Source organism: Bos javanicus, chromosome 1, assembly GCF_032452875.1.
Source record: "Bos javanicus breed banteng chromosome 1, ARS-OSU_banteng_1.0, whole genome shotgun sequence".
NCBI lineage: Eukaryota > Metazoa > Chordata > Mammalia > Artiodactyla > Bovidae > Bos > Bos javanicus.
The window spans coordinates 148,027,523-148,171,701 of record NC_083868.1 but is presented as its reverse complement, the minus strand read 5'-3'; the positions used below and the strand labels follow the sequence as shown (position 1 = coordinate 148,171,701).

General features: G+C 43.8%; 1 long non-coding RNA gene across 1 annotated transcript; it reads left to right on the top strand.

Moving 5' to 3' along the window:
- The first annotated feature begins 27,097 nt into the window (after window positions 1–27,097).
- On the top strand, window positions 27,098–141,310 carry LOC133251704 (uncharacterized). The gene is made up of 4 exons (XR_009737749.1): window positions 27,098–27,269; window positions 41,794–41,918; window positions 90,148–90,243; window positions 137,602–141,310. It is a non-coding gene; the product is annotated as an uncharacterized LOC133251704 (long non-coding RNA).
- The last annotated feature ends 2,869 nt before the right edge of the window (window positions 141,311–144,179 follow it).

Below are 144,179 nucleotides of genomic sequence, written 5' to 3'. Positions count from 1 at the left end.
CCCTGTCCATCTTGAGAATTTAATGTAATATAATGTTTTGTACTACTCACCTTTAATATACCTTACTGAAGTAACATACAATTTGCTATTTTATAGCAATAGGAGAATATAGGTCCTGACCTATAGTATACTTTTTGGGCTAATAACTTGGGAGCAGCAATCAGGAAAGAAATGGGCCAGAGTTAGTCCTATTTGTGGAAGCTTTTCAGAACTTTGGTGTCATTGACAGAAAGAACTTGGCCTTGGTTCTTCTCACTTTAGAGGAAGTGTCAAAAACGAGAGTTTCCTCAGTTCTGACACCGTTATCAGCCATATTTGTGTTGCATCAGATATTAATACCTTAATGGTAAAACATGTTATAAATCTACAAATACATTTACTGCAAAGAAAATGTTCTCTGGATATTCCTTCTTGCGTTTCCTTCTCAATTGCACTGTTTCCTCTTGCCATTGTTGCTCAGTTGCTCAGTTGTGTCCAACTCTTTGCGACCCCATGGACTGCAGCACGCCAGGCTTCCCTGTCCTTCACCATCTCCCGGAGTTTGCTCAAACTCATGTCCATTGAGTCGGTGATGTCATCCTACCATCTAATCCATCCCATTTTGCTAATACTTATTAGTAGGTCTTCATCACTCTAGCACTCTAGCACCAAAGAAGTTGAAAGAGAACCTCCATGGAAGTTCGGACACATTGTATGAAGATTTAGTCATACATAATAGCATGGATTCGGAGAAGGCAATGGCAACCCACTCCAGTGCTCTTGACTGGCAAATCCCATGGACAGAGGAGCCTGATAGGCTGCAGTCCATGGGGTCGCTAAGAGTCGGACATGATTGAGCGACTTCACTTTCACTGTTCACTTTCATGCATTGGAGAAATAAATGGCAACCCGATCCAGTGTTCTTGCCTGGAGAATCCCAGGGACGGGGAGCCTGGTGGGCTGCCGTCTCTGGGGTCGCACAGAGTCAGACACGACTGAAGCAACTTAGCAGCAGCAGCAGCACCAATAGCATGGATTTGGGACTTAACCGAAAGGAACCTAATGCTGGAAGCAGGCAGAAAATGACAATGAAAAGCAAATGGGAAATTTAAACTAACTATATTGATTAGGCTAAGAAGACACTGGCACATTTTTACTTTGATGATGTCAGGTGTGGGGCAGCTGATAGAAATTCATGAGCTGCCAAAAAAGGTTGGTTACCCTGAGGTTCAGAAAAATCTCTCTGTAGGTTTTGGTTAAATGTGTTTTAAGATGCTGTTTGGTATAACCTAAGACTGTTCCCAAGACCTTACCCTTCCTTTCAATGTTCCCATGTTGTAAGTTACCCCTTGGTTGTTCATTTACAGAACAGATATATGTCAGTCCTCAGGGAGTTGTAAAGTCAGGCATCTTTGTGAAGAAAAATATTAAACACCATGAGCCAATAGTGTTGCAGTGCCGGAAGCTGTAACTCCCTCATTGGCTAGTCACATTTGATGATTTGCATAGATTTTACAATCTTGGGTTAAGTTCCTTCTAGATTGTGTCTCATTGCTTATTGAAACAGTAATGGTTATTAAGTTTAACAACAGTGGTTTTTCAGATCATAAGGACATTGAGTGAAAAGTTGTTTTTTATTTATTAAATGCTATAGCCACATTTTTTCCCCATCAGAAGCTAACTACAGATGATTTCTAGGATATGTACTTTGACTTACTTTATAATTTTGATCTGAAATGAATGTCCAAGGGTTTCTGATTGAGGGGAAGCCCCTTTAAATTATATTAAAAGATAAAGGTTAGGAATAGAATTTACTTCCCATAAATTTACTTCCCAGTGTTTTATTATAGATAGATAATAAATAAATTATCATAAATTTACTTCCCGGGTGGCTCAGTGGTAAAGAATCCACCTGCCAATGCAGGAGACGTGGGTTTGATCCCTGGGTCAGGAAGATCCGCTGGAGAAGGAAATGGCAATCCACTCCAGTATCCTTGCCTGGGAAATCCTATGGACAGAGGAGCCTGGTGGGCTACAGTCCACAGGGTTGCAAAGAGTCAGACACAACTTGGTGACTAAACAACAAAAAGATAGATATTTATTTTAGTGGTATGGTTTAACTCATGGTATTTGTACATTAATGCTTTTATGGGTCAAGTTAAAAGAGAGTAATACCTTAAACTTCTCCATCATTCTACAGAGTTTTTTAAAAAATATTTTTATTTATTTATTTGGCTGTGCTGGGTCTTAGTTGCAGCATGTGGGATCTAGTTCCCTAACCAGGGATCGAATCCCAGCTCCCTGCATTAGGAGTGCAGAATCTTAGCCACTGTACCACCAGGGAAGTACCCTCTACAGAGCTTTAACAGTTGGTTCTGCTAATGTTTCTGGCATAATCTCTGTCATGGTCCGCATTGTGTTCCCACAAATTCACATGTTCAAGCTCTAACCTTCCATGTGAGCGCCTTTGCAGACAGGACCTTGAGTGAATAAGGTGAAGTGAGTGTGATAGCTAATTTTATATGTCAGCGTGACTGGGTGAAGGCATAGCTGGTAAAACATTCTTTCTGGATGCATGTGAGAGTGTTCTAGAGGAGACTAGCATCTGAATTGGTGAACTCTGTAAAGCAGATACCCTCTGCAGTATGGGTGCGCATTATCCAGTTCACTGAGGGCCTAAGCAGAATTAAAAGGTGGAGCAGGGGTGAATTCACTTTCTGTTCATCTTCTCCTGACCTTGGACACTGGCACTCTCGGTTCTCTGACTCAGATCACCAGACCCTTGATTCTCAGACTTTTGAACTCCACAGAATTATACCACTCGCTTTCCTGGTTCTCGGGCTTGTAGATAAGATTGTGGGAATTTCTGGCCTCTGTAACCATGAGCCAATTCCTATAATCTCTCCCCTACTCTCCTGTTAGTTCTGTTTCCCTGGAGAGATCCACTAATACAATAGAGTCAGGGGGGTAGGTCCTATTCCAATTGGACTGGTTCCCTAAAAAGAGGTAAAGACGCCAGGGATGTGTGCATACGGAGAGGCCATGTGAGGCACAGGGAGGAGGCAGCTGTCTGCAAGCCAAGCGGAAAGGCCATAGGAAAAGCCAGACCTACTGACACTGTAATCTTGGAGGTCCAGCCTTCAGAACTGTGAGATGACAAATGTCTGTTGTTTAAGCCATTTAGCTGTGGGATTTTGTTATGGCAGACCTAGCAGGCTAATAGATCCTCTCTTTAAGGAAATAAGTGTTGGACCAGGACTCAGGAAATGCCCCAACAGATCAAAGCCACAATTCAAGTACCGAATCCCCTATCCTACTGGAAACATCTTTTCCTTTCAGTAATTTGCATTTGAATAATTAAAAAAAAAAAAAAAACACTGGAAAATAGAATTACCAAAGTGACTATACGAAAAAGATGAGAAGTTTAAGAAGCTTTTCTTCCTTTGGTGGTTAAACAAACCCTAGTTCTATCTGCTATGTAGGCTCTTCTGCGGCTCTTTCACTTATGCAATGAGTTCTATTGTTAGAGCAAGTGTTATGGAAGAGAGTGATGAAAAGATTGGTAATATGCATAAAGAAAACATGCAAAAAAAGCACAGGAAGGTGCTTGTTTTTTTTTTAATGAAAAATTTAATGAAAAGTTGATTTATGATATTGTGTTTTCAGGTGTACAGCAATGTCATTCCATTGTATGTATACATATATATATTTTTTTCAGATTCTTTTCCTTTATAGTTTATTATAAGATATTGAGATAGTTTTCTGTGCTATACAGTAGCTCCTTGTTGGTTCTCTATTTTATGTACAGTAGTGTGTGTATGTTAATCCCCAGCTCCTAATGTATCCCTCACCCAATATCCCCCGTGGTAACCTCTAGTTTGTTTTCTCTGTCTGTGGGTACATTTTGTAAATAAGTTCATTTGTGTCTTTTGTTTTCGATCCCACCTGTAAGTGATTTCATATAATATTTATCTTTCTCTGTTCTCACTCTTTTTGATGGCTGAGTGGTATTCCGTTGTGTATGGGTACCGCACCTTCCTTACCCATTCCTCTGTCATTTAGGTCACTTCTGTATCTTGGCTGTTGTGAATAGTGCTGTTATGAACGCAGGGGTGCATGTATCTTTTTGAATTAGAGTTTTCTCCAGATAAATGCCTGGAGAGAAAGAAAGCACAAAAAAAGCACAAGGAGATCTCTCTTTCTTTTAAAAGAAACACTAATGATAAATTATTATGAACAGATCTTACAAGTAGATAAAGGATCTTCTTTAGGGTAGAAATAGATGAGCCTGTCTGTGGTTGTTTTGGTAGGAGTGCTCAAGCTGCACTTATCCATGGAACTAGAGCATGTTTTATAGAAGCCTAAAGAAGAAGCCATGAGCCATCTTCAGGGCCAGGGCTCCAGGAACATTCATTAAAGAGTCTAGCAACATCCGTGTGAAGTAAGCATCTACTTTCCTATTCCTGCTCTCTGATTTCCATTTGATGGGCAGATTGCCCGCCCCCCCCGCCATGTTGGGTTCCCCTTATGGATATTCCCCGATCGTCACCTCCAGCTAGAATTCTCCCCCTTGAGTGTCTGCTGGAGACGGCAGATCCCACAGACGGCCCATCTACCTGTAGCTCTGCGCCAATTCTGGTCTTAGTCCCAAAACAACGTCACTTGATATTTAAGAAGCGACGGGAATTCTTAGTTATTTTTACTTGCAATTTCAAGGCTTTTTCCTTTCCCCAAATCTCCTTGGGCTATAAATTCATCTTAGTCAAAACATGCTTTTAAGAGAAGGGGACTCAAAGTAGGACAACGACTTGTTCTTTTTGAAATTGCATATAATTTAACGTGGTATAACCTTTGAAGGGGAAATGTGATCTGCTCCGAGCATCGCAGTGGTATTTAAGGAGGCTCTGTGTCTGAAAGCCCCATCTCAAAGAAGGCAGGTATTCGGTTTCAAATGATCAAAACAGCCTTGTACTCTTCTTGGAGTTATTTTGACATCTAAATAATAGTTCTGGCATTTCTTTCAGAGTGTAAATCAATAACGTTGACTTAGTGCATTCTTTCCTCTTATTTTCCTTCCTTACTCTTTTATAGCCTTAGATCAAGTATTAATAATTGTTTTAAGCCTTAGCTTAGCTTTGGTCCTTTGCCACTTAGCAATGCAGGAGGTACCTCCCCCTTCCTCCCCCCCACCCTCCCCAAGCAGTTGCCTGGCTCTTCCAGAATATTCTCTTTCTGGGACAAAGACTACATCCATCTTCAAGTGCAGATAAGTGGATTTCGCAGTGGCCTTGGACACGTTCTCTTTGCCCTCTTCCGGTTCCCCCAGTATTAGAACACGTACATCTTTCTCCCATTCCTATCACACTTGGTATGATAGAAACTCCCTGGTTTCTCACCAGTGTTTCTGAACTCTGTTCTGGCCCAGAGTCCCTGGTGCTTGTTGAAGCTGCAGTTCCTGGGTTTTGCCTCACGCCCAAGGAGTCCTAATCTCTGGAGGAGAACCCAGAAGGTGCAGTGTAGCAAGGACCCAGGGCTGCTTTCAGCATTCACGTCCAATACTCCCCTCCTGCTTTCCCAGCTCTCTTCTCTTGCTTCTGGGTACACGCTTAAGTAGTGACTGAATTCTTATTCACTAACTGCTAGGATGGCTATTATTGTATTTTCAAAAACATTTGTGCCAGTTCCCAAACCCTCATGACTTGGCTTTAACACCCTACAGAGTGTTTCTGTTTTTGTGTTTTGGATTTCATGCCTCCATTTAACGGCCAGGCCACCTCTGCCCAGATGATGCCCACGGCCCCATAGTAAAGTCGCATCCAGGCTCTGCAGGGAGACAGTGTGGTGGAGGGGGACACTGGGGGCCGGCGCAAGGGAGCAGAGACACATGAGAAGTGGTGGGAGAGGTTTCAGGCCCTCGGACCTCAGTTTGATGTCCGGTTCTGCATCGTAACCAGCTGAATGACCTTGGTTTATTTGACCTTGGGAACCCTAGATTTCTCAGCTCTCATGGGGAGGGGCAGAAGGGGAGGGAAGACACCCTGCAGGGCAGGGTTGTTGGGAGGATGAAATGAACAATGCATGTAGTGCTAAGATGTGAGGCCACGCGCTGTGTGGCTTTGATTATTCTTCCGTTTATTCCTTTCATTTGCGTTCCTGCACCTCTGTCTTTGGTTGCCTCAGCTCCTTATCTTTTTCTATATTATCCTCTTGGATGTGATGGTTACCTTCTTAAATTCTCCTCGTTGCATCTTCTTTTTCCTCTCTAAAATGATTTTAGCTTATTCAAGCCTTTTATTCTTGACCTTTTGGGGGTAACTGTCTAGAAATTTCTCAAGCACAGTCTTGATAGGTACCTGCTAGTACGATCTATTTTGCACTCATCCCTCCCACAGTAGCTTTTCTCCTCACCTTTGGGGTCGTGCCATTCTTCCCCCATCACGTGTGGTGGCTGGGAGGCTGGCTTGCCTGTGGGCACCAAGTGTACCGCTCATGGTACCTCGTCCTTTCCACCATGGTGGTTGGTGCCAGGCATTGCCATGGGACACACGCAGGGCCTATTTGTGGCTTTTTCTGGGGTTTTGTATATTGGACTTGCAGAGAGAGCTTGTGTTTGGAACTCCAAGTCTGCTGGAGCTCCAAGATGCCTTCAGACTGCTGATACTTGAGGGTAGCGGGTGGAGAGTTGGTGTAGGGGGAAAAGGCCTCCTGGTCATGTCCCGAAGCTCACTCAACTCCCCTCTTGCTGTTAAGGGACACCTTTCCCATCTCTGTCTTAAGGAGTGGGGGCATCTGTGCAGATGCTGGGTGCTTAAGTCCTAGATTACTTCAAGGACTTAATTTTCTTTTTTAATTTCTTAAAAACGTTATTTTTATAGTTGGTTCTCATTAGTTTTCTACTTTAATACATAGCGTCAATCGTGTATTTATATCAGTTCCGATCTCCCAGTCCATTCCCCTCCCCCTCCCCCAACCTGGTGTCCATATGTTCGTCTCTTGTGTCTGTGTCTGTATTTCTGCTTTGCACATAAGTGCATCTATACCACTTCTCTAGATTCCACATGTCTGTTAATATATGGTTTTTTCCTCTTTTTGAATTATTTTGCTCTGTACGACAGTCTCTAGGTCCGTCCACATGTCTACAAATGACCTAATTTTGTTCCTTTTAATGGCTGAGTAATATTCCACTATGGTATGAGTAATATTCCACTGTGGAATGAGTAATATTCCACTATGGTATGAGTAATATTCCACCGTGGTATGAGTAATATTCCACCGTGGAGTGAGTAGTATTCCACCGTGGAGTGAGTAGTATTCCACCGTGGTGTGAGTAGTATTCCACCGTGGTGTGAGTAGTATTCCACCGTGGTGTGAGTAGTATTCCACCCTGGAGTGAGTAGTATTCCACCATGGTGTGAGTAGTATTCCACTGTGGTGTGAGTAATATTCCACTGTGGTGTGAGTAATATTCCACTATGGTGTGAGTAATATTCCAATGTGGTAATTTATGTGCCACATTGTCTTTTCCACTCTTCTGTTGCTGGGCATTTAGGTGGCTTTCATGTTCTGGCTATTGTGAATGAGTTGCAGTTTTCTTAAGTGTTTGTGTTCCATACCTTTTCTTTCCCAAGTCGAGTGTGCACTGTCAGTATGGTTGAGTTTGGGCAGTGTCCAGGGGAGGCATTTATCACACCTGGAATTGCCATTCCCCTCTATCCCTTGGGTCCTGCTGGTGAAACTGGCCCATCAGACCCAACCCTTTCTCCAGCATGGTTGCTCTTTCCCAGGGAACCTCAACATCTCCTCTAGTCCTGCCTTCTATTGATTGTCCTTACTTGGCCCTGTTCTTCCTGTCCCCAGTTTCTTCCTTTATTTTTTTTAAACAAACTAAAGAGGTTGTTTTTATTAATAGTTAAAAATAAAGAAGTCCATGCCTGGTGATAACAAATGGGATTCCATGCAGGAGGCTCATTCCCCACAGGAAATGCCAGTGTCACAAATGCTGCTCCAGAGTTGAATACAGGAAAGGACATAAACATTAGTATCTGAGTTCCCATAACATTTCCATCCCAGTCATTTAATGCTCTTGTAACATCTTCCAGATCTGTTGTCACTTTTTCATTTGGAAATAGTTAATGGAGGAATCTATTGAATTATCCAATTGCCCCCACATATCAGTGCTTAATAAGCTGGGCCCCCTTATTCCAGAGTTTGCAATGACATCCCATTCTTCGTGGGTGTCCGTGGTGGCTCAGTTGGTAAAGAATCCACCTGCAATGCAGGAGACGTGGGTAGGATCCCTGGGTTGGGAAGATCCTCTGGAGAAGGGCATGGCAACCCACTCCAGTATTCTTGCCTGGATGAGGAGCCTGGTGGCCTACAGTCCATAGGGTTACAAAGAGTCGGATACAACTTAAGTGACTGAGCACACACGCATGCCCATTCTTTGCCTACAAGTCTCTATGGAGTATAACTTGGGTGCTCAGCTTTGCTCAAAGGTCCAGTTGTGTAAAAGGGCTGCCCCCAGTTTCAACAGATATTAAAGTGATTTCTGGGAGGCCTCTGGCCCCCATGATACTTAGTGAACGACATGTGTGTGGGTGGTCCAGCCATCTCTACAAGCTTCATCCACAGCCTGGCCGGGACTTCTGCTACACGTATCCTTACAACTGTGGAGAAGTGCGTACACATATTATTCAAATATGGGAAGATTTAGCCATATAGGAGTCATTAGGGGATGCAAGTTCAAAAATTTCAATTCTATTTAATGGTGTCAGTTGGGTAGGGTAGAAATAGGAGGAGGTAGGGGTCAAAACACATATGTGCTGTGGCTCTGCCATTGAATAGCTGTGAACTTCAGACAGGTCAGGAAAGACCCTTCTCACTGTTTTCTCATCGGTAAAATGAAGGGTTTGGTTTACACAAACTTCCTGCCTCTAGATTATACATGGCCCTGTGAGGAAGGTTTCACTGGGTACTCAGCGCCTATGGCAGTGGGTTTTGAGCCATGTGCTCAGGACCCAGAGTATTGAAGGCTGGAGTCCAGGGTCTGGAGGAGTCAACTCGGAGGGGTAAGATAAGGTCAAGTGTGTGAATCTCTATCCTCTTACCATAAGAAGACCAGCTCTGATGTGATCAACTCTACATATTGAAGACCTACATAAAGTTTAATTCCCCAAAGCTACACTGTTGCTAAAAAAAAATGCTGGAAAACCTTCAGCCTATTCAAACACGTAAAATCACCCTCATCTTGATCTAGCTTGGTATAACTCAATGTACCATTTAGTACTCCCCAAATTGCTCTCCACCTCAATCAGCCTGATAACCTCCCAGCCTCTTAAATGCCTCCTGCCCACCTCCACTTACATGGTTCTGTTTGAAATGATCTAGCCTTGGAAAATGGGAAATTTACCACAAGAAAATGTTTGTGCCTGAAGTTGCTAAATTGGTCTCACTTAGCAAGACAGTGTATAGTTGGGCTAATGATACGAATGAGGTCACAATGCCAGCAGGAGAGACAGAGGAGTGAAGTTGTCGACGGCTCAAACCTCCAATGTTTCTGATGTCACCCCTTTGGGGGAGAGGCGGTGAGGATTGGGCCTCACTTTTGATGAGAGGGGATGGGGGAAGCTATCTGCCAGTCCTGAGCTGTGGTTGTGGGGCTGCTGCGGGGTGTACATGGCTGACGCATGAGATTTGTCCAGATCAAATCATTTCTTTGAATAGTCACCTAGGTATGAGGCCTGAGCCACAGCAAAGCCATTAGGAATCACCTACAGGGACCTCCCAGGTGGTCCAGTGGTTAAGACTTTGCTTTCCAATGAGGGGCACTGGTTGGATCCTTGGTCGGGGAGCTAAAATCCCACCTGCCTCGTGGGAGGCAAAAAACCAAAACATAAAACAGAAGCAATATTCACTGACCAAATTCAATGGCCAAATTCAATGAAGACTTTAAAAATGGCCCATATAAACAAAGAAATCTTAAAAAGGAAGAGACACTTACATCCTCACCACTCACTCTGCTTATGACTTTCATCTAGGACACGGGGGCCAGAGACCTCTGTGTGCTGTGTGGGTCTCTGGGAGGCAGGCAGTGGGTGCACGGCAGGCTTTATTTCTCACTTCTGTCCCCTCTTCTGTCTCCCTATTCTCACTTCTCCAAGTGTGTGAATTTATCAGGTGTTAATGGAAGGGTCTTACAATAAATCACAATGTAAAAGGGGAAGGATGAGAAGGATTTTAATGTAAAATATGGCTTGATTTTATTGAAGGGCAAGGTCACCATGGAATTCAACCTCTGCATGGACACACATCAGTTCTCAGTGTGACTCACTCCTCTGGCCTAAAGCTTCCTTTTTCATCCTCATCTGCTTTTGACTTCAAGATTTTATTTGCATAAAAGGTGAGTTGTGCTATTTCCTCTTTTCCTAGTATCTGAAAAATTGTATGAGAAATTAAAATTCCGCGGGGATGTACATATATTTATGGCTGATTCACGTCGTTTTATGGCAGAAAACAAACCAACATCATAAAGCAATTTTCCTCCAATTAAAAAAGAAAAAAAAGAAAAAAGAAACTAGAATTCCTCTTACTTGAGTGTTTGATAGAATTTACCTGCAAAAACGTTTCTATGTGGGGAGTTATTGTTCATTTTACTTTTGTTTGTACTTCAAATTTGCCAACATAAAAATTGAAGAGAATAGTGTCATAAACTCCATGTACTTATGATCCAGCTGAGAAAAGAATTTAAATTAGTGATTAAATTTTGTAAATAGTTATAGAACCCTGCAGGTTTTCTATCTCTTCCATACTCATTTTTGACAGAGTTTTGCTAGATATTTATCTGGAGAAGGCAATGGCACCCCACTCCAGTACTCTTGCTTGGAAAATCCCATGGACAGAGGAGCCTGGTAGGTTAGAGTCCATGGGGCCGCAAAGAGTCGGACACGACTGAGCGACTTCACTTTCCCTTTTCACTTTCATGCATTGGAGAAGGAAATGGCAACCCACTCCAGTGTTCTTGCCTGGAGAATCCCAGGGACGGGGGAGCCTGGTGGGCTGCCGTCTATGGGGTTGCACAGAGTTGGCCACGACTGAAGCGACGTAGCAGCAGCAGCAGATGTTTATCTATTTCAACTCAACAGATTCTAGATGAGCATTCTCTAATTATTGACCAAAATTGTTTATAATTTTCTATCTTTAAGTTTGGACATGTATATTTCTACTTCTGTTCTTCATTCCTAATCTCTTTAATTCATGCTTTCTCTCTTTTCTGTAACCAGACTTACAGAAGTATCTCTATATTTATTACCCGTTTCAAAGAAAATGCTTTTCTCTTGATGTTCCTTTGTTTCAATGTCTGGACTGAGGTGCACTCCAGGATTGGAACTGAGTTTGGGGAGGGACTTGGACCATTAGACTGTGGAGAGAGGGAATTCTTTCAAGACCAAACTAAAGAAGATCACTTTCAGAAACACAGTACATATTAAAAGCAATGCCGTAGAAAGAAAGACAACAACAAAAATTCCAACACTAATATAGATTGAATTATTGTGTGCTGAGGACTAGGTTAGGTGTTTTACGCACATTGACTCATTTAATGTTTAAAATTAACCTATGATATTTCTATTATTAACCTTATTTTCAGATGAGTAAACAGGCTCTGTGTCAATAAATAATTTGCTCAAAATCATTGAGCTTATCAGTGGTATATGACTTCAAAATCTGTATTTTTTCCTGTTATTCCATTAACCATGAACAGAGGGGAAACTGGGTGTATTGCTGGGAATCTTGAAAGTTTGGACCATTAAGATATGAAAGGCCAATGGGACGGACAAAATTTAGCTTTTCACCTACTTGATTGAGCATTCTGGGCCAAACCAATAAGGCAGACCCAGTTCCATTCTAAATGACTTGATCTTTATGTTATTCTGGGAACTCTAGGGAGAGGAAACATAACCTGGTGGAAAGATCCACACGGAAACAAATTATTTTTTTCAATACCAGGGAGAAGTATTCCTTTAGAAATGAATCTTTAGTATGAAAAATGTGGGTAAATGGAATTAAAGAAATGCAATATTAATGTTTGCCATAAAAAATGAGCTACCATGAGTAACCGAAAAGCTTTCATTGTCTCCGCTTTCCGCAGCAAAAATACAAAGAACACTACACCAAAATGAGTGTGAGACCACCAACCACACTTTTGTTCAAAGTGTTGTTCTCAGTCTGTTTAAAAAGCCATGACAACCATAAACATAATTACGCATGGCACATGTACTATTACTACCTCTTAACGGAGGAGTATTGACGTGTGTAGTCCTGGAGGCGTGCGTCAAGTCATTAACGGGTTTGCCGTGTTTGAGCGCGCCTTCAGCCAACACTGAGAGATGCACCCAGTAGTTAAGTCTCCAATTAAAAACAAAAGAAGCTCTTTTATTTCTTTTTAAGCCTCCTTTCCTTCTCCCTTTCTTAGTATTTAGTCTTGTGCTGTCCGCTAACACTTCCTGGGAGGATGGAAATGTTATCTCTTTTTGTCTGTGCTGGGCCTTCATGGCGGTACACAGGCCTCTCTGTTTGTGGTGCGGGTTCTGTAGTTGCGGCAGGTGGGATCTTTATTCCTTGACCAGGAATCGAACTCACGTCCCCTGCATTGGCAGGTGGATTCTTAACCACTAGCTCCATCACAGAAAAGTTCCTGAAAATGTTTTACGTCTAGGCCCAAGTCCAGAGCTCGGCATAGACTTGAGCACTGGACATGTGTGCTTAGCATGACCGAGGAGCTGAATTTTAAATTTTATTTCATTTTAATTAGCTGAAAGTTAAATAACTATATGTGTCTAGGGATACTCAACTGGACAGTACACGTTTAGTCTCTCAATCCATCCCAAGGTGTTCATTTCTGATGGTAAGACATCATTTGTGATTTATAGTGGCTTGAATCATCTATTTGATCTCCCTGACTCTCACATTTCCCACATCAAAATGATCAGTGGCTGAAGAGGCTGGCAGTGTCACCTTTTAAACAAACTTCATTTTGTTGTTTGGGGAGGAGCTGCTGCCCTAGTCATGGTTTATTCTGGGTGAGGGTTCTGTGGTTGAGTGTGGATGAGTTGTGGCTTTCTACTGTACTGCTGGTGTTCACACACTAGATGCTGAGGGAAATCAGATGTAACCTAGGAGGCAGGGTGTTTGCTTATCTTTCAGCTTGTTTGAAGACCAAACCACAGCCATGCTGGGATAAAGTAGCTGGGTGAAACAGAACCAGCGAACTCCAGGGAGGTTCCATCTCCGCTCACCACAAAACCTCAATGTTGACTCGCCGTTCTCTTCTCTCTGGGCCTAATGACAGGCTTTCCTGGGTTTCAGTTGCTGTGAAGAGGTCGCCTGAAGTGGAGAGGAGTCTTTTTACTGCAGGGAATTATTTCTGTAGTTGCCCTAGCGCTTTAAATAAACCGAGAGCAACACGGTCTACAAGAGCTTCCGATGGCTTGGAAATTCCTCGTAGGTTGCCTGTCCTGGTTCCCAGTGGCATGGTTTCCAGTCTTCCTCTGGACCCCTGATGGATCCAGAGCCAGGTGTCTTTCGAGATACGGCTACATGCACCGGCTCAAATGACAGAAACTCCAGGTCTGGTGCAGGAAAAGGGCCCATCTAATGGAGATGGCCCAGAAGATGTCCTTTCCATCGTTTCTGTTCACGTTTCCTAAAAGAAACTTCATTGGTCCCTCCATCCCTGCCCCCCAGGACCCTGCTGAGAAGCAGACGTGGTTTCTGCTCCCTGGGACATTTTGCCTTGTGCATCTTGTCCAAATCCATGGCTGGCACCATCCACAGGCTCGGCAGAGCCAGTCCATGTACAGATGTTGTTGGCAAGAGCCTTTTCTTCTCCAATCTTCTGAAGAGTGAGGAAAAGCATCTTTCTCCCCTCTTTGACCGTCTTGATGTTTACCTGCCCGTGGTTGAAGGGTGAAGGGTGCTTGTCTATTGAGCAGTGAGTCTTCCTCCCTAGGGGGTCAAGTCCAGGGTGACATGTGCCGTCCCTTCCTGTTCTTGTTGCCATGGGTATCCATCCCACTGTCAACTTGACCCAGGAAGACGGACTGCCTTTCCTGTTGTTGTTGTGTTGCTAAGTTGTGTCTAAATCTTTGTGACCCGATGGACTGTAACCCGCCAGGCTCCTCTGTTCATGGGGTTTCCCAGGCAGGAGTACTAGAGTGGGCTGTCATTTCAAACTCCAGGAGATCTTCCTGACCCAGGGATTGAACCCACGTCTTCTGCATTGGCAGGTGGATCCTTTACCACTGAGCCACCTGGGAAGCAGCATCTGTGTGATTCTCATGGCATTTGTCCTTACATTTCACATGGCCACCATTTAGAGAAAGGCTGGGTATGGTCCATGAGCTGGGTGGGTGCACACCGAGTCCTCTGCCTGTGAATTTCTCCTTGGCCTGTGCTCTTGTAATGAGCTCAGAGCAAAGAGCCATCGGGCTGATTCCCTGTTTTCCCCAGAGTTCCCTGTCCCGAGCAGCCCTGGCTGATCACGGTGAAGGCAGGCGCACAAGGGGGCTCCTATTCTCTCCCTTCATCCTTCCGTTGACTTCCAACATTCATTCATTTCTCATCCAGCAGTTATATACTGAGCACCAACTACACACCCTGGGGCTGTAGTTGTGAATGAGACTTGCATGGTCTGTTTCTCTCCAACCCACAGAAGAGCTTCTAGACACATTGTCCTTCCTTAAAAATTCTCTCCATATTTTTTCTGTATCATCTACGTCCCAAGGACAGCAGGAGAATCTCATGGGGATATTTAAAATGTGTTTCTCTAATCGATTCCTTCCTTCGGAGGCAAAGTGAACGTAAAGTAATAAAAATAGAACCGAAGAGGGCAGAGTCAGAGAGGATGCAAAACCCTTCACAGGGCAGGATGATTCACGGGGGTGCGTTTTCTCAACTTCTGATGTCTGAAGGGAGGGCAGGGCTTTTGTTTTTAGGAGACCTGGAGCTGCCCTTGCCCCCGGGACAGAGGCCCGAAGCATTCTGTTTTCAAAAGTGTGCAGTTTAGAGGGGGCTGAGGACGGGGATGAAAGTGCTGGGCCCTGGAGTGATGCCATGAGGCTGGGAAGTGGTGTGTAGGTGGGAGCCTGCTCCGTGAGGTCCACAGAGACACCGGGGCCTCTGGGGATCAAGGCTGTGTGAGAGAGGTGGGGTGCATGAGAACTGCGTCGTGTGTGAGTTAGGTTTTGTATGAGAGTTGTGTTGTGTGAAGGTTGAATCGTGTGTGAGTTGGAGGTCTGTATTTTTTGATGACTGGGCCTGTGGTGGGGGTTGGTGATCATCTGGGGAGGCACGGAAAGCAAGGGGCCCTTGGGAGTTGCTGAGACAGATCCCTGAGCTCAAGCTTCAGACGGGGATGCTGGGGCGTTGTGACAGGCAACCTCCAGTCTTCTGTGAGGCACCGTTCATTTCTAACCCTCTCAGTCTGGTTTTCCCAGTGGTCATGTAAAGAAAGCTGAGCGCCGAAGAATTGATGCTTTTGAACTGTGGTGTTGGAGAAGACTCTTGAGAGTCCCTTGGACTGCAAGGAGATCCAACCAGTTCCTCCTAAAGGAAATCAGTCCTGAATATTCATTGGAAGGACTGATGTTGAAGCTGAAGCTCCAATACTTTGGCCACCTGATGTGAAGAGCTGAATCATTGGAAAAAACCCTGATGCTGGGAAAGATTGAGGGCAGGAGGAGAAGGGGGCGACAGAGGATATGATGGTTGGATGGCATCACGGACTCAATGGACATGGGTTTGGGTAGACTCCAGGAGTTGGTGATGGACAGGGAGGCCTGGCACGCTGCAGTTCATGGGGTCGCAAAGAGTCGGACATGACTGAGCAACTGAACTGAACTGAACAGTCTGGGGAGCTGTAAGAAAGAGCAGCAAAATCTAACAGCACTTGTCGGCAAATGTTTATAGCAGCATCCTTCACAACTGCCAAAAGGTGGAAACAACTCAAGTGTCTATTGAAGGATGACTGGGTAGGCAACACGTGGTCCACCCACAGAATGGAATATTATTCAGTCTTGAAAAGGAAGGGAATCCTGACACTGGCACACACAGATGAACCACGAGGTTGCTTTTCATTATTCTGAGAGATGGGCTTCCCAGGTGGTGCTAGGGATAAAGGGTTGTCTGCCAAAGCAGGAGACACAAGAGACACAAGGGTTCGATCCCTGGGTGGGGAAGATCCCTTGGAGGAAGAAATGGCAACCCACTCCAGTATTCTAGCCTGGAGAATCCCATGGACAGAGAAGCCTGGTGGGCCACAGTCCATGGGGTCACAAAGATTCAGACCTGACTGAGCAATTGTTCATGCGTGCACACGTGCTGGGAGACAAAAGTTGGTCATAAAAGAGCAGACATTGAATGGTTCCACTTGCATGTGATGCCAGGATGAGTCAGATCCATCGAGACAGAAAGCAGAAGGGTCGTTAGCAGAGGCTGGAGTGGAGTTACTATTTACTGGAAACAGAGTTTCTGTTTGAGATGTTGAAAGAGTTCTGGAGATGATGGTGTGTAGACTGTACAACAATGTGAATGTACTGAATGCCCCTGGACCGCACACTTAAAAACGGTGAAGATGGTCAATTTTACGTGGTATTTTACGACAATAAAAAAAAATGAAAAGACAAGAAAAGGGCCTAATTTGTTGTAACTTTTAGAGTGAGAAGAGAAATCTGGAAGAAAACTTCTGAAAACTGAGTTGGGGAAAATGGAGGGAAGCTTGGTTATTTCACAGGGCGTGAAGTGAGACCGACTGGTGGATTAAACCATAAGACAGAGGATTTTCCTGGTGGTCCAGTGGTTAAGAGTCTGTATGTTACTGCAGGGGACACAGATTCCATGCCAGGTTTGGGAAGAATCCACATGCCGTGGGGCAGCTAAGCCTGTGTACCACAGCTACTGAGCCTGTGCTCTAGAGCCTGGGAGCCACAACTCCAGAAGCACACACACCCTAAAGCCTGCGCTCCACAACTAGAGTTGTTGTTCAGTTGCTCAGTTGTGTCCAACTCTCTGAGACCCCGTGGACTGCAGCACACCAGGCCTCCCTGTCCATCACCAACTCCCGGAGTTTACCCAAACTCATGTCCATCAATTAGGTGATGCCATCCAACCATCTCATCCTCTGTTGACCCCTTCTCCTCCCGCCTCCAATCTTTCCCAGCATCAGGGTCTTTTCTGATGAGTCAGTTCTTCACATCAGGTGGTCAAAGGATTGGAGTTCCAGCTTCAGCATGAGTCCTTCCAATGAATATTCAGGACTGATTTCCTTTAGGAGGGACTGGTTGGATCTCCTTGCAGTCCAAGGGACTCTCAAGAGTCTTCTCCAACACCACAGTTCAAAAGCATCAATTCTTCAGTGCTCAGCTTTCTTTATAGTCCAACTCTCCCATCCATACATGACTACTGAAAAACCATAGCTTTGACTAGATGGACCTTTGTTGGCAAAGTACTGTCTCTGCTTTTTAATATGCTATCTAGGTTGGTCATAACTTTCCTTCCAAGGAGTAAGCGTCTTTTAATTTCATGGCTGCAGTCACCATCTGCAGTGATTTTTGGAGCCCAGAAAAATAAAGTCTGACACTGTTTTCCACCACAATGAGAGGCCCGCACACCTCAAGGAAGGGTTGCCTCCACTGGCCACAACTAGGGGAAGCCCCAAAACCCAGTGCAGCCAAAAAAAAAAAATGGACATAGAAACCAAATTCTCATCAAAAGGAAGTTCCATCCTAGGCTGCCACCTCCCTCTATTCTGCTTTTGTGTGTGTTTGGAGCACCTTCAAAGAGACATTTATTTCTCTTTCCCCAGCAGGTGTGGGTGGGGGTGGGGGGCCGCTCAGTGGTTGCCGCTCCAGGGGTCACCCTAGGGCCTGGCAGACAGGGGCTGGGCCTTCTTCAGGGTCCCTGCCCAGTCCCTTACCCAGCCTTCAGGTTGAGTTGGGTGTTTACAGTTGGGGAGTGCACTCTTTGCTCTCAGCCCCCGCCCAGGGTGGGGTGCCCCCAGATTCTCTACCAGAGGGGGAGATACAGTCTGAGTGACCCAGCCCTGGGAAGGTCAACTGGATTCAATACATGGAAATAACCAAGTGCCTCCTCCCCCACAGCCTGTGGGGACACCAATGTGGTTGCAGAGAACACAGCTGGAGAAGGCAGAGGAAACCAGTCGGAAAAGTTCCCTAAAGGTGGGACTTCCCTGGTGGTCCAGAGGTTAAAAGTCTGCACTTTCACCCTAGGGGGCCTGGGTTCTATACTTTTGGTTGGGGAAGCTAGGATCCCACATGCTGTGTGGCATGCCCAAAAAGTAGAAAAAAAAAAAAAAGAGTGGAGAAACCCCTGGCCCCCACAAAGGTAAAGCACTCACATGCCAAGGCAGGAGATGCAAGGGACTCCTGGTCCATCCCTGGGTGGGGAAGATCCCCTGGAGGTGGAAATGGCAACCCACTCCAGTATTCTTGCCTGGAGGGTCCCACGGACAAGAGGGGCCTGGTGGGCTGCAGTCCATGGGGTCGCAAGAGTCGGACACAACTGAGTGACTGAACACAAAGGCAATTGTAGGTTGAATTTGACAGCAAACTCCTTTCCCCAAGGTTTTATATATACTTTTACTTTTATATAATCAAGGGGGACCCTCCAGGCTTGGATTTGTACCCCAGCACTGTCAGGCTAGGATGAGTTATTAGGACGGGGATCTGAGGGGCAACCTAGACAGCATATTATGACCAACCAGAATCCCAGGGAAGCGGGAGCCTGGTGGGCTGCCATCTCTGGGGTCGCACAGAGTCGGACATGACTGAAGTGACTTAGCAGCAGCAGCAGCAGCAGCAGCAGCAGACAGCATATTAAAAAGCAGAGACATTACTTTGCCAACAAAGGTCCGTCTAGTCAAAGCTATGGTTTTTCCAGCGGTCATGTATGGATGTGAGAGTTGGACTATAAAGAAAGCTGAGTGCCAAAGAATTGATGCTTTTGAAATGTGGTGTTTGAGAAGATTCTTGAGAGTCCCTTGGACTGCAAGGAGATCCAACCGGTCAATCCTAAAGGAAATCAGTCCTGAATATTCATTGGAAGGACTGATGTTGAAGCTGAAACTCCAATAATTTGGCCACCTGATGGGAAGAGCTGACTCACTTGACAAGACCCTGATGCTGGGAAAGATTGAGGGCAGGAGGAGAAGGGGATGACAGAGGATGAGATGGTTGGATGGCATCACTGACTCGATGGGCATGAGTTTGGGTAAACTCCGGGAGTTGGTGATGGACAGGGAGGCCTGGCACGCTGCAGTCCACGGGGTTGCAAAGAGTTGGACACGACTGAGTGACTGAACTGAACTGAACTGAGCTGAGGGGCAGGGCGCAGGTCAGCACCCCTCCCGTTGCACCCAGGGTACCCTTTCCTCTCCCTCCCTATGGCCCATCCCCCACAGCCACGTCTGTTTCCACCTGGAAGTCACAAGGACAAATCATGGGCTTTCTGTGAAGCCTGGATCAGAGGGGCTTCTCCAGCAGCCCCAGGGTGTGTGGCCCACTTGCCTTTCATTATTCGAGGTCAGAGGTTCGAGCCTTGAACTTGACCTCCTGCGGCCACCGGGGGCCTGGGTGGAGCTTCCCCAGCTCCATCTGCGGCCGAGTTTTATTCCAGAGTCACTTCCAGGTAAGCTGCCCAGCTTTAAAGGCCTTTGATGTTTCGGCCGAAGCTGCTGTCCCATTTGAGGCACCTACCGATTCAAGTAACCGCCGGGGCCCTTTGGTTATAAATCTCTCCTCTCCTCTCACATTTCTGGGTGGATTTCTTTTTGGAGACTGTGTCCTATGACTCACTTTTGAAATGAGAATTTATCAGCTTTAGGGGCTGTTCTCTTTGAATTGTCAGAATAAGAAGAAACAAACTCTCTGAAGTCCTTTCCGTAACCCTAGGCCCATCACAAAAGTGGAGATGAACTCCCACACCCTGATCTGGGGACTATGTTTTATTCTAATTTTTCTTCAAAGAGAAGAAAGGCGCTTCTCACCTGTTTCTTCCATCTCAGACTGGCTGCTGAATCTCCCACTGTTACCCTGGTTCTCCCCTGACTCTATGTTTCTATGAGCCTCAGTTTCCTCACCTGTAAAGTGGGTACAATAGATTAGGGCTGCTAAGAGTTTGTGAGTTTCTGTATGTGTAAGTACATTATTGATTTAAAAATGCTCTACCTCTGTGACAACTTGGAGGGGTGGATGGGGTAAGAAGTGGAAGGGAGGCTTAAGAGGGAGGGGATATATGTATACCTATGGCTGATCCATGTTGATGTATGGCAAAAACCAAGACAATGTTGTAATTATCCTTCAATTAAAAATAAATTAATTAAAAAATGCTATACCAATGGACATTACTTTTCCGCTAAAAACAGTCCGTGAGAGGATGGGGCATGTGTCTGTCTCTGGATTATTGACTGGCGGTGAGAATACATCGTGATCATGCTACCTTATCAAAGCATTTTAATAAATGAAGATCATTTCTCTCACCTTTGGTGGCCCTGTCTTCCTCTCTCCCACTTTGGTCCAGGAGGCAATGAAAACTGGTTTTCACTTCTTTTTCTCTTTCCTGGTAGCCTGATCTGACTCCTGGAGCAGGATTCAAAGCTGTTCTTTCTTGAGCTGCCGTCATCTGCTTTTACAAGATAAAATAGAAGATGATGCTCCGGGCCTGTGAAGATCCTGAAAAGTCAGACAGCCTTTGTCTTATGACCCACAGAGGCTGATGTGACTATTAAAGGCAGGAATTGTTTTTTTTCTCCTGGGGAAGGTCATGGGAGCAAAAGAGCCAGAGAGTGGACTCAGCTCGGGGATGGTGGGGACCACTGGTCAACTCAGTGTCTGAGTGCATTCTGCAGTCCTAACTCGTCTCTGCCTCCAGATACGGGATCTCTCCTCACGTCCAGCGGGTCTGGATTGTGTTCCCAGGACCCCGGGGAAGTTAATATCTGCACTGTGGTTTGTTTAAAAGTTTGAATCTGACTGTGCGATTCAAGCCAATGTCAGGCTTCAGCCAGTGGCTTTTGAGGTCGGGGGGTGGTGGCATGCAGGGGTGAGAAGTTATCCAAATATTGTGACACGGGAAGCTTTTCTGTTGATTTTAATGCAATTTGTACAGTTTTCCAAGACTCTTGGCAGCTCAGTGGTGTCCTGATTCTTTGTGTAACACAAGGCTGTGTGGACGTGGCTAGAGACGAGTCAGGAGCATGTGGCTCACCGACTTGGAGCCTGGACACAATTGCCAGCTAACAATCTTGAGGGCATGGGTGGCTTAGCAACATAACACGTCTCCCTGACCCTTGGAACTCCAGCTGGTTCTTCTTGAAAGTTACTGCCGTGGGTGGTCTCTGTGTGGAGAAGGCAGAGAAGGGTAAATGGTGTGAAAATTGTCCTCACACTTGGCTTCTTGGCTGGTGCCTCAGAAGGGTAGCTGTTATGTAGAGAGAGGTTCTCTGCCATGAGTTAGAGGGCAAAAGAAAAAGCTGTTATTGGGCTGCCTAGAGTGTCTGATTGTTGGAAGGAGAGGTGGGGAAACCCAGAAAGTACTGGTGAAGCCTGGGAAGCCATGGGCATTGGACATCATGGCGGTGATGATGAGCGCCATGGAAATCCCACTATTTAGGTAAAATCCAAGATTGGAGTAATCATCAGTTCAGTCGCTCAGTCGTGTCCGACTCTTTGCGACCCCATGAGCCGCAGCACGCCAGGCCTCCCTGTCCATCACCAACTCCCGGAGTCCACCCAAACCCATGTCCATTGAGTCGGTAATGCCATCCAGCCATCTCATCCTCTGTCGTCCCCTTCTCCTCCTGCCCTCAATCTTTCCCAGCATCAGGGTCTTTTCAAATGAGTCAGCTCTTCGCATCAGTGGCCAAAATATTGGAGCTTCAGCTTCAACATCAGTCCCTCCAATGAACACCCAGGACTGATCTCCTTTAGGATGGACTGGTCAGATCTCCTTGCAGTCCAAGGGACTCTCAAGAGTCTTCTCCAACACCACAGTTCAAAAGCATCAATTCTTCGGTGCTCAGTTTTCTTTATAGTCCAACTCTCACATCCATACATGACCACTGGAAAGACCAGAGCCTTGACTAGACGGACCCTTGTTGACAAAGTAATGTCTCTGCTTTTTGTCATAGGTTCACAGGAAATTGCAAAAAAAAAATACACAGGGAGGTACCCCGTACCCTTCACCCCTGTAGCATCTTGCTTAATAAAAGTGTAATAACAAAACTGGGAAATGAAGCAGAGTGCTTTTGAAACAGCTCGGTGACCCATCGAGATGATGAAATCACGGTTCTGTTGCAAAGATAGCATGGATATTTTCTTGAGCACCTACTATGCGCCCCTTAATCTATGGGGCGTTGGGAATGTAAACAGATCAGTGTAGTACCACCTGGGAGGCTGACCTCAAATAAAAAATTACGCACATAATTCATGAGTCATAGTTGTGCAAGTGCCATGATGAAAACAGAACCAAAAAAAGGTTGGTTTCGCAAAAAGATAACTTAAAACGTTTCCACGATGTTTCATAACCTTATTTTAAGATTTGCCAAAGATTTTATGGTAGCTGCAACTTTGGATTTTACTCCTTGTATTACGTTTATTGTAACTGTGTTCTTCTCTGGGCTTATTTTATTTTATTTTATTTTTTCCAATTTCTTCTTTTTTCCAGTCTGTGGAAGCCAAGTCTGTCTTGGAATGGGCATGATGGTTTTGCCCACAAATGGCTGCTTATGAGGGTGTTTTCAATGTACGTCAGCAATTTGGCTGCAGAGAAGGAATGAGACCTCGGAGATCCGCTCCTTGGTATCACCAGCAATTAGGAGTGATCACAGCAAAACTGACGCCTGCCAAGAGGGTGGGTTCTGGAACGCTGGCTTGTTTGGCGACACCCTGAAACATCTTCTTGATTGCAAAGCTCACCACCTCTGGTTTCAGAGGGCAGCTCTGGTCAGCCGCAGAGCTCATGTGCCCAGGGTTCCTTCCTGTGGTTCAGCGATACGATCTAATTTGGAATCCTTGGGGTTCCAGTGAAGAGAGGAACAATTACACTTATGTTCCCTGTTGAACATAACAAGTGGTATCCAGGCAACTCAAGTGGAACACGCAGGAGGGAGCAACCCTCCCCACCTGCTTGGTAAACAGCGCAGGTGGCGGAAATAATACCTGGATAAACACCACCAATCACTTAGGACATTTCCTTTAGATCGACATTTGTCCTAGGAGGTGCTCAGGTCTCCTGGCTTGGCCAAGCAAACAGTGTGTTTCAGACAAGAAGTGGAAATCAGAGGTCTGCCAGAAATGGCCAGGAGGAATGGGCTTTAAACTGCGGTGTGTACCGCGGGGATCCTCTCCGGAGGTCAACTCCAGTTTTCTTGAGATGCAGTCTAGACTTAGGATACCCGCCCTAGAGGCACTTGATATCCGGAAGTGCTGACGTTCCTTCTGTTCAAGTGGAGTGTCTTTTGTAGTTTCTCATTCCTCCATGTCCATTCTGCCTCCCTGAGCCTTTCAGAATGCACTCTTGGTACAGAAACAAGATCTCCACGTCAGTTGCTGCGTTTGGCCACCTGGAAATTCCAGCCGTTGGCCTCCATCATCCCGAGGGAGGAATCTGTGAATTTAGAATCTGTGGCCCCAAACCTGACTTTCCTTCCCTCTATGGAGGAAATTGCAAGATCTCCTCTTAATGATAATCTTTTTAATGAGAGTTTCACTTTTATTATACATTTTAAATTGTAATTTGAAGAATGATTCTTCCCCCCTGTCCTCAGCATGCTGGAATGGAGTCTGGGATAATTTGTTATTTTTAAAGAATGCTGGTGAGTGGAGGACTGTGTTTTTGAGCTGGAAGCCTCATGTACTAATCTTTGCAGACAGATGCTGTTCTAAGGCTAGGGGTACCTCCTCTGTACCCCTCAGGGTCTGGCATCAAGCCCTGGCCATATCAGTTCTCAGGGCACCTGTTGAGAACTTGTGACTGGATGGTACGGGTGTTGAGAGCAGGGCTTTGGAGAAGATATATCTGATTTTTTTCCCTCTTTTTTGGCACTCCATGCAGCATGTGGAAATCAACCAGAAATGGAACCCAAACCCCTTGCTTTGGAAGAGCATAGTCTTAACCACTGGACCACCAGGGAAGTCCCAAGATATATCTGATTTTGAATCCTGCTTCTGCCACTTGATCTTCTGAGTTCTTGGACAGTCCACTGAATCTCTCCAAGCTTCTGTTTACTCATGTATAAAATGGGATTAATAAAACCGACCACATAGAGCTGTGAAAATTAAATGAGATGACGCTTAACACCGTCCACAGAGGCTGTGGTTCACCTTTCTCCTGGTTGAAGTGTGGCCCCCATGGGAGTAGGATATCTCTCATTCACTGCTATATTCCAATGCCTGATACATAGCAGATGCTCAGGAAAATATCAGATTAATGAAAATGTGTTGTAAGTTTTTCTATGATATAACTGCACAGAGGAAGAGAACAGTTTAAAGGTTTGAGGAACGTAGACATGAGACAATTACATTTGAAATATAAAACAATTGGAGGAAATTATTATTTTTTTTTACCAACATGAGTTATGTATATGTATCTTAGTATTGGTCACTAATCCCACTTTTAAGTAGATTTATGATGTTAGCTAAGAAATAATTATTCATTTTTTTTAGATGATGTTTTTCTGGATTCCTGAGAGAACCTGATTCACACATTTAAACATCTTTGGCTAATATGCACATGTTTTTAAAAGAATTATGGGTTTTGGCGCTGCATATGGCGGGAGTGACCCCTCTTTTCCATTTCTTCTTTATCCCCTGCCTTCTTTCTTGCTGTCTTTCTCTGCCTCCAAAGCAAAGCATTATAGTGCACTGAAAATATTTCTGAGAATTAGGATGAGGGGCATGTTAGCTTCTCAGGGAAAGTTTAAAGTCAAAATAATGTTTTTCTTTAGGAGTTGCTCAAGCTTTGTAATTCCATATGTAATCAATAGTTTTTCTGCTCTCCAACTTGCTAAAATCTGGTGTCAATCTGGTTAGTCACTTTGGAGCATCGATTCGTGTCTGACTCAGCAGCGGAGGCACTTAGTCAATCGCACATTGCGAAGGACCTCGTGGCGTCGCACGTTTGAAGGGCAATTCTTCAACTCGCCACCAGGCGGCAGAGGTACTCCACTGAAGTTCACCAAGGCTTTCGCTGAACTAGGTTTTGGCACTTCTCTCCTTTCCGTCCTGGATGGTGAGCACTTTTCTGGATGCAGAAAAGAGAGCAGCTCATGAGGGCTTGTACTGAAACATTTTATGTAGGAATTAAAGTCCACGTTGATACAAATTCTGGCACTCATTTGCCCACATGAAATACCTAAAGGCTTTTGTATTTTTAACTCTTAAGAGACCAGTGAAAAGTGAAAAGTGAAAGTGTTAGTCGCTCAGTCGTGTCCGACTCTTTGCGACCCCATGGACTGCAGCCCGCCACGCTCCTCTGTCCATGGGATTCTCCAGGCAAGATTATGGCAGTGCCCTCCTCCATGGGATCTTCCTGACCCAGGGATTGAACCCAGGTCTCCTGGATTGCAGGCAGATTTTTTACCATCTGAGCCACCAGGTACTAGTATTGATATGTAATTTTTTTTTTTTTTCCCTTAAGGGTCAACTTGATTTTCCATTGCCTTAATTTTAACCCCCAGTCTGTCTTCCCCTTTCTTTGTAGGATTATAAGAGCAGGCTATTACTTCAGAACAGAGGGTTGGAAACCCACAGTTCTGGGTTCAAGTCCAGACTATTCCATTTGGGTGAGCCATTTACACACCCACCCCTCCGATTCCTAGAGGGTGTGACTGGAGAGATCTAACTGATGCCCCAACCCAGCGGCTTCTATGGTGCTGTCACAGTTCTGTTTACTGTTAGCTGTGAAAAGGCAGTGCAGATGCTTAGATCTCTATCCAGTGCATTAAAGTCCTGGACGATGCTAGATTATAATTTAGTGACGGCCTCTTTGCTTGTTCTCACTCTCACCCTTTGGATGGGCTACACCGGTGGTTCTCAGTGCTGGGGGAAAAGGGGACTGAGGTTGCCTCCTCAGGGCACAGTTGTCAACTTTCATGGTAATTTACTGTGAGCAGATGAGCTACATTTTTATTATATGATTTTTTTCCATGCTGTGACTGCAACCCTGTCCTGACCCACAGGAACCAGACTTCTTTATCACCCATTACAGTTGTTGTTCAGTTGCTCATTTGTTCCTACTCTTTGTGACCCCATGGACCTCCAAGGATACCAGGCTTTGCTGTCCTTCCCTATTTCCTGGAGTCTGCTCAAACCCATATCCATCGAGTTGGTGATGCCATCCAATCCTCTCATCCTTCATTGTCCCCTTCTCCTCCTGCGTTCCATCTTTCCCAGCATCAGGGTCTTTTCCAGTGAGTCGACTCTTCACATCAGGTGGCCAAGTATTGGAGCTTCAGCTTCAGCATCAGTCTTTCCAGTGAATATTCAGGGTTGAATACTATCACCAACAGACCCTCCTTTAATACCTGATAGCATGTTTGGCCAAGGTTGATGGACTGGAAAGCAGGATCCAGGATCCATCCACGGAAGAAGATGGAGGAGGTGATAAGAGCAGGAATGATGAGTTCAGTGAGTGAGCGTGAGGACCATGTGGGCAAACACCAGGGCATGGTCATGTGTTGCCTGTGGCAGTATCATCTAGGCAGTACTGGCTGTACTGAAAGTGTCAAAGGTGGGCAGGCAGTATGTAAACTGGAGCCTAACTATGGAGAATCCTATGTGATACCATCAGAGCATGGACTATTATGCTACAGTGAAAACTGGTCTTAGGCTATGTGCATCAGCATGAATAAATCCTATTCTTTTAACCTGAAGCCCAGAAACCCTCTATATAGTCCCAGCAGGAGGATTTAGGACAGGAAATCAAGTCCTATGAAATTGTTGGAAGGGATGGGAGGGGGGTGAAATCCAGAAGTGGGGGTGCTCCTTGGAAACCAGGATACAGCAGGAAGCTGCTATGGCTACCGGAGACACCGTTGCTGCCTAAGGAAGAGTGACATCCGCCTTTGTCCCCAGTGCCCACCCGTCAATGGTCACAGAACAGGATCCTGTTAGCAAGGGATTCTGGGAGTTGTGGTCCTCAGGCTTCTACTTCCTGTGACAGAGATGAGACCGAAGGGGATGGGATGGTGCTGAGTGTCCTGAGACAAGAGTAACACAAAGGTGAGTGACAAAGCAGCTCCCAAGAGATTACTTACAACATGGTCCATTTTTTATTCTGGCTGCACCACACGCTTGTGACATCTTAGTTCTCAGACCAGGGATTGAACCTGGGCTCTTGGCCATGAGAGCTGCTGCTGCTGCTACTGCTGCTAAGTCACTTCAGTCGTGTCTGGCTCTGTGTGACCCCATAGACGGCAGCCCACCAGGCTCCCCCATCCCTGGGATTCTCCAGGCAAGAACACTGGAGCGGGTTGCCATTTCCTTCTCCAATGCATGAAAGTGAAAAGTGAAAGTGAAGTTGCTCAGTTGTGTCCGACTTTTCGCGACCCCACGGACTGCAGCCCACCAGGCTCCTCCGTCCATGGGATTTTCCAGGAAAGAGTACTGGAGTGGGGTGCCATCGCCTTCTCCAGGCCCTGAGAGCACAGAGTCCTAATTACTGGACCACTAGGGAATTTCCAACATGGTGCCATTTTTTATTAGGAACAAAACTGAACGTATTGTTTGAACATTCAGGCAATGGTGTGCCAGAGCTAGCTTGAGAAACTGGCTTGTGAAATCCATTAGTTAAATTCTCAGGAATTTAGCAAGTCAGTTGTTAAACACAGCTGTTATTAAAAAATTAAATCATATAAACTTACAATAAAGTAAATTATAGCAAAGAGGACAGTAATAAATACTCTGACTCATCACCTCTTAATTATTGTACTTCTTATACTATTATCTGTGCTTTGGAGGTTATTATATCTGTTGCATCTGTGTGGTGAAGATCCTATAAACTGGCGTGCTACTTGGATCTCTTTACGATTTATCATTCAGTGACATCACCTTGGTAGCTTGAAATGGGCCACTATTTATATGAAAGAAATTGGCAAATGCTGCACATCAGGGCTTGATGGTTTTGGCTGATCAGACCGACATAACAGAATGGTGGGCAAAATGTTAGTAATGATAAACGGATTAAGCTGAAAAGCTTGTCATGTCTGTGACATTGTGAATCACACAGAAATTGAGGAAACAGTCTTCTAGTATTTGAAAGCTATCTGATTCAACAAAGCAGTTGCTTTCATGATTGATGAAAAAGTGATTTTCTACCATGTGTCTTTGTCATTTTGCTTTTTTTACTGATCAATGTAAAAACAAACATCAACCCACCTTCATCCTGAAACTATGTTGGTTCATCGGTTGCAATCATACGTTGGTGGCAATTATGAAGGTTTGGCAAAAATCAACAAAAACATTCTTTGAGAATCATTTGACTGTATAGATTTACGATAAGGGATATTATATATATTTTATTATAATTTGTAAATTGGGTGCTATAATTCTTTGTATCAAAAAACTTACAACAAGCTGGGAGGATGCAGGCACACATTTAATTTTTGGAGAACTGATTGTTAAGCATTTACCAATTCACTACTTATACATATGGTGGAGCAAAGTGAAAGCGGAAGTGACTCAGTCGTGTCCGACTCTTTGTGACCCTGGGGACTATGTACAGCCCATGGAGTTCTCCAGGCCAGAATACTGGAGTGGGTAGCCATTCTCTTTGCCAGGGGATCTTCCCAACCCAGGGATCGAACCCAGGTCTCCCACACTGCAGGCAGATTTTTTACCAGCTGAGCCACCAGGGAAGCCCCGTGATGAAGCAAGGGGATGATTAACAACATTCCAGGTAGCTGTTACCTTTGAGGGAAGATTCCACATGGATGTCCACCCACATCTCCTTCTCTTTTGTCTATTTCCTCTCACCTGCCATCCACTCAGTCATCTAAGTTCAAAGTTGGGGACTCACAGAGGGATCCTCTCCCTGCCTTCACATCTCATGCCAGCTGTTGTTGACTTTCCCTTCCCAACACGTCATAGTATTTATGGCTCCACATGAAAGGAAACATTTCCAGCTTGGAACCCAGCAGAGAAACGCCTCTCCCCAATGATCCCTCTCCTGGAACACGCAGGGCACTGCCTGCCATGGAGCATATGGCTGTCAGAGAGAGCACAGGGGATGGAGAGGGAGCCAGAGCTCTGGGCTTTGCTCAGGTTTTCAGCAAAGTGGCTGTGAAAGTGAGTGAAAGGAGGCTGCAGCCCTTCTCAAACCTGTGTCGCCCCAACACTAGAACATTCCTTAAGGGGAGAATGCCAACTGGTTATTCAACAGTCCATCTCACAGGAGTCATCCATTCATCTTATCTTCACCCCATCTCATCCAGCCTCAGCAATCAGAGAAGGTGGGTTGGCATGTGTGGGTATTAGTAACTCAGTCATGTCCCACTCTCTGTGACCCCATGGACCGCAGCCCACCAGGCTCCTCTGTCCATGGAATTCTCCAGGTCAAGAATACTGGAGTGGTTGGCCATTCCCTTCTCCAGGGGATCTTCCCCACCCAGGGATAGAACCCAGGTCTCTTGCTTTGTGGGAAGATTCTTTACAGTCTGTGAAAGTGAAAGTAGCTCAGTTGTATCCGACTCTTTGCGACCCCATGGGCTAATAGAGTCCATGGAGTTCTCCAGGCCAGAATATTGGAGTGGGTAGCCTTTCCCTTCTGCAGGGAATCTTCCCAACCCAGGGATCGAACCCAGGTCTCCTGCATGGCAGGTGGATTCCTTACCAGCTGAGCCACCAGGGAAGCCCAAGGTGGCTGTGGACACTTGTCAATCTAAGGGAAACAGACACAGGTGAGGAAGATCTGCAATTGATACAGAAAGAAAACTAGGGGCAACACGTAAGGAAAAACCAAAAGTTAGGTCCCTAGGATGCAGGGTACAGAGGACAGGAAGTGCAGGGTCCCTGGGGTCAGATCCAGAGCGGATGACCAGGGCGGCCCTCCAGGGGCAGCAGGTAGAAACTGGCGCAAGCGTGGGTCTGGACCATCGCTGCCAGTGTGCTGCCCTCACCCAGGGAAGTCGGCGGCTCCCCCTGCTGTGTCCAGGGACAGGACACGGGTGCCTGGAGCTTGGACACCGCCCCACGACCCAGGGGCTTCCCCCTGAAGGTCTGGGAGAGCAGAGAAAGGGCAAAGGCGGAGCGTGGAGAGAAGGTGAGACACGGTCCCTGGGTCTCGGTGGCGGTCGAATGAGGCTTCTCCGAGGCTGCCTTCATCACCTGTGCCCTCTCTGCTCACGTGTGCTTTTCTGTGAACAAAGAAAGCTCCCACCTGCCTCCCGCTGTCTCTCCCCACCACGTCTTTCCAGATTCTGTCCTTGTTGAGCTCGGCTCCTTTCCTCTCTTCAAAGAAGAGGAGACAGCTCCTTGTTGCTCCGGGTCTCACGCCTTGTTGATATCAGTTTCTTGATAAACGTGAGTTTCCGATGTGGATGTCACCAATGCCTAAGTCACCTTCTAATGGGCTTCCCTGGTGACTCAGATGCTAAAGAATCTTCCTGTAAGGCAGGACACTGGGGTTCAATCCCTGTGCCGGGAAGATCCCCTGGAGAAGGGAATGGCAACCCACTCAAGTATTCTTGCTTGAGAAATCCCGTGGACAGAGGAGCCTGGTGAGCTACAGTCCATGGGGTCACAAAGAGTCAGACATGACTGAACGATTAATGCAACAAGAGAAAACCAATATACATAGAATTTAGCTTTCTGTTTACAAGAAGGGTTTAATAGTTCTTCTGTTTTCACTGAGTCCTGTATTTATTTAAAAGCCTCTGGTCAGCGTTCAGCATTAAGACCTGGCCCAGGTGGACCCAACATTAGTAATGTGGTCAGGGTTCTGCAGCCTGAACTTGGCACCTCCCAGAAAAAGAATGAGGCTCAGCTTCCTTTGAGTGTGTTCCAGCATGTATAAAGACAGATTGAAAATAAATAAAAGTGTTTGTAGCTGGCAATTTGGAATGTAAAGACACTACCCAGTCAAGGCAACCACAATATCCAGGGATAGAAAAGGGCTTTGACTCCACTTAATGAGAAGATGCCACATAAAGATGTAGCTTCCTACTTCCTCCTGCAGAACAAGTAGTCAAGCGGTCCCACCACCCAGAGGAGACAGGCTCCAATTTCACTGTGGCCTGTCTGGAGGGCTGACTGTGCCTGGGGTCAGACCTGCATGAAGACCCTGTTCCAGTTCCTTTTGCTGCAGTGCCTGCTGGTGCTTTGAGCTGGGGATACTCCCAGAGCCAACTACAAGGAAACTCTGCATAGCAAAAGCCTCTGACCAGTTTGCTTTGCCTGGGTTTCCCTGGTGGCTTTTCCCAGAACCTGCTTGCCAATGCAGGAGACGTAAGAGATGCGGGTTTGATCCCTGGGTCGGGAAGATTCTCTGAAGGAGGGCATGGCAACCCACTCCAGTATTCTTGCCTGGAGAATGCTGTGGACAGAGGAGCCTGGCGGCCTACAGAGTCAGAAAGAGCTGGGGACACAACTGAAGCTACGTAGCAGCGGCAGCAGCCTGCTTCCCCCAGCACACGAGGAGGCTGCAGCCCTTCTCAAATCTGCCTTGCCCCAACACTAGAACATTCCTTAAGGGGAGAATGCCAACTGGTTATTCAACAGTCTTCCATCTCACAGGAATTGTTCATTCATCTTATCTTCACCCCATCTCATCCAGCCTCAGCAATCAGAGAAGGTGGGTGGGCATGTGTGGGTATTAGTCACTCAGTCGTGTCTGACTCTCTGCGACCCCATGGACTGCAACCCACCAGGCTCCTCTGTCCATGGACTTCTCCAGGTCAAGAATACTGGAGTGGGTTGCCATGCCCTCCTCCAGGGGATCTTTCCCACCCAGGGATAGAACCTGGGTTTCTTGCTTTGTGGGAAGATTCTTTATTGTCTGATCCACCAGGAAATATACCCTGTTAAACAGCTGCTGGGAATTCTAAGGATTCTAGGAATTCTTAGGAGCAAGAGGTGAGCTATGCTTTCATGCGTGTTGCCTTCTGTGTTGACCTGCTTAATGCTGCAAAGGACAGAAGGCCTTATCCCCCGGGCAGGGCTGCACAGGGTGGGCAGTGAAGGCTGCGGAGAAATGAGGACTTGGTGGGGGGTGGGGGTGGGGAAGCCCTTCGTGCCGGCCCCTTACCTGGAGGCCAGCTGTGATTCTATTTCTTGTTGCAGAGCTGATGCTCAGGCTCCGAGCAGTCCTAGTCCTGGAAGAGAGACACACGGGCTGATGCGATGGAACATTTATCACTTTCGAGCTTTGTGACTAATCATAAAGCTAGCTGGAACGTCCTCTTCAGAAACAGAAGCATCCCTGTTAGATCAAAAGGAATCACTCCACCGCCGTTTGTAATCTGGCCACTGGGCGGACAGCTGCTGGGTGGCGGCTGAGCGCGTGGTGGTCCTCTGGCAGCCCCCTGAAATTCTCTGCACTGTTGGCCCAGCTGGTGTCTGTTCAGAGAGCTACTGAGACTCTCCCATAGAAAGGAAAGCTTCCTGTTTTTGGAGAAACTGCAGTGTTTTAAGTACATGTGAGAGAGAGGCCTTATGATGACTGATCAGAACAAAATCAATGGTTCTCTTTCTGCATTATAAACGATGAGGTTGACAGTCCGCAGCTTTTAGCAAGAGTGCTGGTGTGACTTTGGGGATGGGGGTGGGGGTACGGGTGGGGGCAGAACCCAACAAAAGCGGGTGAGCACAGGATCTTTTCCCAGTTGGGGGAAGAAAGAGTGGGAACCTTAGTGATCTGGTTTGGTTCAGTTCAGTCACTCAGTCGTGTCTGACTCTTTGGGACCCCATCAGCCAGGCTTCCCTGCCCATCACCAACTGCCAGAGTTTACTCAAACTCATGTCCATCATGTTGTTAAAATCTGAGCTGGGGAAATTCTTAACCTTTGTAATAGGGGAACATATTATACAAGGAAGCTAGAATTTTGGGTTAGCTTGTATGCAGTCATTTGAGGCCACCCGGCCTAACCTTTCTGTCCTCAGGGAGGACCTGACTTGAAGCTTGAAGAATCTCACGTTCCTCTAAAGTTCCACACAGCCAAAAAAAAAAAAAAAAGTGGAAAGACACCTTTGTAGGAAAATTTCAGTGCTAGGAGGGCCCACCACCTCATGAGATGGTTCCAGTTTTTGAATAGCCTTCTTTGTGGGAAAGGCCTCCCTTGCATTTGGCTAAAAATCAGCTCCCTATCAATTGTGCCTCATAGTCTCAGTGTTATCCTTTGGAACGATATGAACAAATCCAGGTCTCTCCATACGGAGGTCCTTTCTGTGTTTAAAGATGACACTGGTGTCTGTGTTGTCTTATCGTCTGACTGTCCTCACTGCTTTCTGATGTGAAGGAGGGACACAGTCACCTCCTGCAGGGGTCATTCAGCCACACTGTGGACCCCACACAGTGCTCACATCTGGAGATCTGTCACCTCCTTTGTTTATGACATTATACTTCTATTAATTCATCCAGCCTGAGATCTCATTGTATTTTTTGGCAACTGTGTCACACTATTGGCTTGTGTTTACCTTAAAGTTTGAAAAATAATCAACCTGCCATTCCATTTCCATGTACCCAGAAAGTGAAAGTCCCTCAGTCGTGTCTGACTCTTTGCGACCCCATGGACTATATAGTCCATGGAATTCTCCAGGCCAGAATACTGGAGTGGGTAGCTGTTCCCTTCTCCAGGGGATCTTCCCAACCCAGGGATCAAACCCAGGTCTCCCGAAATGCAAGCAGATTCTTTACCAGCTGAGCCACCAGGGAAGCCCATGTACCTGGAGAGTTTGGTAAAGAAGATGAAGTGAACATTTTGACCTAGTCACTATTAATTTGTTTTGCTTTTATCTTGGCCTTTGAATATGTCATTTGATATGAGAATCTTCAGCCAGTGGACATATTATGCTGATATGCAACTTTGCATATTTTTGCATACTTACTGTGATGCGATCACACTATAAATCATGTTCTCCTTTGGGAATGCTGGCTGGAGCTTTGTTAGATTTCCACCCCCTCCCCCCAGTTTTATTGAGAAATCATTGGCAAACATTGCTGTAAAAGTTTAAGGTGTACAGTATGATGGTTTGATTTATGTGAATTGTGAAATGATTACCACCATAGGTTTAGTTAACATCTGTCATCTTATATAGATACAATAAAGAGAAAAGAAAAAAGCAATTTTTAAATTTATCAATGTTATAAGAGATGAAGATTTAGTCCACCTCTCCTTCCTCATTCTCTCCCCCAAATTATCCTATTTTTAATTATGCCAATAATTAGTGTTTGCAAGATAATAATAATGTAACTGTTATTCACTGCAGACAGAACCTATTAGAATACTGTAATTACATCCTTTATTTTCTCTCTTTTTTAAAACAATTGAAGTGTAATTGACCTACAACTCTGTACTAGTTCCAAGTGCATATGATAGCGATTCAATATTTCTATACATTTGCTAAATGATACCCTCTATTGTGAGATTTTTGAAAGGCATTGTTCATCTAGGCCGCAGCACATGTGAGCTGAGTAAGGTGAGATTCCCAATAAGAAGCTGACACCACCCATTTAGAAGTTTGAGGGCATTAGCAGATGATGTTTGCAGAGCCATGAGTACCTCTTATGACACTTTGTAGGAAATGGCAACCCACTCTAGGATTCTTGCCTGGGAAATCCCAAGGACAGAGGAGCCTGGTGGGCTACAGTCCATAGGGTCACAAAAAGTCAGATACTGAGCAACTAACAAACTTTTCATGGCTTATATTAATTAAACACTTGGATATTTACACATCTAGTTAATAAACCTGCTAACTTTTCCCTGTGTGAATGTCTTGCCTCCCCAGCTACATTGTCCAATCATTTGTGTCCCCTACAGACCTAAGGATGCGGTTTTGTCCATCAAAAGGCTGATATAAGTAGATGTAGGATTAAATCGTGGAGATCTGAGAGGAGTCAGTTTCTCCCTCAGGAGAAAGAGCAAAGGAAACACACTCTTAGGAAGTTCCTATTCTGTGCCAGGCATGGTGCTGGGAACTTTATACTGATTGTTTCCTCTGATCCTCGGTAACACTCTCAAGCAAGTTGCCATCCTCATTTCGCAGACTAGGAAATGAAATCTCAGAGAAGTCAAGCAACTCTCAAACTTCATACAAAGAAGAAGTGAGCAGGCTGGATTTGAACTTGGATCTCTCTGCCTGCAGGCGCAGCAGTGCTCAGAAGTCTGTCCACTTTCTGTGGGGGTTCAGCGGGGCTGGAGGGAAAGGCATACTTGTGGTTGTAGCTGTCACGTGACCACCCTTGAGGGACCATCCAGGACCATCTTACTGCTCAAGGAAGACAGGAAACAGGTCAGGGATGAAGGAACAGACAGACATGAGAAAGGAAGGTACAACTGAAACAGGAGAGGGAATGGAAAATTGTGGATTATTCACATGCTGTGCAGGAAGCACCTCACACCCGCTCAGTAGTGCAGTGTGTTCATTAATGGATTTGCTTGTAAACCCCTAAGAAGGCATAGGGATAGCCTTGTCTACATTAGTCATTTTCTGCCCCAAAGAGGAAGGAGCATTCTTAGTTTTTGAAGATGAGGACTTTCAATGACGTTGGGGAGCTCTGAAAAGCTGGATCCTCAGTCATCAGATTTATATTTGGAGACCTTATTAGTCAGGTTAGCACCAAGCTGTACTGTAGCAATACATAAACCTTAGAACTCCATGGCTTACACAATAAAGAGTTCTTTCTCGCTTGTGAAAATTCTGGTGTGGGTTGGGCCAGTCTTCAGAACACTGTCCTCCACGCAGGGACTTAGCGATCCGGGCCGCTTCCATCTTGGGAAGCCAATGTCTCTGTATGTGGTTTCCAGGTTGTTGTGGCAACCAGGATGGGAGGGTCAGTTTTTAAATGCTTCATCATAAAGACGCCACGGATCACTTCCACTCACAGCACATCAGCCAGAACTGGTCCACGGCAATGCGTCCTTAGCGCTAGCCTTCTCTGGGAAGGGGTGTGCTTGGGTACTCAATGACTACGCAATGTCTCATTTCCTTTACTCTAGTCTGCTCAAAACCCTTTTGAAGGCAGTTCATTGCTCTTGGGAAAGAACACAGACACCTTCATACAGCTTGTTAGGCCCCTGGCCCTGGCCACCATTTTCCAGTCACCCTGGATATTTCAGGTCTTGCGATTCAATGTGCCTTCTCTTCCCTATTGTCCTGTTGTTCTGCCTCCCTGAAATACTCTCCTCCTTCTGTTTTCTCTGGCTAACTCCCATAATTGTTTCCATCAACATTTATATGTCACTTCCTATGGAAACCTTTCTGAAGCTCTACATCTGGGTGACTTTACTTTTTTGGGCTCCAAAATCACTGAAGATGGTGATTGCAGCCATGAAATTAAAAGACACTTACTCCTTGGAAGGAAAGTTATGACCAACCTAGACAGCATATTAAAAAGCAGAGACATTACTTTGTCAACAAAGGTCTGTCTAGTCAAAGCTATGGCTTTTCCAGTAGTCATATATGGATGTGAGAGTTGGACTATAAAGAAAGCTGAGTGCAGAAGAATTGATGCTTTTGAACTGTGGTATTAGAGAAGACTCTTGAGAGTCCCTTGGACTGCAAGGAGATCCAACCAGTCCATCCTAAAGGAAATCAGTCCTGGGTGTTCGTTGGAAGGCCTGATGTTGAAGTTGAAACTCTAATCCTTTGGCCACCTGATGTGAAGAGCTGACTCATTTGAAAAGACCCTGATGCTGGGAAAGATTGAAGGCAGGAGGAGAAGGGGATGACAGAGGATGAAATGGTTGGATGGCATCACCGACTCAATGGACATAAGTTTGAGTAAACTCTGAGAGTTGGTGACGGACAGGGAGGCCTGGTGTGCTGCGGTTCATGAGGTCACAAAGAGTTGGACATGACTGAGCGACTGAACTGAATTGAACTGAACATCTGGGTTAGACAACTCTTCTTTGAGCATCCAGGTAATCCTTCATTTCTCCCACCACTGTAGAAAGGTACTATTTATTAGCCCATGCCATCTTAGACTGTGGGCTCTCTGGTGTTTGGAACCAGTGTAAGAGTGGTCCCTACATGCAATGGCCAGTACGAAGAAGAGGCTTAGTGTACTCTGGAGAGAGGAAAAGAGGAAACCTTCCAAAGCAGAATGTATATGATTGTACTACAGTAAGTCCCTTGCATATAAACAAATTCTGGTCCAAGAGTGTGTTCTTAAGTCCAATTTTTTTGTTTAAGTTCAACAAAATTAGCTTAGGTATTGAGCTAACACAACTGATCTACCTACACAGCTAACACAACAGTACTGTATGGTAATAGACTGATAATACCTTTCACACAAGTAATACCTAGAGAACAAAGACAAAAGTTAAATAAAACATCTTTTAATCCTACAGTGTAGTACCTTGAGAAGTACAGTGGTACAGGACAATAGCTGGCATACAGGGGCTGGCACATGTTTGCTTCTTAGAAAGTTCGCAACTTGAAGGTTTGTGTGTAGGGGACTTACTGTATTGCAGATTTGATTTTAAAGTTAATCTGGAAAAGCAAATGCCCTTAGAAGAGCCAAGAAATGTTTGAAAAGGAAGAATGAAGGGGAGTTTTATTTTTCTGGATGGGAAAATGAATTATAAAGTTACAGTTATGAAAAGAGTGAAATGTTGGCTCAGGATTAGACCGAGAGATGAGGCGATGCTGAGAGCTGACGTTACTGTCTTGAGTCCAGATGCCGCAGGCCAGGGACCAGGAGATTCAGCCAGGGTTTTTGTGTTGCAGTCTTGGGCAGAATTGCTTCTTCTTCTAAAAACATCAGTCTTTGCTCGTAAAGCCTTCAACATACATGAAGAATTGGTCGATGATAAAGTAGGTATTTTACATCACTGCAGAAAGGATAAATTATTGAACAAATTATCTTTATACATCTGGCCACAATTTGGTAAAATTAAAAAGTAATCAAGCTAAGATTTAAGAAGTTAAAACATTTAAAAAGAAAGTTATGTCTTTAACTTATAACACATACATAAAAGTAAATTTGAAATGATTATAGTTCTAAACACAAAAAATCTTTTAAATACTAGTAAATACATAGGAAATATTTTTATTATGTTGGGGTGAGCAAAGCACTGAAAAAGAATGACATATGGCCCAGAAGTCAAGTGATTTAGAATGATATATTTGATAACATTGAAACAAAACTCTTCTGTATAACTAAAAGCTATATAACCCCAACTTTAAAAAGCATATCAAGCTGGGAAAGATATTCACCACATGTAACTTAAAAAGGTTAATATAAGAAGTGTCTAAGTATCAGTAAGAAGGCAATTAACATGTTAAAGCTTTAAATTGGATTCAGTGCTAATCCAATTTAAAATGGAAAAAGGATATGAAAAAAGAATTCATTGAAGAAAATGTATAAATATCTCCTAAGCAGAAGAGATGCTGCTTATCCTCACTGATAATCAAATTAATACAAATTAAAACAACAAAATAGCACTTCCTCCATGATATCACACATATTAAGATGAGTAAGAGTACTCAATATTGATGATGGTGGTATAATTATTTAGAGATAAATTTGACCATACGTATTTTTAAAGAGTGTCTATATTTTCGACCTTAACAGTTATACTTCATCTCTAGGGGGTCAGCCAGGTGACTTATGGAATATTATTCAGCCTTTGAAGAAGTGAGGTATAGTTACTACATATTCTGACATGGAAAATGTCTGTGATAGATACTTAGATTTAAAAAATGACTTACAGGAAGTTCTCTGACCCTTCAGTGGTTAGGACTTGGAGCTTTCACTGCCACCACCCAGCTTGGATACCTGGTTGGGGAACTAAGATCCTGCAAGCTGTGTGGTACAGCCAAGAAGGCCAAAAAGGTGACTTACAGAATATTAATGCAGTATAGGACTCCATTTATAAAAAATATGTACCTGGATTTTATGTGTGCATAAAGAATATGTAACCCACTCCAGTACTCTTGCCAAGAATATGCAGCAAACTGTTACGGGAGATAGCATCTAAGAAATAAGACTTTGAGAACTTCCATTTCTTATTTTCCATACTTTAGTTTTATTACTTTAAAAATGTATGATAGCGTCTATATTTTAAGAAGAGACGAAAAAGACACTGCTTAATTTATCTTACCAAAGCTTCGACTGGTTATGTAGAATCTTAGGTTCAAAAAGACACTGTGTGCCATGTCATACTCAGATATGTTCACTCATTCACTCATCAAAGATTTAGTGGATACTTTTGCTGTGTGAGGTCTTTTTCTCTCTTACATGGCTCTTACCTATGTAATTTTCTTCCTCACTTTACTCCAGAAAGTGAGTATTAGAAAATAGTTACGGGTCTGAAGCAAAGTTGGCTTGTGGGAGACCTCTTAGATACCCAGCAGAGGGCGCTGTGGCTGGGAACGAAGGGTGACTCCTGTTTGGCTGTTTTGAGTCCCTTTCGGGTCCTGTGTAAAAGATTCAGGAAGTTTTTATTGGAAAAAAAAAAAAAAGCAAAACCCCTCAAACCTCTAAAAGCACCCCATATTCCAACTGCAGGTTCAATTTGTGTGGCTGTTCCCACTTCAGAGCTATCAGTCTCGTTCCTCTGGGGGCCTGTGTCCGTGCAGGGAGCAAGTGGGTGTTTTGAGTCGAGAGATCCAAAGATAGCCGCGTATATGTCACATCTCACGAGGACGGAAGACTAAAATGAAAATTTATGCTCTAAACTTTGCCCTGTCTTGGCGTCCAAATGCCACGTGACTGTTGTTTTACTGAATGGAAAGCCAGAATAATATGGTGACAGCAAGTTGTCTTGGGTAGCATGAAACAGAAGACTTGCCCTCAGGTCATTGAATGCATTTTTATTTTTACTTCTGCTTTTGGTTCGTATTTCATTGCATTGTTCATTTAATGCAGAAGAGAGGCATATTTTGGATGCTATGCTCGAAATTCAAATATGTGAAATACAGGGATAGTTTCCTGAAAGATTTTTGGAGAGATTTGAAAATACGAAACATGAAAAAATTGTGATAACTTCATATCAAAAAATTACACTTAGCAAAAAAATATCACTTCAGAATCTTTTTTTTTAAATTGAATCATAATTGATTTACAATATTGTGTTAGTTTCAGATGTACAACATGATGATTTTTCTTTTTGCAGATTTTGTTCCATTATAGGTTATTATAAGATATTGGGTATAATGTCCCCTCTGCTATCCAGTAAATCCTTGTCGCTTATCTATTTCACGTATGCTGCTGTTTAGTTGCTCAGTTGTGTCCGACTCTTCTCAAGCACAGGGACTGTAGCCCACCAGGCTCCTCTGTCCATGGAATTCTCCATGCAAAAATACTGGAGTGGATAGCCATTACCTTCTCCAGGGGGTCTTCTTGACCCAGGTATTTAATCCAGGTCTCCTGCACTGCAGGCAGATTCTTTACCACTGAGCCACCTGGGAAGCCCTATTTTATGTATAGTAGTTTGCTAATCCCATATTCCTCATCACAGTAGTATCTGTAAAGAGCAGTTTTCCAAATCCAGATAAAATACGATGTGGTTCATTCTGATGCCACTTTAAGAGCAGACTTCCTGGTGGGACTTGAGACTTCCCTGGTGGCTCAGACAGTAAGGAGTCTCCTACAGAGCAGGAGACCCCAGTTTGATCTTTGGGTTGGGAAGATCTCCTGGAGACGGAAATGACAACCCATTCCAGTATTGTTGCCTGGAAAATCCCATGGATGGAGGATCCTGGCAGTCTACAGTCTGTGGGGTTGTAAAGAGTTGGACATGACTGAGTGACTTCACTTTATTTCACTGAGAGCAGAATCCGTAATGCAGACAGACATAGTACGTTTTGCAATTAAAACACACAAGTCCCTAGAATTCAGCCTCACAATTAGCACAAATGAGAGACTTTTCCTTTAAGAAACATTTATTTATTTACTTGGCTGCCCTGGGCCTTAGTTGTGGCACACGGAATCTTTTACTTGTGGCACGTGGGATCTAGTTCCCTGAGCAGGGATTGAACCTGGGCCCCCTGCTCTGGGAACTCAGAGTCTTAGCCACTGGACCACCAGCAAAGCCCCTGGAAGACTTTTCATATCCTTTCCTTTCTCTCTGGCCCCTTGTCTTGTAGTTTGCCAAATTGTAGTTTCGGACAAGTTGACTCTTTGCTCCAGCACACAGGTAGAGTTCTCTGAAGTCAGAGATGTCTTTCAGTTGGAGAATAGGTGTTAAAGGAGCTTTGGCTACAGAGTACAAATAGAAATGGAGAATTTATGCAGTTTGACTTGTTAAAGCAAAAATCCATCTGACGGAATAGCAGTCATGAGCTGCAAGACTGTGCCCAGTGGCACAGAATTTACAATTTAAAACATTTCTGGCTTTCTACATTAACTTCCTTGGTTACACAGGTAGAATTCCCTGAAAATCTGTGGTTAGTTTCTGAAGGTCAACGAATGTATTAAGGAAATGTCAATATCTTAGCTGCTATAAAACTTTCTTTCTTATAAAAAGGAAAACTAAGGACGCAAATTTGAAAAGAATATGAGAAGATTTTGCAAGTCTTTGTATCTTGTGTTTGTGCAGAGCTGATGTTCTTTTTATCCAACTCATTGACCTTATTTAATCCAAAGGTAAGGCTCGTCCTCCAGGCTGGTGCCAGACTCAGCTTCTGAACCTGCCCAGATCAGCACAACCCTCTCTCCTCTTGGCTGGAGCTGCCCCAGCAATGACTTGCTCTGTTCCTGCTGTTGTGAAGGTAGGTTACTGAAGCCACCACTGTCCATACAGCCTGACCAGCAAGAAGAGGCCATTGCTCCAGAGGAGGCTGGGAGACATATTGGAAGCAGAGAGTTTAAAACCCCATGGGGACAAGTTCACCCGATGGGAGGCAGTGGATAGGAAGGGGCTGGTCGATGAGTTCTCTCTCCTTTCTCCTCCACCCTCAGAGACTGTTCTGAGATACAACAGTCCTACAGCCTTCCTGAAAGCATCACTCGAGGCCACACAGTCAGCCAGGCTGTCACAAAGCTCTGGCCAACTCAGAGTGCTGGCCATGCATTAGAGTTCCCTTCACCTGCCTTGCAGCGCTTCTGCCCATGCCCACCCTTCTCTAGGATCACACTTTTCAGTGAAATGTTAACAAATAAACCTATGCTCCGGGCTCTGTTGTCTAGAGGATCTGGGCCAAGAAAGTTGGAACCTAGGTTGGCTCTAGAAAACAGGACCCTCTGGTGGGCTCTGGCAGGGGTGGGTATGTGGTGACAACCTCCCACGCATTGTAGCGTCATGATTACTAAAGCTTTTATCTGAAGTTAATGAGGATGAGGATACGATGGAGGAAAAGCTTGGAGATGTCAGCTCACTTTGGCACTGTATCCATCGTAGGGCAATGATAACTGTTAGGATTGTGATGTGGGGTGATCCCCGTTGAAGGCTCTGGAAGCCTTGCAAAAGAGGGAGGGTATGGGGAGGGAGGAGGGAGGAGGGTTCAGGATGGGGAACACAGGTATACCTATGGCAGATTCATTTCGATATTTGGCAAAACTAATACAATATTGTAAAGTTAAAAAATAAAATAAAATTAAAAAAAAATAAAAAAGATCTTAAAAAAAAAAAGGGAAAATGACAGGTGCTATCTTGAGGCTCTCTTTGAAGTCAGAGTATTCCTGGGGTAATTTTAAAGGGGGTTCTCATCTCCTACATCTGCAAAGCAGGCAACTTTAAAATGTGAGTGAAAGTGAAAGTTGCTCAGTCATGTCTGACTCTTTGCGACCCCATGGACTATACTGTCCATGGAATTCTCCAGGCCAGAATACTGGAGTGGGTAACCTTTCCCTTCTCCAGGGAATCTTCCTGACCCAGGAATCAAACCCAGGTCTCCTGTATTGCAGGTGGATTCTTTACCAGCTGAGCCACAGGGGAAGCCCACTTTAAAATGAGGATCTGATTATGTTAGAAATGTAAAGAACAGATGCTCAGCCTTAACAGCTCTTCAGTGTCAAAGAGCATTTTCTGATATGGAAAAAGTGAGAACCTGAGACCTAGGATGGTTACATATGCCTGGTTGAAACTGAGAATGTATGTGTGCGTGCGTGCGTGCACTCAGCTGCTCAGTCATGTCCGACTCTTTGCGACCCCATGGACTATAACCTGCCAGGCTCCTCTGTCCATGGAATTTTCCAGGCAAGAATACTGGAGTGGGTTACCATTTCCTTCTCCAGGGGATCTTCCCAACCCAAGGATCGAACCTGCGTCTCTTGCATCTCCTGCATTGGCCGGTAGTTTCATTACCAGTTACCTGGGAAGCCCCTGAGAATATTGGATCCCAAACTACCTGAAGCTTCCTGGCTGGCAGAAGCTGTCCCCAAAACTAGCAGAGATCAGCTTCCCCTTCAGGGGATCATACCATGACCTCCTGGAGGAGATGCTTTGTAGCTCACCATTGTTTTTCTCAAGATCAGTCCCCATCATTCCTTGTCGTCTTCCAGGTAATAGCCAGAGTCTGAGCACAGCTTCAGTGGGGAATTACACTCTTCTCCAAGGAAAACAATCTACGTGTCAGTTGTGTCTGACTCTTAGCGACCCCATGGACTGTAGCCCACCAGGCTCCTCCATCCATGGGATTCTCCAGCAAGACTACTGGAGTGGGTGCCCTTGCCTTCTCTGAGTGGACAAATAGCAACTGTCAAACGTGTACCAGCAAAGACACGCAGGAGGGGTCTTGAGGGTGTTAGATTGTCATGGTCACTCGGAGCTGGTCTGTAGAAGTGACTCCTTGACATTTAGGCAGGATGATGACCTACAGTTGATAAGATGGAGGTGGTGGAGTATGAAGAAAGGGTAGGCTCAAAGAGTTGGGATTATTCGAATGGATTTACTATGTAAACTTCAAAATCCATCCACTTAACTCTGTTTCTTAATTGAAATTTATTTATTTTTAATTGGAGGATAATTGCTTTACAATATTGTGTGGGTTTCTGCTACATTTCAAAATGAGTCAACCATAGGTATACTCATGTCTTGAAAATCCCTCCCACCTCCCAACTCTGTTTCTTGACAACCCTCACCCTCCAATGAAGACTTGTTTGTCCTCAAATTTTAACAGTAACGGTGTTGAGAAATACTGCCTTGGCAAGACACTGTTTAGCAGATATGGGAGATTAATCCTGTGAAAATTCAGGGATCTATTGCATCAGTGAAGCTCCTAGGGGTCCAGTGGTCTGGAGCATGCCAGACACCCTTTTTCTTAAAAATTAAAAGATAAATATCATAATCCCTTATATATGGAATCTAAAAGGAAATGATACAAATGAAGCTTACTTACCAAACAGAAAGAAACTCACAGACTTAGAAAACAAACTCAAGGTTCCCAGGGGGAAGGGATAGTTAAGGACTTTGGGAAGGTCATGTACACACTGCTCTATTTAAAATGGATAACCAACAAAAATCTGCTGTATAGCACATGGAGCTCTGCTCAATGTTATGTGCCAGCCTGGGTGGGAGAGGGCTTGGGGGGAAAATGGATACATGTATGTGCATGGCTGAGTCCCTTCACTGTTCACTTGAAACTGTCACAGCATTGTTAATCGGCTGTACCCCAATACAAAATGTTTCTGATGTTTAAAAAAATGAAATTAAAAAAAAGATACATGTCATATTGTAGGCACTCAGAAATATATTTTGCTGAATGAGTAAGTGAGTGAAAAACATACAGGAAGAGTTCCCTGTGCAAAGAGAAATCTGCTTGGGCGAGACAGGTTCCCAGAGGAAGGCGGAAGTTTGCTGTCGCCGGAGGCGCTGCGAGAAGCTGGAGGTGAGGCAGAGAGAAGGCTGTGGTTTTCATGGCTTATGTGCTATTTATTTAGACACCTGCTCACAGAAGATGGAGGACAAACAAGTGGCTTTCATCAAGGGAGGAACAAGGCCAGGTTTTTGTTCGAGAATGAACTTTATGGCTGATCAGAGAGATTGTCCCGAAAGGCCCTGAGATCAGAGTCAGGTCAACTAGCCTGGTCTCTTTTGTAACAGTCCAGTTGGAAGCTCTGAACAGCTGATTTGGGACAGGACGGAACTTGAATGAAGGAAAAAATAGATTCCAGAAAGCCATGGGGGAAAGAGTGGTCAGGATTTGGTAACTGGATTGGGAAGGTGGGGAGAAGGAGACAGAGCAGAAGAAAATTCTCAAGTCTCTGTGTCTCTGGATGACTGGAGAATGTGGCAAAGAATTCAGCTTAAGGGATAGACGGTGAGTTTTGCTTTGAATAGTTGAATTTGAGGACGTGGGGCACACAAGGGGAGGTGTTCACTTGGCACCTGGACAAGTGAAGAGAGTCTTGGCTGAAGACGGAGGCTCGAGAATTGTTTGAAGCCGCAAAACTGAGGCCCAGAGAGGTCACCTAACCCATGTTGACATAGTTGATAAATAATAGAGTGAACCTTCAAACCCAGACATTTCTGGCTCTAAGGCTAACCCCACTATCCCCTAACTTACTTCTTTTCCTCAAGATTATGGATTTCTAAAATGAAATTTGAAAATACATATGGATGGCAATCTAGCAAAATTACCAGCGTATTCACACTTAGGTATCTCACTTGTGCAGAAGACGACGCTGCAGTCAGACCTGCACACGTACAGAATGACACACGCACGATGCCATTCACTGCAGTGTTGCTTGAAAGAACACCACCACCACCACCAAAAACAGCAGGAGGGGAAGAGTTAAATACATGGACCATCCTGCGCCTGTTTAGAAGAGCGAGGAGCTCTCAGTGAACTGACAGTGTGTATATTAGTATGTATATCATACTCTCTCTTGTGTAAGAAAAAGCAAAACTAAGAACATATATTAATATTTGTGTTTGCTTATATCTGGGTGAAGAAAACAAAGGATATAAGATACTAGTAGAAGTAGGGTGCCTTCAGTCAGTTCAGTTGCTCAGTTGTGTCCGACTCTTTGCGACCCCATGAGCCGCAGCACGCCAGGCCTCCCTGTCCATCACCAACTCCCAGAGTCCACCCAAACCCATGTTCATTGAGTCGGTGATGCCATCCAACCATCTCGTCCTCTGTTGTCCGCTTCTCCTCCTGCCCTCAGTCTTTCCCAGCATCAGGGTCTTTTCTAATGAGTTAGCTTTTTGCATCAATGGCCAAAATATTGGAGTTTCAGGTTCAACATCAGGTCTTCCGATGAACACCCAGGACTGATCTCCTGTAAGACAGACTGGTTGGATCTCCTTGCAGTCCAAGGGACTCTCAAGAGTCTTCTCCAACACCACAGTTCAAAAGCATCCATTCTTCTGCATTCAGCTTTCTTCACAGTCCAACTCTCACATCCATACATGACCACAGGAAAGACCATAGCCTCGACTAGACGGACAGTTGTTGACAAAGTAATGTCTCTGCTTTTTGTCATAGGTTCACAGGAAATTGCAAAAAAAATATACACAGGGAGGTACCCCGTACCCTTCACCCCTGTAGCATCTTGCTTAATAATAGTGTAATAACAAAACTGGGAAATGAAGCAGAGTGCTTTTGAAACAGCTCGGTGACCCATCGAGATGATGAAATCACAGTTCTGTTACAAAGATAGCATCAATATTTTCTTGAGCACCTACTATGCGCCCCTTAATCTATGGGGCATTGGGATGTAAACAGATCAGTGTAGTACCACCTGGGAGGCTGACCTCAAATAAAAAATTATGCACATAATTCATGAGTCATAGCTGTGCAAGTGCCATGATGAAAACAGAACCAAAAAAGGTTGATTTCATAAAAAGATAAAACGTTTCCACGATGTTTCGTAATCTTATTTTAAGATTTGCCAAAGTTCGGCACTCAGCTTTCTTTATAGTCCAAATCTCACATCCATACATGACCACTGGAAAAACCATAGCCATGACTAGACGGACCTTTGTTGACAAAGTAATGTCTCTGCTTTTTAATATGCTGTCTAGGTTGGTCATAACTTTCCTTCCAAGGAGTAAGCGTCTTTTAATTTCAAGGCTGCAAGCACCTTAAAAGGCAATAGGGTGCCTTATAAGGGTGGCAAAGAACAGAACAGACAGATACAGTGTAGGAACAAAGCTTCTCAATGAATGTCTTTTTGAAGCCTGTGAATGTATTACTATTTAAGGCAATTAAAACATTGAAAATGTGGTATAAACCCATTAGCATTTATCTACACTTGAAATTCATCTCTTCTTCTGGAAAGATGTACTTGGTTTATGGATTTATAATATTTTTGCACTTAGTCTTCCACCCATCCTTCCATCCTTCTGTCTATCCATCCAACACAATTATTCATCTAACATTCATCTATAGCCACAAGGAAAATAATTAAGAAAACAGACATGGTTCCTGGCCTTCCTCTAGATATAAAGACAGAGATTAGTCAGATCATGCCATAAAGACACTGAGATGGCAACCATGCTACAAAAAGAATGAGAAGGAACTCAGTTGTTCTTGGATGAGGTAGTTAAGGATGTCTCAGGGAAAGCTTTCCTGAGGAAAATCCATCTGAATTCCATGAAATGCAGGAGGGAAGTGGTGAAGAGAGGGAGGCAGGCGGAATGGTATTTGCAGAGGCTCTGAGTGAGGCACAGTGTTTGAAGAACTGAAGGAGGCAGTGTCACCATCGTGTAGGGGCTGAGAAAACGGGGGGCATGCATTAGCAAGGGGGAATACACACAGGAGGATCTTGTTGGGCAGGTTGAGGATGAGGGTCTTTGTAATCAACGCAGAACTGGAAATGACTGGAGAGGTTGAGGCTACCGTGGAATAATATGAGCCATTTCTGTCTCGGGAAGATAACTGGCTGCTCTTTGGAGAGTGATGGGGATTGGAAAAAGAGCCGAGCCAAGGGGACCAGTTGCAAGGCTGCCTCTGGGAGAGGAGGAAGGTGACATTTGTTCAGGCCAGGTGAAGGTTAGGGCTAAGAGGAGCCCATGGAATCAGGAGGAAGAAAAACCAAGAAGTCTGCATGATGGGTTGTGTAAGGGTGGAGGGGAGAAATTTCCAACATGGGTGGGGTTCCAGTGAGTGCAACTGAGTAGATGGGGCCACCATGTCCTGAAAGAGAATCTGAGGGCATGTTTGTTGCGGGGACAGGTTGGATTTGAAGATGCTGGGGTGTCCTAGAAGGTGACCGATGACTTGGAAAGGCAGCCCACAGATCATGTCATGATTCCACGTTTAGAACCCATAGTGTGACTCTGTACTTGGTTAACAACCTCAGTCAAATGTTGCTCACGCCCGAGTCTCACATTTTGATTCTTCTATACCCATGTCAGTGTTGTTGTTGCTTGGTTTCTCAGTCTTGTCCGACTCTTTGTGACCCCGTGGACTGGAGCCCACCAGGCTCCTCTGTCCATGGGATTTTCCAGGCAAGAATGCTGGGGTGGGTTGCCCCTTCTTCCTCCAGGGGATTTCCTCAGACCCAGGGATTGAACCCATGGCCCCTGTGTTTCCTGCATTGCAGGCAGATTCTTTGTCCATGGAGCGCTTGGGGAAGCCATGTTAGTTCTTGACAAAGTTTTTCTCCACTCATCTCTTCCCTAGAACGCATGCCGTGTGTTTACAGGCTCTGGATCCTTTAGAGAAAGGATCTTGAAGAGGAAGACCATCGTTTCCCCCCAAGGAGCCCCTTCAATCAGCCTTCTCAGGTGGCACTTTGGACATGTCCACAACAAATTTATCTTTCTTCTCTGGGTTCCCCATGAAGGCTTAGCTGTTAATCCTCCTTCGTATTTCATATCTCATTTGTGTTTTTACAAGAATACCCTTTTTTGTTGTTCTCCGCACTGGCTCCCTATGTACAGGGGCTTCCCTAGTGGTTTAGAGGGTAAGGCGTCTGCCTGCAATGCCAGAGACCGGGGTTCAATCCCTGGGTCAGGAAGATCCCCTGGAGAAGGAAATGGCAACCCACTCCAGTACTCTTGCCTGGAAATCCCATGGATGGAAGAGCCTGGGAGGCTGCAGTCCATGGGGTCGCAATGAGTTGGACAGGGAGCTTTATTCTTTATTTTCTTTTGGCCTTCAATGGCATAATTTTGCTAACTTGAGGCCACTTTGGGGAACACAGTCATGAGACTTGTAGCCCTGCCATACGGCAACACTGCTGCTAATATTTTCCCAGACCCTGGGGCTGGAAGTCCTAAGGGCTTTGTCTTCTTAACATTCAAAGTGCCGTTCTGATGTATTTGTGTATCCCTCAGAGCTACAGTGGGATCACTGAAGCTTTCCTAAGGGGAACACTTTTCTGTATGAAAAGGAGAGGATGAGAGATTCCTTTCTGCTTCAAAAACTGGTGTAATATTAATTAGGTCTACCCTGGTGGCTCAGACATTAAAGCATCCTGCTGCAATGTGAGAGACTCAAGTTTAATATGGGGCCAGGAAGATCCCCTGGAGAAGGGAATGGCTACCCACTCCAGTATTCTTGCCTGGAGAATTCCATGGACAGAGGAGCCTGGTGGGAGAGTAATTGGTTAAAAAAATGCTGTTTGTTCCTGCATAACGTATCTGGCTCTGGAAGCACATTTAGCCAAGGGCGCTGTGACCTCCATGGGGACATGGAACAAACAGCCTGACACTGGATCCAGAGTTTCTGGCCTGGAGGCAATTCCAGGGACTGATTTCCAACAGATCTATAAGGATAACTGGCTTTGAAAATGTTTGCTCCTAGCAGTGCAAGGCTTGTTTTTCAACTGATGAATCCTCCCAATGTCTCTGAACTGGGTGGTGGGTAACTAAAGTCACCTTGGGTCTGAAGAGATGAACAGACATGGAGAGACAGCAGTGGTTCATCAAGGGAGAGATGCTGAGAGAATGAAGAAAGTAACTATAACCTGGGCCCAGGCAGGGTCTCAGACTACTGGTCTGCAGATGTGTTTTGTGGGTGCGCTGGGGGCCATGAGAATGACATCAGATCTCCAGTGGTAGGGACCACATCTAACCTCCATCCTCTGCCCCTGAGCTTTGAGCACCATCACTAGTGGAACTGCCAAGGCTTAGTGAGGCAGGACCCTGAGGCAGGTCCATTTCTCGGTGGAGATGGGACTCCTCTGGCTGCGGCTTGCAGCCTCCCTTTGTGGCCTTGCTGAACTTTCTATAGAGCTGCAGGGAGCCCAGGAGGCATCCACGTAACCCCCTTCCTTCAGATCAGACCTGAATCATGGTTCATCACCTCTTGGAGCCTGGCTCCTTTTCCACGTCCTTCCATAGGTATTTCTGTTAATAAATTACTTTGACATTTAATCCTCTCATGTTTTTCAGAAGACGCAGACTAACCTAGTCCCCCTTCAAAACAAAACATTTCTGTATAAGGGACACCTCATGCGAAGAGCCGACTCATGGAAAAGACCCTGATGCTGGGGAAGATTGAAGGTGGGAGGAGAAGGGGACAACAGAGGATGAGATGGTTGGATGGCATCACCGACTCAATGAACATGAGTTTGAGCAAACTCCAGGAGATGGTGAAGGACAGGGAAGTCTGACATGCTACAGTCCCTTGAGTCTCAAAGAGTTGGACATGACTTAACGATTGAACAACAACAAAATAAGGGATACAGGCAGTTCTTACTATCTCATCTCCTCTGTCATCTTTTTTTTTTTTTAAATATCTGTTTATTTGGCGGCACCAGGACTTAGTTGCTGCATGCAAACTCTTAACTGTGGCATGGGGGATCTAGTTCCCTGATCAGGGGTAACCCTGGGCCCCCTGTATCGGGAGCGTGGAGTCTTAGCCACTGGACCACCAGGGAAGTCCCAAGGGGATTTTATTTTGACTTTCCATTTTGAACATTTTATATCGTTATACTTACGAAATGCCTGCTCTATGATGATTTCTGTTTAGGGGTTGTTATCTCCTGGTACTCCTGAAGCATCCCTTCTTATGGGGGGAGGAAAGCAACAGGAGGAAAGCAGAATAAATGACTAGATGAGATGTAAAGACTGTCGGATGTAGAGGCACCATAAGGGACAGTTGAGTGGAGAAAGTCAGTGGGTAGGGGCCTCACAATTGTCAACAGGTGGTTAGGGAAGCCTCGTTTACAAGATGGCATTTAAATGAAGACCTGGAGACAGGAAAGGAGACAGTCAAGATGACCTCTGGGTAGATCATCTGGGAGGGTCATGTCAGGGCAGAGTCTGCGGTAGAAGCAGAAAAGTTTGTTATTCATCGACCTTGCATGAGCTTTTGGTGTAAGTTTAGCTTGCATAGATCTCTGTGAAAGCAATCTTTCCTTCCTTCCTTCCTTTTTTTTTTTTTTTTGGTAGAAAGTAGTACTTTTTTGTTTATTCATTTAAAAATGAATAAGAATTTCTATGCTTTGATTAGGGCTTCCCCATTAGGTCAGTTGGTAGAGAATCTGCCTGCAATGCGGGAGACCTGGGTTTGATCCCTGAGCTGGCAAGATCCCCTGGAGAAGGGAAAAGCTGCCCACTCCAGTATTCTGGCCTGGAGAATTCCATGGACTACAGTCCATGGGATCACAAAGAGCTGGACATGACTGAGTGACTTTCACTTCGTACTTTGATTGGGTGCGTCTGCCTCTCCTCGGACAGCAGTGTAACTGGGTTTCACGTGGAGTCACTTCTATAGACTTTTCTCCTTAAAGGACACCTCTTCTTAATGACTGAGTTCAAAGCAAACTTTAGAAATCCAATCGATTTCTCATTCCTTACATTTTGTTTGGTAAAAGATTTTATGTCAGTGATTGCAGAATGAAGGTGCCAATAAGAAAATAATTGGTTTATAAATGGAAAATTCATCAGGCATTCTCCTTTCCACTGTCCTCTCCAAGATCAGGGCATGACTGAAATGCAAAGAAAATACACTGGTACAGTAGGTGGAAGATAGTGCGTTAACCTCGAGACTCCCTCCCCGAGGGCAGTGTTGAAGCAAATGGCTTTGTGAGCTTCCGAGGAATGAGACGTGATTGTACCTGGGAACAGAGGAATGGTGTCTGCAGTTCCGTTAATTGGGATAACAATTATGAAAGCTGGGGGAGCATCAACTTTCAGAGCCCACACTAATCCCCAGGAAGACTTTCCCCTGGTAGATATAATACTGCTGTTTTTCAGGTGCATTCCTGAGATGTATCACATTTCTCAGACTTACTTTGTATAGGCTGCTGTCAGGGGCAGGATTCGGGGTGACTAGAGGATTCTTTGGTTTCATCCAGGCAACTCTGCTTTCCTGAAGTGTCAGTGAACGTGGGGTAAGCAGGGGTAATGTGGAACCAACATTTGTTCTGAAGTGTGAGTTCCGTGTGCAGGTTTCGATGAAACACAGGGCAGGAATGCGAAGGCCGTCTTCCTGAAACTGCTCACGCTGACACATTGATAATGTATTTCTTCATGATGTTGACCCAGATGTAGCCCTGTCTCGCCTGGGGACGGGGTAGTCTTCCTTGACTGGCTGCTTTGGGATTTAATGAGCCTCTGTTGACCACAGACTGTATTTTCCTGGGAAATGAAATATGAAAATAGTTGACAATTCTCCCATAAGCTGAGCTGAATTCCAAGAACAACCTGTAGGTAATCCTACCTGGGTTACTTTCAAGAGCTTTACTTTGAACAAAGCCATCATAATGAACACCATTATACTCTATAATAGCCTGTATTCGAAAAGAGTGGATGTATGTGTAACAGCTTCACTTTGTACCCCTGAAACTAACACATTATAAATTACCTGTACCCCAATACATTTTTTGTTAGAAAAAGAATGGCATACTTCTTTTTCTTTTGGAGTGGGTTGCCATTTAAAAAAGAGAATTTTCTCTAGAAAAAGGCAGACAGGTTTTTTAAAGAGTTGTCATTTAAGGTTCTTGTCTGATCCTTATCTAAGAAGGAAAAACTCTTCAGTGTAGCAAAAATATCTACTATAAAGTCTTTGGCTTATATGACATATCCCAAAATCCTTGCAGGAAACTTCACATTTGGAGCATCAGTGTGACAGAATATTATTAATAACCAATATAAGCACCATCATCTCAACCAATGATGATCTGTATTCACATTCGGGTTGACTTTTTAGAAGAGTCTATCAGAAAAACTTATTTATTTTCTTGCTAAACAACCTTAAGTGAAAAAATTTACATATTTGCATTTACTGTCACGCCCTTTCAATGAAGTTTGATTTTATATTTTAATAATTGTTACTATTTTATTTTTTAAATTAATTTTTAGCTGCTTTTCTGTGTTGTGTTAGTTTCTACTGTTGTTGCCTACTCACCAGGTTGTGTCCAACTCTTCTTGACCCCCTGGACTGTGGCCCACCAGCCTCTGTCCGTGAGATTTCCCAGGTAAGAATACTGGAGTGGGTTGCCATTTCCTCCTCCAGGGATCCTCCTGATCCAAGGGTCAAACCTGAGTCTCCTGTATTGGCAGGTGGATTCTTTACCACTGAGCCACCAGGGGAGCCCTAGTTTCTACTGTGCAGCTAAATGAATCAGACAGACATATACATACATGCGCTCTGTTTTGGATTTCCTTCTCATTCGAGTCACCACAGTGCACTGAGTAGAGTTCCCTGCGCTGCACTTGTTCTCGTTAGGTGTCTGTGTTTATACGTAGTATCAATGGTGCATATGTGTCAATTCCAATTTTCTAATTTCTCCCATTGGGTTGACTTTTGAAGCCTTTAGGTAATAAGAGTTGGCATGTGTTAGAAGCTGCAGTTTCTGCAAGTAGAATGTGTTATTTCCCCTCTTTCCTCTGTGCCTTTATAGGAAATGCTGAGTTATAAAGATTATTGCTATTTCCTGAAACGATTTTGCTAATTCCTGTCTGAAGGACAGTGAGAGTGGGTTTCTAGAACACTATTCCTAAGAGTATTCAATTAATGATTCTACTGTTTATATTTTCCAGAATATTTCACTCTTTCCTTTCTGTTAAGCAGAGACCGAAGGGAGGGTTAGGTTTGAAACAAAAATCAAAACATGCACAGCCCTCTCCCTGGACCCTTCATACTAGTAAGCTATCTACTTTCCTCCAGAAACTTCTGCCACTTCTGACAATCTCTCAGCAACATCTGGTGACCCAGGGGACTGGAGGAGACTAGACAGAACTGGGCTGGAGATCCTTGCCCCTGCAATTCCAGGTGGTTGGCCAAATCGATGGACTGGGCAGACACAGCATGTCGGCTGCTTTTTGGCAAAGAAAATGAAGGGAAGCCAGCCAGGACACTCATATAGACCCATGAACCTCAAACATAAAAACAACAAAAAAAGTAATTTTCAGTTAAATTACCTTCAGAGAGCATAACCCAGGGTGACTTCAGTTAGAGCACTGAGCTCCCTGTTGCTAGCTCTGCTCCCTTTTCTGCTGCTGCTGCTTCTTCTTTTTTTTTTTGTTATGTGAATTTGGGAGAGAGACTGCTGAAAAAAATAGAAACTCGTCTGAGCCTCAGGGCTGTTTACGAAGGAACTTCTGATCTCCAGCCACACACAGTGTATTGGTAATTTGGCCTCAGTTTGATTGTCATGCAGGCTGTCATTTTAAACACCCAGAAAATGAAGGGAGGACATAGACAAAGAGGATATATTTCTCATGGCAAATGGAAACAGTCAGTTACCAAAAATGAAATTGCTCAAGTGATAACCACCTCTGTATTTTCTTTACCTGTTAATTACAGGTGTGTGTAGTGTGCTTCTACGGGGTCCAGGACACAGCTCATAATGACCTTTGCATTTGGCTATAAAATTTTACCTAATAGGCTAAGAAATCAGATATTCATATACTTTATAGCGTATGTGTATTATTTAACAAATAGTTAGAATAACATTTTTTTCTGATTAAAAAGTAAAGCAAACTTATTTTAGACAATACACAAAGGTGCAGAAAGCAACCTGGCATTTATCACTCAGCTATAATTACCATGATTTGAAGCATTTCCTTTTTTCTATTACCTATGTATGTATAGAATCATTGTGTGATTTTATATACATTACAAATATATCAGTATAATTCTGAATTCTAGTCTTTTCCCTTTGACATTGGTGTATAAATAATTTCCCCATGTTAGTGAATTTTTTTGGTTACACTAGGAATGGTTAAGGCTTTCATTGGTTAATTTCAGGTTCTTTGATCCTTGGCATGGCTAGATAGCTGGTGTTTGCAAGACAACATTGCATAAAGGATTATTTTCCCTTTTGTTTATTTAAAAAAAAAACTATACTTCATCAACAAGGCAAGAGATATTTGAAGGAAATTAGGACCTATAGTTTTAAAATAGGAAAAATGTAGTCAGATATCTGGCACTGTCTTTTCTGTTTTTTATGTTATGTTCTATAATTGTATTTGTTTTCGAGTAGACCAAAATCAGAGAAGTAATTAAATTGCCATAACAGAAGTGATTTCTCCAAATCTGGAGAGTTCAGCTCAAGCTGATGTTGAATGTAAAGGCAATATTTTATAGAGCTCAAACCATCCCTCCTACCCTTGTGTATCCCTTCCACAGCCCTGAACCCAGAACAGTATTCACCGAGGATGCGGAGGAGTTGGGATTTAAAAGGGTGGAGTAGTGTGTTCGTCACACAAGTGATCAGAAGCAGTGTAGAGGCGTTAAGGTACACAGGCTGGTAAGTTACTCATTAGGCAAGGCCTGAGGTCAAGGACAGTGGTAAGAGTCCAGGGCAGGACTTATGCTTTTACAGGGTAGCACCCTCAGATTCAACTGGCTTCATTTGCTATATCTCTGACAATTAGGTGGAGGGTTAATTGAAAGAGAGAGAAACCCACATTGACATATGCCTGCCCTATCTTCTAGGAGCTGAGGCTGTCCCAGATCATAGTCAAGTAGGCATCGAGAGCCCTGCAGACCAGTCGAGAGGACTCTCAACATGAAGGAGAGAGGGGACTGACAGAGATTAGAGCAAGGGGTTTATAGCCAAAAGTTAGAGCCAGTCTGCTCCCAGCTGGAATGGCCAGGGGCTGAGTTGGATGGGGACAGTGAAGACTGCTCCTGGCTCCACAGGGTGGCTGGTGATGCTCTGTGCTCAGGGCGTGTGGCCCACCCTTACCCCCTCCGACTGGGGCCAAGGATGGGAGTCTTCTGGTCTCACCTGGTGCCCTGCCTGCCCACAGTCTTACTCACATCAGCTCCCTGTGTGTCTCCTGGGTACCCCTTGGTACGTTGGCAGTTAGGTTTCTGAGTTTAAGCCACTCTACTCCTGATGCCAATGTCTGTATTAATTTCCTAGGGTTGCTGTAACCAGGTGCCACAAGCTGGGAGGCTTAAACGGTAGAAATGTATTTTCTTCTACTTTTGGAGGCTGGAAGTCCAAGATCAAGCTGTTAGTAGGGTTGGTCCTTCTTAGGATTGTGAGGAAATCTTCCCTATCAGAGCTCTCCCCTTGGCTTGAAGCTGACCATCTTTTCTTTGCCTCTCTTCACATCATCTTCCCTCTGAGTTTGCCTGTTTCTGAGTCCAAATTTCCCCTTCTTTTAAGGAAGTAGTTGTACTGCACTGAAAAGTGAGGGTGTTAGTTGCTCAGTCGTGTCCGACTCTCTGTGACCCCGTGGACTTCAGCCCGCCAGGCTCCTCTGTCCATGGATTCTCCAGGCAAGAGTACTGGAGTGGGTGGACAGTCCCTCCTCCAGGGGATCTTCCTGTACTGCACTGGGGCCCACCCTAATGATCTCATTGTAACTGCTTGACCTCTGCAAAGACCTTGTCTTGAAATAAAGTCACACTCTGAGATACTCAGGGTTAAGACTCCAGCATATCTTTTTGGGGAACACAATTCAGCCATCATAGGTCCTGTCCCTCACCTACTGGTGAATTCAGAAGGTCCTGCTAGCTGTCAGTAAATTCTGACTTTTGACTGAATGTATTTCTGACCGGAAGTTCTGTGTCTTCTAAAAAATGAAAGCAGCAGGACCCTTCGGAACACTTCCATTTTGAAGGAATAATTTGGCATTGGTTCTTTACCTGAGGAGGCTGTGCTGTTGGAGGTTGATTCCTTATTTATTAGATCACTACAAGGAGGAAACGGAAGTCTTAAAAAAAACGTAATAGAAGTTGATGCAGGACGCAGCTGGGTTTGAGCTCGAATGATCCAGCTACTGATTATGTATGTGGGTCACCGTCCTGGTGTGTCGTGGTGACAGTAGCCATCCTTGTGTCTAAGCCTGTGGACCAGAAGCTACTGTGGACCTTGTACCTCAGCTCTGCTAAGCGACCAGTCTCAGTGAGTCCTAATGATTCCCTCTGTGGTCTCAACCCATGTGGAAAACTGGAAGAGCCTGGCACACTGGTGAAGCACACAGCATCTTGAGCCAGACAGACTGGATGGTAACCAAGTGTGGCATCCCGGGCAGAGGATCTAACTTTTCTTTGTCTCAGTTTTTATCTGTTAAATGAAGATAGAACTAATATCTACTATATATATCATGGGGCTGTTATGAGGAGTAAATGAATTTATATTTGTAAAGTGCTCAGAAATGGGTGTGACACTTGATAAACATAATATGCATTTGATAAATAAAAACAACAATTGAAATCTTATTAGATGCCAGGCACTGTATCAAACACTTTAAGCACAATATTTTTTTTAAACTAAAAAATTTAATGTGATTTTTAAAGGCTATACTGCATTTATAGTTGTTACAAAAATTGGCCATATTCTCTGTGTTGTACACTATATTCTTCAGCCTATTATATAATAGTCTGTGCCTCTCACTCCCCAACCTTATATTGTCCCCACCCCCTCCTTCTCCCCTCTGATAATCGCTAGTTTGTTCTTTGTATCTGTGAGTCTGCCTTTTTTTTGTTTTTTTCCCTGTTATATTCCCTAGTTTGCTACATTTCTTTGATTCCACATATAAATGCTGCCGTTGTTGTTTGGGGCTTCCCAGGCGGTGCTAGTGGTAAAGAATCTGCTTGCCAATGCAGGAGACATAAGAGACACAGGTTAGATCCCTGGGTCAGGAAGATTCCCTGGAGAAAGGTGTGACAATTCAATCCAGTATCCTTGCTTGGAGAATCCCATGGACAGACGAGCCTGGTGGGCTACCATCCATGGGGTTGCAAAGAGGCCAACATGACTGAAGGAACTCGGCGTGCACGCACATATGTTGTCCAGTTGCTGAGTCCTGTCTGATTTTTTCGGGATTCTGTGGATTGTAGCCCACCAGGCTCCTCTGTCCATGGGATTTCCCAGGCAAGAATACTGGAGTGAGTTGCCATTTCCTTCTGCAAGGCATCTTCCTGACCCAGAGATCGAACCTGTGTCTCCGGCACTGGCAGGTGGATTCTTTCCTGCTGAGCCACCTGGGAGCCCGCAGTGTCTGTCTTCCTCTGTATCACTTACTTTGCTTTGTATGATGCCGTCCGAGTCTATTCATGTTGCTGCAGATGGCAAAATTTCATTTCTTAAATAGCTGAGTGATATTCCATTATATATATATATATACATACACCACATTGTCTTTATCCATCCATCTGTTGTTACGTGCAGTGTTGTAACAATGCTAAGTGGTTGGTGACACCTATCCCTACTTCACAGTGTTGGAAGCAATCTCAGAGAGGGGAGATTATTTCAAGTCAAAGAGGTTGAAAAGGGTAGAGCTGGGCTGTTGAGGGAGGTGTGCCTGATTGTCTTCACCTTGGCCATGCTGCCTATAAACGTGGTCTTTGAAGTGGTTCCCCTTCTGTTAATGAATGAATCAACAAACACTTGTCGAGTGTCTACCAGGTCGTGGTAGGTATGTGTTCCCGGTTGGACAGAATAATGATGACATCTATAAACTAAAGACACTTGAATATCAGTTCTAGTAATTCTTTTGAACTATGCTCTGTGACCTTTGGAGTCACCAATGATTATAAGCAAATCGTGATGTTTGTTAGTTTCATCCTATTTAAATTTTGAATGAGCCTCTCTAAACGGTTTCACAAATGATTACTTATAACTGAGTATTTTCCCTAACTTACATTATCTTATTTTCTATACATATCAATTGACAGGACTACATATGTTAGAGTTTGTCTGTCATAAATATCCAGGCATAAGTGTATCTGATGCGATTGAACCTGTAGGGGAAGGTAGGTGCAGAAACCATGTGTGATCCATCTACCTTGGACTAATAGATGGTGTACAAGGGGGCCAGGATAGCCTTGGGGAGCCATGGGTGAATCCAGGGCACGATCACGGGACCACACAAGTGCAACTCAGCCGACTCTGCAGCTGAGCAGACCGGAAAGGTGTGTTGGTGGGGAGAATGTTCCTCAAAGGTGAGTTACCATGTAATGTGTTATCTAAACCAGGACTCCTTGCAGAATAAAAGAGGGTGCTAATAATAATCATGAAAGGTTAATTAGCATCAGGGCTTCCCAGATAGCCTAGTGGTAAAGAAACCGCCTGCCAATGCAGGAGACCCAGAAGATGCAGGTTCAATCCTCAGGATGGAAAGATTCCCTGAAGGAGGAAATCCCACGGCTGGGAGGTCCTGGCGGGCTACAGTCCACTGGGCAAAAGAACCCAACACAACTGGGCACACGTGCACAACAACAGCCAGTGTCAGCTGGGGCTGGCCTGGGCTAGTGGGGTGACAGCTACCCTGCAACAGGCTGCAGGGCTGAGACACACCTGGGTGCAGACCTGGGGGAGGGGAGGCATGGCGGGCCCCACTGCAGGCTGTGACGAGAGCCCAAGCGGTGGGCGCCTGAGTGCAGGTGTCGCTGGGCTGCTGGGCTGTCCTGCACATGCTGTCGTGAATGGAGGCAAGAGAGAAAGCCTGTTTGAAAGTAAATTCTAAATCTGCCAGTTTGATTGATCACTGTAACTCTCTTAGTAATTTCTCTGGGTATTTTTTATTCGGAAGCACGAGGCCCTTTCTTCTGACAGTTGGCCAGTTATTCATTTATCTCATAAAATTATCCTGACTAAACACAAGTGTGTGCGTGAGAATGTGTGTGCACTAAGTATATGCAACGCTCATGGGGTCAGACGCTTCTGACTCAAGCCTCATTGCAGCACTTCCTGGGTGGGCTCAGCCTAACAAGATGCTGGGATTCAAAGCCAGGTGGAAGATGCCTGTTGAGGAGACTGTGGCAGGTGAGCTGTTCCAGAGGCCTGACTGTACAAATGACTGAAGAGAAAGGGTTTCACCTGTGACAGGCAGGAAATACAGTGTTCTCCCTACCCTGGTTTTTCTACAGGCAGGTACCATGCAAGGCTGGATGAATCACAAGCTGGAATCAAGACTGCCAGGAGGAATATCAACCTCAGGTGTGCAGATGATACCACTCTAATGGCAGAAAGCAAAGAGGAACTAAAGAGCCTCTTGATGAAGGTGAAAGAGGAGAGTGAAAATGCTGGCTTAAAACTCAACATTCAGAAAACTAAGATCATGGATCATCTGGTTGCATCACTTCATGGCAAATAGATGGGGGAAAAAATGGAAACAGTGTCAGATTTTATCTTCTTGGACTCCAAAATCACTGTGGATGGTGACTGAAGCCATGAAATTAAAAAACACTTGCTCCTTGGAAGGAAAGCTATGACAAACCTAGACAGTGTATTAAAAAGCAGACACATTACTTTGCTGACAAAGATCCACACAGTCAAACTATGATTTTTCCAGTAGTAATGTACAGATGTGACCATAAAGAAGGCTGACTGCCAAAGCACTGATGCTTTTAAACTGTGGTGCTGGAGAAAACTTTTGCGAGTCACTTGGACAACAAGGAGATCAAACCAATCATTCCTAAAGGAAATCAACCCTGAATATTCATTGAAAGAACTGATACTGAAGCTGAATCTCCAATACTTTGGCCACCTGATGAGAAGAGCTGACTGCTTGGACAGAACTCCGATGATGGGGAAGATTGAAGACAAAAGGAGAAGAGGGCGACAGAGGATGAGATGGTTGGATGGCATCACCAACTCAGTGGACATGAGTTTGAGCAAACTCTGGGAGATAGTGAAGGACAGGGAAGCCTGCCATGCTGCAGTCCATGGGGCTGCAAAGAGTCAGATACGACTTAGCCACTGAACCATGACAACTGTGCAAGGGATCTGCAGGTCTGTAAAGAAAAGTCACAGTCTGTTGAGACAGAGAAGCAAGGCTATGAAACAGGTCACAGAGGCTCAGCCAGCTCCAAGGATGCCCTGCTGTGGGCTGGAGGGGTTTGGGAGGGCTGTATGAAGTGGCACTCTGGTCATTTGGGAAGGAAATGAGGAAGAACAAAATGATATCAAGCGGCAATGGTTAAAAAATATTTTTAAATTAAAAAATTTTGGCCAGATTTACTCATCCTTTGAGTCTAAAGGGTTGAGATTTTCTTCCCAAAGAAAGCCATTCTGCCTTCGTGGCAAGTGGCAAATGATAAGACCCAGGTTGGTCTCATAATTTGTCTTTTTTTCCAGATTCCCTCCCCACCACATCACTACGTATTTTCCTGAAATGTACATAATGTAGAACGGAAGCTTATTTTCACTTACTGCATTTACAGAATAATTCAATGTTTCTTAGTCTTTACTTTTGAAATAAATGGCATATCCTGTGTTTCTTATTCACAAAACCCCTAAATAGGCTAATCTCTAAGTTGAGTTGCTTTTACTTATATGGGTCTTACAAGATTGGGTAATTGGACTGCCATTGGCCCACCCTGGAAGAAATCTACCAACCTTTCTTAAGATAGATCACAAACCTCTCTAGCACTCCAAGGACAGAGTATTGAACTGTTTTCCTTCTCTTGTAAGAAAAGAAATGTATGATAGAGTGATTTGTAATGTGCCATTTTATATTTGCAATACACTATGATATAATTGAAGATAAAAAAGAGCTTAGAATTTCCACATATAGACATTTCTTAGTGATGGGAGGTATTCAAAGATTAAACACATACATGCACACACACACACCTTTGCATTCTTAGCATGGAAAAGTTTCTGTGTACAAACCATTGATAGTATTATAGAGACTTGAATTCAGAATGTTAGTCTTATATTTTCTTTTGGCTAGTTTGTGAGCCTAATGCTTGAGCCGATTAACATAAAGCATGCGATGAAATTAATTTCTAAGCTTATCAGAACGAATAAACTCACTCTTTAAATAAACTCACTCTTAAAGCACTGTTTCTATACTGTTCAGTCCTCTGGGTTGGGAGAAGGAATATGGGGAAATTGTTTAAAAAAATCAAAGAAAGAAACCAGCTTGTTTGCAAGGATTGCGTATTTGGAATTGCTAACAGAACAATCTTTTATTCCTAGAGCTTTTTGAAAATCATTGCCTTACTAGGAGAAAGCAAATAATTTGGCTCTCCTTTGATAGACATATTGTGTTGAATCTGGGACATTGTTTTGTCTGTCATAAACAGAACATTTTCTGATGAGACACATTTACAAATTATGGAAAATCCTGATGAAAATATGATACCAATAATGGAAAACTCTTATTTTGTTTGTCTTGTTCCTTATATTCCCCCAAATATAGCTTGGTGTGCATTCGATGTTTAATTCTAATTTATCGCATAAAGTGCACTTGTATGTTGCTTCGTCTGCGATCTGTATGTTGCTCAGTTTTTCACCCAACTGAACACTAGGTGTCTCTCGACGTCCGTGCTAGACCTGTGGTAATAGGCAAACCTCATGAACGCTTGCAGATAATGCCTGCAGCCTTGGCTAGGAAATATTGCTGAAAGAAGGGCTCAGTTCTCCCTTTGCTCTGGGCACCGGTTTCAAGTGCTCTAGACACTGTGTACACACACAAAGCTGGTGGTGTTCATAGTAAGTTGTTGGAAGAAGGAACAGAAGGCACTCTTCTCCTTTAGTTGGGATTAGAGATGTGTTCTTCCCTCTCCTGGAAATACGAGGAAAATTTTTGAGTCAGCGAATTTTAAAATTAGCCAGACACAGACTTGAGTCATGGTGTGAACACTCCCCCGCTTCGTTGCATTCCCTCCCTCTCTCCCTAGCCTTCTCTCTTGCCCACAGGCGAGTGCACACACACACACTCTTGGATAGCACTTTCTGTGTCAACACACTTTTTTGCGTCAACCTGTTGTTTCCGAGGATAGTACGTCTGTTGAACTGCTCTTCTGTGATTACAGGGGGGTCAGATCGTCTGTTGTTGAATAGACAGGACCCACTCCAATGCTGCCTTGGGGTCAAACTTTGAATCATTGAAGTGACAGAAAAGTTCTCCTTGAGCTGATTCCTGGTCTGTCTGCAGTGTTTCCCCTGGGGGTTGTAGACACAGTATTAAACTGAGACGCTTTGCTGGGGCCTGGGAAGAAACTGCCCACAGGGTGGGGTCATTGCAGCCTTCACTGTAGCTGCTTTTCCCATCCACGTGCTGGGCTGTTGGAAGACAGTAGAACTGAAAGCAGGAGAGTTTTCTTGGATAAATCCATCTCTTTGAATAATATGTATTCCCCACCCACTCCATTATGGAAGTGATAACATTTCCATTGTAGAAAATTTGGAAAAAACAGAAAAGTAAGGAAAAAAGAATCCTTACTATTTTAGAGACAAAAGTGAAATCAGACTGTGTTCATAATTTTATATCCTCCTTTTTGTATTATATTATGATGAATATATATCCCCGTATTATTACTCTTCAGAAACTCAATTTTTAGTGGCAATGTATTATTTCCCCTTTCATCTGTGCTTCACCATGTCTAATCATTTTCCTGTTGATGGACACTTAGGTTGTTCCAAATTTACTTCAGAAATGATGCTGAAATATTGTTATATGCTCATTTTCCACATCTCTGATTAATTCCTTAGTATAAATATCTGTAATTGGAATTTAAAAGGAGAACATAAGTATTGTTTTGTTTGTTTTTGTTTGGCATTTTAAAAAATTAATGTAATTTTTATTTTATATTGAAATGTAATTGACTAATAATGTGTTAGTTACAGGTGTACAGCAAAGCGATTCAGTTATACTTATACAAGTATCCATTCTTTTTCAAATTCTTTTCCCACTTATGTTATTACAGAATGTTGAGCCAAGTTCCTTGTGCTATACAGAAAGTCCTCGTTGCTTATCTATTAAACATAACAGTGAGTACATGTCAATTCCAAACTCCCAATATACCCCTCTCCCATCCACCCCAGTAACCATAAATTCATTCTCTGAGTCTTTGTAAAATTCTTTTTAGATTCTGCATATAAGTGATATCATATGCTATTTGTCTGTCTCTGTCACTCAGTATGATGATCTCCATATCCATCCGTGTTGTACAAATGACATTATTTCATTCTTTTTAATGGCTGAGTAATATTCCATTGTACATATGTACCACATCCTCTTTATCCATTTATCTGTTCATGGACATTGAGGTTGCTTCCCAAGTCTTGACTATTGTAGACAACCTGCTATGAACACTGGGGTGCATGTATCCTTTTGAACCAAGATTTTCTCTGGACCTGTACCCAGGAGTGAGATTGCTGGATCATATGGTAGCTCTTGTGTGTGTGCTCAGTCACTTCAGTCATGTTGGACTCTTCCACCCCATGGACTGTAGCCCACCAGGCTCCTCTGTCCTTGGGATTCTCCAGGCAAGAACATTGGAATGAGTTACCATGCCCTCCTCCAGGGGATCTTCCCCATCCAGGGATCAAACCTGAGTCTTCTGCATTGCACTTGGATTCTTTACCACTGAGCCACTGGAGAAGCCCATGGTAGCTCTATTCTTGTTTTTTTTTTTTTTTTAAAGGAAACTCCATACTGTTCTCCCTAGTACTTGTATCAATTTACATTCCCACCACACCAAAGTGTAGGAGGGTTCCCCTTTCTCAACACCTCCAGCATTTATCGCTTGTGAACTTTTTGGTGGTGGCCATTCTGATTGATGTGAGGTAATATCTCATTGTGACTTTGATTTGCACTTCTCTAATTCTTAGCAACATTGAACGTCTTGTCGTATGCCTCCTGGCCATCTGTAAGGGCACATGTATTCTTGACTGTGCTGAGTTGCTCAGTCATGCCTGACTCTTTGAGACACCATGGACTGTAGTCCGCCAGCCTTCTCTGTCTGGGGGGATTCTCCAGGCAAGAATACTGGAGTGTGTTGCCATGCCCTCCTCCAGGAGATTTACCGAACTCAGGGATTGAACCCAGGTCTCCCACATTGCAGGCAGATTCTTTACCGTCTCAGTCGATAGGGAAGCAAAATGCAAACTTTTTCAAGAAGAATTCTCCATCCTTTTAGTTATCTGTTTTGTTTGTTTTATGCTTTGAAATGGTATTCCTTTTTGTTATAAACTCAAGGTTGAATCAGGGGATTGTGAAACTAGGATTGTATCTGAAGTTTGGAAAGTGTTTCTCATGTAGCATCGCCTCATATAAGACAACATTGGGGGTATGAAAACTCAGATTGTTCTGTTTTGCAAAAAAGCTATTTTTCTCCTTGCCTTACACCAGTAGCATGTATTTCCTGCCAACTTAACTCTGAAGGTTTCTGTCAGTAAAGACTGCTTTTGTAACTCTGCTGTTTGGGCTCAGTTACCCAGCTTCATAGATTTCAGAGGGTCTTCTGCCACTTGGAGGGACCTGTGAGTGGTCACATGTGAATTATTAAGAATGCCCATCACTCAAAGAAACACTTTATTCCAACCACTGTGGTGGACTTAATGTAGATGACACACACAAGGCTCATTCTGACGCAGAATTTGGAATCTAAAGGGCAGAGTTTTTGGCATGTGACACTGTGTCCTTTCACCAGAGAGGACACAATTTACTTCTATTTTCCAAAAAGATCCAAAAGGTAGGGTGTGAAATGTGACAATTACCAATGAAAAAAACTCTTTTTAATTTTTAAAAGGTTGACATTGACTTAAAAAGGATGTTTACTTTTTAGAGCCTTTCTGAAGTAAAAATACATTGATTTCTAGAAGTAAGATTTTGGTATCAAGAGCACCTTTTAATGTTTTTCAAATGGCATTCCTTTAAAAACAATTAAATATGTATTTCCTTCCCGAAATCTGGAATGGTTCTGATTTTGGTATTTTGGGAAAAGGACAGAAAGTGTTTTAAACCTATTTGTAGGGACAGGTCTTTTAACATTTATTTTCTGCTTTGGATTTCACAGATTATGGAAGTCATGGCTCAGAAACAGCACAAAAGAGGAAACAGGAGTTTTGTTCGCTGCTCCTTTCCTAGCTCTCCTATTGGTGTGCTGACTATCAGATTTCCCACACTATTCCACAATCATTGGTGTGTCTGCTGCCTTAAAGCAAGTTGCCACAGTGCCCTGGAAGCTGGCCTGGCATGAGCTTCAGGCACTATCAGGCAGAACTGGTCTGTGCAGCCTGCCAGCGGAAGTTGGCTGGCAGGGTCCTCCTCCATGGTGGATGTTCGCTCACTTCCAGTCTTCTCACGCTGAGGCCTTCATGGGATCCTGGGCTGCTCATTGCTGGGTTCCACCTAACTCCACCCTCTCTGAGCCCAAGGCCCCTGTACACTCATCCATCAAATTTCACTGTGCTCTGTTGGCTCAACAATCTTCTTCTGTATGAAAGCTGATGACGTGTGGGCAATGACCTTGATGCAGTTACAGCCTCTAACACCCCCCCACCAGGCAGACTATCCCAGCTGTCATGGAATAGAAAGGCTCTCAGACCAGATAATATGCTCAATTTACATGGCTTATTCAACCAATTCAAAACACACTGGTTTGAGAAATCAATGTAATGAATCAATTAGGATCCAGTGTCTGCAGGGTGGAAAGACCATACTTCCAGGATTCTAGAACCCTTGGCAACATTCTGACTCTCTATCGGTTGCATCACTCTTGCTATCCATTAGGTTACAAGGACTAGAGTTGAGGTTAAGCAAAGGATTCAGTAGATGGAAGGTGCCTGTAGCCAGCACACTCTTGCTCTATTGGAAAGATGTCCAGACGTAGCCATAGGTCCTGAACCAACCTGCTGGCTGGTTGCATTAGGCAGAAAAATGGCCCCCAAAGTGGCCCAAGTCTTAGTCCCTAGAACTGTGAATGTGAGCCTTACATGGCCAAAAGGACTTTGCAGACATGATAAAAGAGCTTGAAATGGGGAAGTTATCCTGGATTATCTGGTGGGTTCAATGTAATTACAAAGATCCTTTCAGGAAAGTGGGAGGCTGGGGAGTCAGTTAGAGAAGAGATGTGATTGATGATGGAAGCAGAGCTCAGAGAGCTAGATGTCTGCTTGAAGGTGCTGTACTGCTGGCTTTGAAGGTGAAGGAAGGAGCCATGAGTCAAGGAATGCAGAAGGCCTCTAGAAGTTGGAAAAGCGAAGTGTTATGTGCAGAATTGTGCCCCCCATTCCAGTTGAATTCATAGCCACCAGTGCCTGATAGTGTGACCATGTTTGAAGATTTGGTCTTTGCAGTGGTAGTTTAATTAAAATGAGGTCAGGACTTTCCCAGCAGTTCAGTGATTAAGACTCTGGCCTTCCATTGCAGGGGGCACATGTAAGAGATCACCAGGGTGAGCCCCAATCCAATATGACTCATTGCTTACAAGAAGATTAGGATACATCCCTACATGGCTATACTATTTCAAGATATACATGTCTTCTGGATTATGCTATATGTGTATTCACTATCTATGGATAACACATCATTTACTTAACACATCAATGAATTCCACCTGCCTTGAACAAGTCACTAGCTTACTTACTATCTAAGTAATATAGCCTTTTTTGAGAGTCCCTTGGACTGCAAGGAGATCCAACCTGCTGCTGCTGCTGCTGCTGCTGCTAAGTTGCTTCAGTTGTGTCCGACTCTGTGCGACCCCATAGACAGAGATCAGTCCTGAGTGTTCATCGAAAGTACTGATGCTGAAGCTGAAACTCCAATACTTTGACCACCTGATGCGAAGAATTGACTCATTGGAAAAGATCCTGATGCTGGGAAAGATTGAAGGCAGGAGGAGGAGGGCACGACAGAGAATGAGATGGTTGGATGGTATCACCGACACAATGGACATGAGTTTGAGTAAACTCCAGGAATTGGTGATGGACAGGGAGGCCTGGCGTGCTACAGTCCATGGAGTCACAAAGAGTCAGACACAACTGACTGAACTGAATATATCCTTTGAGTTGCAGCCACCTCACTTATTTTTCTTGTCTTCTATAATCATACTGAATATTTAAAAGTAACACAGCAAATATATGTTATAGTTGCTGTATTCCCAGGTGCTAATACGTGAACAGCATTTACATTTGGAAATGGAGGGCTCTGCAGACAGGACTTCCTCACCAATATTCTGGCAGTGAAATGGGGGAATTCGGTGGCATATGAAAGTTGCAATCTCTTCTCCTCCTCCTTCTCCCCTTCCTTCCTATCTCCTTCTCCTCCTTCCCCCTTCTCCTTTTTCTTCCCCAGCTAATCTCTTCTTTGAGACTCTGACCACACTTTTATGTATTCTCTATGGCTACTTTCAAAGTACATTGGCAGAGTTTAATAGCCGTGACTCAGACCGTCTGATCCACAAAACCTATTTCTTATCTTAGGAAGAAAGTTTCATGATTCCTATTCTGCTGCTGCTGCTGTTGCTTCAGTCGTGTCCGACTCTGTGCGACCCCATAGATGGCAGCCCACCAGGCTCCTCTGTCCCTGAGATTCTCCAGGCAAGAATACTGGAGTGGGTTGCCATTTCCTTCTCCAGGGAATCTTCCCAACCCTGGAATCTAAGCTGGGTCTCCTGCATTGCAGGCAGATTCTTTACCGACTGAGCTACAAGGGAAGCGTCTACCCTTTCTGCCTTAGAAAGGTGATTTTGACCTGTCTTACTGACCTTGTCATGTTTCTGATCTGTTTTCCAACTTGGCAGACTGACATCCAATACATAATATTTCTGGGTCTCAGTTACCCTCTAATTTATTAATGTGGACAGTCGCTCAGTAGTGTTCGACTCTTTGCAACCCTATAGTCTGTAGCCTGCTCCTCTATCCATGGGATTCTCCAGGCAAGAATACTGGAGTGGGTTGCCATTCCCTTCTCTAGGGGATCTTCCTGACCCAGAGATAGAACCCTAGTCTCCTGCATTGCAGGCAGATTGTTTACTACCTCAGCTACAAGGGAAGCCCCTAATTTATTATGAAGCCATTAAATAGTTCTTTTATTTTGTCATTTAAAGTTGTTGATGAAAGAGCTAAGGTTGTGTCAGGTAAAGTTGTGCTCTTCTGTGAAATAATGCTAGTTGTGTATCCAGAGTGAATGACTTAAAGAAAAGAAAAAACTTTTTATGTTAAAATAACCAAATTTACAGAAGAGTTGGACAGATAATACAGAGATTTCCTGTGTGTTCTTCACCCTACTGCTAAGTCGTTTCAGTCATGTCCAACTCTGTGCGACCCCATAAATGGCAGCCCACCAGGCTCCCCCATCCCTGGGATTCTCCATGCAAGAACACCGGAGTGGGTTGCCATTTCCTTCTCCAGGGCATGAAAGTGAAAAGCAAAAGTGAAGTCGCTCAGTCGTGTCCAACTCTTAGCAACCCCATGGACTGTAGCCTACCAGGCTCCTCCATCCATGGGATTTTCCAGGCATTCCCTTAATGTCAGCAACTCATCTACCACAGCATCTTATCAAGGCTAAGACATTAACATTGGTACAATAGTATTGCTTAGATGACAGTGAAGTGAAAGTCGTGTCCGACTCTTTGCGACCCCATGGACTATACGTATACAGTCCGTGGGATTCTCCAGGTCAGAATACTGGAGTGGGTTGCCATGCCCTCCTCCAGGGGATCTTCCCAACCCAGGGATCGAACCCAGGTCTCCCACACTGCAGGCGGATTCTTTACCAGCTGTGCCACCAGAGAAGCCCTTAGATGACAGAACTTACTCTAATTTTACCAGCTTTCCCGTGAATGTCTTTTCTCTATAGGGAATCTAATCCAGAATAGCATGATGCATTTGGCCATTATGTCTCCTTAGCCTTCCCCAATCTGTGGCAATTTCTCAGTCTTTCCTCATCTTTCAAGACCTTGACATTTCTGAAAGAACTGGTTAAGTATTTCTTAGAACGTCTCTCAACTTGAGTTTGCTTGATGTTTTCTCGTGATTTGACTGGGGTTATGGATTTTGGGGAAGAATACCAAGAAGGTGAAATGATTTTCTCATTGTTTCATATCAGAAAGAAATACGTCATATCAGCATGACTTATTACTGATGATGTGAACCATGATCACTTGGTTGTGTAAATAATTCTAAATGATTAATCAACCAATTATGTCACATTAATTTTGCAGTCAGCAAAGTGTTAGGCATGTATTAGGCAAAGAACTGAGAAACAGCATAGAAAATAATTCAGAAAAAAGGGGTAAGAGTATTCTTTTTTAATATTAATTTTTGTCAGCTCTATTGAGATATGATTTATATAAATGAGTAAGTTTAAGGTATGCAACATAATGATTAGATGTATGCCTGTATGGTGAGTGAATTACCACAATTAGGTTTGTTCACATATCCACCACATCATCTCGTGTATGTGCATGTGTGCTAAGTTACTTCAGTTGTGTCTGACTCTTTGAGGCCCTATGGATTGTAGCCCACCAGGCTCCTCTGTCTGTGGGATTCTCCAGGCAAGAATCACATCATCTCACACAGTTATAATTTTTTTTGGTTAAAAATTTAAAAATCTAATAATCTAATGTCTTAGCAATTTTCAGAAAGTATTCTTTGTAAAATGTACAAGAAAATCATCAAGGCCACAACCATGTATGTAGGGAAAGAATAAATTCACAAGGGAAATCTACACACTAAAAAAATCTTGAAAAATATTTATTTTCATGGATAAACAATAATTATTATATACTTATAATATATATTATAAATATGGGAAAAAACCTTAAATATTAGTTAGAACCTTGGTATAATCAACTTTTATGTATAGGATGATGATGCCTATTTAAAAATATGTGGAATGAAAAAGACCAGATCATAGAGTTAATATTAATAGTGTTTGTTTTTGGATGATGAGTTTGTGGGTGATTATTTTTCTTTATTTGGTTTTTCTAGATTTTTGGAAAAAACTAGCAATGAGCTGAATTAATCCAGAATCAATGTGGGTTGGTGGAAAGAACACAGAACATTCTAAGGGGCAGGTGGGATTTTAGCATTCATTCAACAACGAATACATCGAATAGGCAGACACCATTCGAATCATTTTTGGATGCATATTTATCAAAATATTAAGTGTCCACCACATGCTGGGTATTAGGCTTCCCAGGTGGCTCAGTGGTAAAGAACCCGTCTGCCAATGCAGGAGACATAAGAGACTTGGGTTTGATCCCTGGGAAGGGAAGATCCCCTGGAGGAGGGCATGGCAACCCACTACAGTATTCTTGCCTGGGAAATCCCATGGATGGAAGAGCCTGGTGGGCTACAGTCCTCTGGGTCACAAAGAGTTGGACACGATGGAACAGATTTAGCACGCAAGCGCACTCATGCCAGGTATTATTCTGGGACTTGGTAGCAGACGGGAGAACAGAGTAGACAAAAAATACTTGATTTCACGGAGCTCATATTCTAGCAGAGGGAGCCAGATAATAAACGAATGAACATGCAAACTGTGTATATATTAGTGCTATAGAGAAAAACACAGCAGGATGGATGTATGTTGCAATGTTAGGTAAAGGTGACTAAGATGCTTACTGCTCATCCTCAAGATTAGTAAGGTATCTTCCTGCCCTCTAACCGCTCACTGGGCAGGAGAGTCTCAGAAACACAATAGTTACCAGTCAGCTGGGTGAATGTGATTCTATAAACCCAAGAGGATGAAAGTCAGACTGCCAGACTTGGCCTGGGAACTTAGGAGGCTCTTCACAGAAGAGGAGGTACTTCAGCAGAGCCTTGCAGTGGGGTAGCAGTTCCCCAGACCAAGAAGGGGAGTGCCCCGATGAAAGGAATGTGTCCAAGGGCCCTGGAGCATGAGTGGCCATGGAGTCTTGTAGGACCCATGGCCGTGTTGGGAGCAAGGGTGGAGAGGGATTGAAAGGTAGATGGGGACCTGAACGTGAAGGACTTTTCTCCATGGAGCTGGAAAGGTTTGGATTTTATCCTCTATGTGAGGGGAGGTTACAGAGTTAGTTTAGTAAAGGATGTGCCAGAATATTCCTAGCATTGGAAATCGGATGTGTAGTGACCTCATTAACTGAGATGTAGAAGAGAGTGGCAGAGTAGGTTGACAGAAGGGATGTGAAAGTTAAAGAGGAGAGACAGTGGGGGAAGGGAGTCTACTGAGTTCATGGAGAGTCTGCAGGGCCTCATGGTGGGGTGGCCAGTGCAGCCGGATGGGGGATGCTGAGCTCAGGCAAGTGAGGAGGAAGGTTCTAGATCAGAGTATACCTCAAGGCTATAACTGGGTCTGCCTCCCTAGGGTGGTTGTCTATTTTGATTACATTAAGTAAAAATCTTGAAAAAATAAAAAATGAATGACCTTCATTTACTCCTCTGTAATGTGGAGCCTGTGGCTTTTCTTGCAGGAAAGTTAGGTAAAGGTAAAACTATCTGTGCTTTGGTAGCTCATGCTGATTATTTCCCGCCTGTTTTCTACTTATGGGTTTCAAAAGTATGATTGCACAAAGGTTTTTTTTTTTTTTTTTCTAGTGAAGGACATTAAAAGTAGGAGCATAGACACATAGAAGCCAAGGTCCTGCCTTTCTTCTACTTCACAAACCTCCTTTTTTAAATGCTTGAGTTTTCACTTTTATTTTCCTTTTGGCTGCCCTGTACAGCATGTGGGATCTTAGTTCCATGACCAAGGATGGAACCCATGTCTCCTGCAGTGAAATGGGAGTCTTAACCACAGGACTGCCAGGAGTTATTAGGAGGGTGTGCTGTACTCAGTCATGTCCAACGCTTTGTAGCCCCATGGACAGTAGCCCACCAGGCTCCTGTGTCCATGGGATTTCCCAGGCAAGAATACTGGAGTGGGTTGCCATTTCCTCCTCCAGGGGATCTTCCTGACCCAGGAATCGAACCCGCGTCTCTTTTGTCTCCTACATTGGCAGGTGGATTCTTTACCACTGCGCCACCTGGACCGTCAGGGAAGTCCCTAAATGCTTGTGCCTTCTGTACCTTTTTCTAGCTTTCAGAGGGAACTTCTGGTCATTTTCTTCAAGTCGCAAATCCTCAAGACCTGCCCACTCACAGTGTGTTTTCCTGGGAGACCAGTCCTTTTCCCTCCAAGTCTGCTTTGGCTTCCTCACCAGAGTTACCTACTAATGCCATTTAGACTTCTGTCTCAGGTCCCCAGAATCCAGAAAACTGGATCAACTCCCTCCCAACAAGATTTTGACCTGAGCTTTCTGTTAACTTTTTTTTTTCTTTTTTAAAAATTTTAAGTTTACTTGAGCAAAAATCTATTCCAATTGGGCAGCACAAAACCAGAAGTGTTGAGGACTGTCTCTTCCACCCACTTCTTCCTCTGCTTTTTCTTAATTCCTTTTCTTCTTGAAGGGTATTTTCTGACTGCCCTGGTCCTGAAGGGGTTGATGCAGCCCCTCTCTCTCTCACACTCTCCTGCTGACTATTGTTTCTCTCACTCTCTCTCTTTCTCTGTGTTTCCATGACTGTTTCTCCAGAGGATGCTGGTGGCAGTCAGCTGGTCTAGCCCCCACTGGGAGGAGGGTGGTTTCCTCCCCACAGGGGCAGAGCTGCTCTTACTTCTGGAGGTTAACTGCCTTGTCAGATGCTGATGTTTTTGCTCCCCTTCCTGTTTCAATTGGAATGAATCACATTTGAAAATATTTCCATCCTTTTAGTGACTACACTGAATAACACACATTTTTCATTAATATTGACCATAACCAACATTAACCTTGCTCTTTTTCTTTTCTTTTTAAAATTAGCATAAGTATTTCTTTTGTTATCTAGTTTCCCTCAGTCTCTAGACTTAATTTCATTTAAGTGGATTCCTGCTCAGATAAATTGAGAAACAATCTTTTAAAAATATTTCTGGAGACTCAGAATTCATTAGTGGACACAGAACACAAACTTATGGTTACTAAAGGAGAAAAGGGAGGAAGGGGATAAATTCAGTTCAGTTCAGTCGCTCAGTCGTGTCCGACTCTTTGCGACCCCATGAATCGTAGCACGCCAGGCTTCCCTGTCCATCACCAACTCCCGGAGTTCACTCAGACTCGCGTCCATCGAGTCAGTGATGCCATCCAGCCATCTCATTCTCTGTCGTCCCCTTCTCCTCCTGCCCCCAATCCCTCCCAGCATCAGAGTCTTTTCCAATGATTCAAGTCTTCGCATGAGGTGGCCAAAGTACTGGAGTTTCAGCTTTAGCATTAGTCCTTCCAATGAACACCCAGGACTGTTAATTAGGAGTATGATATTAACAGATACACACCACTATATGTAAAATAAGCAAGGATTGGCTGTATAGCACAGGGAACTATATTTGATGTCTTGTAATAATCAAAAGGATTAAAGGAAAGATAAAAGCATCTGAATGCAGAGTTCCAAAGAATAGCAAGGAGAGATAAGAAAGCCTTCCTCAGTGATCAATGCAAAGAAATAGAGGAAAACAACAGAATGGGAAAGACTAGAAATCTCTTCAAGAAAATTAGAGATGCCAAGGGAACATTTCATGCAAAGATGGGCTTGATAAAGGATAGAAATGGTATGGACCTAACAGAAGCAGAAGATATTAAGAAGAGGTGGCAAGAATACACAGAAGAACTGTACAAAAAATATCTTCACGGCCCAGGTACTCACGATGATGTGATCACTAACCTAGAGCCAGACATCCTGGAATGTGAAGTCAAGTGGGCCTTAGAAAGCATCACTACGAACAAAGCTAGTGGAGGTGATGGAATTCCAGTTGAGCTATTTCAAATCCTGAAAGATGATGCTGTGAAAGTGTTGCACTCAATATGCCAGCAAATTTGGAAAACTCAGCAGTGACCACAGGACTGGAAAAGGTCAGTTTTCATTCCAATCCCAAAGAAAGGCAATGCCAAAGAATGCTCAGACTACTGCACAGTTGCACTCATCTCACATGCTAGTAAAGTAATGCTCAAAATTCTCCAAGCCAGCCTTTAGTAATATGTGAACTGTGAACTTCCAGATGTTCAAGCTGGTTTTAGAAAAGGCAGAGGAACCAGAGATCAAATTGCCAACATCTGCTGGATCATGGAAAAAGCAAGAGAGTTCCAGAAAAACATCTATTTCTGCTTTATTGACTATGCCAAAGCCTTTGACTATGTGGATCACAATAAACTGTGGAAAAATGTTCAAGAGATGGGAATACCAGACCACCTGATCTGCCTCTTGAGAAATATGTATGCAGGTCAGGAAGCAACAGTTAGAACTGGACATGGAACAACAGACTGGTTCCAAATAGGAAAAGGAGTTCATTAAGGCTGTATATTGTCACCCTACTTATTTAACTTCTATGCAGAGTACATCATGAGAAATGCTGGACTGGAAGAAACACAAGCTGGAATCAAGATTGCCGGGAGAAATATCAACCTCAGAGATGGAGATGACACCACCCTTATGGCAGAAAGTGAAGAGGAACTAAAAAGCCTCTTGATGAAAGTGAAAGAGGAGAGTGAAAAAGTTGGCTTAAAGCTCAACATTCAGAAAATGAAGATCATGGCATCCGGTCCCATCACGTCATGGGAAATAGATGGGGAGAGTGGAAACAGTGTCCGATTTTATTTTTTGGGGCTCCAAAATCACTGCAGATGGTGACTGCAGCCATGAAATTAAAAGACGCTTACTCCTTGAAAAAGTTATGACCACCCTAGATAGTATATTCAAAAGCAGAGACATTACTTTGCCAACAAAGGTCCATCTAGTCAAGGCTATGGTTTTTCCTGTGGTCATGTATGGATGTGAGAGTTGGACTGTGAAGAAGGCTGAGCGCCGAAGAATTGATGCTTTTGAACTGTGGTGTTGGAGAAGACTCTTGAGAGTCCCTTGGACTGCAAGGAGATCCAACCAGTCCATCATAAAGGAGATCAGTCCTGAGTGTTCATTGGAAGGACTGATGCTAAAGCTGAAACTCCAGTACTTTGGCTACCTCATGTGAAGAGTTGACTCACTGGAAAAGACCTTGATGCTGGGAGGGATTGGGGGCAGGAGGAGAAGGGGACGACAGAGGATGAGATGGCTGGATGGCATCACTGACTCGTTGGACATGGGTTTGGGTGGACTCTGGGAGTTGGTGATGGACAGGGAGGCCTGGCATGCTGGTCGCAAAGAGTCGGACATGACTGAGTGACTGAACTGAACTGAATAATTGATAATGGAAGAGAATCAGAAAAAGAATATGTATATGTATGATAAAATCACTTTGTTGTACTCTTGAAACTAACACAACATTGTAAATCAACTATAGTTCAATTAAGAGAAAAATGAATTTGGAGAAAAAAAGTCTGCCAGTCTGGAATAAAACCTTGAGACAAAAAAAAAAAAAAAAAAAAGAACTCAAAAGTGGAAAAATGAAAACTAATTTGCATGGTTTAAGGGAGTTGAGTTGAAGAGGAAGAGTAGACTATTCCAAACTATTTTCAGTGGACTTCCTCTTCAACTCAGCTCCCTGAAGTCATGCAAATTACAGAGAGGTCTCCAACACTTAGCTTTTCATTAGTACAAGCATCTGATAACATTTTCTTCCAAATAGGAGAAATGACCCAGTCTCTCTGTGATACACTGAGTTTCATAATTCCAAAGAGACTATTATCAAGTAACAATCAACCCTCTCTGCTCTCACCCTCAAGGCTTTTTAATGGATGAGGGGAGAATCATTACAAAACAGTGACATTTCAAGACAGCTGCGTTCATGCGCCTGCTCTGTGAGTGATTGGTGGCCACCTGCTGCTGAGAAGCTGTTTCAAAGGGGAACTGGACTAAGTTCCCTTTTGAGCAAGAACTGCAGCATAAAAGTAGCATCAGTCCCAGTTCCTCCCACAGTCGCATCCTCTTTATGAGCGCGCTTCCTCAAAGACCTCTGGGCATACTCTGAAGGTGTCAGGTCGAGCCCTTTCAGAATCCAGATGTGTTTCCAAATAAATGCCAGATTTCCTGGGACTGAAGGTTGCAATCCCCTGGTCCACAAATAACAGTGCAGTAAAGGTCATCTGTCTGGATAACCTTCCCTTTTAGGTGTTTACTTCAAGTGGAAGCGATGTTACCCAGACCTGGGCTCGAATGAGGTCATGTCATGAGGTTTCGTTCTGATGCTGTTTTCTCTCAGTCCTGCAGTGACATCAGGACCTGAAGGCAGATGGACGGGCATTTCTAACCTTCTGTGACTGTTGGAAAATCCCGGGGAGATGAGGTTATCACGGAAGGTGGCTGGTGCGCGCTTGTCTCACCGCCACGGAAAGAGACTGTGGCATGATCATTAGTGTGCTCTGAAAAGACTTCTCTTCTGCTCTTTAAGAACTAGCTTTTATTTTTCTAGAGCGGTGTTACTTCACAGCAAAACTGAGCAGAATATACCAGGGTTTCCCACATATCCCCACGCCCCACATGCAAAGCCTCCTCCACTAACAAGACCCCCGCCCAGGTGCTACACTTATTACAGTTAATGAACCTGCATTGACTACATCATAATCACCCAAAGTCCACAGTTCACCTTACGGTTCACTTTTTTTTTTTCCGCAAAGAAAGTTTAATTTCTTCATTTTTTTCCCTAAAAATCTGATTTTTAAAAAGCTTCTTATTTTATATTGGAGTACAGTTGATGAACAATGTTGTGTTAATTTCAGGTGTAAGTCAGAGAGAAAGAGAAATATGTGGAATCTAGACAAAAATGATACAAACTTTTAAAAAACAGAAACAGACTCATAGAGAATGAATTTAGGGTTATCAGGTGGTAGGGTAGGCGAGGGTTAGTTAGGGAGTCTGGGACTGACATGTACACACATATGTAAAATGTACATATTTAAAATGGATAATGAACAAGGACTTACTGCATAGCACAGGGAACTCTACTCAATGTTATGTAACAGTTCATTCTTGGTGATGTATATTTATGGGTTTGGACAAATGTTTAATGACATGTATCCACCATTATGGGGACTTCCTTGGTAGTTCAGTGATAAAGAATCCAGGAGACATGAGTTTGAGCTCTGAGTCAGGAAGATCCCCTGGAGAAAAAAATGGCAACCTACTCCAATATTCTTGCCTGGGAGACCCCATGGACAGAGGAGCCTTGCGGCGGATGGTCCATGGGAGTCACAAGAGTCAGACACGCTAAAGCCTTTGACTATGTGGATCACAACAAACTGTGGAAAATTCTTAAAAAGATAGGAGTACCAGACCACCTTATACCTGTCTCCTGAGAAAACCGTATGTGGGTCAAGAAGCAACAGTTAGAACCGTATGTGGAACAACAGGCTGGTTCCAGATTGGGAAAGGACTAAGTCAAGGCTGTATATTTTCACCCTGCTTATTTAACTTATATGCAGAGTACATCATGCAAAATGCCAGGGATAGATGAATGCCAAACTGGAATCAAGATTTCTGGGAGAAATATCAACATTCTCAGATATGCAGATGATACCACTCTAATGGCAGAAAGCAAAGAGAAACTAAACAGCCTCTTGACGTGAAAGAGGACAGTGAAAAAGCTGGCTTAAAACTCAACATTCAAAAAGCTAAGTTCATGACATCCAGTCCCATCACTTCATGGCTAATAGAGGGGGAAAAAGTGGAAACAGTGGCAGATTTTATTTTCTTGGTCTCCAAAATCACTGCGGATGGTGACTGCAGCCATTACATTAAAAGACTCTTGCTTCTTGGAAGAAAAGCTATGACGAACCTATGCAGTGTATTAAAAAGCAGAGACAACACTTTGTGGAAAAGGTCCATCCAATCAAAGCTATGTTTTTTCCCATAGTCATGTACAGACGTGAGAATTGGACCGTAAGGGAGGTGGAGTGCCAAAGAAATGATGCTTTCTAATTGTGCTGCAGGAGAAGACTCTTGAGAGTCCCTTGGACAGCAAGGAGATCAAACCAGTCAATCCTAAAGGAAACCAACCCTGAATATTCATTGGAAGGATTGATGCTGAAGCTGAAGCTCCAATACTTCAGCCACCACAAAGAGCTGACTCCTTGGAAAAGACCCTGATGCTGGGAAAGATTGAGGGCGGGAGGAGAAGGGAGCACCAGTGGATGAGATGGTTGGATGGCATCACCGACTCAGTGGACATGAATTTGAGCAACTCTGGGAGACAGTGAAGGACAGAGAAGCCTGGTACGCTGCAGCCCATGCAGTCAAAAAGAATTGGACAGGACTTAGCCACTGAACAACAACAACTCATGAATTGTTAGTGAATATTCTCTGAAAAAGGGTTCCATGACTGTATGAGTTTGGGAAGGTCTGGAGAAAAAATCTGATGAAGTCATCAGTGGGACATTTATACTGCTATTCTGATTCACATGTACAAATATATGATTTCTGAATCAACTTAACTATCTAATAAAAACCAAATTTCACTTCTGAGAGCGTGATGAAGAAATGAACCATGGACATCCTAGCAATTTGTCTTCATATCTGTTATTAAACTAGCATTTCCTTAAGGATTTTATCCACTCATTTATCTATTTATTCTTGAACAATTATGTATTTTGTGTCTTCTCTGTACTAATAGAGACACATAGCACCTTAACAAATGGGAGAGTATGACAGAAGTGGCCAATCACTGACCTCCTTCTTTAGTATTGTTGAGCACAGGGCAGCCCAGGAGAAAAACTTTCCCATATTCTCTTGCAGTGCGGAGTGCCTTGAAATTAAATTCTGGCCAATGGGCTCTGAGCTTGAGGGCTGTGGGCAGGGGCTGTCATTTGGCATCTAGGCACTGGCCGAGATACACACGTATCAGCTGGCAGAGTAGAAGCTGTGTGTTCTGAGTGACAGAGCAGGAAGACAGAGTTGGGACTTGGATGTTGTCAGGTAGTGTAACAGCCTTCAAACACTTATGATTAGACCACGGTGTGAAAGAAACAAGCTTCTATCAGTTAAAGACACTGTTAATTTGGCCTGTGTTACAGCAGCCAGCTTAGTAACCTAACTGATCCAGAAAGGATTTCCAGCGATCACGCCTTGTCATAAGAGTGGGTAGATGAGACACACAGGACGTAATCAAACAGTGTCTCATGAACATCTCGGTTTATGTCAAAGGTCTGAATATTGAAAAGGAACATTTAGTGACTTAAACTTGTCATTCCCACATGTTGAAGAAAGAAAAGACCCAAGGAACTCAAGTTCCTTTGAACAATAGTAGAGAGAAGACACAGATTCTTTTCACTATTTTAGCCAGTGGACACGACAGAAGCGACTTAGCATGTGGCCATTTGACATGGCTTTAGAGGCTTTAAAATAATCAACATCTGTTTTCCTAATTCCTCCTATGTGTTAGTCACTCAGTCATGTCCTACTCTTTGCGACCCCATGGGCTTTGGTCAGCCAGGCTCTTCTGTCCATGGAATTCTCCAGGCAAAAATACTGAAGTGGGTTGCCTTTCCCTTCTCTAGGGGATCTTCCCCGCTCAGGGATCAAACCCAGGTCTCCTGCATTGCAGGCAGATTCTTTACTGCCTGAGTCACCTGGGAAGCCCAATTCCTATGTATTTTGTAAAACAAACCCTGGTATTATAAACTTCCTTTAACCAATAAATACCTCTATTTACCCCTAGTGGGCATAGGTAAACACACGGATGTATATTTAGATGTGGGTTAGGCATGAAGTTGCTTTTTTTCCTAAACAAGGAAAAAAATGTCTCAATTTATTACTCAATGTGACATTTTTAGATCTGAGTAGACAGAAAGGACCTTGTGAAAATGTGCTAAGCTTCCACATAGTTAACAAGATGTCACTTTGGGAGAGAATTTTCATAATTAATGAACCAGTTCAATTTGCTTTGCCATTTGACTTTGATTAATATGTCGTGGAGTATTCCCACGGGGACTCTTTCCAGTTTGCTTGGGGAGCTCTAATGTCTATATCCTGTGCATGTGCATGGATCAAAGCTCTGGCATCCAATAGCTGCCTCGTTAGGTCAGGGAATAGCCGTGCAAGCTCAGTGACAATCCTGAAATTCTGCAGCAGGCCAGCACGTGATCCACACGGGCAAACCCAAACCCAACAAGCATAAAATCCAAACCAAAGCCATTGGAGAAGGGATTGCACCACTCACTGCCTATTTATTTCACGGAGCCTTAGCAGGAGAATTTATATAATTAAACTTTTATTCCTAATTCTGCCATGAGTTTGGCAGACTGAATGAAATGACTTTAGCATCATCCTGAAACCATTTGATTAAAATTTGCTTCATTGTGAATGCAGTTAAATGACTTGTATAAGTTAAATCAATCGGTTTCCAATCAGTGCAATTTTCTGTTCAGAAAGCACTGTAGATATCTCAAAGAAGGAATTTGATACAGGCATATCTTGGAGACATTGTGGGTTTGGTTTCACTGCAATATAGTGAATATTGCAATAAAGTGAGTCACATGAATTTTTTGGTTTCCCAGTGCATATATAAAAGGTTATGCTTATATTATGTTGCCGTCTATTACCATTCTGGGTGTGCTCAGTTGCTCACTTATGTCTGATTCTTTGCAACCCCATGGACTGTATGTAGCTCGCCAGGCTCCTCTGTCCTTGGGATTCTCCAGGCAAGAATACTGGAGTGGGTTTCCATGCCTGTCTCCAGGGGATCTTGCCGACCCAGGGATTGAACGCGCGTCTCTTAAGTCTCCTTCATTGGCAGGTGGGTTCTTTATCACTAGCGCCACCTGGAAAGCCCAGTTTTCTGTTGTTGCTAAAACTGAGCTCACTTAGCAGAAATCCAGAAGCCATGGTGCCACCTTTGTTGCTGCTGCCGCCAAAGCACTGCAAAAAGGTGGAAACAGAGCATCTTCCTTCTGCCTATCTTCCAGTTTGCTGCTGGTGCTTCACATTAGTAGAGCCCAACAGGGGACTGGTTGGCCAGGGAAACTGGGAAATGTGGTTTTCAGACTTTTTGCCCCAGCGTCAGAGGGGAGGATAAAGAAGGGAGAATGTGGAGCTGAGAAACAAGAGACCTTAGTCAGCCCCCAAGTGTTTCCAAGGACAAATCCTGCAGAAATTTAAAGTAGATGCACATTACTTGATTAAATTTGTTGTTTTTCAGTTGCTCAGTCATGTCTGACTCTTTGTGACCCAATGGACTACAGCATGCGAGGCTTCCCTGTCCTTCACCATCTCCTGGAGTTTGCTCAGACTCATGTCCATTGAATCAGTGATGCCATCCAACCACCTCATCCTCCTTCTCCTTCCCTCAGTCTTTACCAGCATCAGGGTCTTTTCCAATGAATTAGCTCTTCGCATCAGGTGGCCAAAGTACAGAAACTTCAGCTTCAGCATCAGTCCTTCCAATGAATATTCAGGGCTGATTTCCTTTAGGATTGACTGGTTTGATCTTCTTGCTGTCCAAAGGACTCTCAAGAGTCTTCTTCAACACCACAGTTTGAAAGCATCAATTCTTCAGCACTCAGGGCTTCCCTCGTAGCTCAGTTGGTGAAGAATCTGCAGTGCAGGAGACCTGGGTTGGGAAGATCCCCTGGAGGAGGGCATGGCAACCCACTCTAGTATTCTTGCCTGGAGAATCCCATGGACAGAGGAGCCTGGCAGGCTATAGTCCCTGGGATTGCAAGAGTCCGACATGACTTAGCAACCAAACCACCACTACCAGCCTTCTTTGTGGTCCAACTCTCACATTTCTCTACTGAAAAAACCGTAGCTTTACCTATACGGACGTTTGTCAACAAAGTGATGTCTAAGCTTTTTAATACGCTCCCTAGATTCATCATAGCTTTTCTTCCAAGGAGCAAGCGTCTTTTAATTTCATGGCTGCAGTCACCATCTGCAGTGATTTTGGAACCCCAAAAAATAAATTATTAAATTAATTGGTTAAATTAATGAGTGAAATATATTTTATTAAGTTACCTTTGTTTTAAACCCATCTCTGTGGATCATATCACATTATAATCCAGCATATACAAACAACCCTGAAGTTGTATAGATGCTAATGGATATGATATTTAAAAAGTTCATGTTAATATTTATTCAAACTAATTATCCAATCAGCTTCACGGGTAAGAAACAAGACAAAAATGATCATTTAAATCCTATGCCTGGGCCATGCCAATCCTGTCTTTCTACAATAATGAAAAGGATCAAATTTAAACAGAAAAGGTAGTGAAGAAATGAAATGAAACATCTTACATTTCAGACAAGAACCCAGGTGGTCCCTTCCCTGGGCAGGTATCTTCTTAAAGGTTTCTCCAGCTCAGCAATACTTGGAGAGATGTGACATGTTCAAGAACCAATTGCTTCTGGGTGGGTTTCCGGTGGTTAAAGGAAGTCAAGGATACGGACACTGGAGGGAACAGACTAAAGACCTTTGTTCCATTTTGTGGCCCAGCAGTGTTTAATATTCCTATTAACAAAAAGAAAAAAAATGCCTGCTGGTCTTAGTGGCACTCTATGAACAGGACTGGATAATTTTCTTTTATTGAATTCATTCCTATCTCTTCATGTGGTTCTGAGAAGTGTGGCCCGAGGGCATTTTCCTTCCTGATTGGAGGTAAGTTAACAGACTGGCAATTACTGTCATTACAAGCCAGATCCTATAGCTGGGAGAGCTAGGCGGCTGCTAACTCCAGAGCAGCACGGGACGAGAGGGAGCCGCTGAGACCACACTGAGAGTCCAGGGCATGGTAGACAAGTAATCTGCAGGGGAAAAGGCCCCTTTGATCTTTGCTGCTGCTGCTGCTGCTGCTAAGTCACTTCAGTCGTGTCCGACTCTGTGTGACTCCGTAGACGGCAGCCCACCAGGCTCCCTTGTCCCTGGGATTCTCCAGGCAAGAACACTGGAGTGTCAGACAGCAATTTCAGCAGAAGCACAGTTGATGTGGCATTTTTTTTTTAAATTTCTTTATTGCAGTGGAATAGGCAAGACCGACTTGTCTGTGCAGGGGTTGCCAAGAGGAAGTTAAGATGAGCTTTAGCTTACCTGCATCTTAAGCTGTGCAAAGAAGAAAGATTCACCTTTTTGTTAAATGGAAATGATCTGAATATTCATTAAGGGCAAATCATTGGTCATTTAATGTTTTTAATCATGTGGCCAGTTTCAGCTTCATGTAAGATCAGCTGCTTGCTGGTAATGGCCATTTTCTTTTCAATCCTTGGGGTAGGCTCCAAAAATTCAATTATTTTTGTTAAATTCAGTACAATGCTTGCCCCAGACTTCCCTGGAAGCATCTGTTGTCAGGCTGCGGGGAGAGAACAGATTTGTATGTTGCCCTTGGAAATACTTCCCGCTTCTCATTAGGTCAATTTGAAATATCAGAAAGGCTGTTTATATACAGAGGAGTCCAAGGAAGATAGTGGAGCTGGAGGAGGGCCATCAGCTCACGTCTTACATCCTGGTTACAAGACTAGGCGTCTCATCACAAGCCATTCTTTTAAATATATATACATATATATATATATATATTATATATATATAGGCTTCCCGTGTAGCTCAGTCGGTAAAGAATTTTCCTGCAATGCAGGAGACCTGGGTTCGATTCCTGGGCTGGGAAGATCCCCTGGAGAAGGAAATGGCAACCCACTCCAGTATTCTTGCCTGGAGAATCCCATGGACAGAGGAGCCTGGTGGGCTACAGTCCAAGGGGTTGTAAGAGTTGGACTAAACCACCACACCATGTGTGTGTGTGTATATATATATATATATATATATATATATATATATATATATATTTAATTGGCTTCTGCTGTATATCAAGATGACTCAGCCAGAGGTACATGTTTGTTCCGTCCCTCTTGAACTCCCCACCCCCGCACCTCCCCAACCTATCCCACCCCTCTAGGTTGTCACAGAGTGCTGGATTTGAGCTCCCGGTGTTACACAGAAAATTCCCACTGACTGTCTAATTTCACATATGGTAGTGTATATGTTTCAATGCTACTGTCTCACAGACAGAGGACAGAATTGTGGACAGAGTCGGGGAAGGAGAAGGTGGGATGAATTGAGAAAGCGTGGCATCACTAGCCATTCTGACCTGATCAGGAGCTGCAGACACCTAGGTGCCTTTGGAAAAGTTAACAGAAGCTGCCAGGGGACTTGTCTGTGGGTCTTCTTGGTTAAGAACCTAATTTAGCTCATCAGAATTGACTGGTTTCATAATCCACACTCTTTTCTTGAACTAAATAAGTTAGGGACAGGATGTAGGGCATTTATGATAGCCCCTGAAATTTGTTTTTTTAGCACATATCAAGAGATGATCAATCCATAAATAGAGAGGGAATGAACAAAATGAATTCTCTGCGCATGGCTGTCGATTTCCTGGTAGAATTCCTCTAGCATCTCCAGGAAATGTCTCCCTTACTTGTGTGTGTGTCTGCCAGGCCTGCCAGTTCTGAGTCAGCCACCGGAGGGGTTGGTCTCCGACGCGCTCACCATATGACATGTCAGGCAGATCAAAGCAGGGATTTCAGGAAGGACTACAAGGGGAAATGGTTAGTAATTAATAAAAGGATGTGGAATTGGTCATGTTGACTGAAAGAGCCCAGAACCTTGGTGAAAGTTTTCCAGAGGCTGCCAAGATAAAAAGAGTGGCCGCACTGAGTTATGTTGGGGGTGAAGATTTTAGGTGTTAATGCCTTTGAGCGAGGGGAGCTGAGAAAGACATTGACTCTCACCCAGGCCACAGGCTCACCTATTATGAGAGCCTCTTCAGCTCCAGCCATAGTTTTAGTTTGTTTTGAAATGGAGCTTTTAGGGGCCGTAAGGGACCTGCAAAAACTTGATAATGATGTTTAATTCTGAGAGTCAAGTTGTGGTTTCTCATTTGGCTTCTCATGGTTTCTGGCTTCTCATGGCTTCAAGTCAATGTGTTTTGTTTCCAGACTGAAGATCAAAGAAACTTTTTCCCTTGCACTTGCTGACTTTTCCTCCTTGTGTTGGGTCTAATGCAAGGATGAAACTAAATAACCCCCTCCCCTGGAATATGTATGTATCTCCTGGCTCCTCCACCATGGCTGTGGCCACTGAACACTTTTTGGGAGCTTGGTGTTGAGCAGTAGAATGTGGGAAGGGAGGTGACACAGATAATGGGTGTTGGGAGAAAGCGTATTAGAGGTGACTCCCGTCTCACTAAGGGGACTTAGCAAGTTTTGCCTAACCAGGTCAAGATCCGAGAGTGTTAGAAGGTCTGGATGCTGCTGCTGCTGCTATGTGCGTGTATTCTTGGGAGTTGGCAAACAAACCATGGAACCTCCAAGTAAATTTCCCACTGATTGCTTGGGAGACTTGTGAGCATATAAATGGCCTCAGTGCGTTTTTAAGCCATTATCCCAAGGGAGTGGGATATTTTCAATATTCATAAATATCTTAGGCTGTGATATCCATTTAAGAGTGAGTCTATGGATCTTAACCAAGTGACAGTGTGGTTTCTTAACTTCTGAATGATTCCCCCATCCCTTCTTCTTTGCCCTCCCTCAGTCCTCTTCCAGCTCCTGAAAGTGAAAGTGTTAGTCGTTTAGTCCTGTCTGACTCTTTTCGACCCCATGGACTGTAGCCCACCAGGCTCCTCTGTCCATGGGATTCTCCAGGCAAGAATACTAGAATGGGATGCCATGTTCTTCTCCAGAGGATCTTCCCGACCCACAGATTGAACCTGGGTCTTCTGCAAAGCAGGCAGATTCTTTACCGTCTAAGCCACCTGGGAAGCCCTGCCAACCCCCAAATAGATCTATGCTGTGGATGACCTGGTGATTCACTGCTGGTGGTTTAACACAGAGATCTGACTTTCTCTGTATCAACTGGGCAGGGTTCTGGGAATGGAGGCAGACACCTCTCTCTAATGGTTCATTGGTTCTTGATAAATATTACAGAATGAAGAGACACCTTTCTCAGCACGGGGCAAACTCTAATCTGAGGGAGAGAGAAAAGCATTATGACACACTGGGTTAAGACTGGGGTGCAGTGATGGAAGGACAGGCTGGTGTGATGCCAAGAAATGGGGGCTATTTCAGGTAGGATGATGAGGGAGAGAAGGAAGGAGTTATGGGTTCTCCGAGAGGATGACATTTCAGCTGAGTTCAGCGTGACAGGGAGGAGGGGGAAGAGATTTCCAGGTTGGGAGATAGGTACAGACACCTCAAAGGAGTAACAATCTACCCTAAAAACTCCAGCTTCCAAAGGCAACCTCCTCGATGTATCCATACTTTCCTGTGTTTCAAGAGGAAGCATTCTTGCAAAATTCATTCAGAGTCCATGAGAGCACTAAGGAAGACCTTCTTCCAACAAGATGGTTAGTTTTTAAAGAATAGACTTTACTTTTGGTTTAAAAAAATTTTAATCGGACCATAGATGCTTTACAATGTTGGTTTCTACTGTGCATGCGTGCTAAGTCGCTTCAGTCATGTCCGACTCTTTGCGACCACATGGACTGCAGCCTGCCAGGCTCCTCTGTCCGAGGGATTCTCCAGTCATGAATACTGGAGTGGGTTGCCATTCCCTTCTCCAGGGGATCTTCCCGACCCAGGGATCGAACCCGCGTCTCTCTTGTCTCTTGCATTGGCAGGCATGTTCTTTGCCCTCAGCACTAGCTGGGAAGCCTAGTTCCTACTGGACCCCAAAGTGAATCAGCTAAGCTTTTATGTATATATCTCCTCTTTTTTGGATTTTCTTTCCATTTAGGTCACCACAGAGCGTTTCCTGTGCTATTCAGTAGGTTCTCTTTAATTGTCTATTTTATGCATAGAGTGCTCAGTCGCTCTTTGTAGCCCCATGGACTGTAGTCCACCAGACTCCTCTTGTCTGCAGAATTTTCCAGCCAAGATACTGGACTGTGGTGCCATTTCCTTTTCCAGGGGATCTTCCTGACCCAGAGATCGAACCCTCATCTCTTGTGTCTCCTGCATTAGCAGGTGGATTCTTGACCACTAGCGCCTCCTGGGAAGCCCTTATGCATAGTATCCCTAGCGTATATGTCAACCCCCATCTCCTGATTCATCCCACTCACCTTTCCCCTCTTAGTGTCCATACATTTGTTCTCTACATGGATGTCTCTTAAATAGACTTCACTTTTTAGATGAGGTTTTAGGTTTATAGTAAAATTGGGCAGAAGTTTCAGAGATTTCCCAAACACCGCCCTATCTCCACACAAGCATGGCCTCCCCATTACCAATAGCCCTGGCCAAAGGGGTACGTTTCTTACAGTTGACAAACATACATTGACACGGCGTCATCACCTAGAGTCCATAGTTTACATGAGGGTTCACTCTTGGTGCTATGCCTTCTCTGGGCTTGGATCAGTGTATCATGACATGTATCCACCAGTGCAGTGAGCACAGAGTAGTTTCACTGCCCTAAAAATCCTCTGATTATTTCTAAGTACAATGAAACCTCACAAATGTCATTTACATAGCAAAAGAAGGGCTGCCAGTGCAAGCTTTCTTTTTTTTCCTCTTTCTTTAAGATTGCAAAGGTCTTTGACGCGTGGAAGGCGGGCTTTTATTAACTCGGCATTTGTATCATAAGCATAATTCCCAGACAGGCAGGAAAGTCCCAGAATTCTGAGTCATGGTTGTTTGAATAGATGTTTTGTAAGGCTAGGCATTTGCTTTCACAAATAAAGCATTGATGAGCTCAACAGTTGCTTGAAATGAACCGGGAAAGTTTTATAATATGCACTTGGCCTTCAGAAGACAGTGCTGTGATTTAGAACACTTTTTTCCCCCTCTTTCATCTATATTCAAATTATAAGAAAATTTTTCTTTTTGGCCACCTGTGCTGGTCAATGCTCGATGTCAGGGATCCCCGTATTTGAAAATAGAAAAACAATTAAGATCTTGTGGAAAAAGAAGATATCCTTCTGGACATGTTAGGTGTCTGCTCTTGGTGTGTGGGATATGGGGTTGCACTGGTGTCTTCTTTCAAGGCGGGAGTCGTGACGTGGAAGGATTCTGCTTGTGAAATACAATTTTGGCAGAAGTGGATCATCTGATGATCAGAATGGTTATTTCCCTTTCCAGGCTGCTGGTAAGAGCTGGAATGTTTAATGCCCTACTGCACTTCATTAATAAAAAGGTCTAGAAACAGAACTGGAGGGCTCAGAAAAGGGCAGAGAATTGGGTAGCTGAGGCTCCAGACACTGACTTACAAGAATGAACTATCTCATGAGGACTGTGCCAACAGCAAATGGCAGATAATGTTAGCTATCTAAATGGAAAGAAACGCAATTCAAAAAAAGAGAACAGTTCAGCTTGAGATAAAGAGCTGGATGTCTTCTTTGGAGAGATGGCCCATTTTTTGATTTGGTTGTTTATGTGTGTGATATTAAGCTGCTTGTATATTTTGGAGATAGATCCCTTTTCAGTTGCTTTGCTTGCAAATATTTTCTCCCATTCTGAGGGTTGCCTTTCCACCTTGTTTATAGTTTCCTTTGCTGTGCCAAGGGCTTCCCTGGTAGCTCAGATGGTAAAAAACCTGCCTGCAATGTGGGAGACCTGGGTTTGATCCTTGGGTTGGGAAGATCCCCTGGGGAAGGAAGTGGCAACCCACTCTAGTATTCTTGCCTAGAGAATTCCATGGACAGAAGAGTCTGGCAGGCTATAGTCCATGGGGTCGCAAAGAGTCAGCCTAACAACAGGGCAACTGACACACTCTGCTGTGCAAAAGGACTGTATAGCCCAGGGAACTCTACTCAGTGCACTGTGGGGACCTAAATGGGGAGGAAATCCAAAAAAGAGGGCATGTATGTGTACATATAGCTGATTCGCTTTGTGGTACAACAGAAAGTGACCACATGGTAAAGCAACTATACTCCAATAAAAATTAAAAAAAAAATGAAGAGCTGGAGTTGGGTTGAGGATTCAGTGGGTGGAAATTGAGGAGGCAGGAGGGCCTCTGTAGAAATGGGGTCACAGAATTTCAAATACCCAGGTCATGGGCTTTCGTGCCTCATTTCCTCTCTTGCTCTCCCCTAAACTTCCCATTTTCTTAACCATTCCAAACAGGTTACTCTCTGACTCAAACTGCCCGTTTGGGCCCAGAAGCCTATCTGAGAGACCCCTGCTGTGGAGAGGAGGGAGTACAGCTCTCTGTTCCAGGAGGTAAGAGCACCATGGTTGGAGCACGTGGGCCTCGGCACACAGCTCCCTCAGCAAGGAAAAATCTCTGAGTTCTCTGTGATGGAGTTGATTCATTTACCGCCCTTGAATCTGTGGATCTTATAGGGGTTTTTTAAGTTCACTTGGTCCCTCACTTAATGCAGAATCTCCAGTCACAATACTGACTCCTGTTGGAACCCCTCTGGTGATGGATAAGTCAATTCTTTGTAAGTCTGCTCACTTATCTGGGTCAGTCCCACATATACCGTCATGGCAGCACTATGTAACCTCCTGGTAAGTTTGACAAAATCCTTACTGCCTGGGGCCCATGCTCAGAGACTCAGATAGGATTGTTCTGGGGGGTGGGTCCTGGCATCAGTATTACTTAAAACTCTTGACATGATGCCAATAACTCTCTGAGGTTGACAGCAATGGCTCTAGTGCTTTTCTTATGGAAGTCAGCTTTCCTGGAGGTACCACCCCATCCATGCTAACTCTGTCCTCTGGAGCCAAGTCCATCTCTTCTTTTACATGACAGCCTTTCAGACTATGAAGTTGGCTCACCTGCCCCCAGGTTGGTCTTATTTCCCTGAGGCTTTTTCTTCTCCTGGTGAAGTCATTTCTTTGCTCAAAAGTTACTCCTGTGATGTGGTTTTACTTCCCTCACCATCCTGATTATAAGCTACATTGTCAGAATGCCACTTACAGTGTGTGTCTCTTCATGCTTTTGTTTCATTGTGAGCTTGCTGTCAACTAAATCCCCTCAATTTTCTCCTACAAAAGGCTTACAGCTTAGTTGGGGAGACAGGCATGCCAGTAAACCAAAGCTTCCCCATCCTGTAATTATGAAATTGATTTTTAAAGTCTACATACAGGACTTTTATTTACCCTTATTAAATGTCATCTTGTTCTTTTTACCTATTTAATTGTGTTCTGCAAAGATTCTGTAAATATTGCCTGCTTGGTAAGGCATCTTAGTATCTTTATCCATGTTATTAATCATAGTAACAGTAAGAGCCCCTGGCCTTCCCAGGTGGCGCTAGTTGTGAAGAACTCACCTGCCAATGCAGGAAACTGAGACATGGGTTTGATTGCTGAGTCGGGAAGATCCCCTGGAGAAGGGCATGATAACCCACTCCAGTATTCTTGCCTGGAGAATCCCATGGATACAGGAGCCTGGCAGGCTACAGTCCATAAGGTTGCAGGGTCAGATATGACTGAGGCAATTTAGCATGCATGCACGCATGCTAAATTCACTTTGTTTATAGCACACATTGACTCTAATAATATAGTATTATTGACTCAATCAGATCAGATCAGTTGCTCAGTCGTGTCCAACTCTTTGCCACCCCATGAATTGCAGCACGCCAGGCCTCCCTGTCCAATACCAACTCCCGGAGTTCACCCAGACTCACGTCCATCGAGTCAGTGATGCCATCCAGCCATCTCATCCTCTGACGTCCCCTTCTCCTCTTGCCCCCAATCCCTCCCAGCATCAGAGTCTTTTCTAATGAGTCAACTCTTCGCATGAGGTGGCCAAAGTACTGGAGTTTCAGCTTTAGTATCATTCCTTCCAAAGAAATCCCAGGGCTGATTTCCTTCAAAATGGACTGGTTGGATCTTCTTGCAGTCCAAGGGACTCTCAAGAGTCTTCTCCAACACCACAATTCAAAAGCATCAATTCTTCGGTGCTCAGCCTTCTTCACAGTCCAACTCTCACATCCATACATGACCACAGGAAAAACCATAGCCTTGACTAGATGGACCTTTGTTGGCAAAGTAATGTCTCTGCTTTTGAATATGCTATCTAGGTTGATCATAACTTTCCTTCCAAGGAGTAAGCGTCTTTTAATTTCATGGCTGCAGTCACCATCTGCAGTGATTTTGGAGCCCAGAAAAATAAAGTCTGACACTGTTTCCACTGTTTCCCCATCAATTTCCCATGAAGTGATGGGACTGGATGCCATGATCTTCATTTTCTGAATGTTGAGCTTTAAGTCAACTTTTTCACTCTCCACTTTCACTCTCATCAAGAGGCTTTTTAGTTCCTCTTCACTTTCTGCCATAAGGGTGGTGTCATCTGCATCTCTGAGGTTATTGATATTTCTCCCGGCAATCTTGATTCCAGCTTGTGTTTCTTCCAGCCCAGCATTTCTCATGATGTACTGTGCATAGAAGTTAAATAAGCAGGGTGACAATATACAGCCTTGACGTACTCCTTTTCCTATTTGGAACCAGTCTGTTGTTCCATGTCCAGTTCTAACTGTTGCTTCCTGACCTTGACTCTAATACTTACTGACTGATGTGTGTTAGTTGTTCAGTCATGTCTGGCTTTTTGTCAAGCTATGGACTGTAGCCTGCCAGACTCCTCTGTCCATGGGATTCTCCAGGCAAGAATACTGGAGTGGGGTGCCATTTCCTTCTCCATGGGACCTTCCTGACCCAGGGATTGAACCCAGGTCTCTTGCATTGCAGGCAGATACTTTACCAAATGAGGCACCAGGGAAGCCCTTATTGATAGGAAGCACCACCAGGCTGAGTTGAAAGAGACAAAATAAAGCTCCAACTTGTATGGGTAGGAAGTAGGCTGAGAAAGCTACAGCACCAATGGAGTGTTCTTACGGAAAACAAAGGATGTTACAGGAAGAGATGACAGTCCAGAGGGTGCAGCCAACATCCACCAGAGAGTCCAGGGCCCTAGAAAGAAACTTCGCCATCTGTACAGCTGGAGCACATAATTGCTTTGCAACTGTGCTGATGCAGCCTCTTGTTTCTCCCTTTTTTGAACAGGAGTGTCTACTGTGGTTATTCTATGCTCGTCCCACCATTGTGTGTGGAGTACGTGTCTGCATGTAGGGTTGAAAATAACTAGCCTCTATCAGTTCAGTTCAGTTGCTCAGTTGCTCAGTTGTGTCTGACTCATTGCAACTCCATGGACTGCAGCATGCTAGGCTTCCCTGTCCATCACCAACTCCCAGAGCTTGCTCAAACTCATGTCCATCAAGTCGGTGATGCCATCCAACCATCTCATCCTCTATTGTCCCCTTCTTCTCCTGCCTTCAGTCTTTCCCAGAATCAGGGTCTTTTCCAATGAATCAGTTCTTTGCATCAGGTGGCCAAAGTATTGGAGCTTCAGCTTCAGCATCGGTCCTTCCAGTGAGTATTCAGGACTGATTTCCTTTAGGATGGGCTGGTTGGATCTCCTTGCAGTCCAAGGGACTCTCAAGAGTCTTCTCCAACACCACAGTTCAAAAGCATCAATTCTTCAGTGCTCAGCTCTCTTTACAGTCCAACTCTCACATCCATACATGACTACTGGAAAAACCATAGCTTTGACTAGATGGACCTTTGTGGGTAATGTCTCTGCTTTTTAATAGGCTGTCTAGGATGGTCATAGCTTTTCTTCCAAGGAGCAAGAGTCTTTTAATTTCATGGCTACAGTCACCATCTGCAGTGATTTTGGAGCCCAAGAAAATAGTCTGTCACTGTTTCCATTTCCTCCCCATCTATTGCCATGAAGTGATGGGACCGGATGCCATAGTTCATTGCATTCAGATGGTCATGAACAACCTCAGTGAGTTCTTTAGGAAGAGCCACACTAAGGAACTTCACTTATACTTGGACTTGACTTACAGTAATGAGACTTTGGTTGGGCTTGCTCCCAGTGTGTGTATTTTGCACATAATACGTGTCCAGAGGCAGCCTGAATCTGGGCCCTGTAACCACTTGAGCGACAGATATGAGGAAGTGACATTGTGCCAGTTTTCGGGCCTAGACCTGAAGACACGGGCAACTTCTACCTCCTGTTTCTTGAGACGCTTATTCTTGGAATCCAGCCACCATGTTGGGAGGAGACTCAAGCTGCTCTGCGGAGACGTTTTACTGGGGGAGGAACCAACAGCCAGAACAGTTGCCAGCTAAGGGCAGGTCACCTTGGAAGTGATGGATCAGCCCCAGGAGAGTGGCCCTGGCTCTTTCCAGGAGGGGCAAGGATGAACTCTCCCTCCTGAGCCCTGCTCAATATCGGGTTCATGGGCACAGTGAATCGCTGCTGTTTTAAACCTCTAAGTTTGGACCAAGTTGGTTCACAGCAGTAAGAACAGCACCAGGCATTGCGCTACGGGCTTTTCATGTATTTTCTTAGTCCTCCTAACAGTGCGATGCCACAGGCATTATTTCTCCTTCTGATGGATGAAAAAAAGGGGGGCTCAAGGTCATACAAGTAGTAAATGGCACTATTGGGATTGAAACTGAGACATATTGGATTATACGATCCTTTTAACCTCTAAAATGCTGAGTAGGACAGGGCTGAGGTCAGACAGCCATGCAGCCATTTAACGGATGCCTGCAGAATGCTTTCTGTGGAGAGAAAAAGGAAGAAAACTGTGATAGCTCAGGGAGGAGGCAGACATGAAAACAAATAAATGCAGTTGGGTATGGTGTGCTGTGATGGCTAAAGTGAGGGGACACAACTGTGTGTTCAGTTTTTTCTCTGTAGGTTTTCTACCAACACAGATTTATACACATTTTAATAAAAAAGTGATAGTGCTCTATAGATATTCTATGACATTTTTTCATGTCACTCTGTTATGTATAAAAGCCCATGATTTTAAATTGGTGATTGTGATTTATTAAACTGCTTCCCACATAAATGTTTCTGATTTTTTTTTTTTTTTTGCTATTTCATGCAATATTGCATCAGATATCATTATATATATAACACATCTGTGAGTGTTTCTTTAGGAATTCTTGGATCAAAGATAATGATTATGATTTCTGAAGATTATTACCAGAAAAGCTTTATCAGTTTGTCCTTTTACCAAGAATGTAATTTCCCCCATATTCCCCAATTTCCCCCATATTCCACCCTTATGAACACTGCTTTTATCAGTCTATTAAATTTCTGTCATGCTGATAAGGGCATAAAGCATTATTCTTGTTTTAATTAGCAATTTCCAGATTATCAGAGCATTTCATTTGCTTTTGGACACTTGTACCTTTATATTATTTGGAATTTCTGGTTTATACCCTTTCTTGTTTTCATTTTATAATTTTTTTTTTCTTCTGGACTTGCATGAGTTCTCTAAAGAGTCTAGATATTACCTTCATTAATTGTTGTAAAGATTTTCTCCAAGTTTGTTTCTTGTGTTTTAATTTTAAAAGGAATCTTTTCTTATGAATGCATTAAATGTTCACGATAGCAAATCTTTGGATTTTTGAAATTCTGGTTTTGTCTTGGTTAAAAATGACTTTATCCAAAGTTATAAATTCTCTGTATTTTTGCCTAATATTTATTTATTTATGCAATATTAGGCAATATTTTGGCTAATATTTATAGTCTTTTAAAAAAGATGCTTAGCTTTTCAACCCATCTGGGCTTTGTTTTGAAGTATTCTGTATAGAAGGGAAGTCTAGCTTAATTTTTCTTAATAAATACCTAATTGTCTCCACACCATTTATTTGTTTATCCATGTTTTTCCCATTGGGTTGTTTCTGTTTCTGGACTCTGTTATTTTATTGATTTATTTCTCTATTTCTGTACCAATAACACACTCTTTTCATTAACTCAGATTTGAAGTCTGTTTTGATATTTAATAGTTCCCTTTGATCTTTTCAAAACGAAGTTCTTATATTTTCTCTTTATAATGAACTTGAAAATCATCTTGCCAATTCTATAAAAAGTTCTGTTGGATATTATTCAAATTGTATTGAATTTACAGATTAATTTGGGGAGAAGTAACATCTTTATAATTTTTATCTTTCCATTCATAATGACTGCATTTACCTTATTAAAAATATCATTAAAGAAAGTGAAAGTGAAACTGAAGTCACTCAATCGTGTCCAACTCTTTGTGATCCTATGAACTGTAGCCTACAAGGCTCCTCAGTCCATGGAATTTTCTAGGCAAGAATACTGGAGTGGGTTGCCATTTTCTTCTCCAAAATCTATCATTACATTTTGTAATAGAGATTTTTTATCCTGATTCTCACCCCTATAAGCCCTTATTATTTTATTCTTATTGTGATTCCAACCCACATTAATACTTGGGTCTCAGTCCTGCAAAGTGAAAGTTGCTCAGTCATGTCTGACTCTTTGCGGCCCCATGGACTATAGTCCATGAATGAATTCTCTAGGCCAGAATACTGGAGTGGGTAGTCTTTCCCTTTTCCAGGGGATCTTCCTAACCCAGGGATCGAACCCAGGTCTCCTGCATTGCAGGCAGATTCTTTACCAGCTGAAATGGCAACCCACTCCAGTATTCTTGCCTGGAAAATCCCATGGACAGAGGAGGCTGGTAGGCTACAGTCCATGGGTTCACAAAGAGTCGGACATGACTGAGTGACTTCACTTTCTTTCTTTTCTTTTCTTTCTTTACCAGCTGAGCCACAAGGGAAGCCCAAGAATACTGGTGTGGGTAACCTATCCCTTCTCTAGGGGATCTTCCCAACCCAGAAATTGAACCGGGGTCTCCTGAATTGCAGGCCGATTCTTTACCATCTGAGCCACAAGGGAAGCGCAAGAGTACTGGAGTGGGTAACCTATCCCTTTCTCCAGCAGATCTTCCCGAACCAGGGTCTCCTGCATTGCAGGCCGATTCTTTACCAACTGAGATATCTGGGAATCCCGATGACATCATAACTTTCCTAATATTGTCCTGAGAAATCCCATGGACAGAGGGAACTGCCTGCCAGTTACAGTCTATTGGGTCCCAAAAGAATGAGCATGACTTAGTGACTAAACAACAGCATCATAACTTTCCTAATATTGACCTACTCTTGCATTTTCTAGGTGGATTCTGTTTGGCTATAATTAAAAATAATAATATATTCTGAATTTTATTTGCTAATATATTTTTTAGTATTTTATATCTATGTTCATACATAGGTAAATTTGACCTATGGCTTCTTCTTTCTTTTGGTCTCGAGTTCACCTTGTCTTCTGGTTTTGGAATCAAAGTGATGTTAACTGTGCAGAATGAGTCTGGATTCTCTTTACTATTGTGTACTTTCAGATAGATGTATAATTTAAGGATTACCACTTTTTTTTAAGGAACAGAAATCCCTAGGAAATGTTTGGTCTTGGCACCATCTTTTTTTTTTAAAGACTCAAGTTTGCTACTTTTTAAATCCTTATATAGGTATTCATCTACTCACATTTTCTACCTCTCTTTCCAAATTAATTATTTGAAATTAGTTATCTATATTATTTCTGTTTCACATTTCAAACAAATCTAGACATTTAGGATTATTTTCACTAATTTCCCTCTACTCGCCAACCCTGCCGCCTCCCATATTGAGGTCTTCTGGGATTTTTAAGTTGCAAATTATTGTCAAAAATTTATTTTAATTATTTTTTTTATTGAAGGATAATTGCTTTACGAAATTTTGTTGTTTTCTGTCAAATCTCAACATGAATCAGCCATAGGTATACATATATCCCCTCCCTTTCGAACCTCCCTCCCATCTCCAAAGATTTTTAAAGATATCTCTAAGTGAACTATGTTTTTTACTAGTTTTTCTGTTTTCTGTTGATCCATGGGTCCCACATTTTCCTCTATTTGAATTAACTTCTCTTTCCTGCTTCGTTAAATCTATTTGAGGAGGCCTGTGTGTGAATCTTTGAATGTCTGTGAAAATGCCTTTGTTTTTCCTTTTCAAAGTTAATTTGGGTAGGAATCAGATTCTGCATTCAAAGTAATTGCCCGTCAGAACTTTTAAGGTATTAGTGTATTATCTTTTTAGCATTAAGTCTTGTCAAGGAGAAATTTGATGCTGCTCAGAAACTCGTTAACTTTAAGTAACCTATTTTATTCTCTCAAAGAAGCACTTAGGATTTTCTTTTATCTTTGAACTTCTGAATTTTAAAACAGTAGAGTAAAAAAAAAAAAATCAAAGAGTAGGTCTTGATGAAAAGTTTTAATTCATGTTTCTTCAGCCCTGGGAAATTTTTTTTTTCCTTCATTACTTGTTCTTTTCCATTCCTAGAATTTTATCTGTTCTCTATTTCTAGAATTTTCACTAGATGGATTGGCACTTCATACTCTTTAAAAAATATGTATTTTCCATTTTTTCCTTCTGGTAATATAGTCTTAAAGAATCCCTTGGCTCAATTTTTCCAGGTCAACAAGTTAATGTGAACTTTCTCCACTCCATATATTCAGTGAATATTTTGTTTTCTGAGTCAATTCTTAACATTTCTAAAATTTTCTTGTATAGTAGCTGATTCTTAATTTATAGATATGATGCTGCTTCTGTTTAGTCACTAAGTGGTGTCCAACTCTTTGTGATCCCATGGACTGTAGACCGCCAGATCCCTCTGACCACAGGATTTCCCAGGCAAGAATGCTGTACTGCGTTGCCATTTCCTTCTCCAGGGGATCTTTCCTACCCAGGGATCAAACCTGAGTCTCCTGCTTGGCAGGCAGATTCTTTACCACTGTGCCATCTGGGGTTTGCAATAGCCAATTCTTGGATTTTCACAAGATAAAATGTGTTAATCCTCTTCTATTTGCTCCTTAGGCTTTGATGTCTTCTTTCTTCTGCTTTTGTGCTCCTTTTTCCTTAAATCTTTGATTCTTTGTATTCTTTGTCATCTTCATTTAGTTTGTCTCTCTGTGGATGCTCTTTCTGGTCACAGATGCCCTTCCCTGGTGCCTGGGGATTGGCAGGATGGGCTGCTGGGAAGGTGTTCAGGTTCCTCTCAGTTTGTCTCCCAAATCCACGCTTCATCCTAATCAGCCTCACTATGGGCCCTGGGAGGCTGATCTCTGCATCACTGGGCTCCCTTGCCCACTCCCTTTTGGTTGGCTCAGCCAAAGGGACACTCAGCTGAGTCTAGAGGACAGGAGGAAAGACAGGAGTATCGATCTCCTCTTCTCTCTCACCCTCCCTCTGTCGTCCTGGTTTTGGCAGAGGTGGTATTTCTGCCTAGATTCTGAAGTCCTCCTCTGAGGGACAGTCTTCCCCTAAAACTTGGTAAGTGCTCCATCTTTCACCCTTCAGGCCTGGGGGAGGTCATGTTCTCCATTGAGACCCTTGAGAGCTTCATCATCCCTGGATGATTCCCTCAGCCCTGTCTTTACCTCTTGAAATAGTCTATGTGTGAGTATCTCATTGATAAACTTCTTGAATATGCTGTCCATTTCCTGGAAGCACCCTGATGGAGATGCTGGTGTGCAGCTTTTTTTTTGTTGTAGCTCTTCAATATCCTCTCAGGGTTTCTTGGGCTATGGGATTAGTCGGCGAACTCATGGTAACTTTAAGAAATAACCCACAGACTTAGTAGCTCAATAAAGATTTGTTTTTCTCTCTCTTGAATTCAGGATCCTGACAATTTCCATTGTCTTCTGGGGCCCCCTCATAGATCTTCCTTGGATCCTTTACTTTCAGAGAAGAAAGACTGAGGATAATTGTACAGCACTTTCATAACCAGGCCTGGAAGGGGTACATTTCATTGACCCCCACTGGCTAGAAAGTAATTACATGTTGTTCAGTCACTAAGTTGTGTCTGACTCTTTGAGACCCTCAGGACTGCAGCACACCAGGCTCCCCTGTCCTTAACTATCTCTCAGAGTTTGCTCAAACTCTTGTCCATTGAGTCAGTGATGCTATCTAACCATCTCATCCCCTGCCTCCCCCTTCTCCTTTTGCCTTCAATCTTTCCCAACATCAGGGTCTTTTCCAATGAGTTGGCTCTTCGCATCAGGTGACCAAAGGATTGGAGCTTCAGCCTCAGTCCTTCCAATGAATATTCAGGGGATTTCCTTTAGGATTGACTGGTTTGATCTCCTTGTCTCAACCGAACTACAAAGGAAGCTGGCAAATATAGCTTTCCTGTGTACAGGAAGAGGAAGATGGCCTTGGTGAGCATCAAACCACTTTCTGCCATAGCTTCAGGTGACTGATGCCTCTCCAGCCTGGGGGCCCCAAGTCTATCACTTTAACCTGTTGGTCACCACTCAGTTCAAGAGGGCAAGAGTGAGGAGCCAAGAGATGTGGCTGCTCCAAATGCAGTGACCTAATTGACCTTCTATCATTTTTTGCTGGATTTGCCCCTCTTGCTTCTTGGATCCATTGCCTTGGAGCTTGGAGGACAGTGCAATCACCCCTCTCTGTAGAAGCCTTCTTCCTCACAGGTGTTTGGTTATATTTTCCTCCAACAAATTGATCCTGTCTGGTTTTTGTCTTTCTGACTTTTTGTCTCAAATTTTCTAGTTAATGTTGGGTACTGCTTAGTGTTTTTCACCCCTCTTATGGTCCAGTATTTTAAAAATCATCTCTTCAGTCCTTTATAAGAATGTGGAGCATGAGGGGAACTAGGTGAATATCCTAAGTTTGTCACTGAGTTCAACTCTTCATCTTTTTTATGAAATCTGAAGAGTGTGTAGCAATCAGCTTAGGAGCAATTCCAATGTGCAGTATGAAGAAGCTGCTAAAAGAAAAAATGAAATCATGGGCTACTTTGATAGACATCTATTGATACTAAAAGGGTGAGTGATGATCAAAGTAGCCCATGATTTCATTTATTTTTTAGCAGCTTCTTCATACTGCACATTGGAATTCCAGTCGAGCTATTTCAAATTCTGAAAGATGATGCTGTGAAAGTGCTGCACTCAATATGCCAGCAAATTTGGAAAACTCAGCAGTGACCACAGGACTGGAAAAGGTCAGTTTTCATTCCAATCCCAAAGAAAGGCAATGCCAAAGAATGCTCAAACTACCACATAATTGCACTCATCTCACACACTAGTAAAGTAATACTCAAAATTCTCCAAGCCAGGCTTTAGCAATATGTGAACCGTGAACTTCCAGATGTTCAAGCTGGTTTTACAAAAGGCAGAGGAACCAGAGACCAAATTGCCAACATCCACTGGATCATGGAAAAAGCAAGAGAGTTCCAGAAAAACATCTATTTCTGCTTTACTGACTGTGTATGCCAAAGCCTTTGACTATGTGGATCACAATAAACTGTGGAAAAATATTCAAGAGATGGGAATACCAGACCACCTGATCTGCCTCTTGAGAAATATGTATGCAGGTCAGGAAGCAACAGTTAGAACTGGACATGGAACAACAGACTGGTTCCAAATAGGAAAAAGAGTTCATCAAGGCTGTATATTGTCACCCTGCTTATTTAACTTATATGCACAATACATCATGAGAAACGCTGGACTGGAAGAAACACAAGCTGGAATCAAGATTGCCGGGAGAAATATCAATAACCTCAGAGATGCAGATGACACCACCCTTATGGCAGAAAGTGAAGAGGAACTAAAAAGCCTCTTGATGAGAGTGAAAGTGGAGAGTGAAAAAGTTGGCTTAAAGCTCAACGTTCAGAAAACGAAGATCATGGCATCCGGTCCCATCACTTTGTGGGAAATAGATAGGGAGACAGTGGAAACAGTGTCAGACTTTATTTTTCTGGGCTCCAAAATCACTGCAGATGGTGACTGCAGCCATGAAATTAAAAGACGCTTACTCCTTGGAAGGAAAGTTATGATCAACCTAGATAGCATATTGAAAAGCAGAGACATTACTTTGCCAACAAAGGTCCGTCTAGTCAAGGCTATGGTTTTTCCTGTGGTCATGTATGGATGTGAGAGTTGGACAGTGAAGAAGGCTGAGCGCCGAAGAATTGATGCTTTTGAACTGTGGTGTTGGAGAAGACTCTTGAGAGTCCCTTGGACTGCAAGGAGATCCAACCAGTCCATTCTGAAGGAGATCAGCCCTGGGATTTCTTTGGAGGGAATGATGCTGAAGCTGAAACTCCAGTACTTTGGCCACCTCATGCGAAGAGTTGACTCATTGGAAAAGACTCTGATGCTGGAAGGGATTGGAGGCAGGAGGAGAAAGGGACACCAGAGGATGAGATGGCTGGAGGGCATCACTGACTCGATGGACGTGAGTCTGAGTGAACTCTGGGGGTTTGTGATAGATAGGGAGGCCTGGCATGCTGTGATTCATGGGGTCGCAAAGAGTCGGACACGACTGAGCGACTGAACTGAACTGACTGACCCCTAGCTCTGGATATTGTAATTTCTAATGCACATACGTAAGTTGGGATTTATCAAGTGAAGGACATCTATGATGGTGATTGTTCTAGAAAATATGTCATAAGGTAATTGTGGAGGCAGCTGGGCATATTCTGCATGGGGAGTGAAATATAGGTGGGATGGAGATGTATGTTCATTAAAATATGCAGATTTCATGATAGCTGTTAATCTGTTGTAGATTTTTAAAGGGGTTGATATTAAATATTGTGGTATATTCTAGAAATCCTCTTCCCTTTAAAAATATTGGGGCATATGTGTGCCTATGACTGATTCATGTTGATATATGGCAGAAACCAACATAATATGGTAAAGCAATTAGCTGAGCACTGAAGAATTGATGCTTTTGAACTGTGGTGTTGGAGAAGACTCTTGAGAGTCCCTTGGACTATAGGGAGATCCAACCAGTCCATCCTAAAGGAGATCAGTCCTGGGTGTTCATTGGAGGGACTGATGCTGAAGCTGAAACTCCAATACTTTGGCCACCTCATGTGAAGAGTTGACTCACTGGAAAAGACTCAGATGCTGGGAGGGATTGGGGGCAGGAGGAGAAGGGGATGACAGAGGATGAGATGGCTGGATGGCATCACCGACTCAATGGACATGAGTTTGAGTGAACTCCGGAGTTTGTGATGGACAGGGAGGTCTGGCGTGCTGTGACTGAGCGACTGAACTGAACTGAATTATCCTCTAATTACAAATAAATAAATTAAAAAAAAAATCGGGGCTTTTTTTTTTTTTTTTGCCTAACACTGCTCCTAAACACTTTTTGTTCTCTAAGGTGACTGACAGTGGCCTCTTATTTGGTATGTTTGCATCATTTTGTGATATTTTCATGTTAGGAGTTTTGGGAGTTGCAATTCTCAAATGGTGATACTCTGCCCTTTTGAAAATAAAATTTTGGTAATGCACCACCAGGGACCAGAGTGTGTAGAGCTCTGCTCAGGAGAAAGGTGCAAAGTGGAAGGAGTGAATGCCTCCCTCCACAAAGCAGTAACATGATCTTGTTTTGCCCCTCATATTTTTCTCTCACTGATAACAGTTGGCTGAAGGAATGTGTTCCTTATCATGCATGATCCTTTGGGAAAGGGAAAGGGAAGTTCACCTTCTTTCACACATGGATCCATTAATTCCATCTATCCATTCATTTATTCATTTGCTCAAGAAACGTATCACATTCCTTTTATGAGCCAGGAATTATATTCAGTACTAGGAATATATCAGTGAACAAAATTGACTGTCCTCATGGAACCTTATATTCAGTTGGGGAAATACAACACATGAGCTCATAAATGGAGTGATAAGTGTGGTGATGGAAGATAAAGTTGGGTCATTCAATCCAGGGGCAAAACCCAGCCAGAGCGTCTGATTGGCCACCAGAGGTCACGTGGCCAGCCTTCCCCACCAGATGTTGGAGCAGGCGGGTGGGGGCATTTTCAGCTTTGGTGGTGATAGGCTATGAAGATAGGCAGTGTCTTCAAACATGGAGAAAGGGTTAAGGTGCTGACGGCCAAAGCCATGGCAAGACTGTTCAGGACAGTCTCCAAAGCTCATATTGAATATGATCCTTCATGTAAATTGGTTCCAGTCCAGTCTAGTCGTGGGTCCCAGGCTTTCAGCCCGGTTTCTGAAACTGCTTTTTTCCATCCACCTCTATTTGGTTAATGTTGTGAGAGGAAACCCTTCATACAGCTTTGTTTTCAACAGTGTTCTAGTTGAGGTATAGAATAAAAATTTTTTGTTGGGGTGTGTGCTGTGATCAAAGCTCCCGTTTTTCTCCACACATGCAATCCATGAAGTATTTGAGAAATTTGCAACATGGGTATGTTGGAGAAGAAGTCTAGCCTGACAGAAGGTGTTAGACGCTGGGGGCATTTTGGAAAACCATCTAGAAGAGAAGACACCATCTATGTGCTCTTAGGTAACCACATTATGGCTGAAGGCCCAGTGCTGGTGCTGCCCACAGATGGGCAAGGCAGTCACTCAGTCAACGAGCAAGGAGACCATTCTCGTTTCAACTATGAAGTGTTGTCTTTTGTTAAAATAATTAAGATCGTTTTTCTTGGAATTTGGGTAGCTTTATACTAAAGCAATGAATGGGTCTGTGTCTTTGCTCTGAAAGGCAAACAGAATAAAAGCGCAATGCCTGGCACTGTGAACTTTAAGAGGATCAAAATACTTTAGGACAAAAATGATTATGTTGAAAAATGTAAGTAGGACCATTATGAATGAATCTGTTAATTATTGAGAAAAATAGAACTGAGTGATTAAGAGTTTAGGCTTAGGACCCTGAGGGCTTGGGTTTGAATCTTTGTTTTGCTATAAGATTTTGAGCAAGGAATCTAACTTCTGTGTTCTTAGGTTCTCTTAGGCAAAATAATAATGTCACCTGACTGTTGAAAATTAAATGTATTATTAAATTTAGCAGGTCTCCTTCAGCATGTAGGATCTTCCTGGACCAGAAATCCAACCTGTGCCCCCTGCATTGGCCAGCAGATTCTTAACCACCCAACTGCCATGGAAGTCTTCATGATTTTAAGTGGTTTATATAAACCATACTTACAGTTTATATAATAGTTAGTCAGTATTAGTAAATATCACTAAACCACATTTATTAGTACTAAAACCATATTTCCTATGAAAGAGTTAGCTGTTATCTCTAATGCTAGCCTATGAAAGTTGATGACATACCACAAATATCCGTAGTTTTCCTTCACAGACATTTTGGATGAGCCATCTGTGGATTTATTTGAACTCGCTTTGGAACCAGTTTTCAATATTCAGGAAATGAATTTCATTAGGCCCCTCCTCCTGCTTTTCCCTCTTCTTCCTCCTCCTTCTGCTTCTGCCATGACAGCTCCTATGTGTTGAGAACACACTACACACTGAGCTACGGCTGGCAGAAACATGATCCCTAGAAATATCCACATCCTAATCCCCTGATCCTGTGAAAAGGTCACTGTACCTGGCAGAATGGACTTTGGATATGATTAATTTAAAGCTACGGTGGTGGGGAGATTTTCCAGGATTAGCCAATGTAATCAGAAGTGTGCCTATGAAAAAAGTGGGAAGAGCAGAGTCAGAGGGAGATTGAAAGATGCTGCAGTGTTGGCTTTGAAGATGGATGGAGGAAGGGGCTACCAGCCAAGGAATGCAGGCTGCCACCAGAATTTGGGAAAGGCAAGGTGGTAGGATCTTACTCAGAACCTCCAGAAGGAATGCAGCCCCGATAACACCTTGATTTTAGCCCAGTGAGACCCATTTTGAACTTTTTTGGTCTTTATTTGTGTATTTATTTAAGCAGAGTTGATATACAATGTTGTGTTAATTTCTGCTATACAGCAAAGTGAGTCTTTTATACACATATAGACATCATTTTCTATATTCATTTCCACTGTGGTTTAATCCCAGGGTGTTGAATATAGTTCCTTGTGCTATACAGTTCAGTTCAGTTCACTCACTCAGTCATGTCCGACTCTTTGTGACCCCGTGGACTGCAGCACGCTAGGCTTCCCTGTCCATCACCAAACTCCTGGAGCGCTCAAACGCATGTTCATTGAGTCGGTGATGCCATCCAACCATCTCATCCTCTGTCGTTCCCTTCTCCTCCCGCCTTCTGTCTTTCCCAGCATCAGGGTCATTTCCAATGAGTCGGTTCTCTGCATCAGGTGGCCAAAGTATGGGAACACTTCGTATGGGAAGTTTCAGCTTCAGCATCAGTCCTTCCAATGAACACTCAGGACTGATCTCCTTTAGGATGGACTGGTTGGATCTCCTTGCAGTCCAAGGGACTCTCGAGAGTCTTCTCCAACACTACAGTTCAAAAGCATCAATTCTTTGGGCAGTACCTTGTTGTTTATCCATTCCATATGGAGTAGTTTGTATCCATTAACCCTGGAGTTAGGATTTGAGCCCAGGGTTACTCTGTCGTAAGTCCCATGATGTTTCTTGGATTTTTGGAGAGGAGATTTCAATGGAGGCAACCAGCAGAAAGGACTGGGGAAACACAAAAGGAGAGGGAAGATCAGATGTTTCACTGTGGGGTGGAGGAAACCCACATCTATGAAATCAGAGCAGCTGTGGCTTCCTGTATCCTCTCCCTGCTAACTGTCATCTGCACGCCCTGGGCCTTTGGGCAGGGGAGATTCTGCCAGGTGATGGAGGCAGGGAAAGGCATGGCGAGAGTGATTCCTGGTATATCAGCGTATGGGTTACAAACCATGGAAATAGACTATTTTCTTTCTGGAAGTGTTTGAAATTGCCTATCAATATGATTTATTGAGAACTCAAATATTCTGGTAGTTAAATCGTGTTTTTGAAACGTCATCTGTTTTGATTCAAGAAATAATGAGTATCTCATTATCTCCTAGGTTTTGGATGCCTGTGTGTCTTATTAGAACCATGTAAATAAATACATTTATTGAGTCAAAAAAAAAAAAAGTCTACTTTTAGGCATCTCATACATGATATTGAGGAAAGGGAAAGAGGATTTCCCAAAAAACTACATGTACCAAAGCTCCAACAACTTCATGTTTGAATTGTTTTTACTGAAATTTGCAAATTTACCCATGTTCTATGTTTTACTGGATTTGAAAATAAGCCACAGTTTGGAACCAGACTTGTTCTCATGTATCCCTGCCACATTCCCGATACATGTGCCAGAGATTTTGGGGTCAAGGTGTCCTCTTCATTTCTTGACTGAGAACTTTTATTAAGGTCAGTCTGATTACCTGGGGAGGTATGATTTAATCTCTCGAAAGAAACAGGACACTGCCGGGTGCTAGCTCCTCGTCCTCTGAAAGTTCTCTCTGGATTATTGCCCAGCAACCCCCAGCTTCCCAGACTCAGCAGCTGAGGAATTACAGTGCTTTATTCTTTTGGATAAGATGTTAATATAAAGGTGTAGGTCCTTCATCTAAAAAAACAAATCCAAAATATTCTCCCCTTAAAGGAAAGCCAAGCATACAATGAAGTATAGTTAATTTACAATGATTCAGATTCGGGTGTATAACAAGGTGACTCGGTTATATATGTATATGTGTGTGTGTGTGTGTGTGTGTGTGTATGTGTACACATATGTATTTTGTTAAGTTGCTAAGCTGTGTCCAACTCTTTGTGACCCTATGAACTGCAGCATGCCAGGCTTCCTTGTTCTTCACCATGTCCTAGAGTTCACTCAAACTCATGTCCATCGAGTCGGTGATGCCATCCAACAATCTCATCCTCTGTTGTTGCCTTCTCCTCCTGCCATCGCTGTTTCCCAGTATTGGGGTCTTTTCCTATGAGTCTACGTACATATATATTTTTTTCAGAGTCTTTTCCATTATACATCATTATAGGATATTGAATATCGTTCCCTGTGCTGTACAGTCGGTCCTTGTTGGTTACCTATTTTATATATGATAGTGTGTGTCTGCTGATCCCAACTCCCAGTCTATCCCCCCACCCCCCACTTTTTCCCTTTGGTAACCACAAGTTTTTGTTTTTTAATATAGGTTTTATTTATTTTCATTGCGGTGGTTTCTCTGGTTGTGGAGCATGAACTCTAGAGTGCTCGAGCTTCAGTACTTGTGGCCTTTGGGCTTAGTTGCCCTGCAGCACGTGGAACCTTCCCGGGTCAGGTATTGAACCATGTCTCCTGCGTTGGCATGTGGGTTCTTAACCACTGGACTTCCAGAGAAGTCCCACACCCCTTCATGTTTTCTATCTGTGAGTCTACTTTCTTTTTTGCTAATAAGTTTATTTATTTTTTTAGATTCCACATATAAGTGATATCATATGATATTTGTTCTTTTTCTCTATCTGACTTCACTTACCCAGCGTACAATTTTTAAGGTGACAACTTAAGTCAGAAAGTTTTTAAGATCCATTGTTGGTATTTAAGAACTTGGGGTCACTTGCAAGGTTTAAAACAGGAGTTGATGATTAGGAAGCCTTTGTTTGGCCAGGAAGAGCTCTCCCTTTTCAGTCACTTCACTGAAAGGAAGCCTTTAGCTGTTATCCTGAACATGAAGATTCATAAAACCCAGTGCAGCCAGGAGCTGACAAGCTTGGAGGAGGAAAAGGTCTGCCTTGTTCTGTGTGAAGTCTTGAACTCACCTCTCAGCCCTCAGTTAGAACCCTAAAAGTTTCTCACAACAGGTGAATGGGCACTGTGAAAAACTAATTTCCGAAGAAGCAATGCTCATAACCTTTCATGGGGACTTGTGTGAGTATCTCCATCTTCACAATCAAGAGACCCTTCCTTGAACTCAGACAGATTAGCCTCAGATTTGGTCTGATTCCAAGGTGCCTTTTGTTTGATGACTGGTTGCCCCATGGTATCTCTGGGTCTGTGGCTGGTTAGGCCCGGGGAGAGCAAAGGTATACATTTCTTTCTTTCTTTTTTCTTTTTTTAAAAGTTATTTATTTATTTAAATTGGAGGCTAATTACTTTACAGTATTGTAGTGGTTTTTGCCATACGTTCACATGAATCAGCCATGGGTGTACATATGTTCCACATCCTGAACCCCCCACCCACCTCCCTCCCCATCCCATCCCTCAGGGTCATCCCAGTGCACCAGCCCTGAGAACCCTGTCTCATGCATCGAACCTGGACTGGCGATCTGTTTCACATAGGATAATATACATGTTTCAATGCTGTTCTCTCAAATCATCCCACCCTTGCCTTCTCCCACAGAGTCCAGAAGTCTGTTCTTTACATCTGTGTCTCTTTTGCTGTCTCACATATAGGGTCATTGTTACCATCTTTCTAAATTCCATATATATATGTTAATATACTGTATTGGTGTTTTTCTTTCTGACTTACTTCACTCTGTATAATAGGCTCCAGTTTCATCTACCTCATTAGAACAGATTCAAATGCATTCTTTTTAATAGCTGAGTAATAGGGGACGACAGAGGATGAGATGGCTGGATGGCATCCCCGACTTGATGGGCGTGAGTTTGAGTGAACTCCGGGAGTTAGTGACGGACAGGGAAGCCTGGCGTGCTGCAATTCATGGGGTTGCAAAGAGTCGGACACAACTGAGCGACTGAACTGAATATTCCATTGTGTATATGTACCACAGCTTTCTTATACATTTGTCTGCTGATGGACATCTAGGTTGCTTCCACGTCCTGGCTATTGTAAACAGTGCTGTGATGAACACTGGGGTACACGTGTCTATTTCAATTCTGGTTAAGGACACACATTTTTTTGTGAATATGATCCCTTCCCATCCCTTCCTTGGTCTCCTCCCCACAATATACTTTTCATGACTATCTCTGGACTCTCCCTTATCATATTCCTTTTCTGTCTCTAAGATGAGGCTCACTAGATCTTAAAGCATCACTTCTCTGGCCCTTGCCTGTTTCTCAAGCTTGATAGCCCTCTCTTGGCATTTCTGGATAAAGCTGGGCTTCCCTGAGCATCCTGATCCAGGCCCTTTCTTCCCTACTAGGGGAAGGAACCGAGGGTCCTGGCACAGTGACCCGGGCTGAAGTTGATCCTTCTGTCAGCCCTTCTGGGTCTGCTTTACACCCAGCTCTGCTGCTGGCTTCTATCAAGTCATGGGGCCCCAGCCCCTCCCTGGGGAACCTGTCTGGCACTTGGTATCCCCACTCCCGTTGGATGGGCCCTTTCTGTTTGCCCTCGACAGCCCTCCCAGGGGCTGGCGTGTTGCCCCTGGATCAGGGTCCGCTGGTGGGACTCCGTTTATCTGCCCTGCTTCTCTGATGCCCTTTGTCTGTCTCACTGCCTCCTAGACTAGCTCCTGCTGCTGCTTCCTCCCTGCTCCTGGTTTAGTTTATTTGCTGGAAAACTTGACAGTTCTCCATGTTGACAAATGTGCCCATTCCCTCACCTCATGCCCAAGCTGTCTGCCTCTCCTGGTGACTCGTGGCTAGCTGCCAACCCTTTGGGACACTGGGTACTTGCTGGACTGCATTTGGAGGCTGAGTCTACCTGCTCCCAGGGTCTCTTTTACCCTGTCTCCACCTCAGTGACTCCTTCAAGTTCCAGGTTGGGTCCCTTCAAATCCCTTCCATCCCATTGCAGTTAGCCAGCCTTTATCCATACAGCTCATACCTCCAAATGTCACAGCTGTTTGGGTTCAAGTTTTCCTCCCACACTGTCTCTCTTTCCTAGATTTGCTTATCTGCCTTCTCAGGTGGGGTCTCTCTTTCCTGGCATTTGTTTAGAGGCCTCGTGAGGTATGCTTTTCTCAGTGACTGTCCCACGTGGTATTGCCTTGCCACTCTATTGCAAATATGCCACCAAGGATCCTCATGGCCACGTCACTGGCAAAACTACACTGCATCTCAGTCCTCTTTCTCTCTTCCCACATCTCTTTCCAGCATCTGGCATCGTGACCACCTGTTGGATCTGAAAGCGCCCTCTCCCCTTGCCTTGGATGGGGATTTGCTCTCTCCACCTCTTCTCGGCACCTCTAGCTGTGACTACCACTGCTAACTTTTCCATAGTCTCTCCCCTCTCCCTTCCATCTCAGGGACTTCACGTGTCTTCTAGGACCTCTTCCTTTACTTTTGTGGTGAAGTGACATGTAGTCTGAAGCATGGAACTCACGCACCTGTACACCCTGCCTCACTGGCACTCCAGCTTTGTATTTCCAATTTTAGAGTTGAAGGGGGATGTGAGAGTTTCCCGGAGAGTTTCTTGTTATCATTGGTTTTTACCATTGCATTCACCTTGTTATCCCTCTGTTTCCCCACATCAGGAACCTGGGACTCTTTCATTTGATTCTTTCTTTCTCCGTAATTAACTGATTAATTTTGACCACTCTGCATGGCATGCAGGATCTTAATTCCCTGACCAGGGATGGAACCTGTGCCCCCTGCAGTGGAAGTGTGGAGTCTTGACCCCTGGACCACCAGGGAAATCCCCTCTTTTCTCTCATTTAAACAGCAGCATTTGAATGATACATCCCTGCCATCTTCTTCATTCTTTCCTTGTAGGAAAACAAAAGAACTCCTATGCGCTGGAGCTTTTGCTCTTCAGCAAGAGGTCAGCCCACTGGACTCTGAGTCATTGCTGATTCAGTGAGCTTGAGACAGTCTGGGAGAACATATGCATACGTGTAACACACACACATGCATGCCTGCGTGTCCCAGTACATGGGCGAATATACTGAAGGAGGAGAGACCTAGGTTCTTTGTCCTCCTGGAGTCTCCTCTACAGTTTGTGTTGTCCACTTTGGTGCTCATTCCTGGGCCTCAAGCTGTCATTTACTGTGGTGAGCTGTCACTTGAGGTGTCCCACACATGGACATGCCCAAGTGTCCTAGAGTTAGTGATGCTGTGGCTGGAAGACATGGTGGCTGGAACACACTCCTAAAGCAAGGATGTGACTTTAAAAAGATACCATCTGGCTGTACTCTCTCAAACTCAACCATAAAGTCGTACTTTGGCATTATTATTATTTTTTTCTTGGTTAGTTTGCTTTTTACAATGAAAGTAACTCTGAAACTTTGAACACTGTTTCATAACAATCATATAAACTCTTTTACCCAAACCACCAGAACAAAGTAGCTAAGTGGAAAATACGAACAATCTTGTTTGGTGTGTTCGGCATCTAGTTTAGATCCACAGGACATAACCTGTGCAGAGGTTAGTACTCCCTGATCAGTGAAAAGACTTGATAACACTCATGAACAACGGCGCTGGTTCTAGAACACAGGGATTCTTTCCTAAGCCGGTGAGATTTCTGTTGTGTCAGTTTCACTATTATTATTTGATGTGTTTGTGTGTGTGTGTTAGTGTGCTCGGTGTGTCTGACTCTTTGCGACCCTTTGGTTGTAGCCCTCCAGGCTCCTCTGTCCATGGGAACTGCTAATCAGATAAACTGGGAGGAGAAGTCCCAAAAGAACGTCCTGTTTCATTGTAAACAGAACCACAGTTTACCTGGAATCTCTGTGTTTGTTTATTCACGGTGCAAACTCATAATCTGTGTCCCAGTTCAGTTTATTTCACTTCTCATAAGTTTGTTTGTCTTCCTCCTCCTGGCTGATGGCAGCACTGTCTGGCTGGGACGGTAAAGTTCTTGTTGGGCAGACCAGTCCTGCTTTAATGAGCTTGGGCAGAAGCCAACATTTAGGTCAGGTTTGAGAATTGAACTGACAGGAAAATGTAATCTAGGAAGGTCTGAGGCTGAATGCAGGAGAGCCCTCAGCAAAGCCAGATGTAGGAACTGACTTCTTCTGCAAGTGTTCGATTTTCAGCATGACATCTAGTGCCAAAGCCCTCTGTCTTGGATTATTCTTCTTTAGTGGAGAAAATCATCTTTCTGTGTATGCTGAGTGTTCCCAGCCATAGAAGATCCCTGCACTCATGTCTAAATGGATGTAGAATGACCAGCTTGTTGCTGGCACTTTTTGCCTTTCTTTGTCATGTCACTTAAGTGATGAAGAACTGTGAGGACTGTTACATCGATTAAGGAGAAGGCTTGGACCAGGATCTTTTCCCTTTAGGCAGGCTGGTAAACTTTGTCCTCACACATGATTCAGTCAATCAATTCAATCTTCAAATTTCAAGAGTTTACTTGAAATTCTATCATCTCAAATCTAACACCCACTGCTGATGGGCTTGATAGTCAGGGATCCAGGGATCCACACCTTTTGCCGAAGTGTACTTGGGGTTTAGGTGGAAGTGGGACTTACCCACTTCCTTCTCTGCTTCCTATCTTTCCTCCTCCAAAACCACATGGTATTACTTACTTATTTCATTGGTTACTTTTAGAAATATTTTGAATGAGTCAATTCTCCTCCCCCCACCCCGGTGGAATACCTATCATTATAGGTGGGTTCATCATTCTAAAAAGTTATTAATGAGGAATGGATAAATTAGGAGATTGGGATTAAACATCCACACTACCATATATAAAATGGGCTTCTCAGGTGGCTCAGTGGTGAAGAATCTGTCTGCCAACGCAAGAGACTCTGGAGACATGGGTTCCATCCCTGGGTCGGGATGATCCCTTGGAGAAGGAAATGGCAACCCACTCTAGTATTCTTGCCTGGGAAATCCCATGGACAGAAAAGCCTGCCATTTCGTACTCCAGGGGAACTTCAGGGTCGGGAAGATCCCCTGGAGAAGGAAATGGCAACCCCCTCTAGTATTCTTGCCTGGGAAATCCCATGGACAGAGAAGCCTGCCATTTCCTACTCCAGGGGAACTTCAGGCCTGAAGTTGTTATCCATCTGGGTCTAATCAGTCTCTGGGGATCTCACAAACTGCTGGATAGTGGGTAATGGGGCTGGAGGGCTTCCCAGGTGGCACTAGAGGTAAAGAATCCACCTGCCAATGAAGGATATGCAAGAGACACGTGTTTGATCCCTGGGTTAGGAAGTTCCCCTGGAGTAGGAAATGGCAACCCACTTCAGTATTATTGCTTGACAAGTTCCATGGATGGAAGAGCCTGGTGGGCTACAATCCATGGGGCCGCAGAGGGTCGGACATGACTGAGAGACTAAGCAGCAAAAATGGGACTGGAAGCCTTAAGCCATACAACTTTCTAGGTCTAATCCAAGCCCTGCATTATGTTGATGAGAAAGAATTTGAAACAAATTTAGAATCCAGGTGTTCTGCCTTGGGGTCCATGTCAGTGCCTGCTATATCAGGGGTCCCCAAATGGCAATGATCTCAATCACCTGGGTGCTTATTAAGCATGCAGATTCCTGGGCCACTTCTATGAGACTCTGGTTTTAATAAGTACTCTGAGTCAGCACTGTACAGTCACTATATAATGTGAGCCATATGTGCAAGCTAAATTTTTCTAGTGATCACATACAAAAAGTAAAAAAGGACAAGTGACATTTTAGTAACATTTTACTTAATCTAGTATAGCCAATTTATCATTATATCATATATTATCATTCTAAAAAGTTATTAATGAGGAATAGATAAATTAGGAGATTGGGATTAAACACCCACACTACTATATATAAAATGGGCTTCTCAGGTGGCTCAGTGGTGAAGAATCTGTCTGCCAATGCAGGAGACGCTGGAGACACGGGTTCCATCCCAGGGTCAGGAAGATCCCCTAGAGAAGGAAATGGCAACCCACTCTAGTATTCTTGCCTGGGAAATCCCATGGACAGAGAAGCCTGGTGGGCTATAATCTATGGGGTTGCAAGAGTTGGACATGCTTTAGTGACTAAACAACAGCCATATATAAAATAGATAACCATCAACGATATATTGTATAGCACAGGGAACTATGCTCCTGTACTACAGGAGTATACTCTACGCAGGGAAGTTTACATGTCTTGTGAAAACCTGTAAGGGGAAAGAATCAGAGAAAGAACATGTGTATATATATAATCACTGAATCACTTTGCTATGCAGCTGAAACTAGCATAACATTGTAAATCAACTATACTTCAATAAAAAAAATACCAAAAACGTTATCAATGAGTTATTGGACTCTTTTTTGGTACCTAATCTTTGAGATTTCGTGTGCATTTTATAGCTACAGCACATCTTAATTTGAACTAGCCACATTTCAAGTGTCAAAAGCCACAAGTGGCTAGTGGCTGTCATACAGTACAGTTGCAGATCCATAACTGTTCCTTCCCAGTCATTGGAGCTCTTCATAAACGTATGACTGCCAACCAAAGAAGTCCCGCCCCATTGCTCAATACATTCAAGCATCTAGTGTTGTTAAGTTCAAAATCCAAGCACCGCACCAAGCAAACCATGTTAAACGTTGTGGGCTACAGCACAATTAGAGACAGCGATGTGTATGCACAGCAAATATGCAGCAAACCGTTGGCCTTCGGATGACACAGACATCTGGGAGCCACACGCTCTCACATACCTCTGATCATGTGCGTTTGCACATGTGAACTGTGGTGCAAGCATTGGCAACTATATGTACTGAAGGCATAGGCAGCCAGTGAAGGGTTTCAGTGGAATTTCACCCAGAAGCAGCGGAGAGTTTTTCCAATTCAATCTGTAAACGCAGTTGGGGGATTTTTGCACATGAATCAACTTGTTTGGCTTGACACACCTTCTCTGTGCTCTGTCCCTGTCTCAGGCTCACAAAGGTGCTCTGTGTGTAAATTTGCAGGGAGGTGGTAGGAGGTGCGGAGAAGTTCAAGGTAAACTTTTCTGAAAAAATGCATCACCAGGAAGCCAGGGTGGAAATACAGGAAGGGTCCCTTCTCTCAGCCTCCACTCCCCACCATAAGTGCTTTTCAAAGGCTTGAGGGTGGAACAACATTAGAGTTCTGCCTAATAAAATAGATTCATACCTGATGGGGACACATTTCTGTGTATGTGTTAACATCATTAATTTAATGTAATTAGAAATCAATCCATTTTCAAACCTGGACCTCACTCTTTGAAAAGGGTGAGTGGCATCTTCTGAGCCGGTGTGAAGAATATTGAAGGCTGCTGGCCCAATGGTGAAGCAGGAAGACTATCCTTAGAACTGGAGGGGACTGAATCACCCATTAAGGCTATTGTTGGTCTGAATGGGAGGTATTTTGGTGGATGGTTGGGAAAAGCATGTTTCTATCATTTGGATAAATTCAGGGTCTTGGATTTGGCAGAGGAAGTTTGATTTTAAGAACTAGAGCGTGAGTCATCTCCCAGCCCAGGGATCGAACACGGGTCTCTGGCATTGCATGCGGATTCTTTGCCATCTGAACCACGAGGGAAGTCCAGGTTATCTTCAGTGATCCAGTGATACTTAAATGAGCTGCAAGCTGGGCAAAAAAGAACAAGGGAATAGGCAGATTCCATGGCTAATGCGGCTGGAGACTCTTAGAAGGACTTCTAAGATATATGTTAAATGATGATTTTAAATTTTATTTTAAACATAAAATAGAACCCCTGACCTCCTTTTAAAAGGAGGGTATGATAGGAACCAAGCCTTAGAAAAAAGGAATGTAGCTGGGAGAAGAAGTTCCGTGAACTCTTTGGAATCCTGAAGGAAGCCTGGGGACACCCACACACCATGGAGGAAAGTTCTCAGTGCTGGCGGCTCCCACGGCAGTGAGGTCGAGGGTGGATGAATCAAAGGAGATGCTCACAGTCGAGCTTCCTGCAGATGGGGCCAGAAACTGCCCAGAAACTGCCCTGAGATTTTTGGCTTCAAAACCACTGCTCGGAGTGTCTTGGGATTAATGTGAAGGCAGTATAGCATCCCAGGTTTTCCCGCTTGGGAATGGACGCTCTACCAAGTTGACCACCCCTCCACCTGCAATGCAGATGTAGGGTTCAATCCCTGGGTTGGGAAGATCCCCTGGAGAAGGAAATGGCAACCCACTCCAGTATTCTTGCCTGGAGGATCCCATGAACAGAGGAGCCTGGCAGGCGACAGCCCATGGGGTCGCAAACAGAAGCCCTGGAGTCTTGATTTTTAGGTATGCATTTATTTTGGGCTGTGCTGGGTCTTAGTTGCTGCTCGGGTTTTTCTCTAGTTGCGGCGAGCGGGGGCTGCTCTCTAGCTGTGGTGCCGGGATTCTCATTGCCAGTGGCTCCTCTTGTTTCCGAGCACAGGCTCTAAGGTGTGTGGGCTTCAGCAGTCGCAACGCGCAGGCTCAGTAGCTGCGGCAGGCGGGCCTGGCTGCTCTGCGGCATGTGGGATCTTCCTGGATCAGTGACTGAACCCATGTCCCCTGCACTGACAGGCAGATTCTTTACCACTGAGCCACCGTGGAAGCCCCAGCCCTGGAGTCTCTTCAGGCATCATCATGTTGCTTCGGTTTTAATTTCTTGGCACTTCATCGTTCAGTGAGTTGTAGCAGGGGCTTCCCAGGTGGCTCAGATCGTAAAGAACTTGCCTGCAGTGTGGGAGACCTGGGTTCGATCCCTGGGTTGGGAAGATCCCCCGGAGAAGGGAATGATAGCCCACTCCAGTATTCTTGGCCTGGAGAATTCCATGAACAGATGAGCCTGGTGGGCTACAGTCCACGGGGTCACAAAGAGTAGGACACGACTGAGCGACTAACACACACGCTGGTCGTAGCAGAGCCTCTGATCCAGTCTAATGTGCCCGGAGTGAAACCTGAGTGTAGAACAACCTGGAGAAGAGACCCTGAGGGCAACAGTAGCAGCCGCATGCTCTGGGGAGGCTCCCTTCCAAGGCGGGTGTGTCCAAGCAGCTGAAATGAGCCATCTCCCCTTCCTTCTGCTGTGCCTGTCCTTCTGGGCTCCAGATGGTCTTGGCTGAGACAGAGAAAAACAGGGGCAGTAAATAGCCTCTTTCAAGAGAGACAATTTACATGTTTTCTGCCAGTGTCCTCTGTTTCTCTCCGTGGACCTTAGAATGGCCTGAGTTCCCTTCTCCTTTTTTGGAAGGGAGATGAAGCTCATGAGCATGCTTTGGAAAATGAAGAGCATTATAGAAGCCCTGGAATTGTTATCTTGCTGACTGGCGTTTGTTTCTTGGGGATTCTTGACTTTTCTCCATGACTGGAGATGCCCCAAAGGCAAACTGTGGCATGAAGGCCTTCCCTGCCACTTGACACCCCCATCTCAGGAAGGCTCGGTCCCCTTAGGAGCACAGATGTCCTGGGGAGCATTTCCAACAGTTGTGAGCACTTGCTGATTGCCTCTAGCAGTCCATCAATCAGGGCAGCTGGTAGTTCTCAGTAGGTTCTAAGCAGTTGTGAAAACTTTGAAAGTCTGTGACCCTTGATATCTACAGTTTTTAACAACAATTAAAATATATTTGCTTGACAATGTTGTGTCACTTTCAGGCATACCACACCATGACTATATATATATTTTCAGATTCATTTCCCTAATAGGTTACTACAAAATATTGAGTATAGTTCCCTGTGCTACACAGTAGGTCCTTGTCTGTTTTATACATAGATATTTGCAACATTGAGGAAGGTGCCTGGGGAGGCTTCCTGGGCAGCACAGGCTGTTCTGGAAGCATCTGTGTGGTTCTCCCAGGCTTCCATGGTTTGGCTCCTTGCCTGTGTTTCTAACTGCCTGCTGGACAGTTCCACTGGGGGTCCCAGTTCCTACAGGTCCCAAATAGATCCCACCTCTTCCAAGTGGTGCTAGTGGTAAAGAATTCTGCCAGTGCAGGAGACCCAAGAAACATGGGTTCAACCCCTGGGTTGGGAAGATGCCCTGGAGAAGGAAATGGCAGCCCACTCTTGGATTCTTGCCTGGAAAATCCCACAGACAGAGGAGCCTGGTGGGCTACAGTCCATAGGGTTGCAAGGAGTCAGATATGACTGAGCACACACACACACCTTCTTCCAAACCTTTTTCTCCTTTCGTGGTAACTCAGATGAACAGCCTCTCAATCCTCCTCTCCATTCTGCCTGGACATACTGGCCCCATATTTGATGCTCACCTGCCCTTAAAATGGGTAGCCACGTCTAGAGGACTAACCTCCACAAGTCTCTTGACTCTGTCTTTCTCTCTCCATTGCCATCTTCGTAGTTGGGGCCAATATGAGGTATGTTAGGCAGAGCTGATATGAAAAATAGATCTCAATGCATAAAGTGATACACAATTCACAGATGGTTGGTTTTTGCTCACCCAATAGTACTGGGTAAGTAAGCTGGTCATGGTGTGACTATGTGCACAGAGCCATTTCTTCAGAGATTCAGGCTGATGGAGGCTTCGTCATGCCCACTGGATTTTCAAGGATACTCTGAACTCAGTGCCAGCTGGGAAGGAAAAGGCGAAGAAAGGGTGCCCTGGAGCTTGGATGGGAAGATCTGCTGATGAGCCCATCACTTCTGCTCACATCCCATGTGGTCACAGCCAAGGGAAAGGGAGGCGGTAACCTGAACATCACCAGCCCTGCAGGCTGCCTGTTGCCTTCAGAACAACATCCTTAAGGTGGCAATCAGAGGCCTCCACAATGTGATCTGGTCTACCTGGCCAGCCTATCTTCTGCTCTAAGCCTCCAACAGCCTTGGCCAGCCCTGGCGGGTCCCATGCTTCTCCTGGAATGAGCCATGTGTGCTGGCCATCCTGTCTCCCTGCTCTGATCAGGGTGCCCTTCTTTGTCACTCACCATCTGAGTCCTGCTCATCCTTTAAGAGGTTCAAGGGCCACTTTCTTCCTGAAGTCCCATCATGCTGTCCTCAACTGAAAAGGATTCTTTGCTGCTGTCTGCTCCCTGCTCATACAACTTCTCCAAAGCCAGAGGAGAACTATATTGGGTCATGTTTCCTGTTACAACTCCTCGTTCGACCTCTTGCCAGAGTGAAATCTGAGTATTCTGCCCTCCTCTTAATGCAGAATAAGGCCAACACACCAAAGCGTTCATCACCCATTTTTGACCGGTATTTCTAGGCTTCATTTTTTGTTTCTCTTCCCCATGGCCTGGTCTGGGCACCCAAGGAATGCCCCTAAGTCCTTTTACACTTCTGGACTTTTTCTCCTACTGGTTTCTCTGCCTTGGAGGCCGTCATGGCTTCTGCATCACCATGTGAACCTGTGACTACATTATGTGATGTGTTCCTCGGCCTTTCTTCTATGATGGGTGTCTCCTCCTTGGGTAGAGCCAGTGCTCACCTCTATTCTAGTCTGTTATCCCAACAGATATGAACTTCTTGACAACCAGAACATCCTGATAGGTTTTCTGGAGACTTGATGTGGGCCTGATGTTTGGTGTGTAGAAGGATTGAATTGGATTGAGGGCCAACCCCACCAAGTTCACGCTTGTTGCTGGAGGGCGCTGCTGTCAGATTGCCTGAATCTGATGACAGCACAGTCAAGCCTTCTTGAATGAGCACTTTCTTTTGTCACTTCAGGCCCCTACTAGGATGGCAGGATGCAAGCACATTTTTCATATATCAAAGAGGTAAAAATCTGGGGAAAACCCAAATCACATAATGACATATCAAAGAGAAAAAGAAAAGAATCCTAGGAAAATATATGTGAGCAATGAAGTTCACATTCTTGAACTTCTTCTTCTTCTTTTTTTTTTTTTTTAAAGATTGAAGCATTTCCAAAGAGTACAGCCGTAAGAAACTTGGCCCAGGTGTATTTAATTTTCCAGAACAATATACTGATGATTATCATCTGTGAATTCTTAACCCTTGGAGGCCGACACCTACTGTTTGTTAACCACCCTGAAAGCTTTAGGGTTTTTGCCAAGGCAAGAAAATGTGGGGGGTTAAAGACTGAGGTTCAGTAAACTTAGAAGAAAAGAGTTTGGGGTAGACTTGGAGTTGGTTCAGGTAGAGGAGATGGAGCAATCCAGGTGGGGTCTTCAGAAAGGGTAAGAGAGTTGGATGCATGACAGCACCTTGCATATTTCATGGGATTAAGGTTTTGAACATTTTCTAAATCATCTAATCTGGGGCAAGAGAAGCATTTCATTTTTATTTAAAGCTTGAGTTTAGAATGCTGTTGTTCTTTTTGCAATGTGAGTTCAGAATATCATGTATGTTCTTTCAAGTTGAAGTTTTTACAGGAAACAAAGAAATAATTTTGAACTCTAGGGCTGGAAAGAAGAGTCCAATAGCTTTTGGGGAAGACATCAGTCTTTCAGCAGGAGGGTTATATCCTTGCATTGCTGAGTTTCAGTTCCCACAAGATGCATCAAGAAAGCTTGGTTTTAAACAAAGGCTCACATGTGAGAACAACGCTCATATCTTTTTTTTTTCTTTTCAAATGAACAAGGAGTAATTTTCCAAACAGAAAAAAGTACATGACTGGAGTCCTTTTAGCATTTAGGCAAATATCCTCTGGCAGCTCACAGCTGGGACACAGATCTAGTAGCTGTTCTCAGCCGAGGAATTCTGTGTGGTTGGGCAGGACACACCTCTTCCCATCTTCCTTCTAAAACATGATGTGGCTTTTGCCACACGTCAAAAAACCCCGGGTCTAGTCTCACTTCCTCAGACATCTTGAGGAAAGGCTGAGAACTGTTTTTTTAGCCCCAGTTAGTTGGAAATTTCCAATAGTATTTAAGATGGTGGAGGGGTTGCATAAAAGATACAAAATATATGGATATTTGTGAGATCTCCTTATTCGTTTTGCAAAACTGTAGATGGGCCCAGTTTCTATCTTATATTCTTTGGCACATTTACGTCTTGTCCTAAAAGCTCTAGAATGTTTTGGAATGACATCTACCTGCTTTCTTTCTCTCATCACCACCCCCATCACTGTCCCTCCCTTTGAAACTCAAGAGTCTCTGGATGGTGATACGAGAAGATGCCTAAATATTTGTACCCTCTCTTTCTACAGAATTTTCTAGAAATATCAAAGGCTAGGCTCTTTGTAGCATTGCTGTAGGACTCTGATCTGTTGTGTAGGAGCTCTTTTGCCGTCTCTAGCGATGCGCTGGGATTTAGTCCTGTTAGGTGCTCGCTGTCTCTGTCTTCATCCAGCACCATGAAAGAAACTGTTGGGTGGAAATGAGCGACCTTTTGTCTCTGAAAACTGAATTTTTGTGTCTTAGCTGATGGAGCCGGAATTATTCCATGGTGAGTTTTTCTATGGTGGGAAATATAAATCTCTTGCCTGTGACAAGTGAATTTGAGGGATGGTTGGTTGGAGAGCTTAGCTATTGTACGGAGTCTTAGTCTGAGGCACAGGAGGAAGAGAGACAGAGAGAGGAGAGGTACTCCTTAGATATTTGTTTCAGTTGGGAAATAATGACATTTTATATGCAGAATCTGATATTTACCATACATGGTGCTTTTTGCCCAGAAGGTTCTCAGAAGAATGCATTCTTTTTCTCCTTCTTATCCACACCCACCAGTGATAATCAACACCACTTGGGTGATTCTGGAAGCTAGTCTAAACCAGCTACACTACTTAATAGTTGTGGGGATGGGTAGAAGAATAGTTTCTTCATTGAAAACTATTAGAGGAATTTATAGGCTGTCAGGGTGTAATCAGCCATGAAAGATATTGGCAAGGGCGTGAAACTGACATTCTTCTCTCATCTTTTAACCTTGCCTCTCCCCATAACCGGCACATCTTCTCCGCATCTCGGTATCGGGGTCTCTTTGGTCTGCTCTTTGAATCTCTGCTCCGGCTTTGTTGTCCCGAAACCTACTCTGTTGTCCTTTCATCTGTGTTTCTGTGAGTTCTGTTGATGGGTCCTTCTCCACATGGTACTACATTTTTTTCTCCAACCTTCATTTACAAGATATGGATCCATCTGAGCAATTATACCAGACAGACTTTCTGCCATTTTGCGTCTGTTCTTGCAAGGGTGTATATGATTAAAGGTCTGAGAACATATTTTATCAGTTACTGGCTATAGAACATCATTTGGCCCAGTTAGAAGTTATAAGCTCTATTTAAAAGAATAGGTTTATTTACCTACATATATATTTGAAATATATATCTTTGGGGGATAAAGGTTACTTTGAAATTTGAGGTTCAGTTGTCATGAGTTTTTTTAGGTAACTCACTTTGAATAAAACTAACAGCGTGTGGAGAATTATGATTATTTGTTTCTTTTTGCAGGAATGCTGCTCATAGAAAATAAGTTCCCAGAGGGGAGGGGTTATAGCTCATGGATATTTACACCACCCCTTGTAAGAGTACCTGTTCTTAGTAGGCACTGGAATGAATACTTTAGAAATAATAATAGTTTCACAGTTTCTCAAAAAGTTATATGTAGAATTACCATGTGATCCAGCAATTTCACTGCTAGGTTTATAGCCCAAAGAGTTGAAAACAGGTACTCAAATACATGTACATGGACATTCATGTCAGCACTATTCAGGTTAGCCAAAAGGGGAAAATAACACAAACACCATCAATGGATGAACAGATAAACAAATTGTGATATACAGTAGAATATTATTCAACCTTAAGAATGAATGGAATATTGATATACACTACAATATGAATGAATCTTGAAAACATTATACTAAGTGAAAGAAGCTAGACACAAAAAGTCATGTATTATTTTGTTTATATGATACAGTCCATCCAGGATGGATAAAACCATAGAAGCAGAAGGCAGATTAGTGGTTGTTGGAGCAGGGAGAGGAGGGAATTAGAGAGATAACTGCTTAATGAGTATGGGGTTCTTGTGGGGGTCATGAAAATGTTTTGGATGTAGAGGGAAGTGGTTGCACAACATTGTAACCATGACTAATTGCCACTGAGTTGTGCACCTTAAAAATGGCTAATTTTATGCTATGTGAATTTCCCTTTAATAAAAATAAATAACCACAGCAAACACCCACTGAGCAGTTGCTATGAAGCTGGCACCCTATTAAGCATTTCACATAATTCTCTCATTGAGGCCACATCCCCTCTGCAATGGGTGATGAATTCCTTCCATTTTACGGATAGAGTCCCTGACTGAAGTCCAGAGAAGTTAGGCAACACGTTCTCCTTCTGACAACTTTTCCAGAACCTTGAATTCCCAGGGTTGAATATGGTGACTTGGAGAAACTTAGTTGGAGGTACTGTTAGCTGTTTTTGAACAGCTTCAAGTTTGAAAGAGCGTCTCTCTGCTCCAAATTTGGACAAGGAGAGGTCACTGATTTACAGGCTGTGCTTCTGTGTTTAAAAGGAATGTTTGCAGTTCTGGGTGGATGCAGAGGTGTGCTTTAGAATTCTTTGGGAATGATAAAATTGAAAAGGCCAGCAAGACTTCCTGGTGGGATCTCATGATTAGAAGTTTCCTGGAGGGGAGGGCATGCAGGGAGGTGTTAGGATGGATGCACAGGATCTTTCAAAGTGGCATTTGGTTCTGAATTCACACTTGACTGGTCTGTCCTCAAGTATCCTTCTGAAATTTTCATTTATAAAATTTTAGCATGTAACCTTATTGAGTCAGTGGCTAGGGATTTAAATATCTTCAAATATGCAGGCTATGGAATATCTGGGTTGACCAGATTTCCCATGTTCTGTCCCCAACCCCCTCCCACCCATGACCTTTTTTTTTTTTTTTTTGAAGACTTTTCTATTAGGACCTGACTACTTTACTGGGATACTTTTTTCTTTGTTTATTTGCTCCTTCCCTCCCACCCTCATTCATTCATTCATTCATTATCTCACTCATTTATTCACTTGCTCATCGACTCTCACCTACTAGCTCACATATTCTTCGGTTCATTCTCTCCTTGACTGATTCATTCACTTAATCTATATAAACAAAACATGAAAAGGCACTTGTAGAAATGCAAATAGTATGAAAATACATCGAGTTAAACTTGAATGTCTTCATGGGCTGAGCCTCTCAGCTGACTCTCCATCTCAGTCTGGGCCCCATCAGTACCACCCCTTGTTCACAGTTTCTGATTTGGTGTACAAGCTACACAACTTCGTCTAGACATTGATTTTATATATTGATGTATACCGTAAGGGTTTCCCCACGTTTGTATATCATGATCATAACGGATTCCTGTTCTGGAAAGTCTTTTGAAAACAACACCTATTTTATTTTCTGATGTCTACATGTATTTTCAAAGTGTTTAATTGTAACAGAATTTTGCCTGTTACTCTAGACGCTCCATCACTCCCACCAAAAGTAATCACTTTTATGAATTTTATAGTATAAAATTTGTTGCATCTTTATGGTTAATCCAAAGAATACAGCCTTAAACACTATGGGTTTTGCCCATTCAAATAAGTTTTTATATACAAACCTGAAGAACCTGGGCCCTCTGATCTGTGGAGTGTTCCCTAGGCTGGAGTTTGCCTATTGCGTGCTCATGGTATAGATCAACATGGTCCTCTGTTCTCTGTCCTCCTATAAATTGGAAGCTAGGATCCAGAGGTCTTACCTCCAGGTTCAGACCCTGGACTAGAAGATTGTACGTGGTGCTGTGTCTCTTGATCATGTACATGCCCATTTCCCTCTTGCCTTTATTTATTTTTTATTTTGGCTGCACCAGGTCTTCACTGAGGTGCACAGGCTTGGTAGTTGCAGGGTGTGGGCCTAGTTGCTTCTTGATATGTGGAATATTTGTCTCCAGACTAGGGATCGAATCCTCATCCCCTGCTTTGAAAAGTGGATTCTTAACCGCTGGACTACCAGGGAAGTCCTTCCCTTGTTTTTGATATGATGTACATTGCCTAGATTTATTTATTCACAGGCCACTGCAGAATTGTGATGTTCTAATTCCACCCTTTTGTTTTTGTTTATCCCACCTATATTAGCTGGGATAATTTTATAAGGAGATACTGTCTTTCATCTGCTATTTGGTTACCGAATGGTTTAGTTCATATAGGAAAGTATGATAAATGTTTGACACTCTCCTTTCACTTATTTAGTTTTCGAGATAATGCATTAGTTCTTTGCAATCTTTGAAGGTTGACCAGTTAGGCTTTTAAAACATGTCACTCTGTGTATATGTAAATCCCATATACACACTGCTACATATGAAACAGATAACTAGTAAGGACCTACTATGAAGTGCAGGAAACTCTACCTAATTCTCTAATAACCTATATGGGCAAAGAATCTAAACAAGAGTAGATATATGTATATGTTTTTGGGCTCCAAAATCACTGCAGATGGTGACTGCAGCCATGAAATTAAAAGACGCTTACTCCTTGGAAGGAAAGTTATGACCAACCTAGATAGCATATTGAAAAGCAGAGACATTGCTTTGCCAATAAAGGTCTGTCTAGTCAAGGCTATGGTTTTTCCAGTGGTCGTGTATGGATGTGAGAGTTGGACTGTGAAGAAAGCTGAGTGCCAAAGAATTGATGCTTTTGAACTGTGGTATTGGAGAAGACTCTTGAGAGTCCCTTGGACTGCAAGGAGATCCAACCGGTCCATTCTGAAGGAGATCAGCCCTGGGATTTCTTTGAAAGGAATGATACTAAAGCTGAAACTCCAGTACTTTGGCCACCTCATGCGAAGAGTTGACTCATTGGAAAAGACTCTGATGCTGGGAGGGATTGGGGGCAGGAGGAGAAGGGGACGCCAGAGGATGAGATGGCTGGATGGCATCACTGACTCGATGGACATGAGTCTGAGTGAACTCTGGGAGTTGGTGATGGACAGGGAGCCCTGGCGTGCTGCGATTCATGGGGTCGCAAAGAGTCGGACACGACTGAGCGACTGAACTGAACTGATCTACTTTGCTGTACACTTGAAACTAGCACAGTATTGAAAGTCAACCATACTCTAATAAAAATTAAAAACCAAACCAAACCAAGCCAGCAAAAAATGTCATTGTGAGCTCATGGATTTAAACATAGTTGATGAGTTTCAGTCTGTGGCAATTCACATCCTTATACAGGTTTGCATTGTCCCATGTTTGACCCAGAGAAGCTTTTCAAGTTAGGCCTCTATGACTAGTTGTTCTTGTGTCTTCTTGACATGTGTCTAGAACTGGGTTGGTAATCATTTCTAGGCTTTCCCAGTGGGCAGAACTAGGAAAATACATACGTATGTATGTCTCTATCTTTCTACCTACCTATCTACCTATTATCTAAGAGAAAGTGCCTTGAGAATTCACATGGATTTCTTTCTTTTTCAAAATTAATTTTTGTTGGAATATACTTGCTTTATAATATTGTGTTAGTTTCTGCTGTACAGCAAAATGTATCAGCTATACATTTACATACACAGCCCCCCTCCCCCTTTTCGGATTTCCTTTCCATTTAGGTCACCACGCGCATTGAGTAGAGTTCCCTGTGCTACACAGTAGGTTCTCATCAGGTATCTGTTTTACATGTAGTATAAGTTGTGTAGACACGTCAATTCCAGTTTTCCAGGTCATTGCCCCTTTCTCCTTTGGTATCCATACATTTGTTCTCTATGTCTCTGTCTCTATTTCCGCTTTGCAAAGAAGTTTATCTATATGATTTTTCTAGATTTCACAGCATGCATTAATATATGCTATTTGTTTTTCTCTTTCTGATTTACTTCACTGTGTATGACAAACTCTAGGTCTATCCACGTCTCTGCAAATGGCACAATTTCTCCCTTTCTATGGCTTAGTAATATTTCATGGCACATATGTACCACATCTTTTTTATCCATTCCTCTGCTGATGGACATTCATTAATAGGTTGCTTCCAAGTCCTGCCTATTGTAAATAGGAATTCGCACTGATTTCTAATTGAAATTCAAGACGACAGGGTTTGCACTTTGCTGTCTCTCTACTGCATCCATAGCTCCTTAATTTCACACCCCAAACCTTAGTTCTCAAGCACACAGAATTACAGTGGTAGCATTAGAACATCCCATAATTACTCACTTGCTTTATCCCAGAGCACACACACAAGTCTCTGAATAACAACATAATACTATTACCACCAACTATGATTCCTGAAAATGGTTAAATTCATTTTATCACATTTGCTACTGTCATTTTGCATTTTTTTAATGACTTTCCTATTTCCCGTAGGCAGATCCTTATCTGTATAGTCACAGAGACTACGAAGTCTTCCTTTTAAACTTCATTAAGTTTTGTTCTTCAAGTAATCACATGTTAAAATGCTCACCACCTGCCCTGGGTGCATGCTTATCCCGTCATTTTGGTTGTCTGAAACATGTGCTCTAGTAAACTCAGGAAGAGCTCCAGGGAATTATGTTTTCTGAGATTCTGCAGGACACCAACAGTTTCTCTGCTCTTTATACACGAGGGTGGTCATTATGGCTGAACATATGACAAATCAATGTAATGTTTTACATGTTCCTTTCCAATGTAATGTTTTCCGGATTTTCCTTCGTTCTCAAGGTCACTATTTGGACAGTTCACGAAATTTGAATAAAGTCTGCATAATATTGGACAATAATATTGCAAATTTTCTTACTTTGATGATATCTTGATTCATTTTGCCTAGATGTGACTTTCTGCCATATTTCCTTAATTATTAACTGAGGCCTTGTTCCTTTCTTCCACTACTTTCTTTCTTTAGACCCTAATAAAAATGAACAGACTTTTATTATTATTTTGCACTGAGTGTTCCAAGAATTCGATTGGTGATTTCAAAGTAAACAAACAAGGGGCAGATGCAATGGAATTGCATAACTAGATGGGTTTTAGGGTGTATCAACTTTCTTAGGCAAGTTCATTAAAAAACAAGTTTCTCCCCCTCTGTACTCTGTCCTCAGGGACTAGTGTTCTAAAAACAGGGAACCATTTCCCAGTAAAATTAACTCTGGAAAGATGCAATGGAGTTTAGAACCGTTTCACATCTGTGTTATTTTCTTTAAGGCTTATGGAGCTAGACCATTGTGCAGCAGGTACTGGCCATGGGAGTGGGGGTGGCTCCCTGGTGGACTGTGTTCTTGTCCAGATGTCATGGCCACAGGTGGATGTAAATGCCCTCGTGCTTGGATCTCCTGGTTCCTTTGTCCAAAGTATGCTCATTTTTTCCCACTAGATTGGAAGTTCTTTTATTTTTAATTAATTTTTAATTGTTCTTTATTTTAAGAAATTATTTTTATGTATTTAAAATTTTTTATTTTATATTGGAGTGTAGTTGATTAACAATGTTGTGTTCTTTTCAGTTCTGTACAGCAAAGTGGTTCAGTTTTACATATCCATGTTTCTATTGCAAGTTCTCCATGAAAAGTGGAAGCAGCCCTTAAAGATAGGACACAAATCTTTATCCTCCACAACTCACACATTGGCTGTCTTTGAAGCTTGTTTCTAAGTCAATGGCTTAAAATTAAAAATTGCACTTCTCTATAGACACATGTTACTTAGGTTCCCAGGTCAGCTGGTTGAAATTTGCCAAGGCCGCCATGTTAATTTCTGTAGTGTTGAAGCAGCACTGCAGACTGTAATCACCAGATGTGTCTGTAATTCTAGCGAAGGGTCTCTCAGTTGAGCCACGGAAAGCAACTTCTTAAAGAACCTGTGTGCTGTGTTCACTTGTGTCTGACTCTGGACCGTCACCCACTAGGATTCTCTGTCCGTCGAATTTTTTAGGCAAAAATACCTAAGACTATCCCTGCACTAACTGCCCTGGAGTGAAGCTCTTTTCTTACTCCTCTGCTCAAGGGCATGCGCACTCCTTTGTTGTTTACTTGCTAAATTGTTTTTCGACCCCATGGACTATAGCCAGCCAGGCAAGCATATTGGAGTGGATTGCATTTCCTTCTTTGGGAATCTACCTGACCCAGGGATTGAACTGATGTCTCCTGCATTGGCAGGAAGATTCTTTATCACTGAGCCACCTGGGAAGCAGTACATCCTCCTTCAGTCAGTCAATCAGTTCAGTTCAGTCATTCAGTTGTGTCCAACTCTTTGCAACCCCATGGACTGAAGCACGCCAGGCCTCTCTGTCCATCACCAACTCCCGGAGCCTATTCAAACTCATGTCTGTTGAGTTGGTGATGCCATCCAATCATCTCATCCTCTGTCATCCCCTTCTCCTCCTGATCTTTCCCAGCATCAGGGTCCTTTCCAATGAGTCGGTTCTTTGCATCAGGTGGCCAAAGTATTGGAGTTTCAGCTTCAGCATCAGTCTTTCCAATGAATATTCAGGACTGATTTCCTTTAGGATTGACTGGCTTGATCTCCTTGCAGTCCAAGGGACTCTCAAGAGTCCTCTCCAATACCACAGTTCAAAAGCATCAATTCTTTGGCAATCAGCTTTCTTTTTAAAAAAAATTAATTAATTTATTTTAATTGGAGGCTAATTACTTTATGATATTGTAGTGGTTTTTGCCATACATTGACATGAATCAGCCATGGGTGTACATGTGTCCCCCATCCTGAACCCCCTCCCTCTTCCCTCACCATCCCATCCCTCAGGGTTGTCCCAGTGCATTGGCTTTGAGTGCCCTATTTCATGCAACTAACTTGGACTGGTCATCTATTTCACATATGATAATATACATGTTTCATTGCTATTCTCTCAAATCATCCCCCTAGCCTTCTCCCACAGAATCTAAAAGTCTGATCTTTATGTCTGTGTCTCTTTTGCTGTCTTGCATATAAGGTCATCGTTACCATCTTTCTAAATTCCATATATATGTGTTAGTATACTGTACTGGTATTGTATACTGTATTATACTGTATATAGGTTAGTATACTATATCGACTTACTTCACTCTGTATAATAGGCTACAGCTTCATCCACCTCATTAGAACTGATTCAAATGCATTCTTTTTGATGGCTGAGCAATATTCCATTGTGTATATGAACCACAGCTTTCTTATCCATTCATCTGCCAATGGACATCTAGGTTGCTTCCATGTCCTGGCTATTGTAAACAGTGCTGCGATGAACATTGGGGTACACGTGTCTCTTTCAATTCTGGTTTCCTCGGTGTGTATGCCCAGCAGTGGGATTGCTGGGTCATATGGCAGTTCTATTCCCAGTTTTTTAAGGAATCTCCACACTGTTATCCATAGTGGCTGTACTAGTTTGCATTACCACCAATGGTGTAAGAGGGTTCCCTTTTCTCCACACTCTCCAGCATTTATTGTTTGTAGACTTTTTGATAGCAGCCATTCTGACTGGTGTGAGATGGTACCTCATTGTGGTTTTGATTTGCAGTTCTCTGATGATGAGTGATGTTGAGCATCTTTTCATATGTTTGTTAGCTGTCTGTATGTCTTCTTTGGAGAAATGTCCGTTTAGTTCTTTGGCCTATTTTTTTGATTGGGTTGTTTATTTTCTGGTATCGAGCTGCATGAAGATCATTTTTGTACAGTTCTTCTGTGTATTCTTGCCATCTTTTCTTAGTATTTTCTGCTTTTATTAGGTCCATACCATTTCTGTCTTTTATTGTGCCCATTTCTGCATGAAATATTCCCTTGGTATCTCTAATTTTCTTGAAGAAATCTCTAGTTTTTCCTATTCTTTTGTTTTCCTCTATTTGATTGCATTGATCACTGAGAAAGGCTTTCTTATTTTTCCTTGGTATTCTTTGGAACTCTGCATTCAGAGGGATAGATCTTTCCTTTTCTCCTTTGCCTTTCGCTTCTCTTTTTTTCTCAGCTATTTGAAAGACTTCCTCAGACAACTATTTTGCCTTTTTGCATTTCTATTTCTTGGAAATGGTCTTGATCACTGCCTCCTGTACAATGTCACAAACTTCTGTCCATAGTTCTTCAGGCACTCTGTCTATCAGATCTAATCCCTTGAATCTATTTGTCACTTCCACTGTATAATCATGAGGGATTTGATTTAGGTCATACCTGAATGATCTAATGATTTTCCCTATTTTCTTTCATTTAAGTCTGAGTTTTGTAATAAGGAGTTCATGATCTAAACTTCGGTTAGCTCCCAGTCTTGTTTTTGCTGACTGTATGCCCCTTGCTGCTGCTGCTAAGTCACTTCAGTCGTGTGCGACTCTGTGCGACCCCATAGACGGCAGCCCACCAGGCTTCCCCGTCCCTGGGACTCGCTCCTTACTGACTACCAAACATATGCCTGCTCTTCAGGAAGCAGTCAAGGCCTTCAACCACATGCTCCATCTCTCCTGTCCCAGTGTGTGCTATTTCTCCCCCTGGACACATGCCGTGTTAAGCTTTGCCTGAACATGCCCCATCCTTCCTCAGTTTCCCACCTTTGCTTACGTTGTTTTTGGCACCCTGAATCAATTCCCATCATTTCCTCCTAAGCATGCCTCTTCTTTGTTGGCTCATCTCATATGCTGCCTCCTCTCCTGATTTCTCCCAACTAGAATGTACCTTTCCCTTCTATTGTACAGCCTCATCCTACTATTATCTTACCTGTCTTATGACATATAATATGATTTTTGAGGGATAATGTTCTTAGACTATTAGCAACCCCTGAGTATCCATGGAGGGTGGAGATCCTTAAGATCTTATCCACCATCCTTAAGATCACCAGTCCAAGTTAGATGCGTAAGACAAGGATCTTATCCACCTCCGAGGCTCTAGCAATGCCTAGCACTGTGCTTGGGGTACAGCAGCTGCTCAGTGACTCCTAAGGGTGTTGAACTGCCTCCCTGCCCCCACCTCATCATCCTTATACTGCAAGGGGGTGGGCTGCATGTGCAGGTGCCAGTGGGAGGTCGGGGGCGGGGGAGTGGTCTGTGTTGCTTTCCAAACATTAATGTCCACAGACAGCTCTAAGTGCTGTCTACCTTTGGCTCAGAGTCAGATATAATAAAACAAAATCAGCCGTTACGACTAATGCTTTTTAACTTTTGTTGTAAGACTCACAAAAGACGCTTGCTATCCCTGACTGGTGTCAGATGCAATAAATATAATTAATCTCTGGAAACACATAGATGGAATTACTTAAGTCATGGCTTAATTCGTTTACAATCTTCTGAATCTCCCAGGCCTAGAGCAGACCACGTGGCCCTCTGCTGCGGGAGGCCCCTCAAACAAGCTCTGTGCCCAGGTGTGGAGGTATGGATGGTGACTCTTTCTGGGCCTTTTCAACTTGAAAGTGGAAGACACTGGGCTCTCCATATCCATCTCTTGGGGAATCACTGAAAAAAAAGTTATCTTTCATTGAAAGGTGACTTCTCTTTTCATCTCCGACTGTGATTTCACATTGAATAGAGTCAAGAGTGGACTTTGCACCCACTTCCCTGAGTGCAAAGTCAATGAGACCACAGTTCTAGAAGTGAGTGGCACTGAGCTCTTTCTCCCAACTTAGTGTCACCAAAGAACCCCTTGCCACGAATCATCACGTCTTTGGAACTACTGCCATGGAAAATTGCTGATTTTTATGAGTTGCTGCTGCTGCTGCTAAGTTGCTTCAGTCATGTCCAACTCTGTGCGACCCCATAGATGGCCTCCCATCAGGCTCCCCCGTCCCTGGGATTCTCCAGGCAAGAACACTGGAATGGGTTGCCATTTCCTTCTCCAATGCATGAAAGTGAAAAGTGAAAGTGAAGTCGCCCAGTCGTGTCCGACTCTTCGCAACCCCATGGACTGCAGCCTACCAGGCTCTTTCGTCCATGGGATTTTCCAGGCAAGAGTACTGGAGTGGGGTGCCAAGCATCATTAGTGTTCATCCAGTCCAAGAGCCCCATTTGGCAAAAAAGAAACCAAGGCATGATGAGCTGCCCTGTCTTGCTGGGGGCCTCATCATGGTTGAGGGTCAGCAACTGGGTACGAACCATCTCTGCTAGGATTTTTACCTCATGTGCTCAGACACTGAGTCATGTCTAACTCTTTGTGACCCCATGAACTGTAGCCTATCAGGCTCCTCTGTCCATGGGCTTCTCCAGGCAGGAACACTGGAGTCGGTTGGCATTTCCTCCTATAGGAGATCTTCCTGACCCGGGGATCAAACCCACATCTCTTATGTTTCCTGCACTGGCAGATGGATTCTTTACCACTAAGGCCACCTGGGAAGCCCATGGGTTTTCTCAAATATCCTTCCAGGTGAGATTCTTTTTATTATTTCATAGATTCCATGATGGAAAGATTTGGTCAACAAGACAATGCGGTCTTGTTGCAATGCAGCCTTTCATGTACTGAACCAGTATTTAAGGCTACTATAGGTCAGGCACTTTCTGTGTACTAGAAATACAATGACGCACAAACACACACTTGCCCTGGTGAATCTTCAGTTTACTGGGTCAATCAGATACTAGACAGGACACTTCGGAGAACTTTGATGCATGTTGGAAAGGGGGAATGTAGGGTTCCTGAACCTCTAAGCAAAGGGCAGGTCTTGGCTGGAGGAATCTGACCTAATTCTAAGTAGAAAGGCCTGGGGTTCAGTGAGAGCTTTCTCTCTGGTTTCTCTCAAGTCCATGCACACGTCTGCTGTGTGCATGTTCAGCTGTGTCTGACTTTTTGTGACCCCGTGGACTGTAACCCACCAGACTCCTCTGTCCTTGGGGTTCTCCAGGTAAGAATACTGGAGTGGGTTGCCATTTCCTCCTCCAGGGTATCTTCCTGGCTCAGGGATTGAACCCACATCTCCTGTGCCTCCTGCATTGCAGGCAGATTCTTTGCCCACTGAGCCACCTGGGAAGCCGTTACTCTAGATACCTTCATAGCCACGCTCTGCGTCTCTCTTCAGCTTCATCTCGCCTGCCTGCATGCTAACATACACCTCAGCATTCTTCTTCTGTTCTTTGCCCAAGCTTTTCTTTATTTTCACACTTTTGCACATCCTTTCGCTTTACTGGAAATGTGAACTGCTTCCAGATCCACTCATAGTTTAGGATTCAGCTTTCAACTTGACTCTCCTGGACTGTTTTGGTTAATGCTCCTATAAGATATCATGGGCTTCTCAGGTGGCGCTAGTGGTAAAGAACCTGCAATCCAATGCAGAAGATGCAGGTTTGATCCCTGGGCCAGGATAATCCCCTGGAGGAGGGTATGGAAACCCACTCCAGTATTCTTGCCTGAAGAATCCTATGGGAAGAGGAAGCTGGTGGGCTACAGTCTATGCATACTCATGGAGTCAGACACAACTGAAGTGACTTAGCACATAAGGTATCATACCTTCTCATGTATGTTTCCACTGGACTTAATAGACATTCGTGTACTTGTGTATTTGGTTACCTGTGTTCTTTGCTAGCCTGAGAACCTCCAGTGGGGGTCAGAGGGATGCCTTATTTGTCTTACTTGTTCCTCACACAGTCTGGAACTTGTTAGTTACTCCCAAAACATGTTTGTTGTAACAACAGGTAAAGAAATATAGCTTGACTCCAGCCTGGTTCTCTTTTCTGCCTCCTTCTTTTCTATTCCTCTATCCATCTATCCATCTTTCTGTAAATCCATCAGATATTTTTGGGAATCTGCTCTGAGCTTGGCCTTGAGCTTCCGTGTAGTCCAGCAGCAGAGTTCAATAGGCAGTTAGATAAGATAGCTTAGTAGGGTTTTTGATGTTATAGGAGTTGAAAAAAGTGCTCCAGAGCTTTGAGGGAGGGTGGGTCCTTATTTTTCATCTGGGGTAATCTGGGAAGTCTTCACCAAGGTGGTGTTGTTTGAGTCTTGGAAAATGAAGAGATTTGCCCGGTAGGGAAAAGGGGTAGGAAGGGGTTTGCATTGGAGGCAGAAAAAGTCCCTGAGTTGTGGAGAGTAAGAAGTTCAGTGTTCATGAATGGAGGGTGTGTACCTGTGGAGGGTGTGGGAGTCAGGACAGGGAAGAATGTGTGGGAAGGAGAGAGGAGGGTGAAGGCCTCGTGGAAAACACTCTTGCCTCAATAAACAATATGAGCTTTATTGTGTAAGCCCTGGGGATCCTACTGAGGTTTTTCAGCAGGGAAATTGCCTCTGTTTTGTAGGAAGCTGATGGTACCTCTCTGGGGCCATCATAAGAGAAATTCTAGAGATAACGAAGACAGACTCTACAAGAGGGTTTTCAGTGCTGATCTGCCGTGTGGCCCCCTGTTCCTCAGCTGCCTTCTCTTATAGCACCCCCTGGTCTGGGGACACAGGCCATTGCTAGCACAGGACTGAGATCACTGCAGGAGGAAAGAAGACAAGGTTATGGGGGTGACTGGCTCTTTGGCAAGTATTTGTCACCTTTACCTCCGGAGGAATGGCATTTTGGAAGGATAGTGATTGCCAGCCCTTTATGTTACTGATTAGGCACCTCGTTTTCCTTAATAATTCTTATTAGCCAGAGAATTTATCATTTGGCACTGACTTAAAAATATGCTTCCCGAGTCTTATTTCAGAGCCAATGAAAGGATTCATTCTTCCTGGACTCCTCTTGTTGTTATAACAACAATGGTTAATCTCTGCTGACTGATTGGAAGAGGCCATTGAACTTGACAGTAGCAATTACGGAACCGAACGTTTACATCAGGGCACGCACGAGCCATCCAAGTGCCTTCAGCTGCATAATTAACAAGGCCAGCTAAAATTCTACATCATTGTAATAATATTTACTCTGAAAACTCACAATGGGACTAAAGTTTCTATCGCTCTGCTGACATCAAGGAATCTTAAACTTCCTTTTTGATGGGGAGGTTTATGGGGGCCATGCTTTGGCAGCCAAAACATGATTTCTCCAGCAGATGGACTACTAAGGACTGATGTTGGATTAGAGATCATCTGTGCTATTGTTTCTAAACTTGGCTGAATTACAGAATCTGCTGGGGAGCCTAGAAATTTCTGGATTCCTGAGCTCCACCTCTGGGAACTAGGACATTGTCTATATATTAAACACCCAGGTTATTTTTCCAGCTGTGGAGACTGCTGATCTCCTATTGAGGATACGGAGGGCTGTAAGATTGAAGTCCCTTGGGAGATTAAACCAATCCAGGAGTGTTCTCAGTCTCTCTGAGTGGGAGAGATGGATTTTAGGGACTCCCAGGGAACACTCCTATTAATGAAATGCTTTTGTGAAAAAAACTCTCTGTTTTGACTTTATGGGAGGTGCCTTCACAGTGTTTCCAAGACTGGATCCTCTAAGATCCCTTCTAGGAATTCTCTCGGGTACTTGTTAAAAATGCAGATTCCTGGGATCACCTATGGACCCACTGCATCAAAAGCTCTGAGGATGGGGCTCCAGGAATCTGTATTTAAATAAGTCCCTCAGGTGTTCCTGACGCATGTTAAAGTTTGAGAGCCACCGGATTTTATCTGCTTTTGTATCACTCGGCACCTCCCTGTTTGTGGTGGATACTCAGTGCCAACTGTTGACTTCGTGGGAGCTAAAGTGTGCAAACCGGGACACATCCAGTGCTCCAGTGTGCGTTCCTTGTGCCATTCGACTGTTGATAGCCCACTCTTGAGATGCTCTTTGTGCTCATGATTTCCATGTCCATCCCCCTTTCTCTGTATAATCCTTTGTCTTGCTAGATCATCCTTGGACTTACTTCTCTCTTGGTCTCCTCTTCTTCCCTCTGCCTCTCCTGAGCAGGAAACATCTTCTCATTTATTTATTTATTTAGGCTGTACTGAATGGCATGCAGGATCTTAGTTCCCATATTACTTTAGTGACAAAGGTCTGTCTAGTCAAAGCTATGGTTTTTCCAGTGGTCATGTATGGATGTGAGAGCTGGACTATAAAGAAAGCTGAGCGCTGAAGAATTGACACTCTTGAACTGTGGTATTGGAGAAGACTCTTGAGAGTCCCTTGGACTGCAAGGAGATCCAACTAGTCCATCCTAAAGGAAATCAGTCCTGAATATTCATTGAAAGGACTGATGCTGAAGCCGAAACTCCAATACTTTGGCCACCGGATGTAAAGAACTGACTCCTTGGAAAAGACCCTGATGCTGGGAAAGATTGAAGGCAGGAGGAGAAGGGGATGACGGAGGATGGGATGGTTGGATGGCATCACCGACTCATTGGCCATGAGTTTGAGCAAGCTCCGGGAGTTGGTGATGGACAGGGAGGCCTGGCAGGCTGCAGTCCATGGGGTTGCAGTCAGACATGACTGAGTGACTGAACTGAACTGAACTGAATGGTATGCAGGATCTTAGTTCCCTGACTGGGGATTGAACCTGTGCCCCTGTAGGGGAAGCACAGTGTCCTAACCACTGGACTGCCAGGAAAGTCCCCTCACACACCTTCTCTTGATTTCTTTACACAGCATTGATGATTTCTGAATGCCTTTCACCAGTCCAGATGCATTCCCTGAGCTTCACCCCACCTGTACAATCCCTCTGGTACCTGAATTTGGATGACTGAAGCTCATTATCCTCCAACACTCGTACTCTTCCCATGACTTGAGTTGATGGTATTGCCATTCATCCAGTTACCACCCCAGACTCTTCCCATTCACTGTATCTCCAACCATGAACAAACCCTGATGATTTGGGTTACTAAATATAGCTGAGTCAGTTACATCTCAATAAAACTGGAAAAATATACCTGAAATCTACTGTCTCTTTTTTTCTTTTTTTATGCCACTAACTTACCCTTGACTTTCACCATCTCTTCTCTGGGTCTAATGATATCTTTTCTAAGCTAATCTTCCTGCAAGTCTTGTCCTCCCTAATCCACCAAAAGCATTGTCTCCAGAGTGATCTTTTAAACATCTGGCCACAGCACTCCTTGTGATTAAAACCCTTCAGAAATTCTGCCTTGCCTATAGGAGGAGAGTCCCTTCGATAGCAAAGAGATCAAACCAGTCCATCCTAAAGGAAATCAACCCTGAATATTCATTGGAAGGACTGCTGCTGAAGCTGAAGCTCCAATACTTTGACCACCTGATGTGAAGAACTGACTCATTGGAGAAGACCCTGATGTTGGGAAAGACTGAAGGCAGGAGGAGAAGGGGACGACAGAGGATGAGATGGTTGGATGGCATCACTGACTCAATGGACATGAATTTGAGCAAACTCCAGGAGATAGTGAGGACAGAGAAGTCTGGTGTGCTGTAGTTCATGAGGTCACAAAAACTTAGCGGACAAAACTTAGCCACTGAGCAACAGGAGGAATCCCTGACTCCTCAGTGGACTGCTCAGGTCTTCTTCCAGGCTCTGTCGGTTTCTCCACTTGGCATCCATTCATCACTTCCCTCCTCTTTCCCTAGGACTTTACATTCTAGCTGCTTCCTGGTGCCCGGAGGCATTTGTAGAGGAAATTCCCAATACCTGGTATGCCTTTCTGTCATTATATCCTCTCTCCCCGTCTATCCACCACTGATTCCCTAAACATCCTTCTAGATGTAACTCTGCCCCTCTGAAACCTTGGTTGACCCTCAGGCAAGGGTGTGGCCCCCACCGCGTGCACCATCCTACTCCATCCCCACCTCCTCATAAATTGTGTTCACCATCCCCACCTCATCATAAATCTGTGTTCCCCAACCCCACCTCATCATAAATCTGTGTGTGCATGCCTACTGTCCCTCCTTGTCTTGATCCATCTATTACACCCAGTGCTGAGAAATGCGGCTGGTTCTTAGTAGATCCTTAATGAACACTTCTTGGGTGAATGAACAGATGAATTATTCACAGCATCTGACTTTTAGAACCATATATCATGTAAAAATCTATACCTATATTTTAGCCATTCTTCCCATTTATGAAACACATGTCATGAGTTCATGTGCTGGCAGTAGAGTTCATAAAAATAACTATGCATTCTGATTAATTGACTCATATTACCTAATTAATTTACCCATTAAGAGGTCAGCCAGAATCTGGGCATGAAGCAAATATACTGTGGCATGGATCAACATTACAACCAAGTCCCTTAAGAAGTTGATAGGAAGGGGTTTTAAAAAACAACCAAGGTTACTAGGCATTACTTCATCTTTTGCAACATTTTTTTAAAAAACCAAAGGAAACCATATTTCATCCTGGTAAGGAAGAAACATGCTAATAATGGAAAACAAAATTATTCCAATATTTTAGCTAACATCACAGTGTCAACTGTAAGAAGTTTGAGATGCCCAATTGGATCTGTATTTTCTGGGTCTTTCTTTCATCCACTTACAGAATGCCTTGAGTTTCCAGACCCAAAGAAAGGCAAAGAAGAGTGTTGGGGGTGAGACAGGGATGTAGGATGAAGGAAGCAGCATATCAGAGATGCATCCTGGGAAATAATCAGGTTTGAGAACAGCATGCTTAGAATGTGTGAACATGTACTGACTTGTCCTTTAGGCCAGACACGGGGTTTTGCATCTTACGTAACCTGTGCGTGTGTGCATGCTAAGTCGCTTTAGTCATGTTGACTCTTTGCAACCCCATGGACTGTAGCCTGCCAGGGTCCTGTACCCATGGGATTTCTCCAGGCAAGAATACTGGAGTGGGCTGCCATGCCCTCCTTGAGAGGATCTTCTAATTCACTCCTCCACCCTGTGAAGCTATGACAAATTTCTCAATTTTACAGATGTGGGAGCTATTAACTGATTCTTGGCAGCTAAGGAAGTAGCTGGGGAATTAGCAAACATGCACCTGATCAATTTCCTTGTTAAGATTCAGGAGCGATGGTGGTTGGCTTGCCTGAACTCAGCGGGAAGGGCTGCCCTTCGAAATTCCTCTGTCCTCCTGTCTCACAATAGACTGTCCCTTGATTCCCTCAGGACTCATGTCCATCTCTTGGGTTCCTCCTCCTGTGCAGATGGGACAGGTGGCTGTATTGGCCTGCAGAGCTTCCCAGACTGACACAGCGACACTCTCTTTGTAGAAAGGCTCGTTTTCTGCAAACCTCTCTGTCAAGTTCACAGCAGGAGAACTGTGTGTGGCGTCTGACCTTAAAATGCCCCCTTCCCTCTGATGCTGCTGGTTCTGGACAGATGTGACTTTCGTGACATCAGAGGCTGGTGTTAGAGTGATGGGGGTGTTAGGATAGTAGGGCACCAGGGGGTCAGTTCGTCTTATTGCCCAGATGAGGACAGCGGGTCCCTGGGAGGTGAACTTGCTTGTCCAAAGTCATGACAGCGTGGGTGTGGAAGGTGAGTTCCAGAACACAGCAGGGCACTCTCCTTGCCCCCGTCCAGCAGACAGGAAGTGTCGTTTTTATCGATTGGTGCCTAATTCAGTGATGCTCTTGCTATGCCCCTGGTCTGCACTTTTGTTTTGAAGTTGAGTTGTTTTCTGCGCTTTCAGGATGACGTTCTCACAGACAGGTTCTGAGCCTTTCTTATTCATGTCTCCCTCCTCCCAGGTCTTTTCGCCTTTTCCATAGCACCTTCCACCCCTGTGCTCATCAAACACAGCTCATAATTTGTCTCCTTTGCTGAAGCTATTTTCCTAACCCAAACACCCTCCTCTCCTCTCCTCTCTCTGTGTTTTGATCATTAATAAGACTCTGCTGCTAAGTTGCTGCTAAGTCATTTCAGTCGTGTCTGACTCTGTGTGACCCCATAGATGGCAGCCCACCAGGCTCCCCCGTCCCTGGGATTCTCCAGGCAAGAACACTGGAGCGGGTTGCCATTTCCTTCTCCAATGCAGGAAAGTGAAAAGTGAAAGTGAAGTCGCTCAGTCGTGTTCGATTCTTCGGGACCCCATGGACTGCAGCCTACCAGGCTCCTCCGTCCATGGGATTTTCCAGGCAAGAGTACTGGAGTGGGGTGCCATTGCCTTCTCCTAATAATAAGACTCAGACTATTTTATTTGGCTCCACAGCTCAGTTTGTGGAATCTTAGTTCCCTCACTAGGGATCAAACCCAGGCCCCGGCAGTGGAAGTGCAGAGTCCTAAACACTGGACCACCAGGGAATTCCAAAGAATTATACCACTTTTTGTCTTTAATTGAGACTGTTCTTTTTTATTTATTTACTGGCTATGCTGGGTGTTCAGTGCTACTCTGGATTTTCTCTAGTTGTGGCAAGTGCGGGCTCGCCTCTAGGCACGGTTCATGGGCTTCTTACTGCAGTGAGAGGGCTTAGTAGCTGCGATTCCTGGGCTCTAGGGCACAGGCTCAGTACTTGTGGTGTGTGTGCTTAGTTGCTCCAAGGCATGTGGGATCTTCCCGGACCAGGGATCGAACCCATATCTCTTTCATTGGCAGGCAGATTCTTTACCACTGGGCCACCAGGGAAGCCCCATACTACTTTTAAGATACTGTCTCCAACCACTTCAGCCCATAGGGAATCCTTATGCCAATAGTCATGAAAACTCCATCCTTTGAAACTCAATATACTGTGGCTAGGCCGGTGTTTTCCAGAGTAGTTCCTGGAAGGTATGTCTCTTGAATTACATCTGTTTTCCTGTGCTCCTCTTGAAGGATAGGTCCATGGTTAACACAATCTGTGAAACATCGAATGTTTTATCTGCTTCATGGAGCCTCGCATATCAGCACACCAAATGCTTTTAGAAATTCTGCATTGGGAAACGGGTTTAACTTTTTCAACGCTGTCCTTCTCAAATTTATGTCCTTGGAAACTTTCATTTATGTGACTCTATTAGCATCCTATTGAATGCTTTTTGGGGGATGCTCTTCTAGAAAGTTTATGATATACAATTAGAAATTTATAAGACTTCCCAGTTACACTGTAAGTTTCTGTGCGCTTTATCTCTCCCAAAGGGCCAATGAAATGTTAATTTCTGTCTTTGAAAAAAATTTTATGTTGTGGCAAGAGCTAAGAAAGGTTTGCTTGCTTGCCAATGTGGGGTCCTGGCATGAAAAGAAATTTTTTCATGCTGGGATATGGCAAACATAAGGAGTGGTCAGTAGGAAAGGCAGATAAGGCAGATATTGACCAGTGATGAGAACGACTTAGACTATTAAGCTGCCATGAACTATAAGTGAGATTGGCTTTAGGAAGACCAAATATACTGTCAAAATCTCAGTGGACGAGTTGGAATGTGAGAAACCCTCATCTGAAGAAAGGCAAATAGCTATAATGTAAGAAAACCTCTCCAAGCCCCGGAGAGTGAAAAATAAAGAAGAAGAAGAGAGAGAGAAAAATGGAACAGAATGGGTGGTTATAAAACACTCATTTTACTTCAGTTTCAAAACTTTCCTGGGATGTGCTCCCAGATTGTCGCTCTGCTACCAGGAGCTAAGGCTCCAGTTATTAAGGCTCTGTTGTTGCCAAAACTTTCTTTTTTTTTTTAATCCACTTTTTTATTTGCTTCATATTTCAGTAATGACCTTGAATAACCCTAGATCTTTATCTGTTTGGTTCAAATTGGTTCAACGGTTATTTATTGAGCACCTTCTGTGTGCCAGGCTGTTATCGGGCTACACAAATAAATAAGAGAGTCTTTTTGCTTGTGTATATTTTAGCCAGGGTTAGGGAGAGGAAATATTAGAAACAACGACGGGTAATTTCAGCATGGTACCAAGAAAGGGTGAGTGTAGAGACCTGACCTAGCCTGGGGTCCCCAGTGACTGTTTCCATGGGGCCAACCAAGGGACTTTTAAGTGCCACAAGACTTTCAAGCTAAAAATGTTTTCCTTTTAAATTAGAGGGGGAAAAATGAATATACTCTCGCCTGGATTTTACTTGTCTTTATACCAACACAGTTGCAAAGTACTTTTGAATATTTTTTTCATAGAGGAGTGACCCACTCAGGCAGAAGTTCCTGGGATGCTGTCTTCATTCCCTAGGGCTTCTGAGGCAGAGAACCACGACCGGGTGATTTAAACAGTGAAAATTATTGCCTCACAGTTCTGGAGGTCACAAGTTGGAGACCAAGGTGTTAGCAGGGTTGGTGCCTCCCAAGGGCTGTCCCGGGCCCCTCTCCCAGCTTCCAGTGGCCTCAGGTCTCTTCAGCTTGTAGATGGTCTTCTCCTTGTGTCTCCAACTTTTCTTCTCTCTTCGTGTGTCTCTTTCTCTTCACACGACATTCTTTTTTATAAGGAGACTAGTCAGATTAGATTAGGGATGCCCCACAGGCCAGTATAACTTCATTTTAACAGAAGAAATGACAACAACCCAAGTGGACCTAGGGGTAAAGAACCTGCCTGCCAATTCAGGAGACAAAAGAGATTGAGGGTTCGATCCCTGGGTCAGAAGATCCCGTGGAGGAGAGCATGTAACCCACTCCAGTATTCTTGCCTGGAGAATCCCCTCCAGGGCAGAGAAGCCTGGCAGGCTAGTCCATGAGGTTGCAAAGAGCCAAACATGATTGAAGCGACTTAACATGTCTACGTTCATGTTTTCAAACAAAAGTCACCTCCTGAGGTCCTGGGGAATGGGGGTTTCACTCTACGAATTTGGTGTGTCTGTGGTGGGGGAGGACATAGTACAACCCATAATGTGTGTTTGAGGTGGGAAGGACGAGGGAGTCACGTGGTTTTATCGTGGCTACAGGTCGCCTCACCTCACTCCCGAAGAAATAAAACAAATGCGTTCTTAGGTTCTTCCTGTAGGTCACGAGACCGCTGTGGAAAATTACTTTGCAGACACAATCGGAACATTTTATTTATTGACCTAACCTCTAATTTAAGATGGCCAGATTTAACAGTCTACAAAACAAATCTGTACCCTCGAAAGTGCTGACTATGAAGTCTTTCGAAAGTGAAGCCTTCTGATTGAACCCAAGTTTTCTGCAGAAAACTTCCCTGCTGGCTTGGCCTTCATGTGTCCCAGGATGTCCAGGGCACAACTCCCCAGGTTTCACGGCCGGGAGCTGTTTCCCTCCCATTTCTCAGGGCCAGGCTCTGAGCCAGGGAACTCATGCCAGGAAGTGGTGATAAGGATTTTGAGCAAAGGCCCCTCCTCTGCTTCCCACCCTCATATCCTCAGGGTTGGGGTCTAAAAGGGGCCAGA